At 39.8% G+C, this 121,896-nt stretch overlaps 1 protein-coding gene and 1 pseudogene across 1 annotated transcript; one reads left to right on the plus strand and one right to left on the minus strand.

Moving 5' to 3' along the window:
- Window positions 1-40,353: 40,353 nt before the first annotated feature.
- On the minus strand, window positions 40,354-121,310 carry nxph1 (neurexophilin 1). Its single transcript, XM_006803372.2, has 3 exons — window positions 121,234-121,310; window positions 119,901-120,377; window positions 40,354-42,345 (listed from the first exon to the last, which is right to left on the minus strand). Exons 2-3 carry the CDS (start codon window positions 119,952-119,954, stop codon window positions 41,590-41,592), a joined length of 810 nt encoding a protein of 269 aa, XP_006803435.1. The 5' UTR covers window positions 119,955-120,377; window positions 121,234-121,310; the 3' UTR covers window positions 40,354-41,589.
- LOC148096850 (uncharacterized) lies at window positions 67,817-69,006 on the plus strand (annotated as a pseudogene).
- Window positions 121,311-121,896: the final 586 nt, after the last annotated feature.

Here is a 121,896-nt window from a genome sequence, read left to right on the forward strand (position 1 = left end):
CACAGGAGATGATCAGGGGATGTAGGAAGCAGCTGACTGAAATGAACATAATGGCTCACACAAGGCAGGACCAGAAGGTGGCGAGGCAGACTTTTGGTGGTGGCTGGATGGTTTCAGCTGATCCTCCAGCTCATGGAACAGGAAGCTGGACAACCTCGTCTGAGCCTCCAGCTGGCACAGGAGGCTGCATGCTGGAACATGAAGTTCCTGGCTGGCCTTTTCAAATACTCCAGCTGGCTCAGAGGAATGTTGGGCGGGCTCGGCTGAGCCTCCAGCTGGCGTTCGATTTTATTTATACAGCGACAAATCACAACAACAGTCACCTCAAGGTGCTTTATATTGTGAGGTAGACCCTACAATAATAGGAGAAATTGGTTGACAGAAGGACAACCATGGAGATTGACACACAGATGCAAATGAAGCCACAGAAATGAAATGCTAGGAGGACTAAAAAGCCAAGGTCATCAATAACTAAAGATTAAAGGCACAAATAAATAAACCATAGAAAATTCATATCAGAGGTGCGCGTGATAGTCAAAATTCATGAACACATGAAAATACAATTAACTATTTTAGAAGAATAATACATATTCTTTATAGATAGATCCATATTCTGTAATATGTCTATATTATTGCTAACGCACTTTCTGGATGGATGCAAACTGCATTTCGTTGCCTTGTACTTGTGACATGTGCAAAGACAATAAAGTTGAATTCTACTCTACTCTATTCTCAAAACCAAAAGAACCATAAATCTACAAAAAAGTAAAGTCTGGGTAAACAACCTAGGGAACCTGATGCAAACTAGTCCTAATCCTGGTCAGAAGTTCTCATCCCCAACAAAACATGAGCCAAGCCCTTGAAGTCAAATGGCTTTCTGGAACTTCCTTGAGGGCAGTCGAAAGTCTGTTCCCACACCAAGTTTGTTTTTGGAACTGCCAAAAGTGTATCCCCCTTTAGCTCAAGGTTACACAGGTGCTGGATCAGGAGCAACCGTGGCTAACCAAGCCATTGAAAACATTTTTTTTTAGTGTGGTGGCTTCACTTTCTGCTAATGTCCTGCAGCAAGACCTTAGGTTGCCGTAACAATAAGTACAGGTTACTTTATGATCACAGTCTTCCCTGGGATGCAAGTGAAATCACTTTGGCTATGGAGGCCAAAGATCTAAGGCCATGCACTTCCACCAGACATCCGCAGTTCATCCCCACTAGCCAGCTGGGATTACCAGGTCTGTCCAACAGCTTTCCCTGCCATCTGATCAAACTTGCCACTAAGTGATTATTTGACAGATTTACTCACTTGAATGTCAAGTGTCTAGGTCTCAGATCAGATGACACAAAATCCAAATCAGTCATTGACCTTTGGTTTAAGGTGCACTGTACTTAAGTTTGCTCATAAGTTGTTACCTTTTTTTTTTATTTGTTTTTTTTATGGCCAGAGCATGCCTAGCAAAGAAGTCAAATAACAAAAAAATCACTCTGGTTTAGAGGCTGGTTATTCCTCTCAGTCACTCTTCACCAACTATCTCCATCACTGCTGCCAAAACCTCTTCTTTGAAAGGTAATCTAAGGAACTTGGAAAGAAAAGCGTTTGGACTTCTTTAAGTTGCTTGAAGACGTTTCACCTCTCATCCGAGAAGCTTCTTCAGTCCCTATGGAAGTATCCCCCCAAAGAAGGGTCCTTGTGAAACCTTGCCCCACTCTATCATGTGATTTCCTGAGGTCAGATGGCCCAGGCTATGAGTGGTCGTTAAGGTGTCTGGGAAAGGATCTCAAAACTGGATTATAGATGGCAGACAGCTGGTGTCGTAAGCCACTGCCTCCGTTAATAGGGTGGGTCTAGGTTTCACAAGGAGCTCACCCGAAATCCCTGCTGATTGTGTCCCACAACCGTTTTCACACCTTGGCTCATGTGATTAGGTAGAGGATCATCAGGGGGTCCTTTTGTCCCTCTTTGGGGGGATACTCCCACTGGGTTTAGATCTGGGACTCTCCACCATTTTCTTCTTCTTCTTCTTCAATTTTATTTATATAGCGCCAAATCACAACAACACAACATTTGACCCTAGAACTGAAGAAGCTTCTCAGATGAGAGGTGAAACGTCTTCAAGTAACTTAAAGAAGTCCAGACGCTTTTCTTTGCAAGCTCCTTAGACTACGATGACCTGGATGACTGAGAACCTTCACAGACACTTTGAAAGATAACAGAAGCAGTGTTGACCAGTCACCATGGCACTACTACACAAGGTAGTAGTATTATAGCATACTAGCATATAGTTTCTAGTTGTACGTCCTCATTGTCACAGGAATTGTGGGGTGTGGTATTATAGCCTATGCCCTATATTATTCACTAGTAATTATGTAAGATTATCACATAATTACGAGATCTCAGGCCATCATAACAGATCTCAGGTCATGTTATATGTGACACAGTGCTCTCAGTTTTTTATTTTTTGCCTTTTCTTCTGTCAGTTTAATTACTTCAAACTCCAAATCAATATGGAAAGGCTGAATTCTTGGATTTTGGGGGACAGTATGAACTTCATACGACCCCAGAACTGCACTTTATAGTACCAGAGTACCAGAAACTATCATTCCACCTTTGTGTTGTTGCAAGCAGAGGAGCGAGCAAAGGCAAATTTGTGTTTTATCTGTTTGGGGGCACACCTACCTGCCTTCCAGGTGGTACCTCAGATACTTATTAAACCCGATTCTTTGATCCTCATGATAGAACAGAGAAAACTGACTCAGAGTGGTCAAAACATTTATATATTTATTCAATCATCTTCCGGAAGAGAGAGAGCCCTGCACAGCCCAAAGCCAGTTGCAGAATCTCTAACGTTAGAAGCTCAAGTTGTGTCTCATATGGTGTTATTTTGGTACTTCACATGTCACACAAAGTTCCTCTTTTCTGTCTGGCTTCCTGTATTTATTAATATGCTTGTATAGCTCTACACTAACTTCCTGTTTTTCAGTCTGGCTGAGCACTTAGTTTGTGAGTCGAAAGTGGCCTTGCTTTACAAACCTTCATTATTAAAGCACATAAAACAATATAATCAGCAAATAAGCATTAAGAATATATGTTCTCCCCCTTTTCGTCTTTTTTTAAAAGACAACATAAATCCTAATTTATCCCATTCAGTTTTACTTTCATGTGACAATAATAGCTAAAATATAACAAACATCTAGCTCTTAGACAGCACCTCACGTTTGCGACGGGCTGTGAACTGTCCTCCCTTAAGTATTACCCCCTTTAATGGGTAGCGCATACCCGGCCTGAACACTGTGTTTGGGCAATTTACATAACATAGAAATCCTGCAACTATTCCTAAAGTCCCTCTCATTACTCTTCATTACTTTTATGCTCACATTTAACCTGTGTCTAACGAGCTTTTAATCTCCTAAACAACACATTTGCTGGAACTGTGGTTCTCTGTGCTCTGTGCTTCTTTTTGGGGCCCCCTCCTTCTGTGATTGGTTCCCTTTGGTCTCGCGCTTCCTTCATTCTCGCCAACCCTAGCGGTCGCTGTTGTCCTGAAATCTCCTGTAAAAAATAAACAAAACACCTTTCCCTGCTACGCCTCCATAAGCTATTATGTTCATCAATTGTTCTCTTAATTCTTCAAACTTGGTTCAACCTATCATGTTCGGGACTCTCTAATCAAAAGGATTAGCCTAGTTATATGTATAAGCGCGTTGGCATTTATCCATAGGCACTCAAGGTCATCCCTACAATATATCAGTTCAGTCAGTCACGCTGAACGACATTTTTGACCTTCACTTGACCGAGTGACAACTCCTATGAGCACAATTGCAATGTGTGTATATAAAAAATCATTTATACATATATAATCTTCAGTGTTATTCATTTGGGTAAGCGACACTTTTGACACTCTTTTAAGAAGCTCTCTTCTTCTCTTATCTGATCATGAACATCCTGTACAAAAACTGTTGCTCTGCAAGTGCAAAGTTTCCAAGCAAACTGTGTCTTAACTTCCTGTTATTTGTCTCTGCAAGCATTTTTTTTCACATTGACCCTTTACTACACTCTGTCACCTTTCATAATAGATCATCTCTTCATGTAAGAAAATCATTATAAAAGATCAAAGAGAAAACAAACATTTTCAATCAATTGCGTTTAAGCATAAAAGCAATTACTTATCAGTAAGTTTTATCATAGCTAACCTATCAAACACCCAGAAAGTCATAAAATGATCATAAAGCCCCTTATTTCAACTTAAACCCAAAATCCCCCCTTCTTGACACACTTTATGTGTCAAATAAGCTAAAGACCAGCTACTGAAACTGAAAATACTTCACCACCTCTTATAAAATTAAAAGAAAAAGGTTAGTCCTATTATTATTAAAACCTTCAGCGATTCCCCTCTCTAGTACACTTCCTCCGAACCTCCAAACCTTTGTTCAGGAATAAAATCAGTTTAATCATCATGTTAAATCTTTTAAACTCCTGGCTCCACTCAGAGCTGCCTAGAAACAACACCTGTGTGTTAACATTAACTTCATTTTTAAAACTCAATTTTCCCACTTGTAACGCAATCTGTGTTATAACAAAACTTAAGATAAAACAGTTATCAATCATGTTCTTCATACACAATTTCCATATTTTGATTTTATTTTGCTCCTCTTAATGTAATGGTACATTTTCATTTTACTTTATCAAACTTACCCAAAATATATATATATGCCAGTACCAGCTCTTTTAATAATTTACTGTCTTAACCCTTTAAGACCTGCCATAGAACCAAGTCCGCCAGAGCTTATATTATATTTTTACATGTTGTGGAGCCATTTTTGGGAGCATTTCAAGTTGCTATACATCAATACAACCATTAAAGCCCAGATTTTAATAATATGTCTGCATTAAGTGCATAGTAATTACATAAATTGCAAAAAAGTGCAATAAACTACAAAAAAATTGAAAATCGTTTTTGTTTTTTAACATATATTTCTAGTTAGAGAAATTTAAGAGGCTTATCCCTCAAAACTGTAAATACAAAAAAGTTGCACAAAATAGTTTCCCACCACAGGAAATTTATTTTGAGTGTCTTCATAGTTTTATTTTTGAAATACACCAATTTTTATACACTGCAGGAAAAACAAAAATAAATATTATAATGCAAATTTGCAAAAAAGCAGCATATGCATCAAAATAAACTATTTCCAGCAGTGCAATATGAGTCCTAAGCATCCCAGAAACGACACAGAAAGTCATAAAGTCGAACATAACTTTTAAAAACACCAGTATAGGCTCATGAGGCCCTGATGGTAAAAAACTACATTTCCGCAAAATGACGTCACTTCCGGTTTTGGGCAGGTCATGGCGGACATGCGATAGTTCGTGCTGATGGACGTAGGAAGTGTTATGAACAACTGATCGGATCGGCAAAGCTTGTTTCTGGAATATTATGTTTTTGTTGCTGCAAGTGCTTTTTATGCAGTTTTTGCAAAGCTATATGTGGAAGGAAACTGTGACCGAGGACAAGCTGATGGCATAAGATGTAAGTACAACTCCTCCGGTTTCATATGCAAAAAAAATTATTGCGCTAGCTCACGTGGTTGCAGAGCTACCGGGATTTAAAAATAGTTACGCAAAATGGAGCGTGCCCGCTCTGACCGGTTTTAAAGGGTTATAGGAAAAAAAACCCTTGGTCTTTTGGACAAGTGTTTCTTATTCTATAACTGCATTTTTATATGAAAAGCCTAGCAATCCCCTATGTGACTCATAAACATTACTTTGGCTGTAATTATTTCCTCTATAAAATTTGATTGACTTCTACAGTGGCCTGCTTCTGTTAATAGTAACATGAGTAACGTCTAACATTTTCTCCCCCTTTAGCATTTGGTATTTTCCCCACTATATAATGTAATACTATAATCTACACCCAGTCAATAAAACAGAATTTTCTCAAAGCAAACATCAGCAACCCAAAATTAGCATCCCCAGAATTAAGTCTTCCGCTCCTCCTGCTCATGGCAAAAGCAAAAGCAAAACAAAGCAAAGCAAAGCATCCCCTTTCTCTTGCCAGCATGGTGAATTGTTTGTCAGCATTGATTCATCCTGACCTTGGTCCAGTCTTTGTCTCAGTGTCAAGTCAGTCACACCTTTAGTCCACGTCGTCAGTCCATCACAGTTCAGTCACACATTCACACCAGGTATTGCTGATAGTGGAGACTCCGGCGCAAATAATCAGATTCTCCACCCTCAGCAACATGAGCTCATTCATTTGTTTTATTTTTTAGAAAAAAGTTCTTTATAATCTTTAACTGGACTGACTCGCTGCAATCCTTTTAAACAGGAACTCAAACGCTCATCAGTTTCCACAGGTCGGCTTTTCCTCAGCCCATTATAATCTGGAAAAGCTCACCTTAAATTTGTTCTCCCGAAAATCTTTACAGCGCTGTTAATTCAATCTTGCAGGCCTGCTTAGAACAAAAATGTCCATGTTTAATAAAACTCCCTCTATTAAAATAAGAAAACAACCCAACCCTAACTGTTAGAATCAACCCACCGCTAAAACAACAACCCCAAAAAATCTTGATCACAGAAAAGTTTTGCCTCCGGTTCTTCAGCGTCTTGACAGTCTGAGGTCAACTGACAAAATTTCACCTGCTAAATACACAGAAAATCTTAAAGTTAAAAGCCACACAGTTTTGCACACCATTGATATTCTCATTAAGCCCTTTCTAAAGACGTTATAACTATCTATCATCACTAAATTCTAAATTTCTTTTCCAAATCTGCACTACTGCACTTAGTCACAGACCTGACCACTTTATTTAATTATCCCGTATATTACCAGCTTTCTTCTCACAGTCACAGTGTCTCTTTCAGTGCAAGCTTCACTCATACAGTCAGACAGGAAACTTAAGTTCTTCTTTTTCTTTTCCTGTCCCCAGTCATTCAACTAATTTGCATACTGAGTCATATCTTAAGAAGTTGCCATGACAAGAGAAATGTATATTTAAACATTACCACATTATTGAATTATTTTTATTTTCTTTCTAGAGTAATCACTTGTTTTGATCAATCTGTACAGGAGCACTTCTAATTCACTATTTTGTTGTTGTTATTGTCATGGAACTTCCCTGAGTTATTCCTCAACTTCAGGGTTTAAGTGTGTTAAATCTAGCATTTATGTCATGTATTCACATTCATAAATGTAAGCATGTCTTCATTGCATGTATGTTATGTGTTCATATTAATATTGAGTGTAAGCTTCATTGCATATGTATTTTTATATTCAGGTTTAATTCCTGCATCTTTGCACTGAGCTGTGGATTCAAACTGTCTCACTTCAGATTCTCTCCAAAAATAATTTCACATGTAACAGTTTGTATATGTGTCTTTTCTATTCATTCACGTACTTGTTTGTTTATTTATTTATTTATATTCTGAACATTTCTAAACCTCCATGAGTTCAGTCTCAGTATTCAATCCACTTTTCCCATATGCTTTCACTGTATCACGTCTAGGTTCACCTCTCACTACTGATCCTCGTCCCTGTTCTCACAGTTTCCTGTGTGGCCTCGCAGATCAACACAGGCACAAATCCGCTGTTTCTTCTCTCCATTGCTTCTCTCTTGATCTTTTCAGTCTTTTATTTTGAGGTTTACTCCCAGCATGGCAAATATGAAACTCAGTGTCCAGTGCTTTCACATCATCATCTCACTGTTCAATGTCCCAGCTTGTAGTTCAGAGTGCATGTTCCATCAAGTGTTTTCTTACATGCTGCTGCTGGAGTCTTCAGTGTTATAGTTCAGTTGCCTGCTGTTAACTCTTCAAGTACACGGTGTTCTGTCTGTCTTCTGTCTTCATCAGGAGACTGACTGTTCTTTAAGCTTCTTCTCAGGGTAAGGCCAGAATGAGAGGTGGAGCTGTCAAATTTTAAGCCAAAGCCTGGCCTATTTTCATCCCAATTCTGTTAATCTAACAGTTTGCCGCTGTACTCATGTTTTCAGGTTGAGAAGCGTCCACCTGTATTGACACACTAAAACATTTATTTGATATAATTTTCATTACTTTTTCTTAAGACATTCATTCGCTTCCTCTACCTAGATTTTAACAGGTCTCTCTCTCTCTGGATGCACACTCCACACACCAGCCAGTTTCCTTTTATGGGCATGCAAACATGTTCACTTCCTGCCAGACACACACACACACAACCACACACACTCATATTTTGATCTGTTTCTACAGCCTAATCAAACTCTTATTTTGTATTTACAGTCTATAAACCCTCTGTAACTCTGCTAAATGTTGATATAAAACGAATGCTCTCAGTACACGCACACACACACACTAAGCTCTTTGCATTTGCAAGCATTCACATCAAAATCTTCAGCGTGGTTAGCAGAGCTCTTTCAGACCTGAGAACAGGTTTTTTTCTTCCCACACACATCACCATTCTTTAGCTCAGCTTTGTAGCCTCATTCACACAATACTCTCATCAGCTCTCAGAACAATGTGCACCTTTAATCATTCATCCAAATAATAATTTTACACTTCATTTATTTCTGGATTATGATTTATGTTCTGCTTATTTAGTGATACTCTTTTGTTTATTGTTATTATTGCAGCTTTAGTTCAGTGTCAGGTCTGTCTCTCTCTGTCTAGTCCGTGTCTTAGTAAAGTGTGTTTCCTGTTTTACTTTGAAGGTTCATGTTCATGTGTGATGTCAGTGTGTTCAGTTTTACTTCTCCCCTGTCTCGTTTGCCCTAATCCCTCCCAGCTGTGTCTCCCTCCTGTTTTCCATTCCCTGATTACTCCCCTGTGTATTTTAGCCCTGTGTTTACCTTTGCTCAGTGTCGCGTCGTACCATCAGATTTTGCCTGTGTGTTCTAGTTTGTGTTTTTTCCCCCGGTTTGATTTCTGTTTTCTGCAGTCAGTGTTCAGTTCATGTTTTGTTTATCGGCAGCAATAAAGCTAAGGTTTACAGTTGCAATTTGGTCTCCGCGAGTCCTCACCTCCGCCTACCCGCACACAGAGCCCTGACAGAACGACGCGACCAGTAATGGATCCAGTGGACTCACGTTTTGCCTCAGAGGAGGAGTATCTCGCGCAGCTGACAGATTATTGCCGGCGCATCACTTCAAGAGGCAACTGGAGGTAGTGTTTTTTGATAACTATTTGTCGTCCACTACCTCCACTGTTGTTTCCAACCTCTGACTATACTTGCATCACCATTTTGCAGTTCTTGAACAGTGTCATTGTACTCTTGTACTGTACAAATTGGAGCATGGTGTTCAAAATTTTCTCACTCACTTCTGGTTATAAGACAGTAACGGCAGAAATAGTGAGGGGTACTAAAATTTTCTGTGAATCCACCAACATTATGTCACCCCAAATTGTCACCAGCAATACAAAAGACAGTTGCCTTAGCAATGTTTCCATGAACATTCAGTCCATTTCTCTCCAGTTCTCTAAGATCTGCTATCAATTTAGAAAAAAACTTTCTCATGGCCAAAATGTATGAAATCAGCTTCTCGGCGCAAAAGCTGCAAGTTGTCAACAGTGGGTCGATGAAAAGCATCAAATTTTGCTAAAGTGAAGCAGACACCAAGCATTTTGTGTTTTTTCTTTGCCGATCCATGGGGATCAACCACCTCGAAAGCATCTTGATACAGTATCACTTTTAAAGTGAGACCTGCCTCGGAATAAAAAGATTGGATTTAAATACAGATCTATCACACGCATCATTTAAAATATGAGGTGCACTTTCATTCCTTGATGTAGAACCCTGTTCCAGCATGCCAGCATCTTTTAGCAGAGCTTTCAATGTATGTTTTATGGGTAAATATTGAGCATATTGCTCCTTTCTGTTTTCGTCAAACTCCCCCCCCCCAAAAAAAATGGGCTGTGGATATACATAAGGAAAATTCTCCTCAAAATACTGTTTTCTTTTGTACTCTGTGGAAAGAGCTGAGCTGCAGCATGCATGGATATCTATCTCATCTTGGGTCTTCAACACATCTTTAATTTCTGTCTCAGTTCGGCTTTTGTTTGTAACAATGTTTTAAGTTGATTCTGTGTGTACTGTAGGCACATTCCATTAAGACTATTCATTTCTTCTATGATCAGCTGTATTAAAGGAATAAGGTGTTTTGCCTGCAATTTCATGTAAAACATGCACAGATTCCTCATGTACAAACTTTTCATTTGTGCAATGTCTAGTACATCCTCCTCAGGGACATCATCCTGTGACCCTTCGTCTGACTGGCTTTCAGCAACAGGGACTGAACCTCACTAGGAACTGAAGGAAGACAGTATGAACCAGAGACATGGACAGCTGTAGAGTGTTTGTGCTTTCTAGATAAGTGGGCTGTGAAAGACGACACCACCAAAAAATGGGCAACGCACTTCCTTTCTTCTGGAAATGTGAGATTTTAGATGACAGAATAGGTCTTTCAGATCAATCAACTGTTTCTGACAATGAGCTTGTTCACATATAAAGCGTGCTTGCAAAGTCGGACACTGTGACACAGCAGATGACCGCTGATGATGGCGGTACAAATGACATTTAAAAGCATTATAACTTCTGAACTGAAACTTGCAACCTTCTATACAACACACAAACTGATAATGTGGCTTATTTTTATGAAGTGCTTGATGCTGAACATACCCTTTTCTCATCAAAGCAATCTTTTGACATCCTTAAATGCAGCACAATACTCACCTTTACAGCTTACTGAATAAACTCGAAAACTCACGCCACTAATCTGCAGAGAAAGAAAATAATCTTTGAATCATGAAACCTGCCAAAATCCAAATACATGTATGCAGTGTCTGTTTATATATTGTCAAATAATTCACCTCAGCTGCTTTAGCCTACTTCCTCTCCACAAAATAAAATACTTGGCTTATCCTTTACATGTCCATTACATTTTACAGGGCAAAGCTAGCGCAGTGGGCTACTTCTATTTCCTATTTCCCTCACTTAATCACGCAGTACATCTTGGCGCACACGAGCTCTCTACAGGAGTGCAGGTGTGTTGCTAGAGTGGAACAGTTCTTATGTTCCATACTTAAAATCACATTAAGACAAATGCATCAGTGGCAGCTGGTCATCGCGGCCGCCTAACGGTGCGTTCACACCGAACGCGACAGACGCGATCAAAAGGCGGCAGACGCCCCTAGCTGGTCGCTTGCACATTCGCACCTCGCGTTGGTCATACTTCAAAATATACAATTTTCACGCGCGTGAAGCGGAAATGTGGGAGGAAGTAGTGCCAGACGGTATGTTTGCAAGATGGCAGATGTCGAGCTAGCGTTTGTAGAGAAAGTCTCCCTTCTCTATTTACTGTGGAGAGCAGAGCAGCGGCGTAAAGGACGTCCTTGCCATACCTGGGTCCAACAGGTCCTCCAGAAGCGTGAGCAGTTTGGTGAGTTTCACCACTTGCTCCAGGAGCTGCGTCTGGATGATGGCCGCGTTCAGCGGTACCACTGCCTTTCCTTCGCCCAGTTTGAGGAGCTGCTGTCCTGCGTCGGTCCAAGCATTGCCCGCCTAGATCCCAACTACAGGCGCTCAATCCCACCTGCAGAGCACCTGTACGTCTGCCTGCGGTTAGTAAAAGTGTTTAATACGGTAATCCTTTATTGATAATATATGCTAAACTATCCGTTTATACACTGATAACATGGATGTGGTATGCTGTCAGTGAATGCCGTTGGTGTTTACTGATAGCAAACTGTGGTATGGAGACAACTGTTTATAATATTTCTAGTGATACTCGAAAGGTCTCATCAAGTCCTGATTTAATTCGATTTATGCTGTTATCAGTGTTTGTAATGATAGCGTGGCTGTGGTGTCATATCAATGTATGCTCTCAGTGTTTGCTGATATCAAACTGTGGTATGAGGACCACTGTTTGTAATCTTTGTAGTGATACTCAGAAAGTCTATCTTATAAAGTCCTTATTTTGTTTTATTTAGACCTGGTTTAATTCTGGCGGTTGCAAGGCCTGGGTCGTGTATCACCCAACTGCTCCTCCAGAGAGGCTGTCCTGGTGAGGGAGAAGTTCATGGCCCACTTCTCGGCGGAGGTAGCAGTGTCTTGGCAAACAAAAGAATAGCCTATTTGAAGTCCCAGTGACTTCCCCACAACGGCTCTTTTAAGAGCCACCCACAAACCTCTAAAGAACGTTCCTGCCTTTTTAAAATTTTCTTAATAAATGGAGCTCTTAAATAATTGGTCTTCACTATGTTCCTATATAGTGGGATATTTTTTCAATAGTATAATATGAAATAAATTCTACATGTGTCAAGTTGTGTGCCAATATTTGCTGTGTAGCAGAACTGAGACAGGGAGAGACAGGAATAAAAAGGACCCAGCTTTGGCTGGACCTGCCCCTTTGAACTAGGTCAAAGCATCATGTCACCAGGCTCCTGATTGGTTGTCGCGGCGCAAGTTGAAGTTGGAGTTCAGATTTTTCCAACTCGAGTGGTAGACGCAATACGTGCGAATGCACAAAATGCACCACACAAACTGCTGCACGTATTTTTATTTGCGCTTCAAACGCGTCAGTCACGTTTTCGCCATGCAAATCTGCTTCTGAATTTTCGCGGGACCCCCAGTCGCGCGTCATCGCGCTCCTCCATTGACTTTACATATAAACCTGACGCTCTCTATCGCGTTCAGTGTGTACGCACCGTAACGGGTATTAGCAGTGTAGAAACTATCCGCGTAGCAACTGCTGTGTTTACACGGTGACAGAAAGCTGGCAGCTAACAAATTAGCGAACAACAACAATGCTAGCCAGCAAGCTAGCTGTATATTAACTGCACCTTATACTGACAGACAACGTGCTTTGCCTTCATAGCTAGGGATTCCATGCCTTACCATCTCAGTAAACTCCGAGCCATAGTGGTCAAGCAATACCAAGTTAATTCTACTAAGCTGAGTTTGACACACTTGCCTTGCAGCACTGCGTGGATGATCTTTCATCAACCTCTCTCTTCCACCGCACTTTCCACAGCCATACCCGCAACCTAGTGGTTGTTAGTTAAAATTCATTGGCCGATGTCATGTGTCAGTGTCATGTCGTTATGTGTCCCAACATCCAATGGCATGTCACGTTGTTTTCATGACCGCGCCCTCACCCCAGGTGCGGAGAGTTTTAGCCAAATGTCTCCTGATAAAACTAGGCCTATTTCTGTTCAGGAATGCTGTGAATACTTTGAGATTTATATTTATTGCAGTTACTACAGCTACATTTATTATTTTTTTAATATATAATTAGCACAGTGTGGCCTTCCAATGCTTTATATGTTTTTTTAGTTTTTATTCCTATTAATTATATTTTCACTCTTTACTTCTGGATTATTGAAACAGACCTAGATGACATAACTGTCTAAGGAGCTTGGAAAGAAAAGGGTCTGGACTTCTTTAAGTTGCTTGAAGACGTTTCACCTCTCATCCAAGAAGCTTCTTCAGTTCTAGGGTCAAATGGTAGAGAGTCCCAGACTTCAGACAGAACTGAAGAAGCTTCTCGGATGAGAGGTGAAACGTCTTCAAGCAACTTAAAGAAGTCCAGACGCTCCTTAGACTACGATGACCTGGATGACTGAGAATCTTCATAGACATAGATGACATAACATTTTCAGCAAAATTATAATTCAAATACTCCCTTGATTATTAATTGTTCTAATTAATTTGAGATCATTTTATATATTCTTTCATAGTATTAAATTTGTATTTAACAGTTCAATCTCTCAGATAACACGAATATTTGTGAAATTATGATAAATTTTTTTTATTCACAGTGATTTTATGTTATTTTACATTTGACATGTAAAATCACAGTCTATTTATGTAAATTTAATGATATTCTAAAAAAGCAGGAAAAAACTGTAAAATACACAGTAAAATACTCTTATATTACATTTTTTTACAGTGTGCCTCAGTCCTCAGGGACTCCAGGACTATGTCCACTGACAAGGTGGAGATGGGTAACCAACCAGACATAGAAGTGGTGGAAAAGCAGAGTAAGATGGTTGTGTGATAGATGTAGAGCAGCGGTCCCCAACTCCCGGGCCACGGACTGGTACCGGTCTGTGAGTCGTTTGGTACTGGGCCGTGAGAGTTGAGGCTCGAGTGTGAAATTTAAGGTTTTCAGGGTTTTTATCGTTAACTCGGTTTTCCTGGGTCTTTTCCCGTGTTGTATTAAAATATTTACATGTTACCATAGCAACCGGAGAGCATTAATACTCTCAGTGTTGTTGCCACATTTCAGGAGGTAATAAAGTTAAAATGGTAGACCAAGACAAAAACTGTGGTATTTTGAAAATATAATAATAAATGCAAATTCACTGTGTAATTACTTATTTTGTTGTATTTATCCACGACACTTTAAAGGCTGGTCCGTGAAAATATTGTCTGACATTAAACCGGTACGTGGCACAAAAAAAGGTGGGGACCGCTGATGTAGAGTGACAAGGAACATCAGTAAGAAGGAAAGCAAGGAGTTCAACAAATACCAAGGGCTGAGAGAGAAGCTCAGGAAGACCCTGTGGTAATCAGAGTACTCAGGGCAGTGACCCCCAAACTGGGTGAGTGGCTTCATAAGATCCCAGGAACAACATCCGAGATCTCTGTCCAGAAGAGCGCAGTCCTAGGAACAGCAAAGATACTGCAAAATGACTGCCAGCGGTGTAAGTGGTGATTTTTAAATATATATATATATATATATATATATATATATATCCACAAATTGTTCTGTAGAATTTTTTTTAAAAATACCTTGTTCTAATAGAATTCCTAGAGCTTCTCATTTTGATGAAATGGAGATTTTATGGAAATGGAAATTTCATACTGCTATCACCTCATTTCTGCTTCTAAATAAACTCTTCCTCAATTACATGTTCTGTTCCTGTTGTTGATTATACAGCATGGCGAACCTTGAAAAAGCATTATGCATGAGACCTGAAGTCTCTATCCTGAGGAAGGGTTCTGGTCCTTCCCTATTAATACAGAAAAGTGACAATCATTCATATTTTACAATTAAATAATTATAGCATTTGATTTAATTAGGAACTACTACAAAGTGGTTTGATTAAAAAAAGTTAAAAAAAAAATGCATATAGGATTTATTCAGAATAATCAAAAACAATCTTTTCAAATGGAAAAAATCAATACTGACTGATATTTGCATTTATAGGGTGTACTCAACACCTGCCTCAAATAAGCCACCTACTCACTGTTCTGCCTTTGTTTTCATTTGCGTATGATGGGAAAATTAGTTCTTGTCCATCAAATCAAACGCCGCTGTCACAACCAATGAAGGAGCCCATTTGTTTCTAGACATTTCCACCCTGTGCACTCATACTAATACCAGAATAGTGGGCAAGATAGCCCAAAAAGTCAATAAAGGTTGGACACAGTTCAGTTTCATCCTCAGTTCTCCTTTTAGGCAGAAAAGCATGCTGGGAGAAAAAGCCTATTGAGCTGAGACCTCTAAAGCTTTTGTGTCTAATATCAACTCTCTGTCTGTGTTGTTCCCCAGTTTAGTTATTTACTGTTTTATTTTGGTACTTTTTTCCCATGTGTTTAGATTTACTATCCCTAGTTCGTTCCCGCGATTAGTTCTTGCTGTTCCATATCACCGTCTCTTTTTAGGTGTCTAAGGAATTCTTGGAGCAGCTCATGTCTGGGGGTATCTTCTTGGTGCATTTGCAGATGTGTTTCATCCTTGACTGTGGCTCTCACACTCATTAATCTTCTCCCTCCCTCTTTCCATTGCTCATAAGGCTCCAAGATACTGTAATTCAGTTATAAATGAAATGTATTTAAATGTTATTTATAATTTTATTTTATTATACATTTTTAGCTCCACCCCTTCAGTCCAGTCCCCCCTACACTCTCTTTGCAACAATTCATCTACACTTATACAGTCTGACTAACATCTAAGTATCTTCCCTAAATCAGTGAGTCAGTATCTCACTCACTTCTGACTTACAGCTTGATATGTTAATATATTTGATTTACTATGAAAGTCTCATTTTAATTTGTTTTTGAGTTTGTTTGTTTTTGTTTTTTGTCTTTTGTTTGTTCAGTTTTTTCACTTTTTCACTTAAACGTGTGTGGTTTAAATGTCAGAAATAAATATTTAATTGTTGAATATATTATTATTATTATTATTATCATTATATGTCTTTTTTAAATAGTATTTTAAATCATAGTCTAATGAAAGATTTAAAGACCAGGACAGAAAGCCCGGGGATCGAACCGGCAACCTTCCGGTTACAGATGCGTTTCCCAACCTCCTGCGCCACGGTTGTATAGCACAGTGAAAACCAGCGGTACACCACAGTGCTTCACAGTAATACAATAATTTATAGAAAGGAAACATTAACAGGGAATAAATACACCAACAGGTGGAGAGTACTAATTAGCTGCAGCACAGTGAAAATATGTAAAAGAAAATACAAACACAACTCGACTAGGAGATTATTCAACAATAAAATAGAATAAAATGATTAAAACTACATAAAAGAACATTTGCAGGATACAGACACTAACTAGGGAAGGTTAGATTGAATAAATGGGTTTTCAACCGTGATTTAAAAGATTGAACTGATTCAGACGCACAGATGCATGTGGTTGTTGATGCCAAACAGGCTTGTCTCTGTATTTCAGAAACTGCTGATCTACTGGTATTTTCCCACACATCCACCTCTCACGAACAACCAACACTGTAACCCATATGCTCCTTGAAGCTTATGGGTTACAGCAGCAGAAGGCCATGCCAGGGGGTCACTCCTTTCAGCTAAGAATGTGAGATTGAGGCTAGATTTCTCACAAATTCATCAAAATTGGACGATACAAGATTGGATTGCTGTAACCCAACAATTTCCACAGTCATAGATCTGAGTTCAGTAGAACACATTGTGGATGTGGTGGAAGGCAAGATTAGATAAGCAGCTGATAAACCTGCAGCTATTGTGTGATATTATAATGCCAATGTGGACCAAAGTCTCTGAGGAAGGTTTCCAGCACTTTGTTGAATCTATAAAAACAAGAATTAATTTAATTCTGAAGATGAAAAGTGCTCCGTATGATTTCGTTATTATTGTTTTAACACATTAATTAATTAATGATGACATGAACCTGAAAAAAAAAAAGTGGCTAGGATAGAAAAATGGAGAAAGGTCCAGGTCATTAACATAGATCTTTTCATTTTAAAACTGTTCCAGACGGCAGTGTTGAACTAAAGTTGTTTGTAAGCACTGCAAAGAGTTTTCTTGTCTATTTCAAGTCTGAAGTTTCACTTAAATACATCACACACAATTGCTGCCCAAAGTGGCAGGAGCCTTCAGCAGACTACGCTGCATGCAGCATGTGGGAGAAGTTGTCATGATCTGCAGTGGCAGGTTGCGTGCAGTGAATGAGCTTGGACCCAAAAGCAGACAATAAGATGTGGAACTGCAATTAACAAAAGGTAAGCCTTTATTGCGGCGGATACACAAACGTAAACCAAATGAGGGAAACGACTAGAGGAGAGACTAACATAACATCTGAACCAGGAAAACCTAAAATACACAAAACTTAGAAATACTTGAAGAGACAGAGGACTTAAATAAACCTCGCCTGGTTTCAATCATGTCTCCTCGGCCGTTCCCAGTTTATTCAACTAAGATCATTCCGCTCTCGTCTATTCCCCGTCACCTCTGGTGTACCCCAAGGCTCCGTTTTAGGCCCTCTTCTCTTTATAATATACATCCTCCCTCTAGGTACCATCTTCCGCAAATTTGATCTTCAGTTTCACTGTTTTGCTGATGACACCCAGTTATATCTCTCTTGCAAACCTGATTCCTCCCTCCCACCTTCTTCCCTTACAGAATGTCTATCCGAGTTAAAATCCTGGTTTACCTCTAATTTTCTAAAGCTCAATGAGGATAAAACTGAGATCCTCCTTATTGGCACCAAATCCAACCTTTTGAAGGCAAACCATTTCTCACTCACCATCGATAACTCCACAGTTTTCCCTTCTCCTCAGGTTAAGAGCCTTGGTGTCATCCTAGACAGTTCACTTTCCTATAAATCTCATATCAATAATCTCACCCGTTCTGCCTACTTCCATCTACGTAACATTAACAGATTGCTTCCTTCTCTTTCCACCCAGTCTACGTCCATTCTTGTCCATAGTCTTGTTACCTCCCGTATTCCATCCATCCATCCATCTTCATCCGCTTTATCCGGGGCCGGGTCGCGGGGGCAGCAGCCTAAGCTCCTAACCTCCCGTATTGACTACTGCAATTCTCTTCTGCATGGTCTCCCCCATAAATCCCTCCATAAGCTTCAACTGGTTCAGAACTCTGCTGCTCGCATTATCACCAGAACCCCCTCCTACCAGCACATCACACCTGTTCTTCAGGAACTTCACTGGCTCCCTGTGAAATTCCGGATAATATTCAAACTTCTTCTGCTCACCTTCAAGGCCATTCATAACCTCGCTCCTCCTTACCTTTCTGACCTGTTAACCACCACCTGTTCTGCCCGTTCACTTCGTTCTACTTCTTCTATCCAGCTTGCTGTACCTTCCTTCCGCCTCACCACCATGGGAAGCAGAGCTTTCAGCTGCTCTGCTCGCAGGCTGTGGAGCTCTCTGCCCCCAGAAATAAGAAACACTGGTTCTCTCCCACAGTTTAAATCCCAACTCAAAACTCTTCTGTTCAAATCTGCATATTCACTGTGAATCCACTGTTTGTTAATTTTATCTTGTGCTTTTATTTTATTGTTCTTATTCTGCCATTGTTTTACTAAGTGTTTTATCCTATTGTAAAGTGTCCTTGGGTGACTTGAAAGGCGCTCATAAATAAAATTTATTATTATTATTATTATTATTATTATTAAATACACAGAAGGCTAACGAGGGAAGTGGAAACACACAGGGAACGCAGCTGACACAAATGAACAAGACGCCACCGGGGAAGCAAAACTAGATACACCGAACAAGAAACACGAGACTGTCACAATGAAACGGGAAACACTGAGACATAGACTAATGAATGGCATAACTTGACACAGGAGCTGAGTGGACATGAGAAAGAACACATAAAGCACAACACAATAATGACACCATTTGGAAGACACGGCACTCAGGAGAACATGACACATAGGGAGGGAAACATGGGAATAGTAGAGAGAAACAAGACAAAAGGACTCACATAAACACAGACACACACAGAAAGACACAGGACAAAGACACAAATATCACAACACAAACACAAAATACTGGGTCAAAATGACACAGAACCATGACAGAAGCTTAGAAAAACAATAGCAAGACAGTTTAACAGGCATCATAGCAAAATGGATGGTTACAAACTGCAAGCCACTTAGATGTCAAAGATGTCGGTCTGAGGAATGTTTTTAGGATTGCAAAACATTACAGCATATATGAGCCTCCCTCAAGGCACACTATCACAAGAAGAATCTTGTGAAAAAGAGCACTAGAAAAAGTGACTGTGTGACACTTTTCCCCTGCGCTGGGAAAACCTGGCAAAGGCCCTGGTCCACAAGATCTTCAACTTAAACGTCTGGCAGAGCTTCAACAGCCTTCCGAGGGAGACTCGGGATACTGAATCTGAATGGACCATGTTCAGCACCTCCATTGCCGTTGCTGCACTGAGCTGTGGCCACAAGGTGGTTGGTGCCTGTCGTGGTGATAACCCCCGAGCCAAATGGTGGACACCAAGGTGAAGGGAGCCAACAGGCTGTAGAAGGACTGCTATCAGGCTTGGTTAGCCTGTGGGTCTTTGGAGGCAGCAAATAGGTATTGACAGGCCAAGCGGAATGCAGCTCAAGCAGGAGAGGAAGCAAAAACTTTCAGACTGCCTCAAACACATTCTGGCAAACCGTCAGGTGACTCAGGAGGGGAAAGCAGTGCTCTTCCTGCACTGTGTATATTGAACATTGTCGGGCTGAGGAAGGAATACTTCGAGGACCTCCTTAATCCCACTGGCTTATCTTCTGTGGAGGAAGCAGAGTCTGGGGATGAGGGGGACAACTCATCTATCTCTGGGGATGAGGTCACCGAGGTAGTTAAACAACTCCTTGGAAGGGCCCTGGGATGGATGAGGTTTTCCCTGACTTCTTGAAGGCTCTGGATGTTGTAGTGCTGTCTTCAATTCAATTCAATTCAATTTATAACAGTCGCAACAAGGCACCTTATATTGTAACGTAGACCCTACAATAATACAGGTGTGTCTTGGTTGACATGTTGCATCGAGATCAGGGGTGGTACCTCTGGATTGGCAGATGGGGGTGGTGGTTCCCATCTTTAAGAAGGGGCACAGGAGGGATCACACTCCTCAGCCTGCCAGGGTGCTGGAAAGGAGAATCTGTCCATTAGTCGAACCTCCGATACAGGAGGAACAATGCGGTTTTTGCCCTGGTTGTGGAACACTTGACCAGCTTTTTACCCTCTTGAGGATACTTCAGAGTGTATGGGAGTTTGCCCATCCAGTCTACATGTGTTTTGTAGACTTGGAGAAGGCACTGGACCTTGTCCTTCAGCGTGTCCTGTGGGAAGTGTTTTGCGAGTATGGGGTGTCTGGCGCATTGCTAGGCCATTCAAACCATATACAATGGTTGCAGGAGCTTGGTCTGCATAGCTGGCAATAAGTTGGACTCGTTTCCATTGGGTGATGGACTCAGCTAGGGCTGCCCATTGTCACCGATTCTGTTCATAATTCTGTTCATAAGGTTTTTGCTTGAGTGGCCTCAGAATCTCATCTCTACTTTTCGCAGATGATGTGGTTCTGTTGGCTTCATCGGGTGATGGCGTCCAGCTCACACTGGAACAGTTCGTGGCGTAGTGTGAAGCAGTGGGAATGAGAATCAGTACCTTCAAATGTGAGGCCATGGTCCTCAACCGGAAAAAGGTGAAGTGCACCCTCCAGGTCAGGGATGAGTTCCTGCCCCAAGTGCAGGAGTTTAAATATCTCAGGGTCTAGTTCATGAGGGATGTGAGAAGGGAATGCGAGATCAATAAGCTGCAGTGATGTGGACGCTCTCTTGAAGAGAGAACTGAGTGTAAAAGCGAAGTTCTCTATTTACTTTACGTACCTACCCTCACCCTACGGTCACAAGCTGTGGGTAGTAACTGAAAGAACGAGATTGCGGATACAAGCTGCAGAAATTAGCTTCCTCCGAAGGGTGGCTGGACTCTCCCTTAGAGATAGGGTAATCGTAAATGGTAAAATGGCCTGCATTTGTATAGCACTTTATTTAGTCCCTAAGGACCCCAAAGCGCTTTACACTACATTCAGTCATTCACCCATTCACACACACATTCACAAGGATTCACATTCCAAAGATATTTGGCAGCAGTTAATTGTGGAATTTCCTGTGGAACTCCACAATTAACCATTGTGTGAGAAGAGGACTCCCCATTTGCATGAACAAATTAGGGTATATTACATAAAAATTATTGTAACCACTGCACTGGAGTACCTTTAATATCTATGGCATGCTCTAATATTTAAAATAAAATAATAGAGTCTGCAGTATTGGACTCTGCACTGAGGTGTAGCAGAGAGATGAGTCCACTATCAGAGGCCATAAGATGATTATTTTTAACCTTCAGTAACCTTCATTTAGTTTTCAGAACCAGGAGATCTGAAAACTAAATGAAGGTTAAACTAAACCGTTAAATTAATCAATTAACGGTTTCACAACTACTCTTTCAAGAATTTTTCAGGTAAATGGAAGGTTGGCAATCAGCCTATAATTAGTTAAGACAGCTGGGTCTAGTGAGGTTTAAGTAATTAATTACTGCCAGCTTAAAGGCTTGTGGTATGTTGCCCAGTAATAAAGATCGATTCATCATATTTAAAGACTGAAGGATTAGTTAATGGTAACTGTCATTAACTGTCAGTAACTGTTATTAACTGGGTGACTAGTCTCTGATCTCATAAGCAAAAAGAAGATTTCTTCCTTCTCTTTTTAGCCTTCAGGACTCCATTAAGATTAGCAAAGATCTCTCATTATATTATTAAAATGTATTATTTATATACACACAGAGAAATCAAAGTGAACACATATGAAATAAGTTATAAGAAATTTTAAAATACATTTATTGAAGAAATGTAACTGAGTTAGATAAAGACAGACATGTAGAAATACTGATCTGATCTGTGGGCTTATGAATGCTGAAGAACAGATCACAGTGCCAGTCATCAAAAACCTCACCTTCAGACCTAAATGCTGTGTGAGAGTGCACTCTAACATGCAGTCAGAATACATGTAATTGCTAATCTATAATCTTTTTAATACACTTTCGCCTTTTCCCAATTGATCCTTTTCCAACCGGAACAGCAGCACCAGAGGCTACATTAATCCTGTTATTGAAAGACTGGAGTGTGGCTCTAGAAATCCAAATAGCTCTTTTACCCTTGTCACCTCACTCCCCACCCATCTGCTCCCTTGCAATTGTCTGTAATTGATATCTCCATCAATGAACCAAAAGGAACATAAAACAAGCCTTTTTTTTTTTTTTTTTAGCTGCAATAGGAATTTCCTTCCTACTAAGTCTGCCACAATGTATAATAGCATAAATTGTAATTGCCACTTACACTGTATGTATGTATGTATATATATATGTGTGTATATATATATATATATATATATATATATATATATATATATATATATATATATATATATATATACACACATTTATTTTTACTTTTAAGTTATTACAATCAGAACGGTGTAAATGTATGTATGTATATGTATATATATATATATATATATATATATATATATATATATTTATATGTATGTGTATGTGTATGTGTGTATATACATATATATATATATATATATATATATATACACATACATATATATACAGGGGTGCACATAGGAGGTCCGCAGGTGCGCGTGCACTGTCAAAGTAAAAGGCGCGCACCAGATAAGAGGTTGCAACGCGCGTTTGCGTACATGAGTTTAAGTTGTACCCAAATGCGTACATAACCACGTACATAAGTGGTTGCAGGAGGTGAGCTGGCATTTGTTTGAAGCCCGCTCAACTCCTGCAACCACTTTTCCGAGAATACGCGCTTCTTTTGCGGTTCGGACTCCTGACATTTCTTTGGAGGTGGAGGAACACCAAAGAAACTGCTTAAAGGAGCTTCTTTGACATCTTTAAGAGTTCTAAACAAATGTCTGTCCTCCTCCAGAAAATCTTATGTACGCAAACGTGTGTTGCAACTTCTTATCTGGTGCGCGTCTTTTATTTTGACAGCGCATGCGCACCTGCGGACCACTTATGTGCACCCCTGTATAGACTAGTCTGGAGGAGCAATATATAACACTGGAATGTGGAATGATATGTTTAGAGGCAGCAGCCAACCAAGATGTGTGAACACCTGAGTCCAGCCAGCGAGAACCACCAAAGCACCTACACTGAGATGTTCCGAGAGAGGTGCAGTCCAAGATGCAATCTGACACATAAACATAGACAAACAGGCACACAAAGAAACAAACATGCATTCCCAACCTCATTTATTTGCACATATGCAAATACTCAGCACTCGTCCAACATGGAGACACACAAAAATGAATACATTACACACACTCACACTCCCCAAACATACTCTATACTCCCAGGTCCAGGTACCATCACCCCCAGACCCAGAAGATGTTGCCCTTTGACCTGGGGTGGAGACAAGCAGACTGCCCGCGGTCCTACAGCATCAAGGAAGCCTAACATCCCAGACCCTCCTACTGCCCCCCCCGCCCCAGATGGCGAACAGAGAATGGGGGTGTGAAGACCCCATCCCTCACTCTGCCCACTCATATGTGCTGTTCTAAATTGCATTTAAAACATGCGAGGGTCATGGTACCAACGACCCTCTTCTAGATAGCAGCTGGTGTCAGCACGGCCCCTCCCAAGAACTCAAGGCCCTGCATGTGTAGGGGTGTGATGGAGCGTGAGGAGGGAGGCAATTGGGGATGGGGAGGAAAGGATTGGGGGAGGCAAAGTTCACCTGCTACATTGTATATTTGCCCTAGTATTTGTTCTCGTCTCACAAAATTACAGGAAACTTAAATTTCTGCACAATATATTGTGACAAATAGATTTCAGTCTAGAAAATCTATTTGTCTATTTAAGATTTATCTTAAGATTTTGTTTTCTCGTGAATAAAATAAAATTTACTATTGATCCAGTTATCAGAAACAATACACTTTTAGCTTGAGTTTATGGAAACCTCTGACATTAAATGATATTTAGAAATAAGGTTGAAGCTGAGAAGAGTTTTTTCAGTCTTTCTTACTCTTCACTTGATTGAGTATCTGCTTGAGTGGATGTCTAGTGTCTAATCAGAGAGATGAACACCCACTTGCCCTTACTTTAGTTGGCTCATCAGAGACCTCATCAGGCATTCCAGAAGTTCCAGAATTCTGTGCATAATGGACAACTTGACGGGGAAAAATTTACTCATACTGAGGAGAAGACATGTGCAGAATATAAAGCAGTAGATGTGACATTTTCTGACATAAGAAAATTATATTTATGCCAGATTTATCATATAAAAGCAACTACTGATATTAAACAGTTTTTAAAAAATGAGTGTCCACTGTTGTATATTTAGTGTTAGCCCTATATTTGCAGTGTGTTAAAGAGTGTGAAAATGCTATCTTCTAGTGAAATAGAATTAATTTACAGCCACTGTACTAAAGTATAACCTAATTTAGCAAAGGTTCTGTTGATGTTTAAAATTTATATATGTTTATTTTTTAAATGCTTTATTTTGTTGTTGTTGTTGTTGTTTAACCTTTTAAAACCGGTCAGAGCGGGCACGCTCTGTTTTGCGTAACTATTTTTAAATCCCGGTAGCTCTGCAACCACGTGAGCTTGCGCAATAATTTTTTTTGCATATGAAACCGGAGGAGTTGTACTTACATCTTATACCATCAGCTTGTCACAGTTTCCTTCCACATATAGTTTTGCAAAAACTGCATAAAAGCACTTGCAGGAACAAAAACATAATATTCCAGAAACACGCTTTGCCGATCCGATCAGCTGTTCATAACACTTCCTAGTCCATTAGCACGAACTATCGCATGTCCGCCATGACCTGCCCGAAACCGGAAGTGGCGTCATTTTCGCGGAAATGTAGTTTTTTACCATCAAGGCCTCATGAGCTTATACTGGTGTTTTTAAAAGTTGTCGTTTCTGGGATGCTTAGGACTCATATTGCACTGCTGGAAATAGTTTATTTTGATGCATATGCTGCTTTTTTGCAAATTTGCATTATAATATTTATTTTCGTTTTTCCTGCAGTATATAAAAATTGGTGTATTTCAAAAATAAACCTATGAAGACATCCATCCATCCATCCATCTTCATCCGCTTTATCCGGGGCCGGGTCGCGGGGGCAGCAGCCTAAGCAAAGAGGCCCAGACCTCCCTCTCCCCAGCCACCTCATCCAGCTCATCCGGGGGAACACCAAGGCGTTCCCAGGCCAGCCGAGAGATATAATCTCTCCAGCGTGTCCTGGGTCTGCCCCGGGGCCTCCTCCCGGTGGGACATGCCTGGAACACCTCACCCAGGAGGCGCCCAGGGGGCATCCTTACCAGATGCCCAAACCACCTCAACTGGCTCCTTTCGATGTGGAGCAGCAGCGGCTCTACTCTGAGCCCCTCCCGGATGGCCGAACTTCTCACCCTATCTCTAAGGGAGATGCCAGCCACCCTTCGGAGGAAGCTCATTTCCGCCGCTTGTATCCGCGATCTCGTCCTTTCGGTCACTACCCACAGCTCGTGGCCATAGGTGAGGGTAGGGACGTAGATCGACCGGTAAATTGAGAGCTTCGCTTTTACACTCAGCTCCCTCTTCACCACGACGGACCGGTGCAGCGTCTGCATTACTGCAGCTGCAGCCCCAATCCGTCTGTCGATCTCCGGCTCCCTTCTCCCATCACTCGCGAACAAGACCCCGAGATACTTGAACTCCTCCACTTGGGGCAGGACCTCATCCCCGACCCGGAGTGGGCACTCCACCCTTTTCCGGCTGAGAACCATGGCCTCAGATTTGGAGGTGCTGATCCTCATTCCCGCTGCGTCACACTCGGCTGCGAACCGCTCCAGTGCGAGCTGGAGGCCCTCACCCGATGAAGCCAACAGAACCACATCATCCGCAAAGATCAGAGATGAGATCCTGAGGCCACCAAAGCGAAAGCCCTCCGCCACTTGGCTGCGCCTAGAAATCCTGTCCATAAAAATTATGAACAGAACCGGTGACAAAGGGCAGCCCTGGCGGAGCCCATCACCCACCGGGAACGAGTCCGACTTATTGCCGGCAATGCGAACCAAGCTCTTGCAACGGTTGTATAGGGATCGAATGGCCCGTAGCAATGGGCCAGACACCCCATACTCCCGCAACACCTCCCACAGGACACCCCGAGGGACACGGTCGAATGCCTTCTCCAAGTCCACAAAACACATGTAGACTGGTTGGGCAAACTCCCATGCACCCTCAAGTATCCTCGAGAGGATGAAGAGCTGGTCCAGTGTTCCGCGACCAGGACGAAAACCGCATTGTTCCTCCTGCATCAGAGGTTCAACTAACGGACGAACTCTCCTTTCCAGCACCCTGGCATAGACTTTCCCGGGGAGGCTGAGGAGTGTGATCCCCCTGTAGTTGGAACACACCCTCCGGTCCCCCTTCTTAAAGATGGGGACCACCACCCCGGTCTGCCAATCCACGGGTACTGCCCCTAAACTCCACGCAACATTGCAGAGGCGTGTCAGCCAGGACAGCCCTACAACGTCCAGAGCCTTCAGGAACTCGGGGCGGACCTCATCAACACCAGGGGCTCTGCCACCAAGGAGTTGTTTAACTGCCTCAGTGACCTCGCCCCCAGAAATTGGCGGGTCATTCCCCTCATCCCCAGACTCTGCTTCCTCCTTGGAAGACGCGTCAGTGGGATTAAGGAGGTCCTCGAAGTATTCCTTCCACCGCCTGACAATTTTCTCAGTCGACGTCAGCAGCGCTCCGCCAGCACTATACACAGTGCAGGTAGAGCACCGCTTTCCCCTCCTGAGACGCCTGACGGTTTGCCAGAACCTCTTCGAGGCAGTCCGAAAGTCTTTTTCCATGGCCTCTCCGAACTCCTCCCACACCCGAGTTTTTGCTTCAGCCACTGCCCGAGCCGCATTCCGCTTGGCCTGTCGATACCTGTCGGCTGCCTCCGGAGTCCCACAGGCTAACCAAGCCCGATAGGACTCCTTCTTCAGCCTGGTGGCTCCCTTCACCTCTGGTGTCCACCATTTGGTTCGGGGATTACCACCACGGCAGGCACCAACCACCTTGCGGCCGCAGCTCAATGCAGCAGCTTCGGCAATGGAGGCGCTGAACATGGTCCATTCGGACTCGATGTCCCCCGCCTCCCTCGGAATGCTGTTGAAGCTCTGCCGGAGGTGTGCGTTGAAGATCTCGCGGACTGGGGCCTCTGCTAGTCGTTCCCAGCACACCCTCACTACACGTTTAGGTGCACCAGGTCTGTCCAGCGTCCTCCCCCGCCACCTGATCCAACTCACCACCAGGTGGTGATCAGTTGACAGCTCAGCCCCTCTCTTTACCCGAGTGTCCAGAACATATGGTCGCAGGTCTGGTGATACGATTACAAAATCGATCATCGACCTACGGCCTAGAGCGTCCTGGTGCCACGTGCACTTATGGACACTCTTATGTTCGAACAAGGTGTTCGTTATGGCCAAACTGTGATTAGCACAGAAGTCCAATAACAAAGCACCGCTCGGGTTCAGATCAGGGAGGCCGTTCCTCCCAATCACGCCCCTCCAGGTCTCGCTGTCGTTACCCACGTGAGCATTGAAGTCTCCCAGCAGGACAACAGAGTCTCCAGGTGGAGCACCTTCCAGCACCCCCCCCAGGGACTCTAAGAAGGCTGGGTACTCCGAACTGCCACTCGGCGCATAAGCGCAGATGACAGTCAGGACCCGTTCCCCGACCCTAAGGCGCAGGGAACAAACCCTCTCGTCCACCGGGAAAAACCCCAACGTACCGGCGGCAAGCCGAGGGGATATTAAAATACCCACCCCAGCCCGCCGCCTCTCACCAGGGGCAACTCCAGACTGAGACAGAGTCCAGCCCCTCTCCAGGAGACTGGTTCCAGAGCCCAAGCCGTGCGTAGAGGTGAGCCCGACTATATCTAGCCGGTACCTCTCAACCTCACGCACTAACTCAGACTCCTTCCCCACCAGAGAGGTGACATTCCATGTCCCTATTGCCAGTCTTGGCAGCCGGGGGTCAGTCCGCCAGGGCCTCCGCTCCTGGCCGCCACCCGGCACACAATGCACCCGACCCCTATGGCGCCTCCTGCGGGTGGTGGGCCTGCGGGAGGATGGGCCCATGTCTCCTCTTCGGGCTGTGCCCGGCCGGGCCCCATGGACTAAGGCCCGGCCACCAGACGCTCGCCCTCGGGCACCCTCCCCGGGCCTGGCTCCAGGGCGGGTCCCCGGTAACCCTATCCCGGGCAGGGTAAACTGTTCCCTCTGTGTTTTTTTCATAGGGGTCTTCTGAATCGCTCTTTGTCTGGTCCCTCACCCAGGACCAATTTGCCATGGGAGACCCTACCAGGGGGCAAAAGCCCCCAGACAACATAGCTAGCCTGGGATCCCTGGGACACACAAACCCCTCCACCACGATAAGGTTGCGATTCACGGAGGAGCTATGAAGACACTCAAAATAAATTTCCTGTGGTGGGAAACTATTTTGTGCAACTTTTTTGTATTTACATTTTTGAGGGATAAGCCTCTTAAATTTCTCTAACTAGAAATATATGTTAAAAAACAAAAATGATTTTACATTTTTTTGTAGTTTATTGCACTTTTTTGCAATTTATGTAATTACTATGCACTTAATACATGCATATTATTAAAATTTAGGCTGTAATGGTTGTATTGATGCATAGCAACTTGAAATGCTCCCAAAAATGGCTCTACAACATGTAAAAATATAATATAAGCTCTGGCGGACTTGGTTCTATGGTAGGTCTTAAAGGGTTAAATTTGACTTAAGCTGCAGGTATGTCTAAAGGCAAATATTTTATAGAGAGTGAAGGAAGGCTGTGACATCATTTATCTTTTTATGGCTGTATCAGATCATGAACTTAGTTTTAACTCATAGTAAAAAAGATTTGCTATGCAAGTAAAAAAAATGAAATGTTACTTGTTATTGCCTGAAATGTATTTACCACTGTAGGACATTACCATACACTTTAGCTTGACCCCAGAGGTGGAGAAAGTGACCTGCATTTGACCCATTCAGTAGTCTTATACCTCCCTTATTGTCACCTGCTTTAAACTTCTCTTTAAAAAACTTTCTATTTAATAAACTTAAATCAAAATATGCACTTAAATATAAGAAGAGGTGTTGGAGGTTACAAAGACAAGGCCTGGAAGGGATATGGAAAGAGGGGTGTGTACTTTAGCAGGTAATTAATTCTCATAAATTAAAGCGCTTTGTTTTATCAGACATTTTCCAGTGCCCTGGGGCAGTGCTCGTTTACACATTCAGTATTAATTAAATTGTTTTCCGTTGTGTTCTTGAACTTTTTTACAAGGATAACAAACATCCTTTGAGAGGCCCTTATAGCTGTCTCGGTCCCTTGGGAAATGCGTGAAATTAAATATGAGAGTAAACCTTTATCCCTGGTTCAGTCCATATTCACTGATATGGGTCTAATGGAGTCTGAGCATGAGAGGAGTAAGTGTTAAAATTTTGATAAAGTTAGTAAAATGACATTAATTCTGGTGATTCATACCTTTGTGTCTCTGTTATAGATTATAGATAGATTATATGAATCACAATTTTTTTTTAACTTATCCCAATTCCCAGAACTTATATCTACATTAACCAGCATCAAATGCTGAGTATTAGAGAAATTTGTATTTAATCTTAGACAATGGTAGAAATAACACCCAAAAAATCTCGAGTAGAATTAAATCCCACACATTCAAAATTCAGGTGAAGAAAGAAGGTAAGGAAACTGAGGCGACATTTCACGATTCACCAAAAATGGACAATGGAAGAAAAAGACTGTACTCCATTAGCCTCCACAGTAAGCAGATCTCAGTCCAATAAAACATCAACGGGATGTACTTGAATGGGGAATTTGGATGAGCAGCTGAGAAATCTGCAGCAAAATCTGTGGAATATTTCCACTGCCTTCTTGTGGCTCTCACATACACACACACGGGCGCTCTTTATTCTTCCTTCCTTGAACTTCCTTGTCTTGATGTCTCTTTGACTACACTTCTCCAATATGAATGACATTCCAATGTCCTTGCTGTATATCCTGGTGGTGTAGGTCAGTGAATCAATGTCTCATTCACTCTTGGCATACAGCTTGATGTCATCCATGTGGCCACCCAAAACTGAAAAATAATGTACATTTTTAAAAAAAAAAACTGACAGGAAAAGGTCTGGCAGACCCAAAGCCACAACTGAATCAGTGGACAGCTTGGAGGACAACAGCTCAAAGGACAACAGCTTCAAGCACAGCAAGACAAAGACCCAAAGGTCCAAGCTCTGCCAGAACTACCTCAGGAAAAAAGAACAAGACGGTAAACATGAAAATATGAGCGGCCAGCACAGTCTCCAGACTAAACCATCGAGCTGATTTGGGATGAACTGGAAAGTGGAACAGGCAAAGCAACCTACAAGCGCCACATTTATGGGAACTTCTGCAAGAGATATGGGAAGAACTTTCTGAAGACTTTTTGATTTCTATTGTAGAAATAATGCCACGGGTGTGTTCAGTTGTTATATCTGCCAAAGGTTGGCTCCTTTGATGAGTCAAAAGTTTAGAATACATTTTGGTCTATAAACTGATTCCATGGTTTCTTTTTTAAATTTCAATTACTCATTTCTACTATGCTTTCATTTCAGAGTGCAATGAAACATTAAACTTAAAATTTTGAATAAAAAACTGGAAAAACTGGGGTGTTCTAAAACGTTTCACCAGTAGTGTATATGAACCATTTAAGGTGCATGCTCAGTGAGAATAGCCCCCCCAAGGCTTGAGATGGAGAAATACTGGATCCAGTAATCAGTACAGTTGCAGACATCCAAAAAAAGAGTTGTAAGCATGAAGACTTGGATAGTGCCAAGCCCTGACATTATTCACACCTATGGGCTAAAGAAACTAACTACACTTCATAAGCATCTGGCAGCACAAATTAGCTTCTACTAAGCTACTAATGGATGAGACACAACCAGCATGGCTTGCCGAATACCGGACAATCCTGATCTCCAAGGCTCTTCAGAAGAGATTTGTTCAACTACTGGACAAAACGTCTGCCTCAGAACAACATAGAAACTCCTGTCAAGCAGCAAAGGAGGAAATAGAAGCTAAGATCCTGTGGGACTTCCAGATACAGATGGACAAACTGGTGATGGGTAACCAACTGGACATAGTAGAGATGGGCAAGCAGAGGGAAATGGTTGTAGTGATAGATGTCTTTGTTTTTGTTTTTTTGCAATTTTTGCACACTGCATTTTATGTAGTCCTGAATTGACTGTCTGTTATATGTCACATGCAGCACCATGGTCTTGGAGCAACAACGTTGCTCCAAGACCATGTTGGCACATGGTTGGAATGACAGTCAAGCCACTTGACTTGACTTGTATTCTGAATACTTTGGATTTTTTAATATATTGTCGTGCTTTTTACAACTACATAAATGTACTATTGCTGTGTGATTTATCATTGACTGCTTTCAGAACTACACATGATTATTTGCAGCAAGCAGATTGCTAATGCTATCCATCAAGTCTAACAGCCTGCATGCAGCCTATGAACTAACCTCAGCTAATGCCAGCTAACAATGTTAGCTCAGTGGTGAGTAATAGCAGTACACAACAATAGAACATCGAAGATACTGAAGTGACATATAACCAGTGTTGAGAAGGTTACTTTTAAAATGTATTCCATTACAGATTACATGCCCCAAAATGTATTCTGTAACGTATTCCGTTACGTTACTCAATGAGAGTAACGTATTCTGAATACTTTGGATTACTTAAAATATTATCATGCTGTTTACAACTACATGAATGTACTATTGCTGTGATTTATTACTGTTACTGAAGGTCCGCGGCTCCGAACCGTAGTAAAGGGACCTCTGGCTAATACGTCGGGTTCTGTGTCGGGCTCATAGCCGAAAACTAGCTTTACTTTGTTGTCTGGGTCAAGTTTGCTAGCGAGAGACAGAGAGAGGCGTTGAAAGGCTGCTCCAACAGAACTTATTGTTTTCGGAGGAAAACACGAACACGGTGTACAGTCGAGTCTTAATAGCTTACTTACAACTGGGCTCGTCAGGCACTCTTCTTGGCTGCAGTGGTTATTATTATATTTACATGCTTCCAGCTCCCGTTTCTGCTCGATGACAGCTCGTACTTTTCCTTTTTCTCCCTCCCTCGCTCACAGACACATAACGGATATGGCAGTCCATTCTCCCTGCAGCACGGACTACACTGCCCATGATGCTACATTCTTTAGAGCCTGTAGCATTCTGCCTATTAGCTTAGCACAACAACAACAAAAAGGCCTCTCTCACCCAGGAAACACGCAGAGAGAGAGCGTCACCCTGTAACCATGGCAACCGTAACGCTGCTGCCTGGAACAACAGAACGTAGCTGTCAAACAAAACCCAAACAGTCCTGACCCGCCACAATATGAAACAGGGAAGTACCGCTGTGTAATCCATTTATTTCAACAAAGTAACTGTATTCTAAATACCACCTTTTTAAACGGCAACTGTAACGGAATACAGTTACTCATATTTTGTATTTTAAATACGTAACGGCGGTACATGTATTCCGTTACTCCCCAACACTGAATATAACCCTGGTAGTTACCACAACTAAAACAAGGTAGTTGCAGTAGGCTAACGTTAGTTTTTTTAAAAAAAGAAATTACTTCCAGATATTTCTTTAGGGTTGGAATCTTTTGACACTGAGAGCAGCTTGGTTGCTGGCAAAGAGAGTTTGCATTGAACAGTTAGATTTCGCCCATCCCTTTAAATACGAAGTGGTGTTGGAATTTTCAAGTAATTTCCCGTTTGGCTACAGCAGGCAATGAGGTGTGTTCAGGGGGCCTCTGTTAATTTGAGTTTCAATGAAAGTGCCATAAGTAGGCATATACCTTTGTTTGTTTGGGTTCACTGTGATAAGAGTGTTATTGTAAACATGTTGCTGATTGTAATTGTTTTGTTTGGGTAGTTCTCACGACGATGATGATGACAACGCTGAGTGATCTTGTCGCTGAATGTTGAATAAATCATCTGTAAACAAGAACTTGTCCACGTGGGGGTTGACGGGAGCTACCTGAGGTATGAGGTGAGCGTCAAACTGTGACACATCAGTTAGTTTTCCATAGTCCACACAGAACCATACTGACCCATCTTTGTTTACCACAAGAACTACGAGGCTACACCAAACACTGTGTGATTCATCTATTACTACCATCTCTAGCATATCAGCCAATTCCTTCCTTGCCTGTGTTCAGGCAATATTTTGGGCTGTGACCTCACCGTCACCCCAGAGCGGATCTCAAAATGGTGCTCTACAAGAGTGGCGCTATCGGGCAGGGGAGAGAACCCATCTGCAAAGCGCAGGATGGAGAGGTACAAGGACAACATTAGCAGCCATTGGATTCAGACCAAGAATCTTTTTGCTGTGACGATTCACCACTACATCCCTTCTGCAGAGATTCTCAACTGAAATTATTTTTTTGATAAAATGTATCTTTCTAACAATTTACAAAATGCCTAAAAGTAGTGATAAAAATACACTTTCAGTTTACTGTTGCCCTTTAAAAATGTCATGCAATACTTGTGTCATCTGATGTACTGATGTACAGTTTGTGTCTCTATCATGAAGGCTGAAAGCTGCAAGAATTTTAATGATATGATCTATTTATTTGTGTATTTATGTATGAATGTGTGTATTTATTTATTTACTTATTTGTGGCGTACATAATTTCAGGGACATGTATCAAACAGGTTCCAGAAACCTTTTCATTTCGCAATCCAGCAAGGCCAGCAAGGAATGAAAAACAGAAATTGGAAATACGAGCTATTATTTTTTCTAAAATGCATGTAATTATATTGGTTATTTCAGGTTCATTTTTACATTGTAGAATTTTAATTGATTCTCAGAAGAAGAGTTTATAAATCAATCTTACATTTAGGGTATCCCTGTTACAGAATTTCTCTGAAAAAAACAAAACAGACACAGTGAAAACAAATATTTCATCACAGTAATCACTGTTTCTGGCTTAAGATAAAGGTTTTCTTGTCATGTAGAATTCCATTACTGTCTTCTTAACCAAAACCTTACGGGAAGCAACAATCAACAGTTTGGAGAGGAATTATCATGGCTGTTGTTAAAGAATGGAGATTCAAAGTGATTAATGAAAAGTAATATTTTATGGCAATTAAAATGATTAAAGCTGGAGGGTTTTTCGCTGTTAGTCTGAATTGCACCAGGAATGAGGTGGCAAAGAAGATGAGAAGCAAACTGCATTAGTAAGTTGAGGAGAACTGTATTAAAATGCAAATGTACATCTGTTAATAGTTCTTCAAAAACCAATAATCCCCTACAGTCAGTCATGTGTCAAAATGGTTAATGGAAAAATATCCCAGAGGCACGCAAGGTCCTTTTCCATTCCGCTTTTGATTAAAGCAGAAATTCTCTTCAGGGAAAAGCACAGTTTAGGTCAGGATGGGATTGGCAAAGATGGCTTAATGTGGGCAGGAACCCAAATTCATTGTTCTGAAGCCCCTATTTCACAGAAACGTGTTTCTTCTCAAGGGAAGGACTCTTGTCATGAACATGACACAATACCAGGATTTATATCAGATCTGCAGTTATTACCAGCATTTTTCATACAGCTGAAAAGGATCCAACCTGTTCTAAAAAAACACTGACATGAAATAACGTTATGTATTGATAAATTGAGAGGGAGGGGGTAAGGATTTTTTCGTGCAAAGACCAGTATTTTTTTTTTTTTTTGTAATTGTGATTATAAAGCCAGAAAAGTGAAAGTTGTTGGTTTTAAAGATTAGGCAAATAAATAGGCATATTACATAACTAAGTGATATTATATAGTAGCTGTGGAAAATATATTCTGTAGAAGTATATTAGCAAATGTCATATTAATCCAGCAGCTAATAAAATGTGCACAATCATAGGTTATTATTATAAGTGATCTGCTTGTAACAGCATACGTGCCTGCACAGAACAGGATGTACTCAGGATGTGCTCTATACATCATGGGCCCCATAGTGAGAACAGCAGGAAACAGCTGGGCTGAGAGACAGTTGAGATAGCTTTAAGTGTTATAGAAGATTACCAAAAAAGGAATTATACCTAACTGTCACTAAGTGTAACTGATGCATGTTATGTTATCTGCCTACTCATGAAGGGGCGTGAACCCTGACATATAAAACTGTTTATCTAAGTGCTTACTCTTTGAGATAGACACGGAAGGTGGTATTGTGCACATCTCCACATGCATGTGCTTAATTAATGATTGTTGATTGACTGGACCTGCTCTAAGTATTGGTTGTTTGTTCTCAGCCCAACATCAAAGAATTCGGGACATAGCATAGTCAACCTACCTGCATAGTTAAAAAACAATGCATTTTAGCATTCATATTATTATAATACATCAATCATATACGTTTTTTTTACTTTGTCTGGATTATAATCACAAAGCCTTAACACAATCAGAACTGCAACTGAACTCAATTTATTGTGTTTGATGGACCGCAATTGTATAAAATAGCTTCTGTCAAATGTGTTGTATTTTGCAATAAATGATGATATTTTCTTTTTGCCTTGTGGGGTACAGTGAGTAAATGTTATTAATTGGTACACTACTATCTCAAAAAAGATTGGCACCTTATCTTGTATTTAGAAAAAAAGGTCCCCAGAGAATGCAAATGTGCGAGTGTCACTGTGAAGCCTCAAGTCTGGAATTTCAAATGTTACCATTTTTTTTCCTTTCTTTCTTTTTTTTCATTAGATATGGACACAATGGCAGAGCTGAGGAGTTGGTAACTAAGGCTGCAGCTCAATACCTTGGATAGCGGAGTATATCCAAGCTTGTGATCAACCAGAGTCCTAGAAAGAGTTATAATCACTCTTAGACTATCACAACTGTTTTTATTGTCTCGGAGCAACTGTAAAGACATAATTTCCTTGGGGATTGATAAAGTATTTTGATTCTGATTCTAACAAGGAGAAGTTTTCTTTAGAAGCATTGTTTGAATTTATTCCTGAATTGACTAGAACAAAATGATACTAACTGAACATTCTATCTTGTGAGGCAAGTAAAAAAGTAATTTTAAAAAAATTGAATACACTGTTAAGTAGACTGACAATGGTGACCTCTTACTACAGAGTCCATTTCTTATCTTAAACTATCTGATCAAAAGTGAAGTGGTTGGTTTTCTAGTTTAAAATGCTGACACTGGAGAGAAGTGAAGGCTCTGACAATCCAGACAAATAAAACCAACCAAGACAAATAAATGTAACCAATAGACAGAATTTAGATGTTGACAAAATAAAGAGCAAAACAAGCATGACAATACTGTTCTGTATGTTGCATGGCTGCCTTTTCTTGTCATCATGAAACTGCAGTTACCAAATGTCAGTGTAATAAAAAAGATCAGACATACAAATTTGCTTTCTTTTGTTGCAATAACATATTTCTCATTTTAAAATAAAGCATCTGATAAGATCAACAATGTATGTGTAAACAGTGCCAACAACACCATCTACAGTCCTATTCTTTGCCATAAGAGTGTGGTGAGTTCTTGGCTATGAAACTGTAAGAGGGTAACGATTATACTGTTTTCAACAATACAAATCCAGAGATTTATTAGCTCTGAGAATTTTCTTCTTGTAATTCAGGTATACTAATGCTCTGTGTACATAGACTGTGATTCCTGCTTCGCAGTTGGTATGACATGTGCTTATGTGCTTTATTAATAGTCAGAATTAATGAAAATAAAATCAGGAAATGTAACTAATCCCCACGGGGAAAATGCCTTTTTACCATGGGTCAAAATAAATTATATATAACCTAAAATGTAATAAAAGAATTTAAAACAACTAACAAATATTTTATGGCAAATAATGTATCAAATGCAAAGAAAAACTGAGTAGAAAATGGCTCTCAAAGGAAAGCTGGGGCTCAGGGATTAGCATGAATTGTGTGTTTATGGAAAGGTCAAATGTCAGTGAGCGAGATAGTGTCCTAAATTGCTCCAGGGTAGAGTTACAGAGTGCTTAACGGACATAGAATAAATGGATATGTGAATGTGTGGGTGAATAAGGATTATGATAGAAAGAGCTTTGAATCTGTATATAAGTACCTGTACATTTACAATAAAGTAACAGTAGCATAGTACCACAGAACTTTTAAATAAATAATTTAAAAGAAAAACAAGGTGTTGCATGACACAACTGAAGTAGTGGCAAACTTGTGAGATATAAGAGTGACTTATGACGATCACTTTAAGTGCATTTGTATGTAAGAGATCAGGCCATTAGGTGGGTTTTTATTTTTATTTTTTTAAAGCCTCCATATCATTATAATGCCTGTTAATTCTGAGAACAATTATAACAATTGTATTAAACAGCTTATACTGTTTTTTTCTTAATTTTCCTTAAGCAATTGTGCTTCATTAAAAAAATGATTAGTGTCAGCTGGAATTAAGAAGTTCTGCTTTTTATATATTTGCTTCTACACTGATGGTATTTCATATATACTCTCCCTTGCTTGTTAAAACTGAGGATTGAGGGTAAAGTTTTGGGAGGCAGCTTCTTAATGAGGACAGCTATAAAAGTACCCCACAGACCTCCAATGAAAACACAAACCTGGCATCCACTTTAATTACTGATAAATTGTGAGCCAGCAAAAGGCAATGGATTTCCCTTCCCTAGAGGCTCTAATCTGTTTAAAGCTGAGTACTGATCCTAACTGCCGAGTTGGAGGATTTGATAGCAGGTGCCACTGTGAAGTCCCACAACAGACGCTATCAGTCTTGCATCCCAATCTCCCCATCTCCCGGGGACTGAATTACAAGCTTGCCTCTGTGTGTCCAAATTTCTGCCATGTCTGATCATTCAAATCTGCTTGATCACACATGGCACTAGATTAATTATAGTCAGGCACGCTGCTTATGTGTTCTTATGTTGTCCCTGTTAGTGTGAAGGAAATGTCGAGACAGACTGTTTACACATGCACTGTTTGTACACTGCACAAATGTGAAAATCCAAAGCTGTTTAATTTAGCACAGTGCACACTAAGTGCTTAATCAGTCATTTCTTTAGCCTCAGGAAAAACACAATTTTGTATACTGCTCAAAAAAATATTAGTAAACCGATAAAGATAATTAATTGCTACTAAAGATTATTACCATTAACTACTTTATTGCATTATAATACATAAAAACTGTCTTATTGCAGAGTGTCATGCTAAAGTGTAATAAGAATCTCTGCAGTTTCTCATTACATTTTAATCTCTGTAGTTTCCATTTTAATGTCAAATTCATAACAAATTATCTGCATTCACTGATTGTGACACATTTGTCACACATTCTAGAAAACTGTCAGTGTAACCTGTTATTCAGTATAATCTAGTTTCTGTTTTCAGATCTATATCCACCAACTAACTCTATTATAACAGATATGTATCATATGTATGTCGAATGTGATTCTTCATTTTTATATTAACATTTTGTAGGTTTCCTTTAAATTATATTATATTCGTTGTCAATTTATTATCAACTTAATCAAGGTTTTGGAATATTTAGTTGTCATTTGTGCCCTGTCTCTGTGGCTGTCCCCTTGGATACAGCAGCTGTCCCAGCTACGCAGCCCAGATAAGCACAGGTTCTCTCCATCACTCTACACCAACCAAGCAAAATCCAATGCTGAGTGAGAAGGACTTGTTGCCTCCTGCTCTCTTCAAGTCTGGGGAAAAAAAAGACTAAGCTGTGCCACAAAATCTGTAGAGACTAAGAATGATAATTTTATTCTTGAGATGGCTGATTATAACACATTCTCTTCTGTCTCCATGCCAGACTTTGTTTTCGGTTTCTGAACTACTTGTTTAATTTCCAAGCCTGATAATAAGCCCTTTTCTGGGAGGCAGTGGGGGGGTAGAGCGTACAACCCGATCCAGCGCTGAGGTGTGGGAAGCCAGATCGGGCGCCCCCCTTCCAGCTCTCCTCTCTCCTATCTTGTCCCTTTTGTCTTACTCCTCTCTATCATAAGAGAGAAGGCTCCAGGCATCATAAGGCTACATAAATGTTAAAGATGTAAGTATTATTTCTCAGTTGCAGTGAATAGATAGAAGAAAATAAACTATAGAAACTAAACAGAAGAAAGAGAAATAATAACTTAACATAAACCAGTGACACACTCCGGGGCCTGATCAACCCTGGCAGGGCCTCCTTGGATGAGGGTGTCTAGGGATAATGGCCAAAACACCCAATGAATCCAAGGTCCACTACTGGCGTTTAACCGGAGCTTGAGCCTGTGGGTCCCACATCTGATCTGAACCAGCACCTGAGCATCCAGTGACAGTGGGTCCTGCTCCACTTGAGCCAGAGGAAAAACTGGAATTGCCATCAAGATCAGCCATCAGCCATGCTACCAGAGGTATTCCATCACTTCCATCGACGTTCCTTCGTCAACGGCCTCTGACAAAGAGTTGCTGTTGCCATCACTGGCCACCTACCAAGTGATCACAAACCTGTGAACCTGCTCCCTCACCTTCACAGGCTTCCTTGAGATTTGCACCAATGGACTCCCGGTCGGCCTTCAGAGTTGCACCATCTGTGCCGCTGATCTTCAGAGTTCTGCGTTTGGGACCCACGCAGCAGCCATGACATAGTCCTATTAGTTATTCTAGAGGTGTTTAATATATGTGTGACCAAACCTCAATAAGCACACACATATGTATTTATGAGATACCACCAATTTATTTAAAATTACTCACTGTTGCTCATGTTTTAGGCAACAAATCTTGTGTTAGATGGGGTAGGACTCATCACACAGATATCCAAGATAATGGAGAAACATGTAACATCTCCTTAATGTTGTAAAAGCTTGAATTTTGAGTGAAACCTGAGTCTTTTCCTGTACTTTGTTGCAGTTCAGTTTATTATAATAAATTTTCCTTTGCCATTGTAGCCCATTGTCCTACAAAGATGGGTATGATGGTTTGCCGCAAACCTTCAACAAATCATTACTGATTTAATTAACTCACACATACCAGAATTCAATTGATAAAATTTCTGATTTCTTTAATCCATCTCCATCCCCAAACCTTCCCCCAACCCAGTAAAGAAAATTTAAGTCAATACTTTTATTATATTTAGTCAGTTCTAAATCGTCTGTACATGATTTCTGTTTTCATGAAATTCACACCTAGGGCTGCAACATCATTTTCTGTGTTAGAGGAACCAAGAACAAGCATAAATGGACTTTCAAGAGGACTTAGCAGAGGTGGTCAAAAACACAGCTCATGGGGCATATACAGAAGCAGTATAATTTGGATAAACTATGTACAATACAAACCATTCATACAAATTAAGCTCTAATATATAGAATTCAATACATTACATTTGCTATATTAATTGACAATGAACAAGTCTTATCCCCAAGAACCCACTGATCAGTCAGTTAATCCGAAATTTTGTCAGTTCAAAATATAGGCCAGTCATCGAACTGACTCAGTAGCTGGTTAAGTTCGTTATCGCAAAAAGCTCTCTGATGATGACCGAGGACTGATCATCTTACACTATCTGAAAGTCTGTCGTTAACAGGTTTTCTCAACTGGCTGTAGAAGAAGCCAGCCTGGTAACCTCACTTATTAAACTACCTCACATTTCTAACAGCATCACACTCACATTCAAATCTTTGTTGTCATCCTCAGCCTCTTTTTCTAATAACATTTGAAGGATAGTTTTCATTCTTTTTAAACAAGGAGCTAACTTTTTTCCATTATTCAGAATAAAACGCAGAGTGAAACTGGTACAGCAGGGGCAAACAGTCCATATACTATCAAGAGTTAATACACTGTATATTGAAATATGCTAAAAGAAAACAAGGTTATTAACATTCAGTTGGACTACAAGTGTGATGTAAAAATAACAACAAGAAAGAGCAGAGTTCAATAATGAACAATTCGTACTAGTACTAACCCAAGATGACCCGAAGGCCATTGCTTTCGACAAAATTCAGCTGGGATAAATCATAATTAAGGGATAAAATTCTAACTGGTAATCCAAGGTTACTTTTAAGCAGTTTACAATTAGCACATTTTGTAAGAATTGAAAGTTGCTCTTTGCTCTTTCAGAAGATTGAACAGGGGAATCATTTGGGCATAGCTGACACTCTGATATGGACATGTTAAGGGACAGAAGGGCTAACATACAAATGTCTCTGGCCTGGATAGAAGTCCTAGTCTGTTCTCCACTCGACCACTATGTAGTTTGTGAGTGTATGGAAATGTCAGCCAGAGGGAAAGTAGGGAGTGTCACTGTGGTAGTTGTAGTCTGGACACACTTTCTGCACCAGTTTGTAGTCGGTGCTGTAGAAGGAAATGAAGATGCAGATGACTTTGAATGGTTTGGAGCAAAGCCAGGAGACATGGCTCTGAGTTTGCTCTTGGTAGCATGTCTTGGATGGGTCAAAGTTGCAGAGTGTGTTCTTGGCGCCCTTCTCAACCTTCTCATATTCTATGCGACAGTTGAAGGACTTTGAGTCCTTGGCATCAATGACGGACTGCTGTGCTGCCACATCAAACTCAACTATCTTTGTTGGAGGGACCAAGCTAACAGACACATTGCCCTGCCCTGTGGAGTTGTGGCGAAAGTAGACACTGAAGGTGCCGTTTCCATGATCTACAATCTTACCAGTGATTAGCAGGTTAAGTTTAACTGTCTTAATGTTTGAATGGAAGTCCCCCCAGCCAAACATCTTCTTAAACTTTCCTGTCTTGACCATAGGCCGCCGCTTAGCCCGTGGTCGTGAGTCCTGCAGGTCCGTGGAATTTCTCAGCCAATCCCAAAGATCCTGCTCCAAATAGGGCTCTGGAGTGTCATAGTGAAGATCCAAAGCTGTGCTGTTCTCCTTGCCTTGTAGAGTCTGTGATAGCAGCCTACTGATGGACATTTCCTTATTACTTTGTGTCCATATATGCTTAAGCGTGGATTTCAGATTTCCTGATTTGACAATGTCTGACTTTGAAGGATGAGCACTTGCAACCTGGGGAAGAGAGTAAAAACATCTATTAGCTGAGAGTTTACATCAATATGAGGATGCTACGTTAGGATCTAGATATCTATGAAATGAGCAAATTGCAAATGAGAAAACATTCCTTTCACCAGGTGCATATCTACACCAGTTAGTCACAACGTTAAAAGTTTGAAAATTGAAAACGTGAAGAAAATATTCAAATTTAATGTTTTGTATTAAAACCTTGGACCCTGGTATTATAGTGGATGTTACTTTGACACATACCATCCAGAGAGTCCATACGCATCATAACACAACACCCAGAGGATCTTCTACCACACAACACCCTGTCCCTGCACCTTGGTCCTGGCTTGTAATGCCTCAACGAGCTGTTCTGGCAGTACTCAGGGGATATACAAAATATTTGTCAGGATGTTTTAATTTTATGGCTGATTGATCTTCATGGTACTGTATGGAATGACATGCAGTGTTTACATGGAAGGTTTTGATGCATGCTCAATCATGTGGGTAAGGAAATCCCCAAAAAGTTGATTCTGTTCCCCTGGATAAACTGTACATTTGCCTAATGACTGAAAATGGCACCACTGATTAACAGTGGACTGTGGGGTCAGTTTCATGATCATATGCAAATTGTCATGGCCATTGATCAATGACCAAGAATACCATTCACATAGAGTTGGCGAATGGCTGCAGTCACAGCATTGTAAGATCCTTACAGACCAGGGACGCAGAAGAACATCATATGAAAAAGGCTATGAGTAAATGTGGTTATCCCAGCTGGACATTTGTCAAAACTGGTAAGACACCTAAGGGTGCGCCAAGCGATCCAGGAGAGAAGGTCAACGGCTGCCCAGCCAAAACCCTTTATTGATTACTTATGTGTCTGGAGTAACAGAACAGCTGAGATGCAGTTTCTCTAAACACAGCGTCTCTACAGATTTGAAACCCCCCAAAAACCCAGTGGAAAGTTCACCACAAGGATTGTGTCCCACTGGCAAATACTTTCTATGCCTCCTGTTTTTTAAAATGTGCAAAATGATGTTTCTTGAGGCAACTTTTTACAACTTGGCACGGTTAAAAAACAAATAAACAAACAAAAAAATCCTAAATTGTCAAACCTAAAAGTAGGCTACACATTTCATTTTCTACACCCGTGACACAACCGCCTATAGATAAAGCGTGGATGCTACATGCATATGTATTCTCATCATCACACAAAACCATCTAGAAGGTTTTACACATACTGTTAAAATAAGAATGCATCTGCACCGTAAAGATGTCCTAGACTGCCAGAAGGATGGAGATTTAAATCTGTATTATATATTAATTTTAAAGTAAACATCTAGCAATCCTTTTTTATATGATTTATCTTTTGTTTTTGACAAATGTGAGTAATTTTTCTTCTCTTTCAAGCCTTTCCATGACTAACATGTACTACAGGGAGTGCAGAATTATTAGGCAAATGAGTATTTTGTCCACATCATCCTCTCCATGCATACAAGGTGTGCAATACTCAGAGACATGGCCAAGGTAAGAAAGGCTGAAAGACGACCACCACTGAACAAGACACACAAGCTGAAACGTCAAGACTGGGCCAAGAAATATCTCAAGACTGATTTTTCTAAGGTTTTATGGACTGATGAAATGAGACTGAGTCTTGATGGGCCAGATGGATGGGCCCGTGGCTGGATTGGTAAAGGGCAGAGAGCTCCAGTCCTACTCAGACGCCAGCAAGGTGGAGGTGGAGTACTGGTTTGGGCTGGTATCATCAAAGATGAGCTTGTGGGGCCTTTTCGGGTTGAGGATGGAGTCAAGCTCAACTCCCAGTCCTACTGCCAGTTTCTGGAAGACACCTTCTTCAAGCAGTGGTACAGGAAGAAGTCTGCATCCTTCAAGAAAAACATGATTTTCATGCAGGACAATGCTCCATCACACGCGTCCAAGTACTCCACAGCGTGGCTGGCAAGAAAGGGTATAAAAGAAGAAAAACTAATGACATGGCCTCCTTGTTCACCTGATCTGAACCCCATTGAGAACCTGTGGTCCATCATCAAATGTGAGATTTACAAGGAGGGAAAACAGTACACCTCTCTGAACAGTGTCTGGGAGGCTGTGGTTGCTGCTGCACGCATTGTTGATGGTGAACAGATCACAACACTGACAGAATCCATGGATTGCAGGCTTTTGAGGGTCCTTACAAAGAAAGGTAGCTATATTGGTCGCTGATTTGTTTTTGTTTTGTTTTTGAATGTCAGAAATGTATATTTGTGAATGTGGAGATGTTATATTGGTTTCACTGGTAAAAATAAATAATTGAAATGGGTATATATTTGTTTTTTGTTAAGTTGCCTAATATTTATGCACAGTAATAGTCACCTGCACACACAGATATCCCCCTAAAATAGCTAAAACTAAAAACAAACTAAAAACTACTTCCAAAAACATTCAGCTTTGATATTAATGAGTTTTTTGGGTTCATTGAGAACATGGTTGTTGTTCAATAATAAAATTATTCCTCAAAAATACAACTTGCCTAATAATTCTGCACTCCCTGTATATACTGAGATCACATCTAACATAGTACTAAATAAATTACATTGAGAAATTGAGGTACAAAGTCTGTCTTTAATCAGCCAAGTCACTCCAGGTAAATAATGTGGTGATCCTCTCTCTTCTCTAATGACTTGAGGTTGACATTTGTATATTTTATTAAAACTGTTTTGTAGATTGTGGTACTGTTGTTACATTTGCCAAATTCTAACACCAAATTCATTAAAAGCTGACAATGAAAACACTGTTCAACCCTTCTGCTTTAAAATGAGCTGCCATACTAAAACCCACTTGTGTATGTCAGTGTGCTTATGATTAAAGTGACACTTTTTTTCAAAAGAAACTTTTATTCCATCCATCCATTTTCTTGACCACATATCCAATTAAGGCCACAGGAAGACTGGACAGGGTGACAGCTAGGGCTGGGTATCGTCACTGATTCCTATAACTGATTCGATTCCGATTCACAAGATCCCGATTTGATTGGATTCGATTTTGCATTAGAACCCTGCAGTAGATCAAAAACTGAAGAAAGGTTTTATTAGAGACAAAAGTTTAAATTACACTGCACACAACGGTAGACTGGTGCGTAATAAGCAAGCGAATAATGCAGAAAACAGATTTTATTTATGCTTGTTCAGTGAATTTTGGTCAGAGGGTGATGAAACCTGCAGCTTCAGAATCTGTGAGATGTTGGCTTTTGCAAACATGCTGTCGGCGAACAGGGAGATCTGAAAATTTAGATTCATCCAGCTACCCTAACATAAATGTGAACCATGGCGAATGCTAGAGTACCCAAAGTGAACCTATGGGGACAGAAATAATATGCAAGTTGCACACAGGAAGTCTGTGTTTATTTATTTATTTAAACTTATATTCTTTGTTGAAAATCAAACATTTTAAAATGTAGAACACATTTCACAAGTTGATATAGTATTCATTAAATTCAACTCTCTTTAACGCAATAACAATTTAATTGAATTTTATTTAATTAATGCCAAATCAAAGCAACAGTCCCTTCATGGTGCTTTATGCTGTAAGGTAAAGACCCCACAAAATAAGTAGTAAGTAATTAATAAATAATAGGACCTTGCTATTGAAGAAAAGTTATGGTTATGCCAATAATGTTTGTTTAAAATCCTACAATGTGGCTGAATTAAAGCAATTCTGCAACGAATGGGCCAAAATTCCTCCACAGCAATGCAAAAGATTCATTATCGACGATCACAATCACAATCATCTTCTTCATCAAGCAGTTGATTGTAGTTTTTGCTGCAAAGTGTTGGATAACCAATGGTTAAGTTTAGGGAACAGTTACTTTTGACATAGGGCCAGGTAGGTTTGGAAGTTTTTTTCCACTCAATAAGTGAAATCATGTTTAAAAACCAGAGGTTTGTATTTACTTGTCTTTGTCTAATTTCAGATTTGTTTGATGATCTGAAACATGTAAGTTTGACAAATATACAAACATTAAAAATAAATAAGTGCCCAGAAAATATCCTGAAGAAATTAGATACTTTTACAGAAAGGTATCTTAGTGTAAATGTGCATGTTGTTTAACTGTATGGAAATTACATTTTTATTGGACAGAGTTGTAATTTAACCGTAATGTTACCTTTAATTAACGGCAGTAGCAATTATTGCAAAATTGTTAGAATCAGCCAGTCATGTGTTCCTCTAAATACTTTTTTCAGCTTCTAAAGGTTCTAAAACTGTAATAGTATGAATATTATTTTAAATAGAGTTACACGAAACGCTGAACTGTATATGCACTTCTTGAGTCCTTTGAGTCTTTTGACCTCTTTTATTCAGACATGCGAGCAATGATCATCATTAAATTCTTATAAGATACAAAAATAATAGTCGTTAATTAATTTTTACCCACAAAAAATGAATAGTTAATGCAAACTTAAAAACATGAAGAGATCGTCCTCCTCTGTTTCTTTGTTTTTTCTGCCTGCTTACAAGATGAAAATTGTTGCATATCATACCAAATTGAAAATAATCAAGATAAAAGCAAAGCTTGGAATAAAAAGAGACCCGAAAAGTCCTAGCTTTGAAAAGACATTCATTGTTTCCAGATCTAACTTAGTAAATCCTGCTCTTGCTCTTGACGAAGGCGGTTGCACTTTTCTCCTCCTCCTCCTCTCCCTTAGCTTCCCTGCTTAGCCTCTTATGTCCTTGTCTAGTCTCGTGTTTTTTTGTATTTTCCCTGGAACACTCTCTCACAGTCTGTTCTCTAAAACCTAAAAGAGGAATTATGGATTGGATCAACTGGTCCCTAAATGCAATTGACACCCCTTTCTCAACGAGAAGTTTGGGCTTAGGTGAGCCTGAGTGCTGAAGATATCTACCTATTCGGAACCATGGTAACAGGGTTCTTGCTGATCGGAGCTGGCTTGGCCCTGACTTATCAAAGAATTAAGAAAGTGGAACCGGCTGTTCAAACCCCCACAAGGCTGCCCGCTGGGATTAAAACGATAGGAAGAGGCGTGAGTTTCTCAAAATGGGCTCATTGAGTCAGCACGGATAAGATCTTGGAGAGGCTACGGCTGCTGTGAATACTCAGAATAAGATCTCTGACTGCAGACTGGATACATCTTGAAGGGCTCGCTCAGAATAACATGTCTGGGCGCAAATTGGATGACATCTCGGGGAGGCACACTGTCGTGAGTTCTCAGAATCGGCTCCTTGAGCACAAGAAATGACAACATCACAGAACGCAAGTATGGCGAAGCTCGCGGCTCTCCAACGGGAGATTGAGAGACCAGTGTTGGACTGTAGAACTGCTTTGAAATTCATATGAGCTGTTCGCACTAAAGTAAAAACCACCATCACTTATGCAGATACCCCTTTGGCGCCAGCTGCGGTCTCAAGGCTGGAGCTGAACAAAACACCCTGATAACGACTGTGTTTAGACTGTTCCTTCCCATTCCATGCAAGGCCACCTGGGTTGGCTGGAAGACTGTTTACTTAGCCTGGCAGGGCGAAGGACTGTCTCAGCTGAACTCTGGACACGCACACACATACATATACACTGATATGCACACACTCATCCCCCCTCCCTTTCCAAACGCCTTCGACGCTTATTCCCTTCCGATGCTGACGGTGGATCAAGGAGACCAGCGCACGCAGGCCCGGATGTACTGACTAAATCGGCTGTCTCTCACCCTTTACCCACCCCTGTTGCTTGTCATGTGTTTCTTTGGTGTATTAAGAGTTTTTTCATGTGCAGAGGTGTTTTTTTCTGTTCTCAAACTGATCTCCCTGTTGGAGCTCAGTCTGGGGGGAGTTATTTTTTTCACCTTATCTTTCCTCATGTGGTGCATTTTCCATTGTTATACCTCTCTGACCTGTCTTCCCCAAGTGATTTAAACTAGACATAAGAGCGACAGGACTTAGTGCTGCTGAACTGAAGAAGCTCGTCGCTGCCTATATCGTCGAGAACATGTTGCCTATTTCCACTGTAGACTCTGAATCATTCCGACACATTGTAGAAAAAATACCAACTAAAAGTGGTGTCAAGCTGCCCCAGAGAAAGTCATTTGTAGGATACCCTGAGAGAGAATATGACAAAATGAACTCTAACTTGAAGGCTACACTCGAAGAGGCAGAGTTTGTTTCCACTACTGCCGACATCTGGACGGTAAATAAAAAACGTTTTATGGGTTTAACTCACTGGATTAATTCCACATTACAACGCAACAAGGCCGCCCTAGCATGTAAGAGAATTAAAGGCAGCCATACCTATGATGTAATCGGAGCAGAGATTGAAGAAATCCATTCATCATATGGACTACAAGACAAAGTTATTGCCACTGTAATGGATAATGCATCCAATTTTCCTAAAGCATTCAGAGTATGTCAGCCCTGTCATTTGGAGTCTGAATCTGAAAATGAAGAAGGTGATGACGAGGAACCGACCTTTACTGATGTCATAGAAGCTCTTTCAACCGCATCTGGTGATGCACAGTTCAGCCTCCCTCAACACTACAGATGTGCATCGCACATAATTAACTTGATTTCAACAAGCGATGTTGACAAACATCTAAATTCCTGTGCAGACACCACGGCTGCATATAGGAGTAGCATTGCAAAATGTTCTGCTCTTTGGACTGAAGCAAGTCGATCAACATCAGCCTCTGAACAGGTGGAGGAAGTCAGCCGGAGGAAACCTAATGGTACTGACATCCACAAGGTGGAATTCCCTGTATGAGGCCATTTCTAGAATCATCACACTTCCCTTGAATGAACCTAATCCCCTCTGTGTAAAACTGGGAATCAACTGCCTTAATGAAAGGGAGTTCTTGAAAGAGTACTGTACTGTGATGAAGCCCCTGACAGTGGCTCTGGACATCTTACAAGGGGATGAGTGCACCTGTGGGGCTTTACTACCAACACTCACAAGCCTGATGTCAAAGACGCTTGCCCTGAAAGATGACCTCTCTAGAATGACAGCTGTCATTGTAAAGGTAAGATTATTATTGGATAATTGCTTTGGGTGGATTTGTTAAATTTATTATACGATTCACAGTGGGTGGATGTTATACTTAGTTTTAAGCAGCGTGTGCAATTATTAAAATGATAGAATAAAAGACCAAGTATTCACCCCTTGTTAAATATCAGGGATATTGATCATCATTAATCATGAATATTAATCCTAATATCAACAAAAGCCTCAACCAAAATTAAATCTCATACAGTATTGATAATAGAAAATATAGATGGTTTAGGGCAGTAAAGCCCACAAAATCATGACAATAGGTAATTATATAGTAAAATAATTTTATTCTTAGATGCATCATGTTGTATGTTACAGGCCATCAAGACTCGTTTTGATGCTGTTCTGGACAGCCAAGAAGGACTTCTCGCAGCGGCCACTTGTCCCAAGTTTAAACATTTAAACAAGTTTAAAGGAGAGAGTATGTGAAGGAGCTCCTGATAACAGAGTGTCATAAAGCTGCTCCTGCAACTGACAACACTAATGTGTCCCAAATGCCAGCCAGCCCAGGCAAAATGGACTTTTTTGAATTTCAGAACCAGCCCACAGAAAGCTTCTCAGCATTAAAATAAGTAACCGACTATTTAAGGTCAGGCTATGAGCTTGAGATTCTGAATCAGTTTCCAAATCCTTAAAAAGATGTACATGAAATACAACAGTCCAACTCCATCCAGTGCAGCAGTGGAACGACTGTTCAGTTTAGGTGGATTGGTGCTTTCCCCAAAAGGAACAGAATGTCTGATAGAAGGTTTGAGAAGCTTCTGCTGATGTGATATAACCACAGTTTCAGTCCAAAAGAAAACAATAAAACGGGTCTTTTTCAGGGTTGTCACAAAATAAGACTGGATTAACAGCCTAAATGTAGCATGCAATAGCATTTTCTGATTTGGTAATCTCAATATTACTCCTCTCTGCACTTTACCAACTGTTAAAAGATGTTATTGTTAATTTTATTTCTTTATTTTTTTTGTTGTATTTATGTGAAAGGATGTGTTTGTGTATACACAAAAAATAATTTTATGTTATATACAGGAATATGCAGAAATACAGTTTAAGCCTTTATTTTCTTAAAATAGGGTGTAATGTGCAGAAATTTATTAAAAGACTGTTGAATTAAATTTTTTTTTTGATGCAATGTTTATAAAGTTAAGATTAAAAGTAATAAACCAATTTTTAAAAAGACACTTTTCAATTTGATTCACTTTTATATGTTGGATTATGCAAAAAAATAGAATTGGGCCAAAAGGTCTATTGGTTTGTCACGCATTCAGGTTGTGTATCATGTTTTTGAAAAGTAACTAAGTACCTAAGTAACTAATTACTTTTGAAAATAAGTTGCTCGAGTTAATGTGAATTTCCCCATAATTTCCTTTTTGACAAAGAATATAGTTAGGGTTGGATCAGGTGCCACTGAATTCCCCCTTAGTTACACTGTAATAGGTCAAGGTTGCTGGGGGCTTCCCATGATGAGGATTTATTCTTCATTCACCTTTTTTTCACACACTGTTTATACACCACTCTGCATTTAATCACTAGTTATTATTAATCTCTAGTTCTCTTCCACTCTTCCTTTGTTTGTCATATCTTCCTCCCCTTTACTCCACCCCTCCCTGAGTCTAGCTCTTTTTGTTAAAAGGGATTTTTTTCTTTCCCAAGTTTGCTAAAGCATTTTCTCATAGGAGAAATGTATTGATTTAACTTACAATCTAAAGCACCTTTGTCATGTGGAGTCTACAGTTTTCATGATTTTCTCCACAAGTCACCACTTCCTCCCTGGTAAAAAACCAACTCTGTCTCTGCTACTTCACAGAGTACTTGTGAGCATTCTGCGTGAGCCACTTGGCTCCACCTCCCCAAACACTCCGTCTTTATTCATTCGCCTGCTTCCTGGGTCTGTATTAGACAGCATTATAACAGCCTTGAGGCAACAGTTGTATTGATTTAGTGCTATACTGCAGGAAAAATAGGTATTGAACACATCACTAAAAGAACATGTCACCAATTTTCTAAGTAAATATATTTCTAAAGGTGCTATAAAATTCTCACTAGATGTAACAACCCATCCAATCCACACATGCCAAGAAGTCAAACCACTGATGGTAAATGGCCTGCATTTGTATAGCACTTTACTCAGTCCCTAAGGACCCCAAAGCGCTTTACACTACATTCAGTCATTCACCCATTCACACACTGGCAATGGCAAACTACATTGTAGCCACAGCTGCCCTGGGGCGCACTGACAGAGGCGAGGTTGCCGGACACTGGCGCCACCGGGCAAACATGGGGTTAGTATCTTGCCCAAGGATATTTGGCATGCAGCCAGGAGGCAGCCTGGGATCAAACCACCGACCTTCTGATTAGTGGCTGACCTGCTCTGCCACCTGAGCTACAGCCACAAGCCACTGATGTCCATAAATTATAAGTAATAATAAGGCGTGACCAAGGAGAAAAAATATTGAACACATGAAGTGAAAAGGGGGTGCATTTAAAGTTGGCTGATCAACATTTAGACAAGCTTGTGAAATACTGGGACAATATAGTCTGGTCAGATGAGGCCAGAATTGAACTGTTTTGATGCCTTAATACAAACTGTGTTTGGATTTTAAAAGTCACTGCATATCGACCCAAAAACACCATACCAACTGCGAAGTTTGGAGGTGGAAACATCATGGTATTAGGTGATTTTTCTGCAAATGGCACACTTCACATAAGGAAGAATGTATGGAAAAATGTATCGAGACATTCCTGTCTCAAAACCTGCCACCATCTAACAGGATGATGAAGATGAAATTAGGATGGATGTTTCAGCAAGACTGTCACATGCCATGATACGCAGCACTTTGTTTTTCTGTTGCTCTTGTCTTTCAGGTGTCAAGCCTCTTTCTATTGGCCAATTCAAAGATAATTGGCATGTGCCTATTGGCTAATCTGGACACAGTAGCCCAGCGGTCCCCAACCTTTTTTTGCCACGGACCGGTTTATGTCGGACAATATTTTCACGACCGGCCTTTAAGTTGTCGCCGAAAAATACAACAAATAAAACCTGTAAAGGTACCAAAAAAAGTAAGATTTATTCATAACACACAGGAAAAGACCCAGAGAAACTGAGTTAACAATAAAAACTATTAAAAATAATGATAAAAATCAATAAAACCCCTGAAAACTACACATTTCACACCCGAACCTCAACTCTTGTTGGTACCAAACGACCGGTACCGGTCCGTGGCCCAGGGGTTGGGGACGGCTGTAGACCAATCACTTGCCAGGGATCATTATAAAAGAGCAGCTTCCTGGCCAGCTTCTGATGTTCTCTAAACTTTTGTTTGTAGGCTTATGTGTATGTGAACAGAGTGTTTTGGTGGGAGGCTGGACAGGTAAGATTGGGGTACCCCATACACTTGCAACTGGGCATTTATTGTTAAAAACACTAGGTTATACGCTTGATGCCACTTTTGTATGTTTTGTCTGGCAGACCTTTTGTTTTGTGTATTGTTTTATTTAGACCTTAGGAAAGAAGTCAGCCTCTTTTTGTTTTCTTAATTTAATTTCTTAATTTTGATATGGTTCAACCGCCTAGTCCTCCTCCACCACCCTTTTCTTTTGTTGAGTTTATGATTGTCAAGGCACAGTAAACCATCAATAAAAACTGCCTGACTGTAACCTAGCCGTTGTCCCTCTCCTTCATTAATTGTGGTTGTCTTGTGTTGCCGTCTCCTCCTTGCCTTAGCCCCCACCGTGGTGGTGGTGGAAGAATGAGCCAAAGTCATGCTTGAGCAATGCATATGACTATTTTCTCCATACAGCAAGAGTCTTGAAGCTGTCATCACCAACAAAGGCTTTTGTACAAAGTATTAAATAATTTTGTGTAAGCGTGTTCAATACTTTTTTCTCTGTGTCAATTCTCATTATATTGTAGGGTCTTTATGTTACAATATAAAGTGCATTCAGGAAACTATTGCTGTGATTTGGTGCTATAACAATTACATTTAATTGAATTAAAATTTAGATTACACATAACTTAATTTATGGACATCTATGATTTAATTTCTTTGCATGTGTGGATTGGATGGGTTGCTACAGACATCTGCTGAGAATTTCATGTCACTAGCACTTTTAGAAATATATTTACTTAGAAAACTGGTCACGTGTTCAATACTTATTTTACCCACTGTATAAAAAAACATTGAATTGAATTAAAAATTAAATGATGCTCAGGTAGTAGCAGGGGCTCATGGTGTGTAAAGATAAGATGCACACAACATTACATCACTAGCAGCCCAAGGTCTAATGTACTAATCAGAAGGTTGGTGGTTCAAGACCTGTTTGCACCAGTATCTTGGCCAGGAATATTTTGCAAGTATTCTTGGGCAAGATATTGAACCCCAAGTTGTTTTCCAATATTTTCATCAGAGTTTGAACACTAATTAGAAAACATGTAGAAAAAAGAAAAAATATAGAAAAAGTGCTTGTATGAATCTGTTGTACTGGTTAATGAGACATGTTGTATAATGCGCTTTGAGTCCCCCATTAGACTATGCCTAGAACATCAATGGGCTTACTGAGTGTATCACTGACTACATAACTTTCTGCACCAACCCCATTGTTCCAGCTCAGACTGTCCAATCGTTTCCCAAATACCAAGCTGTGGGTGACTAAGGACATCAAAGCCCTCTTCAGTGACAAGAAGAGGGCTTTCAGAGGCTACGTCCACACTAGCCCAAATAAATTTGAAAACAGCGTTTTCGTCTCAAAATGCTCCGCGTCCACACAATCATTTTCAGTCTTTTTCACAGAGTTGTGCGTCCACATTGAAATGGCTGAAAACGCTTACTTTCCAGTACTGTGCATGCGTGAAATACAAGACGATTCAACCTGCCTCATTTCTGTCTGCCGTTTATTTACTTTCCGGCTCTTTGAAATGTCGTGGCAAAATGTCAAGGAAAAGTTTTTTAAATGGACTAACAATGAGGTGGAGTTGTTGCTGCGAGTAACACAAAAGTACAAAGTTGCAAAAGCGAGTGAGAATTAAAGAGTTTGAAGAAAAGTTATCTAAAGCATGTACAAACTGATATTAATCTTTAACCCTTTGTGGTCCACACCAAGAAAAAAAAACATGGAAAGATTTTTTGTTTGCATTTCTTATTGATTTGGGTGAGTAATAACCACAATCAATAATTTTTTTCAATAGACCCTGTAGTTTTAAAAATATTGATCTCTACCAAATGGTTGAGATGTCACTTAATGGTAAAAGTATGAAATGTCATGCAAATACAAGTACATTATATAATACAGTTGAAATTGTATTTATAATTATAATTTAATTAATAACAAAAACTATCCAGAGCATTGGATACAGTTTATTTCTAGTAGTATGCCAGTGAACATTGCTGTTTTCATTCCATCAAAGGACAGTATTATATCAAACTACAAAATACATAGTTTTTTTTAATCTGCAAATGTGAAAAATGTGCTACAGCACAAAATACTCACATTCAGGCCACTTCTGATTGAATGCTACTGTGCAAAATCATTTTTGTTTTTAAAAAATAAATAAATAAAAACAGTGCAAATCAAGCACATCTGCATGTGGTTTTGGTCGTTGGGGTCTTACGGTTTAGCATTGATTCTGTGGTCTTAGAGAGCTGAATCATGGTTGTCCAACTCTAGATGCTGGCTTGTTAACTTTTTGAGAGCCATCGGTTTCTGGTCCAGTAGGGCACAGTCCCTCTTGTAGACCAGGTATTAAAGTCAAGGTTGTAGCCGAGCAGCAGAATATGCCATCTCCTTAACTTGTAACTTATAACTTATCTTATACAGGTACTACGTACGACTCTGGATACTGTAGCTCCAGTGAAAACTAAGGTCTCTAATCAGAAGTACCTGACCCCGTGGTATAATTCTCAAACACGTACCCTAAAGCAGATGACTCGTAATCTGGAGAGGAAATGGCGTGTCACAAACTTAGAGGATCATCATTTAGCCTGGAGAAATAGTTTGTTGCTTTATAAGAAAGCCCTCCGCAAAGCCAGAACAGCTTACTACTCATCACTAATTGAAGAAAATAAGAACAACCCCAGGTTTCTCTTCAGCACTTTAGCCAGGCTGACAAAAAGTCAGAGCTCTTTTGAGCCAACCATCCCTTTAACGTTAACTAGTGATGACTTCATGAACTTCTTCACAAATAAAATTTTTATCATTAGAGAAAAAATTAACAATAATCATCCCACAGATGTAATATTATCAACAGCTACTCTTAGTACCATTGATGTTAAGTTAGACTCTTTTTCTCCAATCGATCTTTCTGAGTTAACTTCAGTAATTACTTCCTCCAAACCATCAACGTGTCTTTTAGACCCCATTCCTACAAAACTGCTCAAAGAAGTCCTGCCATTGATTAATTCTTCGATCTTATATATGATCAACCTATCTCTAATAATCGGCTATGTACCACAGGCCTTCAAGGTGGCTGCAGTTAAACCTTTACTCAAAAAGCCATCCCTAGACCCAGCAGTCTTAGCTAATTATAGGCCAATCTCCAACCTTCCTTTTATATCAAAAATCCTTGAAAGAGTAGTTGTCAAACAGCTAACAGATCATCTGCAGAGGAATGGTTTATTTGAAGAGTTTCAGTCAGGTTTCAGAGTTCATCACAGCACAGAAACAGCTTTAGTGAAGGTTACAAATGATCTTCTTATGGCCTCTGACAGTGGACTCATCTCTGTGCTTGTCCTTCTTGACCTTAGTGCAGCATTCGATACTGTTGACCATAATATCCTATTAGAGCGATTAGAACATGCTGTAGGTATTACAGGTATTGCACTGCAGTGGTTTGTATCATATCTATCTAATAGACTCCAATTTGTGCATGTAAATGGAGAGTCCTCTTCACGCACTGAGGTTAATTATGGAGTTCCACAGGGTTCAGTGCTAGGACCAATTCTGTTTACATTATACATGCTTCCCCTAGGCAGCATCATTAGAAGACATAGCATACATTTTCACTGCTATGCAGATGACACCCAGCTCTATCTGTCCATGAAGCCAGATAACACACACCAATTAGTTAAACTGCAGGAATGTCTTAAAGACATAAAGACTTGGATGGCCACTAACTTTCTGCTTCTTAACTCAGATAAAACTGAGGTCATTGTACTCGGCGCTGAAAAGCTTAGAAATATGGTATCTAACCAGATTCTTACTCTGGATGGCATTACCTTGGCCTCCAGTAACACTGTGAGGAACCTTGGAGTCATTTTTGACCAGGATATGTCCTTCAACGCACATATTAAACAAATATGTAAGACTGCGTTCTTCCATTTGTGCAACATCTCTAAAATTAGAAATATCCTGTCTCAGAGTGACGCTGAAAAACTAGTTCATGCATTTATTACTTCCAGGCTGGACTACTGCAATTCATTATTATCAGGATGTCCAAAAAACTCACTGAAAAGCCTTCAGTTAATCCAAAATGCTGCAGCAAGAGTACTGACAGGGACTAGAAAGAGAGAGCATATTTCTCCTGTTTAGGCTTCCCTTCATTGGCTTCCTGTTAAATCCAGAATTGAATTCAAAATCCTGCTCCTCACATACAAGGTCTTAAATAATCAGGCCCCATCTTATCTTAATGACCTTGTAGTACCATATCACCCTATTAGAGCACTTCGCTCCCGCTCTGCAGGCCTACTTGTTGTTCCTAGAGTATTTAAAAGTAGAATGGGAGGCAGAGCCTTCAGTTTTCAGGCCCCTCTTCTGTGGAACCAGCTTCCAGTTTGGATTCGGGAGACAGACACTATCTCTACTTTTAAGATTAGGCTTAAAACTTTCCTTTTTGCTAAAGCATATAGTTAGGGCTGGACCAGGTGACCCTGAATCCTCCCTTAGTTATGTGATAGATGTAGGCTGCCGGGGGATTCCCATGATGCATTGAGTTTTTCCTTTCCAGTCACCTTTCTCACTCACTATGTGTTAACAGACCTCTCTGTATTGAATCATATCTGTTATTAACCTCTGTCTCTCTTCCACAGCATGTCTTTTATCCTGTCTTCCTTCTCTCACCTCAACCGGTCGCAGCAGATGGCCGCCCCTCCCTGAGCCTGGTTCTGCAGGAGGTTTCTTCCTGTTAAAAGGGAGTTTTTCCTTCCCACTGTCGCCAAAGTGCTTGCTCATAGGGGGTCATATGATTGTTGGGTTTTTCTCTGTATCTATGAAGCGCCTTGAGGCGACTTTTGTTGTGATTTGGCGCTATATAAATAAAATTGAATTGAATTGAATTGAATTACAGGTGTAATATCACATCAGAAAGCTTCACTAATGAAGAAACATCAGTGGCTGTCCTAGCTTCATTCAGCAAGAACCCACAGCGTAGCGCTCGCCGCATGTCACTGGAGAGTGGCATTAGTCGAACATCCCTTCGGCGGATATTAGCTACTCACAAATGGCACCCTTACAAACTCCAGCTACTGCAGCATCTCAACGAGGATGACCCAGATCGGCGCACAGAATTTGCAGAATGGGCAAAACAAAAATTGGAACAGGACCCTCAGTTCACGCAGAAGATTTTGTTCAGTGATGAAGCAAACTTTTATGTGCATGGTGAAGTTAACAAACAAAACCACCGCTATTGGTCTGACACTAATCCACACTGGATGGATCCCTCCAAGACTGTTGGAACAACAAAAGTGATGGTTTGGTGTGGTATATGGGGTACAACGATAGTGGGTCCATTCTTCATCAATGGAAACCTCAAGGCCACTGGATATTTGAAATTGCTACATGATAATGTGTTTCCCTCTTTATGCACTGAAGCTGGCACGTTCCCTGAGTTTTTCTAGCAAGATGGTGCACCACCACATTATGGGTGCCAGGTCTGAGCATTCCTAGATGAACAGTTTCCTGGAAAGTGGATTGGTCGTCGTGGGCCAGTTGAATGGCCCCCAAGGTCTCCCGATCTGACCCCCTTAGACTTTTATCTTTGGGGTCATCTGAAGGCAATTGTCTATGGTGTGAAGATACGAGATGTGCAGCACCTGAAACTACAGATACTGGATGCCTGTGCTGGCATTTCTCCTGTGGTGTTGCTATCAGTGTGTGAAGAGTGGGAGAAGAGGGTTGCATTGACAATCCAACACAATGGGCAGCACATTGAACACATTTTATAAGTGGTCAGAAACTTGTAAATAACTCATGAAAGAATAAAGTTACGTTGAAACCAAGCACACCATTGTTTTTCTTGTGACATTATCAATAAGTTTGATGTGTCACATGGCCCTCTTCCTATTGAAAAAACAAAAGTTGTATCCAAGATGGCCGACTTCTAAATGGTCACCACCCATCTTGAGGAGTTTGCCCCCTCACATATACTAATGTGCCACAAACAGGACTTTAATATCACCAACCATTCCCATGTTATTACGGTGTATCCATATAAATGGCCCACCCTGTAGATCCCCCTTGATACAACAGCAAGTCGTGGATGATGCCAGATTAACTTGTTTGGCAGAACAATTTAAAGCCCCACTCATCTGGTTTGTTAGCAATATACTGGTGGAGAGTGCCAGGCCTTGTGGCTTCATATGAAACCATGACCTCAAACACACTGTGGTTGAAGATGGATGGTATCATGAGTATCATGCCACAGGACCATGTGATTTTTAGCCATATACTTGTTTAGCGTCCATATAGTACTTGTTAAACATGAAATTATAATTTTGAGTTAGTAATATTAATTTACCAGCTACTGTAATTTGGTTAAAAGGTGATCAGTTGTGATATTTGTGATTTCCACGTTATTTTTTATTATTACAATATTTACTAATATTAACTCAGAAAGTTACAAAAATGACTTACTGAGGAAATTATTTCAGCATATTCTTGCTGTGCTAACACTTAATGTGATTTATCAATAGCAATGGATAAACAAAATGGGTCTAGTGGTCTGATTTTATGGCAAATAATCAATTTTAATAACATTTAGGTTATGTTAGCATTAGCACCATAAGGGGACAAATCAACCGTTTGGTTGACCACTTTTTAAAAAAAATTATTAAACATTTAATTTCACTTTTTTAATGCTGTCAAGTAGGGCTGGGTATCGTCACTGATTTCTAGAATTGATTCTATTCCGATTCACAAGGTCCCGAATCGATTCAATCCACGATTCGATTCGTTCGGAAATTTTGCCTCAGACAGTCAGTAATATTATAATTCTGATCACTTATCAGTACATATCTATATTTTTATATCTATAAAAAGAAAGCTGACACTTGTGAGACTTTATCAAAGGTGTAAGCATCACAGCAGATTCCTTTGTGTCAAAGTAACTGAGGATAAAACACAAAAAAACACGAAGGCGGTTTTCCTGGTCTGGGTTTTTATAGCAGATGACCTTAAAGATATTGTGCAGTCAAAAACAAAGTGAAGCAGAGCAAAGTTACAGAGGTTTGATTAGAGACACAGCTAAGCATTTTGCAATTTTGCATAATTTAAAAAGTTTAAATTTGTTCAGTATTGAACAGCAGAAATTAGTCTTTCTTGTCGGAAGTAAAAAAAAAAAACAACAACAAAAAAACAAACAGCGGCCAACACCGTAGACTGGTGGGTAATAAGTAGGGGTGGGTATTGATTATCGATTTAGAGAGAAAGAGAGAGAGAGCTCTACATGAAGTGGGATTTTATCTTGGTGGAAGCAAAACAGCAAAAGTAAGAGGAAATTTGTGACGATGTTTATGTGAAGCGAAATGTGAAGCATAGTTTGGATCGTCTTTGGCTGCTGGTTCAGTCAATATTGTTTGGAGAGAGATAAAACCTGCAGCTTCAGAATCTAGTGCAAAAAGGACGTAAACACAAAGCGCCCGCCGACACTTCAAAATCAGTGAGCTGTCGGCTTTCAGACGGCGTGTCCGTGTATGTGCCGTCGGGTGAGAAAGGCGACATCTCACTGATTCGGACACACATTTTGTGTTTACGTCTTTGTGCAGAATCCATGTACCTGCTCTCATTTACTGTTTTAGCTGTTTGGTGGTTGTAGAAATTTTGTGAGGTTTAACCTGAGATTCTGGCGTTTCAGGCAAAACTCCAGAATCTCAAAATAAATGTATTTTTAAATGAATTTTAATGAATTGATATCACGTTATCCAAGCCAGAATCGATTTTAATTGATAAGTTGATAATCAAAACCCACCCCTACTGTCAAGTGACATACATCTGTTTAGTAAGTCCTCTAACACTATCATATATCAAAAAATTATATCTTCCTATCTTAGTTTAATCAAAAACACTCAAAATATGTTGGATGGTTTTTTGTTGCAGAGTTCCTGGTTGGGAGAAGGATAAGAAGAGCCAACAGTTTCCACTCACAGTGCCTTCTGGTGGATTTATTTGGCATTACAGATGTAAACCAATTGGTAGAAAAGACTCAACAAGGTAGGTCAATTGCAGTGAAAGGCTCAGTTAGATATAGGGCCTGAAAATGTGCTCTACCAATTGGTCGACCAAACCAAAGGTTTTTAATAGGGCTGTCAAAAAATTGAGCGCAAACAAAACAATTGCTGTGTAATGCCCTCCACTATCTTAGTTTAATTGGTCACATGACTGCATCACATGACTAAAATTTGTCATCATTTTCGAAAAGGCTCCGGGTTCACTGTCCACACTGCGATGCGAAAATGATGTTTTCAAATGATTCCGCTTTGGAGAGCATTTTCAAAACGCTGCGTTTTCCTTGAAGGAAAATGCCATCTCAGCGTGGACGGAAGGCCAAAACGGAGAGAAAAAGATGCGTTTTCAAACGAAAATGTATTAGTGTGCACATGGCCAGAGGGGGCAATAAAGAGGAGGTGAGAAGGGTTCAGATATTACTGAAGGACAAGATCAGAGAGGCTAAGGACAATTACAGGATGAAGCTGGAGTGGAAACTCCAACTGAACAGCATGAGAGAGGTATGGACTGGCATGAAGACCATCACTGCATTCAGGCCAACCAACAGTAGGAGAGCTGGGAGCAGTGAGGATAGAGCTAACGAGTTGAATTTGTTTTTCAACAGATTCGACACTACAGTGAATGCTCACATCCCTACAACCTCACCTGTAGTCAGCCTGAAATCCAGAGCCACGCCACTGTGTCTCCCTCTCTCTACATAGCACTGTTGCTTCTTATGAAAGTCCTGACACCCCTCCCCCAGCCATCACTTTTACTCAAGACCAGGTTCAGATGCAAATGAGGAGGCTCCATTCAGGCAAGTCTGCTGGACCAGACGGAGTGAGTCCTCGCGTCCTGAAGGCCTGTGCCCCCCAGCTTTGTGGAGTCTTTCATAAACTGTTTACGTTGAGTCTGAGTCTGCAGAGCGTCCCAGTGCTGTGAAAGACATCATGCCTTGTTCCTGTACCAGACACCACATCCCAGTTGCCCCCAGGATTACAGGCCTGTGGCACATCATGATGACCCTGGACCCTGAAGACCCTCATTCTGGACCAGCTGCGACCTATAGTCAGACCATATCAGGATTCCCTTCAGTTTGCTTACCAGCCCTGCCTTGGAGCTGAGGACGCCATCATCTACCTGCTCAATCATGTCTACTCCCATATGGACCAGCCGGCGAGCACTGTGAGGGTCATGTTTTTCAACTTTTCCACTGTATTCAACACCATCAGGCCAATCCTCCTGGGTGATAAGCTAACAGCAATGCAGGTGGATGCTTCACTGGTGTCCCGGATTGTTGATTACCTGACAGGAAGACCACAATATGTGCGTCTTCCATATTGTGTGTCTGACAAGGTGATCAGCAACACAGGGGCACCACAAGGGACCGTCCTCACCCGCCTTCCTCTTCACCCTCTACACCACAGACTTCAGCCACCGCACAGAGACCTGCCATCTTCAGAAGTTTTCTGATGACTCTGCGGTGGTTGGACGCATCAGCAGGGGTGATGAGTCAGTGTACTCGGCTATGGTTGACTCCTTTGTCACGCGGTGCGAGCAGAATCATCTGCAGCTCAATGTGGCAAAGACCAAGGAGTTGATTGTGGACTTTAGGAAGACCAGGAAACCCTTGACCCCTGTTTCAATCCAGGAGGTCAATGTGGACATTGTGGAGGACTATAAATATCTTGGAGTATACATAGACAACTGGACTGGGTTAAACACACCACTGCACTTTTCAGGAAAGGCCAGAGTTGTCTCTATTTTCTGAGGTGGCTGAGGTCCTTCAACATTTGTCAGACAATGCTCAGGATTTTCTATGAGTCTGTTGTGGCCAGTGCTATCCTCTATGCTGTTGCATGCTGGGGGAGCAGGTTGAGGGTCAACAGTCTAAATAAACTGATCCGCAAGACCAGTAATGTTGTGGGGATGGAGCTGGAGTCCCTCAGGATGGTGTCGGAGAGAGGGATGTTGTCCAAGATAAAGATAATGTTGGATAACACCTCCCACCCACTCCATGACATGCTGGCTAGCCACAGGAGCACTTTCAGTTAGAGACTGAGATTACCAAAAAGCACCACTGAATGACACAGGAAACATTCCTGCCTGTGGCCATTTCCCTGTACAACTCCTTCATCTAATGCACTGTAAACACTGCAATTCGGTCTTTAAGCCTGACGTTATTAGCCATGCCTGGGCCCAAACTACGCTGCAGGTCTCTAAGTCACACAATCACTGCGGCAACACTGAGAGCTAAAAACTGTCTCAATCCTTTCATCTGTAATAAAATTATCAGCGTTGCTGTTCTACCAGGTGTAACAATTAAGTTTAACATCCAAGCATCCATGAAAATGAATTTATGAACTTTAATGGAGTTAGAAGTTAGCAGCGAGATAGCTCACTAGTTTCCCTTTAAATATAATACACCATGTTCTGACTGAGGGATTTCCAAGACAAATCTAGACGTACAGCTCTGTTATCACTTCCAACATAAATGAAGACAGGAAACTAAACAGCAGTGGCGTTTGTAGGGTTACTGAAGTTTGGCTAGCTGGTATATAATGATGTGCTACACAGCTATGTTAGCATAATATACAAGCTGGAGGATGAACGCTAACTTTTTTCCACTTCGTAAAAGTTAACGTGAGGGTTCCCGAAGGTTAGGGACAAACGCAATTGCATGGCAGGATGCTGTAAACAGACCAAACTTCAGTCGGGAGAACAACTGAGATAATCCATCCACAATATGGATTTATATCATTGTTTGTTTGTTTATTTATATAGCACTTTAAAAACACACCTGGTAGACCAAAGTGCTGAACAAAACATAAATAATAATAATATAAGAACTGAACAAAACAATAAAATTAATAAAAATTAATAAAAATGTCAGTCACCCACAGAGTAAAAAGCCAGAGAATAAAAATAGGTTTTTAATCTGGACTGAAAACTGGTACTGATGTAGCTTGTCTAATATGAAGAGGAAGATTGTTCCAAAGCAACGGGGCCATAGGGTAGAACGCCCGGTCTCCCCTGAGTTTCAGCCATGACTTAGGGACTGAAAGCAGCAGTTGCTCAGCTGACCAGAGGGAACGAGTGAGAACATAAGGCTTCAACAAATCGGACAAATAAATGGGTGCCAAACCATTTAAAGATTTAAAAAACAATAAAAGAACTTTAACAACGGATCCTAATTCGATTGGAAGCCAATGTAGAGAGGCCAAAACCGGAGTGATGTGGTCGAATTTCCTTCTACCAGTTAAAAATTGAGCCGCAGCATTTTGCACTAATTGTAAGCGTGACAAAGTGCCCAGCCCACCCCCTATTAAAGAGGAATTATAATAATCCAGGCATGATGTAATAAAAGCATGAATTACAGTTTCTAAGTTACGTTTGGAGAGAAGTCATTAACATACTGGGTATGGGCTGGGCTATAGTTACATTGTAACTGAGCTTTAAAATGATTAGCAGTAATAAAAACCGAGAGAGGCCAACAGTGATCACTGACTGTTTTTAGGGGCTTGAAAAGATTAAATAGAACAAGATACAAAGCATTAAGACATGTTAAATACACAACAGCCTTATTAAATGCAGAGTAGTTTGGGCCCAGAACCAGGATTCATCACGTCATCACTTAAAGACCGGATAGTTACACCCTATTTGCACACGCTCTTTTCTACTCTGTAACATTTGTAAATCTGTAACATATTGTATTGTTAAATAGTTTAGTCTTTTTCTGTTATTATTACTGTATTGGAGCAACTGTAACCCACATAATTTCCTTAAGGATTAATAAAGTATGCTGATTCTGATTGATTTTGATTTAAAGTCTCACTTCTACCGCAACCACACTGGTACCACAACTGTTTCTCACGATACTGCACAGTGGTTTTGAATTGCACCGTCCTCCTTTTGTGAACGCCAGTGGGAGGGAACTAAAGTTTTGATTGCTCACTTACAGGAACACGTTGAAGAGGAACGGCATGTGACTTGTGAGAGGATGCCAAAGTGTGTTCTTTGTAAAATCTACATTTGCCTCCTATATGTCTAGAAAACACAAACATTTAGAAAATGTGATTTGTGGTTCAAACAAAAATATTCCATCAGAGAGTCCAACTACAAGTGCCACCAAACAGCAAGTTGCCACTGTCTCAGATATAGAAGACCCTGGTATAGATGGGTCTAATTTCAGTGACCTGTATCTCAGAAATGTATGTATGTTTTACATCAAGCTACACTGACAGCATCTCCTGCCAGCATCTACCATTCAAACCATTGTTGAAGAAATGCAAAATATACATGAATTGGGACAGATGTATACAATGAATGGACTAAGCTCACTTCTAAAATATATGTTAGTTTCAGATGGAGACACTAAATATCTGTGGCACAGTAAAACAATCTGACTTGCTCTCAGCTTGTCACACAGGGCCCATGAGAAGCCCATGAAGAGTTCATCACTTTAAAGATGTGTTCAAGTATGTTGAACCCAAAGTGTTTGTGGATAGAGATGAGAACAGTGCTAAATACATTGAAGAGTCTGCTGGATTCAAGTTTTTGGCAAGGTTTCTCATATCAGTAGATTCTAATCATGTTTCAAGACCAGATGTTCTCAGTGACTGTTGTGATGGTAACGTGTTTGTGTCAAACACATTTTTTCAGGAAAATCTTCATTGTCTCAAGCTGGTTCTATACCAGGATGCATCTGAAGTAGGGAACCTACCGGTTCTGCAAAAAAGTAACACAAGGTTTTGGTGGTATACTTCTCTCTACTCAACATTCCCCCATGCCCGGTCAAATGCTGATCATATGCAGCTAGTCTTACTGTGTAGAGAGACTGATTTTGGGTAACTTGGCCATGAAAAGGTTTTTTTTTCAGAACACCTGAATGATTTGAAGGTACTAGAGGAGAATGGGATAACAATGGCAGACAAAACTGTTATGGTAAATGGTAAATGGCCTGTATTTATATAGCGCTTTACTAGTCCTTAAGGACCCCAAAGCGCTCTACATATCCAGTCATCCACCCATTCACGCACACATTCACACACTGGTGATGGCAGCTACATTGTAGCCACAGCCACCCTGGGGCGCACTGACAGAGGCGAGGCTGCCGGACACTGGCGCCACCGGGTCCTCTGACCACCACCAGTAGGCAACGGGTGAAGTGTCTTGCCCAAGGACACAACGGCCGAGACTGTCCAAGCCGGGGCTCGAACCGGCAACCTTCCGATTACAAGGCGAACTCCCAACTCTTGAGCCACGATCGCTGTTGTGAAAGGACCGCTCTACTGCATTGCTGGAGACAACCTGGGCTCTCATTGTATTGGGTTTTCTACAAAACATTTCAGTTCATCTGTGTACTTATGCAGCTATTGTCTGTTAACTTGAACTGAATTTCAGGGTGCTGATCCAGCAGTCTGTGGACCTCAATAGACCCCAGAAACGTATAGATCTGCCACTGAACAACTGGAAAGAGAAGACCTGTCAGAAGTACAGGGGATAAAATTTAGGTTTGCATTTAATTCTTTATAAAGCTTTGATGTTTGCACACCTGGCATGCCCCCATGTCTCGGTCATGTCATCTTAAGGGTATCTGCTCATACAATCTTGCTCTTTACCTCAAGTGCTTCAACAACACAGTTTCGGAAAGAGTACATCAAGTGTACTTAAATGCAAAAAAAACAGATGCTTCATCCAAACCTTGTGAGGTCAGTCCAAAAACATTGAAACTTGGTGGACAAGCTGTTCAAAATTGCAACTTCACGAGACCTTTACCTCTCATAATTGGAGACAGAATGCAGAAACCTTAAGATAATGTGTGGAAGTTAACTTGGCAGCTCAAGGAGATCGTTGACCTAACTTGTGCTCAGGTTACTTATCTGGATGCTATATTGTATTTGGAAACCAGAGAGGAGCTGTTACTTAATATCAACTTAAGACCTATACACCAGCGGTCCCCAACCTTTTTTGCACCATGGACCGGTTTATGCCCGACAATATTTTCATGGACCGGCCTTTAAGGTGTCGCGGATAAATACAACAAAATAAAACTAGTACCGGTACCGAAAAAAAGAAGATTTATTCATAACACACGTGAAAAGACCCAGGAAAACCGAGTTAACGATAAAAACGATAACAAAATAACGCTGAAAACTGATAAAAAAAAACCCTGAAAACTATACATTTCACACCTGAGCCTCTACTCTCATGGCCCGGTACCAAACGACTCATGGACCGGTCCGAGGCCCGGGGGTTGGGGGCCACTGCTATACACCATTACGTACGACATCATCCAGGACTGATCCTAAAATGTGGCCCTCTCATCAGGCTGTGGACAATGTGCTTTGAGAGCAAACATAGTTACTTCAAAAAATTTACAAGGCATTTGAAAAATTTCAAAAATCTGTGCTTGACTCTTTCAGAGAGACATCAGATGTTTCAGGCCTTTCTTTCTGCTGGGTCAGCAATTCCCCCAACATTGCAAATACAGGATGGCTCAATGTTTAATGCTTTCATACCTCCTTTTTTGTACTTTTACAGTCTCAAGCGCTTCGACACCAAACTCTGTGCATTCCTCTCCTGTGGATGTCCTTCCCTCTCCACCCTCAATTTCTTCTTCACCAGCATCATCCACGACTTTTTCATCACCTTCAGGAATCTGTACACCATTAATGCTAAACTGGATAGAGAGATTTGAGATACCAAGGCTCCCCAAGGAGTTGGTACAGAACTTGGAAAGACAGAAAAGACCAAGTGCAAGACAAAGACGAGAAAAGGTAAGGATTGTGGTCTCTGAAATGATGAAGATTTGTCAGAATTCAACCAAACGCAACACTACAGAGATAGCAAAAAGGATGGTGGCCAAGTATCCCAAGTCTCCTCAAGACGTGATTGATGGTGATGTTATTGGACCTGGATATCATTCCCTGGTAAAGCAGCTTCAGGCAGGAGTTGAAAACATCAAGCGACCTGACACACCAAAGGTAAGAAAATGCAAAGCAGCATCAGTTGATGGCAATGACACAGACGAAATGCCTTCTGAAGAAAAAGCAAGTGTTCAAGATACATATGACTGTATTAGCTGGTAGCCATGCATTTGCCACTCTCTGAGACCGTGGAGAGTCCGCTTGAAAAAAAGAAGAAATGAAGAAGCTGTTTAAAAAGAAGAAGTACAGATATTCTGGAAGAACTAGTCAAGTGCACCTATTACACGCAGCGTAAAGATATCAACAAAAGGGCAAGCATCCAGAAACTATGCCAGGAATGGCTCTTTCTCTTCAATGAAACCGGTATCACAGCAAATTTTCTAGAAACAGACTGGTGTGAATGTGATGGAGAACTTCCTCACCATTGTAGACAAAATGGGGGCAGGTCTGTTAAAGTTCCTCAAATATGTTGATGCACAAAAGCGCAAATAACTCCTGAATTCTCTTCTCAAGCTTCAGACTGAAAGAGTTCAGTCCAGTGGTTGCTCGAAAGAAGTCATTGAGATGATGCTCAATGACTTTTGAGATGATGGTTCTTACTGGCTCGTTTTGATGAGAAGGAAGAGCTTCTGTTCCACTGGTTTGAGATGACAAGCCTTGCAGAAGATGTTCAGATGGAGAAAGTGCCACCAACACCCTGCGTCATTGTTTGTGGTAAGTAGATATAGCAAAATTCAACAGTTTTTTTCTGCACTAACTGCCTTGTTCTTGTATTTTTGGCTTGTTTAGTTTCATGTTCTGTTGCTTTCACACTGAGGAGTGGCTAAGACAAACATAGAAGTTCAGCCAGCAAGTGATCCAATGATATATGTAAAAAGTATCTCTGTATTATTGTTATTAAAATTTTTAATTTTTAAATTCTCAGGTTCCTCCTGCTTCGCTGCTGAGACATTCATGTTGAGCATCGACATGAAGATTGTCAACGACCACATCACAACCTTCTAACTGAACTAAAATCAACACTGTAGTTCCTTGAATGGTAAAATTTGTTTTATTATGGATTTATTTTTGTGTTTATCAAACTTAGCCATTTAATATCCTACCTCAGGTTGCTAATTTCCTCAATCTCTCTCTCGCCGTTTTTTTTTTATAAAGGTGTTTGTTTTCCATAAATCCTGAGAACGCACAAAGGTTGAGTCCAAGAAGAAAACGTGTTCTCGGTCAATCCCAGTCTTCATTCTCATCTCAGGCATTGCTGACCATGAGTGGATCTAGTTCTGCCCTTCTTGTTTGAGACAAAGTGATAAAGGTATACTCTGTTACATACTCAACAGATGTTCTGTTGATGAAACAATTGTTACATTTCTGATTTTGAGTGGGAAGTTTTTAACAATGTCAAGTTTTACTAGGCACAGTTTGTAAAAGTACTTGTTCTACTTTTGTGTCACTGTTTTATATCTGGAAAATGTGGTAAACCTGCTTGTTCCAGGAGTGTCTTGGATTTGAATTTTGCTACAGTTTTAAAAATATTTGTATTCCAATGGTATAAAAAAGGTATGGTGCATGTACATTGCTAACATTTTGTGGTTAACCAAAAATTGCAGATGAAGTTCTCAAAACAAGTGTGAAGTTTTTTTGTTTTATTACCTGGTGCAGTTTGAAGATGAACATTTTCAGCGTTATCGCTGAGTTCTGTGTGTAAAATATGTTGATGTAAACTTGTTCCTGGAATTTCTTAAATTCAGATTTTCTTTCAATTATAGAAACAAATGTTTCATTCTCTATGTCTGCATTTGGATAGCTTGAAAAGACAACATTCTACGTGTACTGACATTTATGTAGTGAGAACAGCACGAATAACACTTAAATTTATGGTAAAGGTGTCTGATTTGTCTGCTCCAGGTAATGTAAAATATAATGTATGCTGAACTTACAACATTGGTTTTACACAGTTTGAACAGAACTTGTAAAAATTCAGTGATTCTTTACTCTTGATGTCATCAATGTAACTATTTGATTTATTGAGTAAAAAAGTAAACATTTGATGTTTACAACATCAAATATGAGAAATAAAATACTGTCTTGGAAATTTAAGGTGGACATTTTTGTGTTACATTCAGGAATTTGAATAAATTCATAGTTTGTGTATTAAGCTGCAGAGTGGAACGATTAAAAGCACTCTAGTCTAAAAAAGGTTCTCATCCAATAACAGCTGGCTAAATATTTTACTTACTTACACAATATTTGTATGCATGAAATGAAGTAGTTGATAATTCATACTATGAATATTTCATGAGGTAAACCCTTTCATAAAGCTCATGAGAGTTTGTCATGTCATGTTAATTTATAAAGTAAAATTGGTGTTTGTAAATAGCAAATTAATTTATTCAATTATTTCACTATAATATTTACAGGGAAGCTTTCTATTCTTTTTTAACCATTAAAAAAGGAAATTGCAATACATTTTTAAACACAAGTAAATTATGGTAATTTTTACATAATAAAATTGAATTTTATTATTTTGACAGTTAATTTTACAGGGAAAAATGTTTTTTGTGGCACAAACTTTATTTTATAGGTTATTTTCATGTTCATGTAAGGGAAAACATTTTTTTTCTTTAAGTTCAAACATTTTTGTTTACAGTAAAACATTGACCCTAGCACTATTTTTAACCATAACATCAACAATAACCATACGTTCTTACTGTAAAAGAAGAAAATGTTCTACCTTTTAATTTTTTTGGTTAGTTTTTTTTAACAGTGTGTGTCGTCTGCGCTTTCAGCTTTATTGCTCAACACAAATGATCTGGGAATACCGGGAACTCTAAATTAACTACGCAGAGTGGAAACACGACAAAGGCACAAAATATATAGAAACCAGGGGAAGGAGGACACAACATTAACACAAAGCAAACCAGGAATCTCATATTGAAATAACTCAAGTCCAAAAACTAATGAAGCTACGAAAAACAGTGACACATGTGCAACATGAAGGTATTTAACAAATGGGAAATATCATGTCCAAATGTTACTTGCTAACCTTCTATTTTTCTTGATTTATGTTAAGCCTTTCCCTTCATTCACTTGTCTTACAAATTATAACATGAGCATCGATTGATGAAGTTCAGCAATAACAATGCTACTCTTCCTTACTGAAAGTTTGCAGGCAGAGATGGGATTCTGCCTAGAGAAATGCAGACGCTAATATGTCCTGAGGTACCATAAATCAAAGCCAGCTTTATTTTGTCAGCACACAGATGGCTCAAATACACAGCTCACCTCAATTAAGACTTGAGAATGGAAGCTGAAAGGGAAAAGTGTTTGGAGAGGAAAAGGGGCACCTGTTCGCCTGTCATATCTGGAGCTCTTCTGATCAGTGGCTCTGAGCTTCCCCCAGAGCTGTTTCAATGCTGAATTAATGATGGCAAACAAAGCCAAAGCCTCCTCACAGCCCCTGTGTGAGTTCATTCTCTTTCCACTTTGGTCCCTCTCAACTAATCTTCAGTGTCACACTTAATGAGATTTTCAGTTTGTAAAGTAAGTGGAGCAATAACTCCCCCAGCCCAGACTGGCATCACCATTCCCACCATCTCCTTGAATGCTTTTAAGCAACTACTTCTGCATTTTCTCTCTATTCCTCCTCTTACTAAAGGATGCATTATGAAAGATTATTATTTATAAAAAAATTACATTGAATTATTCATTGTCCAAATACTTGGCTGAAAGTACAGATTGCGTGGATAGCCTTTTTTTTTACTTCATTTTTCATAATGAGTAGTTTCTTCAGCTTCTCTTTGTGCTGGAGAATACAGTGAAAATTAGATTAATATACATATAAACATGAGCAGAATATAATAAAAATGCAGTTAAAGTTGTTTCCATTAACAAAGCGTGTTTTATTTCATGTAATTACTGTTTTGTTTAGTCTGATGTGAATAATTGTAAGGAAATTTTCAAAAGACCAGGTTAAAAAAAAAAGGAGGCTATGGCTGATGGGTGTTCTTGGTTTCCAAACAGAAATGTTTCCAGTTTAATTATGACTCGAAGATTGTTTTATTTTTACAAACTAAAAACATAACAACGAAATTCTTACAAAATAAGCATGAACATTCAAAAAAAAGAACAACCTATGCAGAAAACCATGAGACTTCCTCGCCAGTGCTCGTCCTCTTCCTAAACCACACAGGTTTTTATGCTGCCATCGCACTTACATGCTTAAAGTGGTAGGCAGCTCTTTCAGATTCTATCATTACCTTATGTAAACATAACTTAATGTTCAAATTTATTTATCCTGAAAAGATCAGTTATGTAGCTCATCTGTGAATTATAAACCAAACATAAACTCAATCGTCAATCTGGCACCTATAATAATAATACATATAATAAATTTATTTTTCTGTTATTGTTAACTTTAGGCACTTCACCACAGAACGTTAGTACTTGTATACGGTCCCAAACAAATGTATATTTTTTCCTTGTCAATGTTCCTTGTCAATGTCAACAACAGTTAACTTGCAAAACAGCTCATGGAGAGGCCATTATGGGACAATGTTACAAGTGAACAGTGTTGAATTTTCAGTCTTTTGGAAGCAAAGGTTAAGACTTTTTCTGTTGTTGTAAATAATCAGCAACAAGTCTCCAAAAGTTGATTCTGTTCATCTGGATGTAGCGTTTTGTGGGAGAAACGTTTCGTCACTCAAAATCAGCAACAAGGGAAAATTCCAGGGAGGCAAATGTACCATTTATAGTTTGGACCAGAGATAAGATGGTAAATGGACCGTACAAGTTAACGTCTGGATAAGCGACACCCTGGACACAGGAAGTTGTTGTTGCAAAAACAATGCTAATTTTGTTGAAGGAAAAAGGACCTTTCACAATCAGAAGGGGAAGAATGGAAAACACTGTATCTCCAAGGCAAGTATACTCAACTCAAGTTCAGTAGCATTAGCATCCTAATATACGACACTGCCTTTGCTCCAGCTTAGCACCAAATCTCTATGAATAGTTATAAAGTTAACAGAGGTGTCAGCTAACTATTATTAAACTATAATGGTGGTTGATCAAGTCTTGTTTCTGTTCTCCCAAATGACTTGACAAAATCCACGTAGGCTTACCAGAAAGAAACCAAAGAAACACAGTATCCTGCATGCCCGGAAAATAATCAGGGACTGTGCAAACTTTCTTTTTCAGATTATTGTATGAATGTGTATATAAATACAAGGACATCTTCTTGACTGTGTTTGTAGTTTGAGACATGTGCACCTCAATATGTGGTTTTATACTGATGAAGTATAAAACTTTTTGTTTCTCATTACTAATATATATTATAATTCAATTAAGCCGTGTACCTACTGATTGATATTAATATTAACATGAGAAAACACTAGGTTTGTACAGTAAAGCTACAATACTGCTTTATACCTTACCATATATTACCACATCACATCACTACATTTCTTTTTCTATATTTGTTCTTAAAATCATCTTAAAATTAAAAAAATATATCTCCTGCTGCTGCAAGCCCAATTCCTTACTTTGTATATTTTCCAGTTACTTAAAACTACATTGTGGTTTTCATCAGAGAATGCTGGGATTTGATTTTACTTTCGCAACTGTAAAACAATTAGGACACACTCACTTCCTGTGCCTCAACATGTAATTATATTAACAAATATACTACAACAGAACATTCCTAATAATCAGTAATGAAAAAAGTAAAAACAATTTGATGGTTTTTAATGAGCCATAAAAACAAAACAAAATTAAAATAACAAACATCTTCCGATTAAACCAAGTGTACTCTGAATTTGGAATCACACTGAACATGTTGAGTTTACCTGGTAGACTTTTGGTTTGTCGTGAAACACAATGAAATAATTGCCCACCCACCAGTAAATGTAAAAAAAGAGTCAAGTGTTTCCTTCTACTGATAAGATGATCCAAAGAGTCCATACAGGTTGCACAGGTTGTATGTCCGCAATTGCAAGGAGTATGATAGAGATACCAGGAGATACCTCCTGCAGGACCGGACAGGGCCGTAGAAAAGCATCAACTGAGCCTCAGGACCAATATTTCTTTGGACAAGCAGTAACATAACAAACACCACCTCAGTGGGATTTGCGCTCACAGCCCAGCACCATGCAAATCAACTGGCTGGTCTGCCACTGGCATCCTCTTCTCTTCACAGATGAGAGCAGGTTTGCATAATTTTTCAGAGAAGATCGCCAGCAGCCAAATGCTCAAAGTATTCTTCTTCTCTTTATCATCTTTTGCTAGGATTTATCTTGAAGAGGAATCTGTTAAATCAAATACAAAAATCCTCAAAACAAAACAGTTAGTAATCAGTGACTGATCCTAGTCTTTACAGTAATGTACAGATTTTTAATGTATCACCAATAAAAACAGCAAAATAGTGGGAGTTTACAAAGAGCATGTTTGTGGTGAGTGCATGTTATCCCTGCACCAGAGTAGTGTGTGGCACCAAAGAGGTTAGGTTAAGCTTCTTGCATTTAGAAATGCATTTATGATCTGTCATGAGGTGTGGAATGAGAGAAATGAAAATGCAGTATTTAGAACCAAGCAGGTTAAGCTGAAAACTAACCTTTAATTAGTATGTATGCAATTCACAGGGAGGGGGGGGGATAAACAGCACAATCTAGAGTTTTTTGGAGAACAGCAAGCACAAGTTAAAGATTGACCTGAAAAAGAACAAAGGAAAAGCTATGAAAACATACAAGGGAGTTAGGGGAAATGCATATATTATATATAACAAGTCAGAGCAAAACTCAATGCAACACACAAGAGACAGATGACTATATGGAGAACAGAAAATGAATCACCATGAGAAGAACTTTGTTAGTCTATTATCAGGAGTACATTACCTACAATATCTACAGTACTTTTCATATGTATCTATTAGGGGTGCAACGATACAACAAAATTCACGGTTCGGTTCGGTTCGACACTTTGGTGTCACGGTTCGATATTTTTTCGATACAAAAAAAATGTTCATGCCTTTTTAGTAATTTGTCATTTATTAAATTTTCACGGCACATTCTGCACCACATCTCTGTGCGTTCATCATTTGTTTGAAGCCAGCTCACCTCCTGCAACCACTTTTCCGAGAATACGTGCTTCTTTTGTGGTTCGGACTCCTTCTGACATTTCTTTGGAGGTGGAGGAACATCACAGTAATTGCTTAAAGGAGCTTCTTCGACATCTTTAAGAGTTCTAAACAAATGTCTGTCCTCTTCCTTAAAATCTTATGTACGCAAACACGCGTTGCAACTTCTTATCTTGTGCGGGTTTTTATTTTGACAGCGAATGCGCACCTGCGGACCACTTATGTGCAGCCCTGGTTATTTAGCTCGTCATATTGCAGCCACAGAAATTCTTTTGTCCATGAAACCATAAAGCTGCACTTTCTTTTTGCCTTATAGTCTGATTTGTCATAACTTTTCCGTTTTGTCACTTCTTCACCCTGACCTGTCTTATTTGGCTCAGCAGAACTAAAATATATATCCTGCTGCTTTTACACACGCACTAACATAACGCTCAGCGATTCTCTGCGCGATCAACCTCTCACATGTTTAAGCTGCAGGAGATTTCACTTGTCATGTTTGCATAGTAAGCTAACGATTGATAAGACGATGTCAGAGGAATTGGTGCGCAAATTATCATCACTCACCAATCAGTACTGTCGCTTTCTATACACAGTTCACGCGATTGCAAAGTGAAAGCAAAAAACAAGCGCAAATTCAAACGCGATTTCAGTATGTCAAATATTGACAGTGGCCGATGCCAATGACATAATTACCCAGCTACATTTCCGAAAGAATGCAAAAGCATTGACATATATTTTTCCTTCCTACGATAGGCCGACGGGCAGGGCAGAGATAGATTTTGGTAGCCCGACTGGAAAAAAGCCCCAGGACGTCGGGCTAGCGATTTTGCGAGCCCTGTATCTGATTGAGGAATCACTCATCTTTGGAAAAGAGAGTTTATTATGGAGAAATGTCTCTTTCCAAAATAAAAGCTATACTATACGCTTCTTCTGGGCTATATTCTCAGCAGCATATTAAACATATCAGGTCCCCATAAGGAGAATCATGTGCTAACGGCTGTCTAAATGACTCGGGTAAAGTTTGTAGCATGCGTGCTTGTTTTTGTCTGCTTCCACTTGTCTTTGCACTAGGATGATGTCGGAGTAAATGTGCAGTCATATTGGTTGTGTTCCCACTAGTGCTGTCAGCGTTAATCTGAAATGACGTTAAGGTCACAACACGGCAAATCTCCGTTAACGAGCTACCGCGGATCGCCTCATGAGTGGGGCTGGAAGACGTCAACACATTAACGAGCTAACTGCGCTAACACACTAGTTCCCACCAATTGAGCATTGCTGGCACATCCAACATACTGTTTTACTTTTGTCCATGACACGCTTACCTTCAGGGTCATACGTCACATGAAAACCAAAATAGTTCCAAACGCCAGATCTGAATGAGGGTGGGGGAGGTTCAATTTGCCATGTTGCAACAAGCTTAACTTCTGTCTAGCTAGCTTGCCCTGCGCTCAGTGAATCTGCGTTCGACTACTCCGCCTAGGCTGCACTGTCGAGCGCAGATCCACTGAGCGCTCAACACAGACAGCATCGTCAGAAGGAAAGTTGATAAAATAAATTAAAAATGTTGCATCGTTCGATACATATGCGTACCGAACCGAAAGCACTGTATCGAACGGTTCGATATCGATACGAGTATCGTTGCACCCCTAGTATCTATAAAGTGCCCATGAAAAGTCTCACATTGTGACACAGAAGATGAAAGCAAGACATTTGAAAGCATTGTTCTTTTGAAGTTAATTCAATTCAATTAAATTTTATTTATATAGCGCCAAATCACAACAAAAGTCACCTCAAGGCGCTTCATAGATACAGATAACTGCTATACAACACACATACTTTATGATGCATAGATAACCTGTTAGGGTTTTCACAGAAAAACCACATTTATGACAAGTGTAATTTCTGAACATCTTTAAAATGCTTATGCTGCAAACCCAGCTTTTTACAACGCCCCTCTACACCAACAAGTCATATAACGAATCCCCCGAAAGAAAGAAAAGCAAACCTTTGGGAATGCAGTGGACACTTGAATAGATAAATCAGACTAAATCCAAAAAAGTACTGAATGCTAACAATTGTGGAAAAGCTAAAAATGCTAGCATAACCTTAGTAATTAGCTTTGCTAGCAATCCCATTTTCTTCTCAAAATCACTAGCACTAAGAGCTGGTTTATAGTTTAATAATAGTTAGCTGACACCTCTGTTAACTTTATAACTATTCATAGAGATTTGGTGCTAAGCTGGAGCAAAGGCAGGGTCATATATTAGGATGCTAATGCTACTGAACTTGAGTTTAGTATACTTGCCTTGGAGATACAGTGTTTTCCATTCTTCCCCTTCTGATTGTGAAAGGTCCTTTTTCCTTCAACAAAATTAGCATTGTTTTTGCAACAACAACTTCCTGTGTCCAGGGTGTCGCTTATCCAGACGTTAACTTGTACGGTCCATTTACCATCTTATCTCTGGTCCAAACTATAAATGGTACATTTGCTTCCCTGGAATTTTCCCTTGTTGCTGATTTTGAGTGACGAAACGTTTCTCCCACAAAACGCTACGTCCAGATGAACAGAATCAACTTTTGGAGACTTGTTGCTGATTATTTACAATAACAAAAAAAAGTCTTAACCTTTGCTTCCAATAGACTGAAAATTCCACACTGTTCACTTGTAACATTGTCCCATAATGGCCTCTCCATGAGCTGTTTTGCAAGTTAATTGTTGTTGACATTGCACATCAGTGTGCCCACTCTGTAACCCTTAGACTAAATTTATTACAAGAACTAAGTAATCACAAAAGTTTTTAGTGTAACAACCCAGACAATACCCTTTGTCGTTGTGCATCAGCATTACAGAGGAACCTAGTCTACTGCTTTGCCTGCATTACACAGGTCTCTACATGACCCAGAGGTGGATTCAGTAGTGTTTATGTGGTTTCCTCATTGGTGAGACATCAGATCATTTACCTCACCATCTCATTGAATGCTTTTAAGAGATACAGTGTTTTCCATTCTTCCCCTTCTGATTGTGAAAGGTCCTTTTTCCTTCAACAAAATTAGCATTGTTTTTGCAACAACAACTTCCTGTGTCCAGGGTGTCGCTTATCCAGACGTTAACTTGTACGGTCCATTTACCATCTTATCTCTGGTCCAAACTATAAATGGTACATTTGCTTCCCTGGAATTTTCCCTTGTTGCTGATTTTGAGTGACGAAACGTTTCTCCCACAAAACGCTACGTCCAGATGAACAGAATCAACTTTTGGAGACTTGTTGCTGATTATTTACAATAACAAAAAAAAGTCTTAACCTTTGCTTCCAATAGACTGAAAATTCCACACTGTTCACTTGTAACATTGTCCCATAATGGCCTCTCCATGAGCTGTTTTGCAAGTTAATTGTTGTTGACATTGCACATCAGTGTGCCCACTCTGTAACCCTTAGACTAAATTTATTACAAGAACTAAGTAATCACAAAAGTTTTTAGTGTAACAACCCAGACAATACCCTTTGTCGTTGTGCATCAGCATTACAGAGGAACCTAGTCTACTGCTTTGCCTGCATTACACAGGTCTCTACATGACCCAGAGGTGGATTCAGTAGTGTTTATGTGGTTTCCTCATTGGTGAGACATCAGATCATTTACCTCACCATCTCATTGAATGCTTTTAAGAAACATCACAGATGCTTTTTCTCTCTGTTTGCAACCCCATCCTGGAGGCACCAATAAGGTAGCTTGGAGATTATTTGAGGTGCGTTAGTTTTCAGTTCGTTTGGGGCTGCAGCTGCAGTAATGCAGACGCTGCACTGGTCCGTCGTGGTGAAGAGGGAGCTGAGTGTAAAAGCGAAGCTCTCAATTTACCGGTCGATCTACATCCCTACCCTCACCTATGGCCACGAGCTGTGGGTAGTGACCGAAAGAACGAGATCGCGGATACAAGCGGCAGAAATGAGCTTCCTCCGAAGGGTGGCTGGCCTCTCCCTTAGAGATAGGGTGAGAAGTTCGGCCATCCGGGAGGGGCTCAGAGTAGAGCCGCTGCTGCTCCACATCGACAGGAGCCAGCTGAGGTGGTTCGGGCATCTGACAAGGATGCCTCCTGGATGCCTCCTGGGTGAGGTGTTCCAGGCATGTCCCACCGGGAGGAGGCCCCGCGGCAGACCCAGGACACGCTGGAGAGATTATATCTCTCGGCTGGCCTGGGAACGCCTTGGTGTTCCCCCGGATAAGCTGGAGGAGGTGGCTGGGGAGAGGGAGGTCTGGGCCTCTTTGCTTAGGCTGCTGCCCCCGCGACCCGGCCTCGGATAAAGCGGAGGAAGATGGATGGATGGTTTTCAGTTGTTAATTGTCTCTTGACCACAGAGCATGAACTTTGCCTGAAGCCAGTAATTTGAGAATACAAGATACAGAAGATGGAAAGTTAGCTACATAAGCTAACGTGGTAACACCTTGATGTCCTGACGGCACCCTGTTAGCAAGCTTCCCTCAGCTGTTATATGAATTTTCCATGCCAGCATTCCTCAACCATAAATGACAACTTATGATCAAAAATATAGTTTTCCAGTCCTTCATCTGTGGAATTTCACCTTCTCTTCCTCTCAGGTAATTACAGTAACATATCCACTTAGGAGGTCATCAGTGCCTCATTGGTAAGAGCATGAAACTAAAGTGTAATAATGTTTGGACTTTAGATGGGACGTGGCCTAGTGGTTGTCTGCTGACTGGTCCATTCTGTAAATACCACATTTGCAGAGAGGTTATAAGAGTATTGGTGTGTTTTTCTGTCTTTTTGGTGCTCTTTAGGTCTGTCATCGCAGGCATAGCCCAGACAAACCGGAGGCTTCATGTTGCTTAAAGGTGAGTGTGGCAGGTAACCGGCTTCCATGTGGCAGAATGGTTACCTGTACAGGTGTAGACCTCAAAACAGTTCAAACTGGGAGAAAAAGGTATAAAAAAATTAAAGGTACTAATTTGTAACTGCCTCCAGAAAATTAATTTCTGATATCGATATCAACAGAAATTAAATTTATGCATGTCTAAAGTTATTTTATGCAGTTTTTTCTTAGATTGCTTTGAATCTGTTCCTTTGTATGGAATAAACATGGTAATTGGCAATTTGGAAGCTATTATCACATCTCCTAGTCAGGTATGATACAGGTATCATGTATGTTTCTGTCACTCTGTACTTTTTGTTCTAAGTTTTGTGAAAAGTTATATTCAAAGTTACTTAACATCATGGCTAGGGATAGGAATTGATAATAAATTGTAATAGTGATTTCAATTTCATTCTCAATATCACTTATTGATTTGTTTCCTTGTCGATTCTCTTATCGACTCTCATTTGGTTCCACCATTGCTAAGCAGCATATCAAAGACATCAGATCCATGCAGATTAAGTTCATGCAGTGGGTCAAATTTCTGTGCATGTTGGAGGTATTTTCCGGATGCACACTCCTTAACAAGGAGTTTGTGGATCCCGAAGAGGCTCTGCGGAACAAGGTGGTGGGGATCTACTTCTCCGTGGGATGTTGCCCGCCGTGTCGGGACTTTACCCCAATCCTGTGTGACTTCTACATGGAGCTGGTGGAGGAGAGGGATCCTCCGGCTCAGTTTGAAATAGTTTTCGTGTCTTCTGACAAGTCAACCGATGACATGGTTGAATATTACCACTAATAATTAGTTTGTACTCAAACAAACTAATTATTACACACATTACACAGAAAACCTTTCTTAAAAGTAATACATTACTTAATTGCTCCAATGAGGAAGTAATTCATTATACTACCTTCATGTTTCAATAGCTGAAAAACACTGTCTCATAATTACATTTCAAAAATTAAATTTTATTTATTCTAATTTTTCATGTTAGTGAATTAAATCTCTGCTAAACATGGGATATTTGATCAAGTGACTTGCACAACATACCATGAAACTGCACTGAGGACAGAACTGAAGTGAAATAAAGAAGGCAGGAGATCAAAAACACTGCACTGCTAAAACCTCACCTTGCTCTTTCTCTCGCTTATCTGACAGCAGTGGTTTTCAGTCTAGGGCTGGGCCCCGTTGTGTGCTGCAAAGGTACTGGTGGGCCGCAGTACTAACAGAAATTCAATTTGAAAAAGTGTGTACAGTTACGTCTTTGTAAAGTGAAGATTTAAGATTAGGTTGGCCCCATTGGATCTTATGCGTTTTAAGTGGGTTCAGCAATTTTGATTTTGTGAATGGCTGCATTGCAGTGTAATAGAGTATTGTTAGTAGGATTTGGTGCTACATACATAATAATTAAAAGGTAACTGTTTTTACATAGGGGTAAATAATCCTAAAACAATCAGACAACACATTATGACTAAGCACCTGCTGACAGTGGGAAGGAAAAACTCCCTTTTAACAGGGAGAAACCTCTAGCAGAACCAGGCTCAGGGAGGGGCGGGGCCATTTGCAGAAATCAATAATAACTAATGATTAAATGCAGAGTGATATATAAATACAGTGCATCTGCATTAGTTTGATGTGCGACTGAAGGACATACCCTCATTAAAAGTAATTCCAAGATTCCTCACAGTGTTACTGGAATTTTTAGGGTTGAGTACAATAACCACATTTTTATCTAGATTTAAAAGCAGGAAAAAAGAGGTTAGGGTTAAGGGTAGATAGATAGATAGATAGATAGATAGATAGATAGATATGATTCAAACTACTGCAGTGCACTACCTTTAAACCTATGCCATGCTTTAATCTCTGTAATAAAATATTATGGTCAATTGTATCAAAGGTGCAGTGAGGTCTAAAGATGGGACTACTATCACAGGCCACAACAAGATCATTTGTAACACTGAATAACACTGTTTCTATATTGTGATGAGTTCTGAAACGTAACTGAAAATAAACCATTCCTTTGCATAGGAACGGTGAGATACTTATGAATGGTTACGTTCATTTTAGTTGTGAAGACATTCATGAAGTCATTTCTAGTTAAGGTTAACAGAAACCTTGGTTCAACAGAGTTCTGACACTTTTTGTCCTTCTGGCTAAAGGGCTGAAGAAAACTTGGGGTTGTTCTTATATTGGTTTTTTTTCAGTCAGTGAAGAAATTGTGAAATGAGCTTTACACGAGGTGCTTTTTTATAGAGCAACAAACTCTTCCAGAGTAAATGAACATCTTTTAATAGCAAGATGCCATTTCCTCTCCAACTTATGGGTCATGTGCTTTTTAGGTACATGTTTGGGAGTTATAATCAAATACTTCTGATTTGAGTTTGTTCTACAAAGAAGCCACAGTATCTGCACTGTAGTACACAGTGAGGATGCTGTTTAGAGGTGCAACGCTATCATGAAAGATAATCTACCTCTGTGGGAGTAGAGCTTGAGGTAGTTGTTCTGTATTTAAGTAGTAGTGTTGAAAAGTACTCCAGTAAAGTTGAAGTACTGATTCAACTTTTTAACTCAAGTAAAAGTGAAAAAGTACAGACTCTGACACGTACTCAAAGTAAGAAAGCTCTTTGGTGGACGTTTCTACCAGCTATTTTTATGCAAACCTAACTGAACCTTGCTGTATTAATGTAATAATAATTAGTACTAGTAGATGAGAAAACAAACTTTATTTTGGTCTAAATTATAATTCTAATAAAAATTGTTATCTATTGTTATCAGATAAGCAGAACATGAGCAGAGAAAAAGGAGGGAAATATAGCTCTGTTTTCTGTTGCTTACATCGTAGAGGGTGACTTTGACTCTAACCACAAAATGAGAAGAGAAGAGGTTAACGTGGGATTCAACACGTGGGGGATGCCCAAAATCGACTGAAATGGCTCCGCGTGGGGAAAGTAATCATAATGCACAATAATTTCCTGTACCGCAACCACAACTTATGGACATCTTTAGTCTATCCGGTGTTGTACCAAAAAACAGAAGAGAAATAAAATGGTAGGATTTCATTTCATGTGTTTCTGTTTATTCTCAAATCGGTTTGATGTTTGATGGCCCGCAGTGACATGAAATAATAACGCCAATCAAATGTGTCAAAACAAAAGTAACGAGCCTGTTTTGAAAAGCTAAGGATTAGAAAGTAGAGATTTGTTTATATAGTGATTAAAAGCAAAATGTTGTCAGAAAAAAACGACCTGAAAATTCTACTTAAGTACAGTAATAACATATTTGTACTTCATTAACTGGAATGGATTTGATTATTAAAGTTGATTAATAAACCATGGCCTGTGTTTCAAGGATTCTGAGATTTAATATGACTTGAAGGTGTTAATTAATTTAAACTAATTGTTGATCAATTACTAAATCATTTACCTAAGGATGAGATGTATTTTTTAAGGAAAGAAAGCAACTGGCCTTCTTTAGTCTACGTAAGTCAAATGTTTTTGAAGACATTTCTTTTCTTAGATGAAATGTCAAACATCTTCAAAAAAAAAAAACCTTACAGAGGTCCAGTTGCTTAAGCTCCTTAGACTACCAAGATGTGGATGACTGAGGACCTAGACACAGTTAAATGTGAATTATTAAAGAATAGGTTATATAAAATAGTTAAATGAGGGGAAAGAAAGAAAAAACCTACAGAGTACAATATCATTTTGGCAAAGTTACACAAAAAATCAGTATTAATTTTAGTGACCTCATGCTCTGGCCTCTGGAAGACAATTACGTATAGTCGTTGTTGTCTCGGCAGGTTATGTTAATGAGTGGGGAAAAACTTTGAAGTGTGAATTGGGTAGTGTACTGGGGGGCTTCTGTTTATGACTATGCTTCTTCCTCACTATCAACCAGCCAACCTGGTTTCTCGATTTCTGGGGACAATCTAAATCTTAATCTCAAATCTCATTTTTGTGGTAATTTCACAAATTTAAAGAGTGTCAACCAAAAATCCAGAAAAAAACACATTACATAAAAGTTATACATTGATTTGCATGTCACTGAGTGAAATACTTTAAGTATTTAATCCCTCATAACCCATCCAGAATACTAGCTTCCAAACATTGGCTGATTGGGAGATCACGGTCGCCCCCCTGAGCCACGGGGGAATGTGAGAGTGAATGAACAATGGCATTGTAAAGCGCTTTGGGTGCCTTGAAAAGTGCTATATAAATCCAATCCATTATTATCATTATTATTATTACAGTCAATCAATCAGCCAATTACAGATACTTCTGATTTAAATTGATCATATCTATAAACCTGCCATGGAATCAGTTTCTTCCATTCCAACTTCTCTACCACCATAGGCAAGAACAAGGACCTCATAAAAGGACATCAGGGATGAGATTACAGAAGCATGCTGAGAAGGGCCTTGGGTTGACTGTTATTGTGATTTGGCGCCATATAAATAAGATTAAATTGAATTGAAGGTGACAGCTGTTGATGTGATTTGGAAGTGGAAGAAATATGAAATGACCATTGGCCACCCTTGGTCTGGAGCTCAATGCTGGATCTTGCCTCATGAAAAACGTAACGCATCAGCCCTTAACAGGAGGAGCTCGTTAATAATCTGAAGACAGGTGGGTCCACAGCCACCAAGAACACCACTGGTAACACACTATGCTGTAATAGACTGAAATCTTGCAGTGCCTATAAAGTTCCTCTGTTCATGAAGGCGCATGCACAGGCTCATTTTACCAGTGAACATTGAAATTATTCAGAGAAAGCTTGGGAGAAAATCCTGGGGTCAGATGAAACCAAAATTGAGCTCTTTGCAACAGGGTGACTGAGTATGCTAAGGGTACAGGACAGTGAGGGGCCAATACAGGCCACATACTGTAAAATGCTGACCAAGAATCTCCTTCCCTCACTCTGAACTAGGGATGGGTATCGTTTAGGTTTTATCCGATACCGGTGCCAAACCGGTACTTTTGAAACGGTGCCGGTGCTTAAACGGTGCTCAAACCAGTGCTTAAAGAATGGAGAACACACACTTTGTCCAAAAACCTCTCATGTTCAGCTGTTTTTTTGTAAAAAGATAACAATGTTAGCCTTTTCTGCAGCTATGGGGCATATATGGCATCATTCTTGGCTGGAAGCAGTGCTTAAACAATGGAAAAAACACAAAGTTTGTCCAAAAACCTCTCATGTTTAACTGTTTCCCACTTTTTCTTTGGTCATTTTAGCCTTTTTGTCCAGGGTGAAGGGAGTATCTGCCATCAAACAAGAAGACAGCCGCATGTAGCTATGATGGTGTTTGCTAGTTCACCTTACATGCATTAATGTAATAACGTGGTTAGCCTACTCAACGTAAATTACACACGAACAACATTAAGCTACTCACGCAGAGAAGAATGGCTGCTGCTGCATCATCATCCTCATCATTTCTGCTACACTGGCAGGGCTAGGGGCCAGGACTCTCCTCTTCGGTTTTTTGGGAGATGTTGCTAACTCCGGGTCCGATAACAGGCACCACACCCGCAGTAGATGTGCTCGGTGTGAGGTCTCGCAGCAAGCTATCAAATACGGTGCATTTCTCGGCTTTTAAAAAAACCCGCTATGCGTCGCGGGTGTTTCATCAGATTTGAGGTGTTACCTCCTTTGACAGTATCACAGTATCAGCTTAAAGCACTTGTTGCAGCTGCTGAGTTTGCATCTTTTGCTGTGAAGTACAGCCAGACTTTTGACCGCTTCGCCTTGGGCATTTTTAATCTGTAGCTCTGCTCTAAAAGAACGTACATACCTGGGCCCGCCTACTACGCTCGCAAAGGTAAAATGATTGGTTGGAATCTAAAGTGTATCACAGCTCAGGGAAAAATAAAGCACCGAAATGTGCGCTGCTTTTCGGTCTGGTTACTACCGTTTATGTCAGAACCGGTGCCATGATGGCACCGGATACCGGTCCCTACTCATCTCATGGATACCCATCCCTACTCTGAACTGAAGTTGGGTTGTAGATGGGTCTTATAGCATGGCAGTTACTACTAAGCAACAACCACAACATCCTCTTTAGCCACATAAAGCCACATAAGCAATGAATAAAGAAGTAGCAAATTAAGGTCATGGAGTGTTCTTGTCAGCCTCCAGACCACAAGCATATAGAAATCTGTGGATGGAGCTGAAGCTTTGAGTTGTCAAATTGCAGCCAAGAAAGGATTTAAAGAATTTCTGAGTAGAGGAGTGGGCCAAAATCCACTCCTGAGATATGTGCAAACCCAGTGACCAATTGCAATAAACTTCTTATCACCACAAACAAGGGTTTCACCACCAAATACAATGTCAGGTTTTGCTTAGTGATTAAATACTTATTTCATTCAGTGACATGCAAATATATTTATAACTTTTATATGATGTTTCTTTCTGGATTTATTTTAGACATATTCAGTCTCTCTCCATTGAAATTAAACTACCAGAAAAATTAGACTGCTCTTTTCTTTCACAGCAAACCTATAAATTAAAGCTTACAATATTTTTGAGAAAAGAGTAAGAATATTATCAAGATACTTATCCATCCCTTTGTGACCTCTACACCAAGCTTTCTGTCATGTTCGGGTCAAATCTGACCGTTTTACAAATGAAAAAAACTCATAAATATTGTGTTTTACATGCGATTGCCTCGAGGCCTTATGACATCCTCCACACTGTGCACTTGAACATATAAAAGTGATGAGCACCTCTTTAGTAGCATTTTGAGTGTTTTAATCAACTTTGTTACATCTGTGGCATACCTGGTCAAAAGTCACCAGCATAGAAAATGAATGGGAACCAACTGAATGGCCCGCCAAATGAAATGAAGACCCACTTTACGACCTACTAAACCATCCACCGAACTGAATTTGGTGGTGAAAAATGTTTCTTACGTTACTTTATGAGGTGTTAAAACAGACCAGTCAATTGTGACTGGAACACTAAAGGAAGGGGGGGTGGGGGTGCACACAGCAGGAGGGCTAGACTAATGTAATTCCCTTTACTTTGGTCTCCACTCTGCCCTTCTTCATAGATTACAGCTTGTCTAGAATGATGCGGCGAATGCTGCCTTTTGACTGGAACCAGAAGGTTTGCCTCCATCAACCCAGTCCTTGCTGACCTGCACTGGCTCCCTATCAAATACTGCACTGAATTTAAAATTTTGTTGCTTACCTTTAAAATCATAATAATACTGCGCCTTGCTATCTCATTGAACTCCTTAGTCCATATATCCCCAGGAGAGCCCTAAGATCATCAGGACAATTACTCTTAGTGCAGCCTAGATCTCAGCTAAAGACCAGAGGTGATCGTGCTTTTGTCCTGGGAGCCCCTAACCTCTGGAACAATCTTCCTGCTGCTATTCGCGCCTCTGATTCCATTCATTCATTTAAATCACGATTAAAAACTTACCTATTTAACCGAGCATTTTCAGTTAGTTAGTGCATATTTCCTACATTTTATCTCTATGTTATTTACCTTCTATTGATGTAACACTGTATAAATCCCACCCACCTTATACGTATGAATACTCAGTGATTTTATCTTCTAATTACGCTCAGATGTTTTATTTCGTATTTTACCTCTATTGTTTGCCTTAATGGTGTTTCTTAATGTTAGTTTATTTGTACTCTGTTATGGTCTTATATCTGTTATATTTTAACCTGTTGTCTTGATATAAAGCACTTTGGTGTACTTTTGGTTTTAAATGTGCTATATAAATAAAGCTGTAGTTCTGCATCACCCACAGCATAACTGAACTGCAAATTTAAAATGTTTTTTATTCATCAAAAGAAAAATCAAGTAGATTCCATCAGCACTACAGCACTGAAAAAATGCCCTGGTATATTGTCCATGTCAAACCTCAAACTTCTGTTCATACTTCCTGCTTTCACACTCTGCAAATGAGACCTTCACCAACAGGATCCAGTCTAATGTTTTATTTGACCCTTTCTTATGAACATCAATTTGTTTGTTTTTCTTTCAAGAGTTTTAGAGAGCTGGATTGGGTGGATGCAGCGGTCAGGCAAAGAAAAGCCACACAAACACAGCCATATCTTATTACTATGCAGAGTTGTATCCTTCAGTGAAATTAATCCCATAATCCAATAAACCACCATTTATACTTCCATGACCCCAGAGGACCCCTTCTCAAACCTATGACTGGGTGTAATCAATATGATATAGGAGCTGAAGGCATGAATAACTTAGCTGAGTCCAACACACACTGTAAGAGAGTCAGTCTGATGTTTTCACTTATTTGAAAATGCTTTTCAGTTTGTTACTATCCATATGTACCTATGCAGATATACATATGCATAACCAATTAAGATACTTTCATTAAATCAGGAGTTCCTAATTAACATCTATTAATGAATGTTAATAGTCAGTGAAGATACAGGGTGGATATACTCAGAGAATAAAACAGGGATCTTGAGTGACAGTCACACCAGTGTATTACCTTAATAGCCATTACAAAAACCAAAGAAACAAATATAAAGAAACAAGCATAATATTGCACTACAACAGTTACTCATACTCTTGTCATTAAGTGTTACCACTCACAGGTACCAGCATTTCTGTATTGTTGAAAATTAAATTGAACCACCAGTTGTACCAAAGACAGCTACAGCCTCGGAGCTCAATGACTAGCACCCAGTACTACTTACTCCAATCATCATGAAGTGCTTTGAGTGGCTAGTCCTGAGTTACATAAAGAACAAGAACACCTCCACCTGGAAATGTATCCTGGACTTCCTCACTGAAAGACCTGAAAGACCCCAGACCAACGACTGCACCTCCAGCTCCAACACAAACCACATTATCAAGTTTGCAGATAACACCACAATGGTGGGACTCATCATAACCCTCTCCTCTCACTTCCAATACTAGCACTATTCCGTATTACAGTGTTCCACTCTGTGTACTGTTGTATTTATTCTGTGTACTATTGTATCTATGTATTCTTTTCTATTTCTTATTGTATTTTTATTCAAATACAATACTATTGCACTTGTTCATAGTTTATTTTATTTCAGTATATATGTATATCAGTGATTCTTGAGATAAGGGACAAAACATGTGCGCCAGATAAAACCCAATTTGGGGGTTAAAAATATGCATACAAGTACTAACCCGACTGACTAAAAGACAAACCAAGGCAATGTTTATACAACAAAAGTATGATTTTGCATTTTTTATAGATATATATTTATTTTAAATGGTACAATACATTACCAGTACCTTAAAAGTCCATTGTCCAGAAGTAGGTGTGATAATGTTAAAATAGAGAAAAATATATTATATGATATACCAAAATATGCAATTGAAAATTTATTTGTACATATTTTTTAAGTGATTAAAATTGTGTCCAGAGTTTTTGTCAACACCATCAGATTTTTTAAAAAGTACAAAAAATTCAGGAATTATTGTGGGTAGCTTACACTCTGAGGACTCCTTTACAACTTCCTGTTGCTTAGTCCTCTGCATTTGACCCATTCACTCAGTGATGCAGTGGGCAGCACCTGGGAGGTATAGAGACATTACCTTGCTCAAGGGTACATCAGGATAGCTGCTGTTCGGTGGATTTGAACCCCCAACCTTCTGATCATGGGGTGAACACTCTATCTACTGAGCTATCTCTGCCCTGAGAGCTGGTCTTTTAAGTGATGACGTTCGGGCCCAAACTACTCTGTGTTTATTAAAGCTGTTGTGTTTTTAACATGTTTTAATGCTTTGTATCTTGCTCTATTTAATCTTAACAAGCCCCTAAAAACAGTCAGTGATCACTGTCAGCCTAACAATCAGAAACCCTCGTGTTAACTTTTATCAAGTAGAAAAAAGTTAGCGTTCATCCTCCAGCTTCACTGTGTTTATGCTATGCTAACATAGATGTGTCGCTAGCGGTCACGTAACACATCATTATATACCAGCTAGTCCAACTTCAGTAACCCTACAAACGTCACTGCTGTTTAGTTTTCTGTCTTCATTTATGTTGGAAGTGATAGCAGAGCTGTACGTTTGAATTTTTTCAGACATCTCTCAGTCAGAACATGCTATATTATGATTGGGTGGAAACTAGCGAGCTAACTTCTAATTCCATTGAAAATGTTCTTTTTTCGTGGATGCCTGGATGTTACACCTGGTAAAGCAGTCACACTGATCATTTTATTAAAGATGAAAGAACTTAGATGGTTTGTAACTCTCAGTGATGCCACAGAGTTCCTTTGACTTTAGGATGTGCAGCGGAGTTTGGACCTGGAAACAGCTAATGACGTCAGACTCAAAGATGGGAAAGCATCTCTATTGCTTAATATATAATTGTGTTGTGAATATTCATCCTTAAGCTGTATAAATCCATATGCTTCAGAAAAATTATAGTAATTACAAAATGGTACATTTCAGGCTAGAATGGCAAAGGGGAAGCTGTCAGTAAAGGAATGAAAGAGAAGGAACAGGGATGATCAAAAAAGGAGAGAAAAAATTAACAGCCATCCTAAGCTGAAGAAAGAGTTTCTCATAAAGGAAAGGGAAAGATCGAGAAATAGAGTGAAAGGGGGGAAAATAAAAAACATCAGTGATTTGAAAGGAAGGGAAAAAAGGCAGAAGAGAAGGTTTTGGAAACAAGCACAGAGAGACTCGAGAGAACGAAGGAAAAAAGGAGAGAAAGTGCAGCAGGGTTTAAACACACAACCACAGAGTACTTTAAACATTACCTTTGAGGAATCAAGGAGTAGTAGGCAGCACAACTTGTACAACTTGTGCAAATATAGAATTGTTATGAAGTCTTGCGATATTACACAAGTTGTTAAAGTTTAATGGTAATTTTGAAAGAAATAATATCTTGTTTTCTACTAGTTTGTCACCACTGTCAACACCTTGTCAACTCCATAATATGGATTTTTTGTTTATTTTTCTCTTTTGAAGAACCATATATTTTGCTCCCTCATGATCGTCCAATAAAAATACTTAACTTTCTGAATAAATGTGTCATTTGCACGCTGTTAAATATGACTGTTTTTTAAGGAGATTAAATACAAGCTTCTGAAAATATGTATGACTGTAACAATTAGTTTGAAAACATATGTGCATAAACAGTAGAACAGACAAGCTGCTAATAGTCAAAATAGCTGAAACAACTACATTTAAAATATATTTTTTTATATTTCTTTGTGTCTGATGGTGTTGACAAAAACCTTGCACTTCTCCAGCAAAAACTTAAATTATTAAAAAATGATACACCTGAGAGATTGTGCCAAAATATGGTGAGACAGCCAAAACTTTGTGTAACAATTATATGTAAATATGTTTTTGAAAAATCACAAAATATTTTTTTGAAAAATTAAAACCTGTTTTGTCCCTAATCTCACGAATTGCTCATATATATATATATATATATATATATATATATATATATATATACATATATGAGCAACAAACACCCAGCTCGCCCCCGCGGGCGGTTTATCCTTCAAGCTCGGGTCCTCTACCAGAGGCCTGGGAGCTTGAGGGTCCTGCGCAGTATCTTAGCTGTTCCCAGGACTGCGCTCTTCTGGACAGAGATCTCCGATGTTGTTCCTGGGATCTGCTGGAGCCACTCGCCTAGCTTGGGAGTCACCGCACCTAGTGCTCCGATTACCACCGTTACCTTCACCCTCTACATCCTCTCGAGCTCTTCTCTGAGCCCTTGGTATTTCTCCAGCTTCTCGTGTTCCTTCTTTCTGATGTTGCTGTTATTCGGAACCGCTACATCGATCACTACAGCTGTCTTCTTCTGTTTGTCTACCACCACTATGTCCAGTTGGTTAGCCACCACCATTTGTATCTGGAAGTCCCACAGGATCTTAGCTCGGTCATTCTCCACCACCCTTGGGAGCGTCTCCCATTTTGACCTCGGAACTTCCAGGCCATACTCGGCACAGATGTTCCTGTACACTATGCCGGCCACTTGGTTATGGCGTTCCATGTATGCCTTGCCTGCTAGCATCTTGCACCCTGCTGTTATGTGCTGGATTGTCTCTGGGGCATCTTTACACAGCCTGCACCTGGGGTCTTGCCTGGTGTGATAGACCCCAGCCTCAATGTTCTTGTGCTGCCATGATTAGTGCCTCTGTGCTGTCTTTCAGTCCAGCTTTGTCCAGCCACTGGTAGGATTTCTGGATATCAGCCACCTCCTCTATCTGCCGGTGGTACATACCGTGCAGGGGCCTGTCCTTCCATGATGGTTCCTCGTCTTCCTCCTCTTTCTTGGGTTTCTGCTGCCTGAGGTATTCACTGAGCACGCTGTCAGTTGGGGCCATCTTCGTGATGTATTCGTGGATGTTCGTTGTCTCATCCTGGACTGTGGTGCTGACACTCACCAGTCCCCGGCCCCCTTCCTTCCGCTTAGCGTACAGCCTCAGGGTGCTGGACTTGGGGTGAAACCCTCCATGCATGGTAAGGAGCTTTCTTGTCTTGATGTCAGTGGCTTCTATCTCCTCCTTTGGCCAACTTATTATACCAGCAGGGTACCTGATCACGGGCAGGGCGTAGGTGTTGATAGCCCGGATCTTGTTCTTACCATTCAGCTGACTCCTCAGGACTTGCCTGACCCTCTGCAGGTACTTGGTGGTTGCAGCTCTCCTAGCGGCCTCTTCATGGTTCCCATTCGCCTGCGGGATCCCCAGGTACTTGTAACTGTCCTCTATGTCTGCAATGTTGCCTTCTGGTAGTTCAGTCCCCTCAGTTCTGACTACCTTCCCTCTCTTTGTTACCATCCGACTACACTTCTCCAGTCTGAATGACATCCCGATGTCATTGCTGTATATCCTGGTGGTGTGGATCAGTGAATTGATGTCTTGTTCACTCTTGGCATACAGCTTGATGTCATCCATGTACAGGAGGTGGCTGACAACTGCTCCGTTCCGTAGTCGGTATCCGTAGCCAGTCTTGTTAATGATCTCAATGAGGGGGTTCAGGCCTATGCAGAACAGCAGTGGGGACAGAGCATCTCCTTGGTAGATCCCGCACTTGATGATGACTTGTGCTATGGGCTTGAAGTTGGCCTCTAGTGTTGTCCGCCACATCCCCATTGAGTTCCTGATGAAGGCTCTTAGGGTCCTGTTGATCTTGTACAATTCTAGGCATTCCAGTATCCAGCTGTGGGGCATTGAGTCATAGGCCTCCTTGTAATCAATCCAGGCAGAGCACAGGTTGGTCAGCCTGGTCTTGCAGTCTCGGCTGACTGTTCTGTCTACCAGTAGCTGGTATTTTGTGCCTCAGATCCGCTAGCCACTGAGCATTGCAGTTATGGGTTGCGTCCTTCTCCCATATGCTCTTCCAGTATTGCTCCGTCTCCAGCCTTGGTGGTGCCGTTCTTGTATTGTTCCCTTGCCACTGAGAGTACACCTTGGCTGGTTCTGTGGAGAACAGCTGGTTTATTCTTCTGTCTTCTATTTCTCCTCAAGCGGTTGGCCAAGGCTGTGAGTCTTTGCTTGGCAGTTTCCACGGCCTCACGTATGGACAGCTTGCTGTATTTGTTATGCACCTTCTTTGTCGCACCTTTCTGCAACTCCGATAGTTGGATAACCTCCCTCCGTGCTACTTTGATCTTGCCCTCTAGCCTTCTTCATGGAGGTTCAAATTATAGCCAAGCATCTCACTGAGTAGTAGTATAGATTGTTAGTTTCGGTAATGGTGGCGGTAGGTATCGTAGTGCTGCATTCACATGCCGTGATTATATCTTTCAGTTCAGTTCCTCACGCACTCAATGATCCTTCTTCAATCGCACTTGGAGCTTGGTACCCAATCTCGGGTGGCTGACCTGGCGTCCTGGTTCCCCCTTGCCGTAGCATTTATGTTGTACCTCACCAATCTCTAGCTGTGAGAGCAGTGCCTTCTTCAAAAATGGCCCACTTTAAACCCTGACTATAGCATATGGTTTTGCCTCTTTCATCTCTTTTTATGCAACATCCCCTGGTAATTAACAAATAGGATTGCCTGTCATGTTTTACTGTTTAGGCTCAAATCAGTCTGATGTTTGAAGGCCCGTAGTGACGAATAATAATACTGCTCAAATCCATTAAACCAAAAGTGACAAGGGCATTTTGAAAATATAAGAACTAGAAAGTACATATATTTGTTTAAACGCATAGGAAGAAAAAGGAAAAAGTTGTCAGAAAAATGGCTATTTAAGTAAAGTACAGATAACTGAAAATTCGACTTAAGTACAGTAACAAACTATTTGTAGTTCGTTACTTCCTACCTCTGCTTAAAACACACTATTGTGCTGTAAGTTCATTTTCAACTAAGTGTATCCAAATAAGTGCTAGTCTTCTTCTCAGAGCTGCAGCATCAAATGAGTGACGAAGACACTGCCATGCAACATTTATGTGAATTCTTGTGGACTTTTGCTGTAAATAAACAACAGCTAGCTACGATTAGCTCTTATCACCCTAACTGAAGCCCCTGTGTGAGCGGCAAGGAGGAAGGGAGGCAGGGTTATGTCAATGCTGTTTCCACTGCTCATTTTTTTCAACAGCATAAGCCAGGTTGGTTTAGGTGATGGCTCCTCTTTTCTGGCTGCTAATGGGAAAATCAAAGGCGAGTGTTGCATTTGAACCCAGAGGGTGGAGGCTGTTAAGTGAGGGATGCTTCCACATCTGCTTTTCTCTCTCCACCTCATCAAAGCCAAGCAGCAGAGAAAACTGAACTGTTATCCATTACCTGACAGCTAATTGGTTCTATAATTCCATGTCATTTTAGAGCACTTCAGTGGCTTTAAAATGGCACAATGGTCACAGAATGTCATTGTATCAAAGCACTCTATTGAGGTAAGGCATGTACCATACCTGAGAAAAGTCACCCATCCATTTCAGATTGGTAGATGTGTCCGGAAGAATGTAATAGTTGCAACAGCATAAACAGGCTAACCCTGTGACAGGATGTCTCACAGAAAGTGAAACAAAATAGCACAACAATGAGACAAATGCAGTGGTTTAACAGAAGTCTTTTAAAATAAATGATGTGTTAAATACCCATATTAGTCAACAAAAACAATAAAAGGGCTTCCGATATTTCCTTTATTTGTAATACAACCTTTCAAACAAGTAACTGATGCTTTTGGATGCCCATGTAAAATCTTTGGTTCGCTCCTGTTTTTATCACTTGAGAAACATTGCTAAGCTGAGTCCCATTGTATCGCGCTCCGAATTAGAAATTGTCATTCATGCATTTGTTTCATCTCGTCTGGACTATTGTAATTCTTTGTTTACTTGTTTATGTAAAGCCTCTTTGGAGCGTCTGCAAGTTGTTCAGAACGCTGCTGCAAAGCTTCTGACCAAGTCCTCCCATGTCACACCCCTGCTGATCCAGCTGCACTGGCTCCCCGTTAAATTCAGAATCCAGTTTAAGGTTTTGACCTTAACTTTCAGGGCTCTGCATGGACAAGCACCAACATATATAAGTGAACTTTTACATCCATACATTCCCCGCAGGTCCCTGAGGTCATGTGACCAGGGCTTGCTTGCTGTCCAACACACGAGGCTGAAAACAAAAGGCGACAAAGCTTTTGTAACTGTGGCCCCCAGATTGTGGAAATATCTCCCTTTGAGCCTGAGATCTGTGGACTCAGTGGTCGCTTTTAAAAAAACAGCTAAAAACTCATCTTTTTAAACTTGCTTTTGGTTGATTTTTATTTTTAGGTTTTAGCTTCTGTGAAGCACTTTGTGATTTTTATCTTGAAAGGTGCTATATAAATAAAGTTTTACTTACTTTTACTTACTTTTTACAAGATATGCATATGACATATACATATTACATATACCTGCACAAAAATTTTAAAAGTAAATATTCAATTCAGTTTTATTTACATAGCGCCAAATCACAAGAACATTTGCCTCAAGTCACCTTATATTGTAAGGTAAAAACCCTACAATAATGCACGGAAAACAAAGAAAATCCCAACAATTATATGGCGACAGTGGAAAGGAAAAAAATCCCTTTTAAGAGAAAGAAACCTCCAGCAGAACCAGGATCAGGGAGGGGCAGCCATCTGTCGCGAATGGTTGGGGGTGAGTGGTTGAAGACAGAACAGAGGATTTAGAGATGAAAACTGCAAGCTGAAGAAGAGGGGCCTAAAATCTGAAGGTTCTGCCCCCAATTCTACTTTTAAAAACTCTAGGAACAAAAACTAAGCCCACAGTCTGAGAGCAAAGAGCTCTAATGGGGTAATATGGTACTATAAGGTCATTACGATAAGATGGGGCCTGGATTTGAAGCAGGATTTTAATTGTGACTCTGAACTCTAGATTTAAAAGTCAGCCAATGAATATAGGCAATATGATATAGGAGAAATATGCTCCAGCATTGTGGATCAACTGAAGACTTTTGATGGAGTTTTTAGGACATCCTGACAATAGCGAAAGTACATCTAGTCCAGCCTAGAAGTAATAAATGCACGAACTGAACTAGCCTTTTAATGTTGCTCTGAGACAGGATGTTTTTAATTGTTTTGGAGATATTGTACAGATGGAAGATGGAAGCAGTCCTACATATGTGCATTAATATGTGCACTGAAGGACATGTCCTGGTCAAAAAAGGTTCCTCCAAGGTTCCTCACTGTGTTACTGGAGGGCAAGGTAATGCCATCCAGAGTAAGAATCTGGTTAGATAACATATTTCTAAGATTTTCAGGGCCGAGTACAATAACCTCAGTTTGATCTGAATTAAGAAGCAGAAAGTTAGCGGCCATCCAGGTCTTTATGTCTTTAAGACATTCCTGCAGTTTAACTCACTGGTGTGTGTTATCTGGCTTCATGGACAGATAGAGCTGGGTGTCATCTGCATAGCAGTGTAAATGTATGCTGTATAATGTAAATGTATAATGATGCTGCCTAAGGGAAGCATGTATAATGTAAACAGAACTGGTCCTAGCACTGAACCCTGTGGAACTCCATAATTAACCTCAGTGTGTGAAGAGGACTCTCCATTTACATTAATGAATTGGAGTCTGATATATATAAATTTAACGACTGCAGCATAGTACCTTTAATACTTACCTGCTCAGATTTTGAACTGTAAATTTCCAGATTATTTTATTTATATAATGTATATAATTTACTCACTTACTGCACACAATGTCCTCTTTGTCCTTTTGGACAGTCGGGGAGTGTATCAGGACACATTTCACTGTGTGTTGTACTCGTATAACTATGCACGTGACCAATAAAGAATCTTGAATTACAGCATGTTCTGATTGCTGTAATAAAATTTTATTGTCAACAGTATCGAATGCTGCACTGAGGTCTATCAGAACAAGCACAGAGATGAGTCCACTGTCAGAGGCCATAAGAAGATCATTTGTAACCTTCACTAAAGCTGTTTCTGTGCTGTGATGAGCTCTGAAACCTGACTGAAACTCTTCAAATAAACCAGTTCTGTGGAAATGCAGAAATGAAGAAAGTAGTTACTGAAGTTAACCCAGAAAGACCAATTGGAGAAAAAGACTCTAAATGAATGTCAATGGTACTGAAAGTAGCTGTAGATAATGTTACATGTGTGAGTTGGTTACGAGTAATTTTTTTCTGGTTAAAATGTTATTTGTGAAGAAGTTCCCGAAGTCATTAGTAGTTAACTTTAAAGGAATGCTTGACTCAACAGAGCTCTGACTGTTTGTCAGCCTGGCTACAGAGCTGAAGAGAAACCTGGGGTTGTTCTTGTTACCTTCAATAGTAAGATGTTCTAGCTCAGACCTTCCCAAAGTGTGGGGCCCGCCCCCTAGGGGGGGCGCAGAGCCATTGCAGGGGGGGCGCGGCATGAAAAGGGAAAAAAAAAAAAAACGCTTGGACACTGCTAGCATGGGGCGCCTAGACAAACGCAAAGCAGGAGATGAAGCATCGCTGAATATGTTTCCAAACCAACTTCATTCTAAGCCAAAGACTAGAAAATATGGTGAAGCATATCTTCCCTTTGGCTTCACCTGCACAAGTGCCGAGGTAGGTTTCCCCTGCAGAATTGGTTTTCCCTGCGTCGGGAGCAGCGCTGGGCTGTTTAAATCACGGACAAACAGTATCCCACATTCTTGATTTTTAGTTCACAAACACTTGTTGTAATGACTAACTACTCCTGACATTTTAGAGATGTTAGCTCTTTATACAGTAAAGTTACAGTGGGATACAAATAATAACAGGCTGATCCTGCCACGATTTGTTCCCCGGTTCAAATCACGGACAAACAGTATCCTACAGCTGTTTATGTTTTTAAACTCATTTTGTACAGAGAGGCATTTTTTTTGACAAATATATTGATAGCAATGTTGAATATTATTACACAGGAAAAAAAACAACTACATGTAAAATGATCACACCGTGACGCCTCTGCCTTTCTAAATAGTGGGACAGTAACTGCGTGTTTATATGTAAGTGTGTAAAACCTGAAGATCGAGACAAAATACTGTTAATCTGACTATCTGCCATTCTGCAATTCATCTCATGTAAACAATAACGTGCGCACAGCATGACTTGAAAAAAGGCACATACCTTTGACATTGCCTGACGAACTCTGTATTCCTCGTCCACACGTAAACGCAAAAAATTTGTTTTAAAAAATCTCCGTTTTCGGTGATTCGAAATGCCGTTTACGTGTGGACGAAACAGCCGTGTTTTCAAAAATACCCCTGTAGATGCGGACGTAGCGTAAAAGAGTTAGTAGTTTATTTCCTTACTACCTGTAATTTATCGCAGATTACTTGTATTTGCTTAACTGTTTACTAAATGTGAGGTGTGAAATAAACCGCAATTGAGCAAAATATGGGTGTGTGTGGTTGGAGGATGTGTTTGTGCGTGCGTGTGCGTGCGTGCGTGTGTGCGCGCACGCGAGGGGGTGGGGTGGGGGGGCGCAAACGTTTTTCTGTAAAACAAAGGGGGGCCCAGCGAAAAAAGTTTGGGAACCACTGTTCTAGCTTTACATTGGGCTTTTTTTTATAGAGCAGGAAAAGGCTTTTCAGGCTAAATATTGATCTTTTAAATTGATCTTTTCAATCTGCCTTAGGGTGTGGGTTTGAGAGTTAGGAATTATGTTCTTAGGAGAACTTGTTCTTTTCATTCTACTGACTTTTCAGGACTTGCCTGACCCTCTGCAGGTATTCTGACTACCTTCCCTCTCTTATATACCATCCGACTACACTTCTCCAGTCCGTATGACATTCCGATGTGCTACTGGTGAAGAGGTGGGCCACAATCGCTCTATTTGTCCGTGGCATCTCTTGTCAATGATCTCAATGAGGGGTTTCAGGCCATAGCAGTGGGGACAGGACATCTCCTTGGTAAATCTCACACTTGATGATGATTTGTGCTATTGGCCTCTAGTCTTGTTTAACACCTTTCACTGGGGTTACTTGCGTATTAGCTTTCCCACAGTGCCCTTTTCTCATTCCTTGCCCACTTTTGCCTTCTTGTTCCATCGGTGTGTCCCGGTTCCTCAACACCTGATGCGGACCTTGTTAATCCTGGCGACGTCCAAGCTAACCAAGCCTACCTCGGAGATAAGCGAGAGAAGGATAACTGAAACCATAACGGATATATATCAGCCAAGAACAGAAATTCTCCTTCAGGGTTTAGAATTTTTTAAATTTCTGCTCATGTCTTAATAATGATAGAACATGATTCATTATTGGACATTGTTGGACTGTAAAGAAATCGGTCTCCTCTCATGAGTACAGAAGCATCAAAATATTATTTCCAATCCTATCCTCTCCTTTTGCTCTACTGCCACCTAAACCTAAAAGAAAAGATGAGGAAGAAAAAAGACACTGGACTCAACCTATAAAACCAGCGAGAGCACCTAAAAGAAGTCTGCTAACTCAAACACATTCAGATAATGTCACAACCCTTTTTTCTGTAGTGGGGGAAGGTTACAACTTTATTGCGTGCGCCAATAACTTAAAACTTTAAGCCAGATAGTTTTTTGTTGTTGTTGTTTTTTAAATTTTAGCTGGGTTAAGGTTAATAAATTAGGTTTTACTGGGTAATGTGAAACTGCAGGAAACACTCAGTAGAGCCCAGCTTTATTTAGTGTTTGGGTCATCAATTTTACTACAGTTTACTGTCCAGGAGAACTCCTTCACTGCATTCCATTACTCTGTTGCTCTGGATTGCTTTTTTTCCATAATAAATGAAATCATAATTTAACAATGACACTAGAATCAGGATGATAAATATTTCTTCACAGCATTGTAGGTATAGAGGGACATTCTAACATATGCAGTGTCTTCTACATGGTGGTGGCCAGTGCTTTATTTTTTACAGCAATCTGCTGTGGAGAAGATGTCCCAGCAGCATACTGGGATAAAACACTTTAAGAAAGCCAGCTCTGTGGTCAGGTCTGAACTTGAGACAGCCCAGCAGGCTGCAGAGAAAAGAATGCTCTCAAAGCTGAAGGTTATCAACTGCACCACCTTCAGTTAAAGACTGGCTGCGCCTAAGTCCAAGTCTGAGCACCTCAGGAGGTCCTTTATACCAGCTGCTAAAAGACTGTGTAAAACATAATAAAGATATGATTTCACTCCCTTTTGTGCTGATTTTTACGTTAGTTATTGGTTGTATTATTTATTAAAAATACTTTTTCATGCTTTGACATTGTGTTACACAGCTATTTTCTGTACACAACAAACAAAACAAGAAAATAAAGGCTTTGGAGTGGTTTGTAAATCTATTAAAAATGTACTTCATTGATCTATCTATCTATCTATTAGGGGTGGAGCTGAACCCAAATACGGTATTCAGATAGGCACAAATATTGTGTTTTTACGAATACCTATTTCGAACAAATACTTTAAAAAATATTTGTATTCGGGAACAAGAAAAACTTTATATCAAAAAGCTGAGTTAGAATTAGACCGCAGTGCATGCCCGGATGAGTGAGTAAATGGTAAATGGTGTGGTTCTTATATAGCGCTTTTCTACTTTGTCCGAGCACTCAAAGTGCTTTATACAGCTAATTCCTTCACCCAATCACACTCATTCACACAAGCACTTCTAAGCTTTAGTGCTTAGTATCTAACATTCATACTCCGATGGATGCATCGGAGAGCAACATTGGGTTAGTATCTTGCCCAAGGATATTTGGCATGCAGACTGGAGCAGCCTGGGATCGAACCACCGACCTTCCGGTTGGTGGCTGATCCGCTCTGCCACCCTAGCTACAGCCACCCCTGAGTGAGTGACGTGTAAAAGGTGAATGTGCTCCACACAGCAACAGAGAAGACTCGGTTGAGCGGTAAAAGACTGAACTGCATCACTATTTTTGTTAAATAGATTTTTTTTGTACCTTAACTGGGTTCCAGAGGCAGTTTATAACTTTAGCGAGGATCAGGAGATTAATCAATTACGCTACATTAATGACGTCTGCAGTCGGGTGCTCTCATGTTTGCTCTGTTTACGTAGCTCTGTTAGCTTGGTAATTGGACAATAGGCTGTTGACAGAGTAACGCTAAAGTTCGGTTTAAAAGGATAAAACAATGCTTCTGTAGTTGTGTCGAATTGTATGCACTTGTGGGAGTTATATGGTACATTTAAGTTACTCTGTCTTTTGCAGACAACAAGATGTAGGCTACAGGCTAGTTAACCTTAGCATAGCTTCCCGTCACTCATTAACTTAGCTGAAACTTCCCACATGGATTTGGTCAAACAGAAAAGAGTGTTGCTGCTGCTGAGTAGGGGTGGGTTTTTATAATCGATTTATCGATTAAAATCGATTCTGGCTTGGATAACGTGAAATCGATTCATTAAAATCCTGAATCAATTTTTAAATATTGCCCGAAATGCCAGAATCTCAGGTGAAACCTCACAACATTTCAACAACCACCAAACAGCTAAGACAGTAAATGAGAGCAGGTACACGGATACTGCACAAAGACGTAAACACACAGCGCGGATCAGAATGAGTGAGATGTCGCCTTTCTCACCTGACGGCACGGACACAGTCGGGGCTGAAAGCCGACAGCTCGCTGATTCTGATGTTTCGGCGGGTCCGCTCTTTGTGTTTACGCCCTTTTTGCGCTGATTCTGAAGCTGTTAGTTTTATCTCTCTCCACACAATATTGACTGAATCAGCAGCAAAAGAAGATCCAAACTACGCTTCACATAAACATCGTCATGAATTCACTCTGACTTTTACTGTTTTGCTTTCACCACGATAAAATCACACTTCATGCACAGCTCTCTCTCTCTCTCTCTCTCTGTACTGTTTTTTGCATTATTTGCTTGCCTGTTAGGCACAAGTCTACCGTTGTTTACAGCGCTGGCATCTGCTGTGATGCTCACACCTTTGATAAAGTCTTGCGTGTGTCAGCTTCCTTTTTATAGATACAAAAATATGTAAATGTACTGATCTGAATTATAATATTTCTGACTGTCAAAACTTCCCAGATTCAAATCGAATTGAATCGAATTGAATTTAATCGAATTTAATCGAATCAGAATCAAATAGATTCTAGAAATCAGTGACGATACCCAGCCCTACTGCTGAGCCACCTCTTGGTCCTCACCAGCCAAAACAACTTGATCAAGTTCTGTGTGGAAGCATTTTACACTCTGCAGATGAAACCAAACTGATATGTAATGTGTGCAAAAGTCAGATCAGCAGAGGCAGTTATATCAAACATCTGTCAAATTCTGTTATGCATAATCACATGCACTTAAAGCATCGTAATCCTGGTACCCACCAGCACCACTACTAAAGAATACTTACACTATAATGTTAATTAGAAGTGTAACGCAAAAAAATGGATTTTTACGCCTATTTTGAATTTTACTCAAATACAAATACTTTCCCCCTCAACAAATACAAATACCGGCTGCTTTGCACATCTATCTATCTATCTGTGTTTGTATGTCCAGGATATCTATCTGATATTGGTCCAATACTGACCCTGTCAGCTCCACACCTGCATGTGTAACAAGAGAAGCTACTGTGACTTCATTTATTTTTTCATTATGTATCACAGGACTCTTTTTATTTGTTAATTCTTTAGAAAATATTAAAAAGTATAAGGAAAGCTGTTTAAGTCAAGTTCAAGGTTTCTTTACACATAAACACTTCCCCACAGTGAGGAAACCGATAACTCATTAATTATTATTAACACTGATATTAGATCTATACTTGGTATTGGAAGATACTCATAGCCAAAGGTTTAGGTCAGAATCCCAAAAAGTAGGATCGGACTATCCCTAATAGTATTTTGTTAATATGTACCAATGTTTCTAGAACACCTTATATAAGGATTAAATTAACAGACTTGCAACACTGATGCACAGACAGAGGAACTCAAAGAGAAAAATGATCAGTTTAAGAGCAAATACTGAATCAGGTCAAAATGTTTGGTTTTAAACTAATGTTTAAGCACAATTATACGGCTTACTTTCCTGCTTTCCTTGGCTCATAAGCGTGGCTGTTCTAACAGCTGTGACATTCTAATTTAATGCAGCTTCAACAAAGGTTTCTCACTACCACTGGGAAAACTGAATGTATTCCTAAGGGTCCAACCCAAATCTCCTGCTTCATACATATTCCCAACGCATCACAACTACTGCACCAGTCTGCTTTCTGTCCACTCTCACAGACAAGAACATACATGTCTTTAGCAGATCATCACGGTGGGGCTGCTCTCTGCGTCCTGAGCTGTTCATGTTTTAAGTAATGACTTGTGAAGCCTGACAGATCGGCCGTGCTCTCTCGGCGCTTCGGACACACCGCTTAGAGAGGTGAGCAAATCCATCAAAGCGACAGGATGAATTAGTGCAGAGACACCTCACTACCTGTTCAGAGGAACTCCCATCAGCAGTAATTGATTTTATAAATGCTGTAGCATACACAGAATGAGAGATAAAGGTAGCGGCACAATGCTGTGTGCCAGAAACTGCCCTTTTTTGCTCTGTGACGTTTCCCAAACCTTACAGAGAAACATTACGATACAAGGAACATGTGCTAAAGAGGACTTGATTATCTTTAGTTCAACACTTTAAGACATTTTTTTCTACTTTGTATTATGTTTGTTGCTATTGGTAACTGAAATATTTTGATTATGGATTTCGAAAATGCAAATGAATATTCTCAAGTTGCTGCTAAAGCAACGAAGTAACCCTGGAAAAAAGTAGCTCTCCATGTAAAAATATGATAATGGATATTTGTATCGAATGGTGTTGGAAGGCCCCTTTTTTGATGGAAATGAAAATTATTAAGCTGCAAAGGGCTGAATTCAAAGACACCCCAAAAATCAAAGTGAAAAACTGTCATGGCAGGCAAATCCATTAGGCTGAAATTTTATAGCAGAAATTTAAAATGGCACTCAGTATTTTGTATGCCCCCCATGCGCTTGTTTGCATACCCAACAACCTCAGGGCATGCTCCAAATGAGACGATGAATAGTGCCCCTCCTTCCAGAGCTGGATCATCATATCACCTATGACCAGTCTGATGTCCAACCTTCCTTTAATTCATTATATTTTTATTTTATTGTGAGCAGTGTGGTTTGAAAGAGCTATTTTTTAGCTTTACAATAGAGTAACATATAAAACATACGACAACAGTAGCTGGTATCTCACAACAAAACACAATCAGGCAAAATGCCAATGTCCGTCTCGGCCACTGTGTTCAATGTGGTGGGGTAACATGGCAGCTTCCACAAACCACCGATTCCTACATATTTTTAATGGATGAATTCTAAGAGAATTGAAAAGAGAATTAAAGTGCCTGCAGTGAAGACAAAGAGACATAGATTGTCTTTTGTACCTACTGCTATTATCATAGTTAATAACACTAAACCATAAGTGTTGTTGCCATTGCACATTGCACTTTTTTGATGAAAAATCTAGGTTGTTTTCTCAGGCTTATATTATATTATTTTGGTGAGTGTATGTGATGTGTTGGTTGTCTGTTTGTTTGTACGGACATACTGCAAATCAATTTCCCGTTAGGGACAATAAAGTTACAATTGACCATTGATTGACCAAGGAAATGAAATGAAAATTTATAAGAATGAACTAATTTGTTGGAAGATGTAATTGCAGTGTAATCAGACTATTTTGCTTTTTTTTGCTTTTGAATCTCCTTTAAGCACAAAATACACAAATTACACATATACTCATGCTAACAGACTTGCTAACACAGCAGCCGTGACTTTTCCAGGAACCATGCCCATGTAGCCCCTCTGTGGCCAGCACAGGCACGTGACACAGCATGTGATTAGGTCCAGCACACAAGCCGACTTTGAAGAAACTCAATAAAAGCCGACGAGGAAGCCGTCTTGAATAGTGACCAAGATGGACATCAACATTTCATCCTGCATTCTGCATTTCATGTCTCTCTCTTCCACCATCCCACGTCGTCCTTATCTTCCTCACCGTGGCCTTCTCATGTCTGGGCAGCTGACAGCATGTCCGAGTCCAGCAATGTTCGATCCACTTCCTTGAAAGTTTCTAGTTTCTAGTTACATTCTAGTCATCTCGATGTAACGTTTTCAGTGAGCGAAACATTTTGTGCTATATGGCAAACAATGAGGGGAAATACATCCGATTGAAGGAAAGGAATATTTGAAGTCAGGGGTCACCTTGATAAGAAGTTATTCATGTGGCTCTGAGAGTGTGGAGAATGGAAAGTCAGAAGAGGAGATAACAAGACAAGGAGTCTGAGAGTCGATAAATAAGGAATAGAGATAAGCAAGGAACAGAAGGTCCCCTGCTCTACTTCCTTTAAAGGATGAATATCATTGTGCTGACTGACAGCTGTCAGCCACAGAAAAACACTCCTCATACCTGTTTTTTCTCCACTCTGCTGTGACTGGAAGCCATTCAGAGGCAATCAAATCTAAAAATCAATATGGCCACAATCTTCAGGGCTGCAGTAAGTAATGAAGCACTGTCATTTGCTGCAATGGGGCCCTGATAAGGACAATCATTGGCCTATTCCATCACAACAGCCCTTTGCCCCACATAGCAAAAGGGACACAAATGTCTTTGCCTGTAATGTATTGATTAATGAAGCAGTATAAACAACTTTTAAGTGCGCAGTGACATTAATTTTATCATTCAATTTTTTATACTGCGCAACAGTGCCACCCTGGGGTGTGTGTGGTGTGTGTGTGTATAGTTTCATATTAATGGAGAGAGACAGGATATCCACCACTTGCACAGATCTCAGGAGGGGATTTCGGTGCACTCCTCATTACAGAAATTCCATAAAGGGATTAGGATTTTGGGCTGCCACTTGGCAACTCAAAGCTTTGGCTCCCTCCACAGATTTCCCATAGTATTTTGCACACTAGCTAGGCAACTCCATGACCTTGACATGCATCTTTTTTGTCACTCCTTTGTTACCTTAGTATGTTTTGAGTCATCGTTGTACTTGAAAACCCATTTTCGGTGTTCTGGTTGACGGATTCTTATCCAAGTTTTTATAGTACACAGCCTGGTTCATTGGCCCTTCGATGTGATTAAGTTGTCATGTACCCTCAGCAGACAAACAAACCCAAAGCATAATGTTTCCTCCTCTGTGCTTAATGTGGGGGAGGTGTTCTTTGGGTTATATTCAGCATTCTTCCTCCAAACCAGGCGGCTCAAGCTGATACAATAAAGTTTGATTTTGGTTTCATCTGACCACAGCGCTTTCTCCCTTCCTTCTCTGAATCATTTCAACATTCACTGGCAAAATGAGCCTGCACATATGCCTTTTTGAACACAGGACACTTGTAGGCACCGCAAGATTTCAATCCATTTTGGTGTTGTGTGTTACAAATTGTATTCTTGGTGACGGTGGACATCTTGCATCTTGAGATCCTGCATGGATGATAGATAGATGAGATGGTACACACACACACATATATAATATATATATATATAAATATATATATATATATCTTTTATGGCACAAACATGCAATTGCAACCCCAGATGCGTAGTACACTCATAAAGAACTGCAGCACATGAAGAAATGTAAATGTTTTAAAACTCAATCTTGGACGAACAGGAGAGAGCTTTTCTCTGGATACAGAAGCAGATAAATGATTATCGACACATTTACATTTGTTTTGAAATTCACAAGTAGCATCATGTTTTAAAACTAGCTGCACAAGCTGGTGAACGACCTCTTTTTAGTTTCAAAGACACATTGAGGGCTATTTCCCAAAGTCTGACTTGCATACGCTCATCTGTTCAGTGTACTCGTCACTCGTGCTGGTTACCAGAAACACTAAATTACAGTTAAATGATGATTAAACTGAGTTTGCTCTGCAAAAACTTGTCAATGATATGGGTGTTTAAATTCTTCATTACCAAACTGTATGAACTAATGTAACTTATAGGTGAAATAGTGTATCAATAGAATTCAGCCCAGAGGGCACAGTGATTTCACCCAGACGCACATCCTGGAATCCATGATGTCAGTAAAAGCACCGTTAAAAATGTCAAGTTTGAGAGCATGATTAACATAATTACATTACCTCATGGGCCGTAAACATTACCTTCAGATGGCCCCTCCCAGCTACAATCGTGTAGAGAGACAGCTATGTTGATATTTATTTATTGCTTCCCTTGAAGCCGGCCACAGTTGAATTGATCTGTCAGTTTTGTTTTTCTTCTCCTTTGTTTCCATTTAAAAGTTTCTTGAATTTTTTTTGAATACAGATTGTTTATTTGTGTGGTTGTTACACAATGATTTAATGTAGTTCAACCTATACAGAAGAAATGATATAGTGTATGTTCGGCATTTTGTTTAAGACTTAGAGAGAATTTGTTTTTAATTTACTAAATTTTAAATGTAAATTATTTATTTGGAACTGACCAGATGAGTTTAGTTTTTCATTTTCTGTGTGCTCTTCTATAACACTTCTGTTTATGTTAAAAATAAAGATTTACATTTATCATACATACCTATGAAATGTAAACTATAGATCAAAGATAACATAGAATATAGCATTGATAATTTGACAGCACGTTTTCTATGGTTAACTTTTGACAGAAAATAATAAATCTAATTTAAATCAAAATTAAACTTTCTCAGGTTTTCTCAGGAATAAAAAGAAGCCTTTAAGCATCATAGTAATCAGATTTATATTGTTAAATATATTGTTACAAAACAAACAAAATAAACCAATAAATAAAACATTTTCTCTTGTGCCTTACACAAAGACTGACAATTTATTGTTCCATCTAAAGAAATAAATAAATCATCTGTTGACAATTGTGTAGTGTGCTTTTCCTCAGATGCATTATAGTCCAACGTGTTTGCTGAGAGTGACAGTGACAGCACAAACAGTCCATTCTGATAGACGCGTGGTATTGAGGACAAATTGGAATAACGTACTCATGAAGCAGCCTCTTCCCTTCATCCTCTTCTTCTCCATAACTCACATTTCTCTTGTTTCACTACAGAAACTGAACCAAGGGTTTCAAAAGCAGTTCTGTTGTGATTGGAGATTAAATGCCAGGGTTTTGCTTTGATTCAATATAAATACTGGAGAAGAATAACAGATATAGATATAATATCACATGAAAAGCAGTCTCGTTTAGAATCATTAACTAAACCTCGATGGGGCAGGGATAGCTCAGTAGGTAGAGTGGTGGCCCCATGATCGGAAGGTTGGGGGTTCGACTCCACTGAACGGTTACCCTGAGGTACCCCTGAGCAAGGTACCGTCCCTACACACTGCTCCCCGGACGCTGCGTTGATGGCTGCCCACTGCTTCACTGGGTAAATGGGTTAAATGCAGAGGAGCAATTTCCCTACGGGGACTAACACACACACCTTAAGAGCTTTAGATTTTTCTCCTCTTAATAATTGTGATGATTAGGACATGAAACACTACACATATAAAGGTTAATTTACACCATTTACACGACAGCTCTCAGAAACTGACACAGATGTAACATCTGTGAAGCTACATTTGAGTGCTTCAAGTTTAAAAACATGTTTAGTGCCATCTTCTGTCAGAACATTACAACACCTCGTTGGTTGGTTGGTTGGTTGGTTGGTTGCGGTCAATAGGCATATATTAATTTATGTTAGCTAACTAATAACAGAACCAATAATCAACGATATGCTGTCCACTTTCACTCTGTCGCTTTAGCAGTAAGTGGTTTGCGAACCACCAGTGGAAGGCTGGCTCCAAAGTTGTAAAGTTTCCAAAGTTTACAGATGATTCGGTTCATGAATTCACAATTGCAGTAGACATGCTCGGGAGTGAGCAGCCAGCTGCTGATAACCACACTAAAGATGCTCTCTGTCATGACTTCAGCCATTTGAGAGGTGCATGGGCCTCTTTGCAGGACAAACTCAGGAAGCGGAGATAAGAGTTACTGAAATAATCATCTAATCAAAACAAGAAATTGGCAGATTAGTCAGCTACCAAAATGATCTTTGGTTGCAGCCCTACTATTTTGTATAGATAAAAGTATTCTTAAGGACAGTGATAGTTGTTGCTAATTAATTTATAATTCTTGGAAAGGTTCTTATCCACACCAGCAAATTCTCACTCCAAAATACTAAATTTAACACCTCCTAAATGGTAAAAGGCCTGTATTTGTATAGCACTACTTAGTCCCTATGGACCCCAAAGCGCTTTACACAACCAGTCATCCACACATTCACACACTGGTGATGGCAGCTACATTGTAGCCACAGCTGCCCTGTGTGCAGCCTTAATGGCAAAGTTCAGAAAAGAGTATCTAAGCTTAAGAAATTAAATATGTTGTAATTAAAACCCTTGAGTATTATATCATGTTTTACATATTGTGTATTATATGTTCAATTTTTTTCTCTTCTTCTCTTTTTTCTTGCTTGCTGACTGTTCATTAATCTGTCTGTGCTATGTGACTCCCACTACATTTCCCTTTCTACCCACCAGGTAGCACACCATTATGTATAAACTAGCTCAACTTCAATAACCCTAAAAAGAAACCTGCTGTTGTTTCTGTCATTATTTACATCCAAAGTGATTTCAGAGAGCTATATGCTTTATTTGCTGTGTTTATTTATCCTTCAGTCAGAGCATGGTATATCATCTTTTGACGGAAACTGGCTAGCTTACTTCAGGCTCATTGGGTGTCAATGGGTCATTAATTTATATGATGCTCACACATTCACATTATATCACATTATATCTGTCTGCATCTATTTCTATGTCTCTTTGTTGCTGGCAGAATTGGAATGGTTAAAGGACTTACCTGTAAATATAAACAATTAGCACACCATGGTGTTTTGATTTCCATAACTGATTACCGATGATATCAAAGTTAAGTACGAGTTGTCATTATGAGACCAGTTAAACGATAGTTAAGTGGATGAGTACTCTGTGGCCAGTGGAGCTGTGTACTGGACAAATGGGAGACTTAAAAATGGGAAAACAATTTTTTTAATTTGAAGACTTCCATTTGATTGGACTATTTTGTGAAGAAGAGTGAGTTGGGATTATTAAGGGTTAATTGATTCAAATGGTTTACTCACATTGTGGTTGTGTCAAAGGTTGCTTAACACATTTGTTTATTTGTTTGTTTTTCTAATAAGTTTAGGAGTGTCTTGGAGGTTTAATGAGTTGTAATATAGAAAACAGCTTAAAATGAAAATCTCTGCTGACTTTGAGATGAACACAATTCTTTTCCAGCTCCTTGGATTTTACACTGTTAAGTAAAATCCTCCCAGATTTCACTGTAATGATTTCACACAAATAGCGCAATAATGTCAAACAATATATGGGGATAATCCCAAGTTTTGAGAGCACACATAGGTATTCATCACTCACTTTTTTCATAAATCATCTATACATGTGTCTGCAGTGAAGTGACAGCACCCACATACCCGAGCACTGTATCCCAACAGGATGGAAAGATCTAAAGTAGGAGATAACGGACATGGCTCGTAATTCCCATCAGTGGATGCTGTGACTGCTGGACTGTGCAGCAGACAAGAGCTCCGATGGCAGATCCATCACTGCCGAGGCAGTGGAGGGAAGCATCCCCCCCCCAGCACAAACACACACACACGCAGCCATTTTAACTATTTCCACCACTTCTCCTCTTCCTTCTGCTTTTATCCTTTTATTTTCTAAAATGTTTGATAATGCTGTGACATTTCCTTAATATATATATATATATATATATATATATATATATATATATATATATATATATATATATATATATATATATTAGGGGAGCAACGATACACAAAATTCACGGTTCGATATTTTTTCGATACAAAAAAATGTTCATGCCTTTTTAATTTGTCATTTATTAGAATTATAAATATATATTTTAACTCAAAAGTACAGTTTTTAAATTTAATGTTGCTGAAACAACAAAATAATAAAAAAATAATCTATCTTATTGAGAAATCACTCATCTTTGGAAAAGAGAGTTTATTACAGAGAAATGTCTCTTTCCAAAATAAAAGCTATACTATACGCTTCTTCTGGGCTATATTCTCAGCAGCATATTAAACATATCAGGTCCCCATAAGGAGAATCATGTGCTAACGGCTAAATGACTCGGGTAAAGTTTGTAGCATGCGTGCTTGTTGTTTTTGTCTGCTTCCACTGGTCTTTGCACTAGGATGATGTCGGAGTAAATGTGCAGTCATATTCGTTGTGTTCCCACTAGTGCTGTCAGCATTAATCTCGTTGAAATGACGTTAACGCCACAACACGGCAAATCTCCGTTAACGAGCTACCGCGGATCGCCCCGTGCTTGGGGCTGGACAGCCGACACGTTAACAAGCTAACTGCGCTAACACACTAGTTCCCACCAATGTAATTGAGCATTGCTGGCACATCCAACATACTGTTTTACTTTTGTCCATGACGCGCTTACCTTCAGGGTCATACGTCACATGAAAACCAAAATAGTTCCAAACGCCAGATCTGAATGAGGGTGGGGGAGGTTCAATTTGCCATGTTGCAACGAGCTTAGCTTCTGTCTCGCTAGCTTGCCCTGCGCTCAGTGAATCTGCGTTCGACTACTCCGCCTAGGCTGCTCTGTCGAGCGCAGATCCACTGAGCGCATCGTCGGTTCAATATCGATACGAGTATCGTTGCATCCCTTATATATATATATCTATATATATATATATATATATATCTTTAGTAAAGTATATATGGACAACATTGTGGTGTGTGTGTGTGTGTGTGTGTGTGTGTGCCATATCCACCTGTGTTCAGGTCACATGTTGTGATCATGATGTCTCTTAATACATTTTAAACTTGGAATACTTTGAAATGTGTTTATAATAATAAAATGAATCATTATAAATTATTTGTATAAATAATGTTAATCTATTATAATAATACAATAAATAATAATAATAGTAAAAATGACACACCAAATTGCTTATTCTCCTGCTTTCATCCGAGATCTCTGTCTAGAAAAACACTGTCCTTGAAACAGCAAGGACCCTCAAGCTGCCAGGCCTCTGGTAGAAGACATGTGCTCAAGGATATGTATATATATATTAGGGGTGGGGGGGGAAATCGATACTGTGTAGTATGGTGATATTTTGTTTGCTAATAATGTATCGATACAGGGACATCAGAAATCGATATTTTGTTACAAAAAAAGTTGTTTTTTTTCTGAGCAAGAATCCTGACATTCCTTCACTGTCCAAATGTGTTTAACTTTTTTTTGGCAGCAATAAACATGACAGTTTACTTATTTTCATTTAAGACATGTTTTATTTTAATTATGTTTAAAACTTTTTTATTTAATGTAAAATTATATTTTGTTTAATTTACTTTCAAATTCTTCAGTTGCTGAAGGGGCTGCATAGTTTTCATAAACTGCATAGTTCAGAATAGCTATAATTGTACCAGATGGTTGATTCAGTTAAGTTGGACTAGACTGTAATACAAACCGTTCAGTTTGTCAACAATAAAACTGAAATGAGAGAAAGACTGAGTGTGAGACTTTGATATTAGAGAAAATGAATATTGATAAAGTTTACCTTTATGTACAGAATCTGAATATCGCAAAATATTTTTAAAAATTGCAATAATATCGTATCGTGCGTTAAGTATTGTGATAATATCGTATCGTGGGATGTATGGTGATTCCCACCTCTAATATATATATATATATATATATATATATATATATATATATATATATAACACATGTAACAAATAATGTTGACTTCACTTTGCTACTGAAATTGAAACTGAAACATTTCTTTTAAATAATTGATAGTTCTGTACATGCAGATATTTCACTGGTCATCATGGCTGCTGTTTGTTTTCGCAGTGATTTTATTAAAACATTAACAGTTTGTTTTGTTGTTTTTCTGGCAGCAGGATGCGTCTAACAAACAGGTATGATGCTGTATCCACCATTTATAGCTCTGTAACACGAGCTCCTGGATGCTGGGTCCAAAAAAACCATCAAAAAATCTGAATCAACCCAAGTGAAACAGTTTTCAGTTTGAGTGCTGTAGGTTTGTGCTATCTCTTTAGCTGCAATGAACCAAACACATGGCAGACTCCAGAGTTACACGAATACCTGGAGATGTAAAGCAGGTGGAATGAGGTTATCTAGTCCCTTCCTTCCTTTAGAAACACTTTGCTTCATGGGCTGCTTCAAAGTGCTGCTATCAAGGTGTCACACACTTCGCCATAAAAGGATTGCTCTATGTGGAGAGGGGAGCAAGTGCTGGGTGGGGGGTGGGTTGAGGCTTCCCTCAGGATCAAACCCAGGTCGTAAGCAGGGCTGGATTTTTCAGAACAACACCCTTCAACGATCAGCTCCAGCTTTAACCTTTGAACTGCGAACACGATTGAAAATCTGGAGCAATGCAAGGAGCAGAGAATAGAGGCTGTAGTCATTAATCACACACTCTTACCATTTCAAACATAATGCACTAGCATCACACACACACACAATAACAATACTACCATTTTCTATGGCTGCAAAGTCTGCGGGGCTGTTGTGGGAATATTTAAGGTTGATTCCTCTCTCCTTTAACATCAACAGAGATGCAAATTTAAGCTACATATCGCTCATTTGCCCTCATCTGGATGTGAATAATCATCCCTGGATGGTGCATGCAGAGAAAAGAAATAAGCGACGGACTTAAGTGCCGATTCCACGCACCACAGTAGGTGCGATTACCACTGACTTTATGGTAAAACACCAAGGTCAAGTGCTGTTTTGACTGTTTGTGGGAGAAAACTGTCTGAGCTCAGACAATCCGGAACTCACAGGCAGGATCACAGAGGTTACAGTTCATGCAGTGTGAAGACTGAGTCTCCTTGATGCATCAATTTAAAGTTCTACACAATCAGTCTGCCTGCCCAGACGCACAGCAGTGTCCTGATTGAAGGTCAAAGGTGAACTCCACACATGAGGTTCCAAGATTAATTTCTAGTTGTTTTAGCATGGGCCTTACATTTATAGATATATATATATTTATATATATATATATATATATATATATATATATATAAAAATATATATATATATATATATAAATATATATGGGCCTTACATATATAAATATGTAAGGCCCATATATATATATATGAAGACATTTTAAATAAAGTTAATTTAAATAAATATTGTGAAACATACATATATATATGAGAGTATAAAAGTGAAAGCAAAACAACTGCCCCATAATTTCAAGTTCTTTATTATTTTTCTTACATAACCACTAAGAGAAAGAAAGAATTTTTAGATTAAAGTGGTAAGATTAAAGAATTCTATGCAGATAATAACCTTTAACATAACTTGCCTATCATTTGTTGTAAACAAAGAACTATTTATATTCATAATAAACAAACAACAATGATTTATCACAAAATCTTATGATTCGTATGATATTCATTTAAAGATGTAAAACTGGCTCCAATATATAAAATAGACTAAATTCTCCAATAACAATTTCATTACCACTGCTGAATGTCATTTTAATGGTTGATAGACATAAAAATGAAAATACTGTCCAATACAGATGTTTGACTAATAAACTGATGCAGCCTAATATCTCAAATGTAGAATAAAATAAACTTGTAAGGCAAAAGTATTAGATTGGTCATTCATAAATTTCATGAAGTAATTCATAAAGAATTTGATATATTTAGTAGAGGTGGGAATCACCATACATCCCACGATACGATATTATTGCAATTTTTAAAAATATTTTGCGATATTCAGATTCTGTATATAAAGGTAAACTTTATCAATATTCATTTTCTCTAATATCAAAGTCTCACACTCAGTCTTTCTCTCATTTCAGTTTGATTGTTGACAAACTGAACGGTTTGTATTACAGTCTAGTCCAACTTAACTGAATCAACCATCTGGTACAATTATAGCTATTCTGAACTATGCAGTTTATGAAAACTATGCAGCCCCTTCAGCAACTGAAGAATTTGAAAGTAAATTAAAACAAAATATAATTTTACATTAAATAAAAAAGTTTTAAACTTGATTAAAATAAAACATGTCTTAAATTAAAATAAGTAAACTGTCATGTTTATTGCTGCCAAAAAACAAGTTAAACACATTTGGACAGTGAAGGAATGTCAGGATTCTTGCTCAGAAAAAGGATCAACATGCTCTGAAGTCAGAGCACAAAAAGCTTTTTGTAACAAAGTATCGATTTCTGCTGTCCCTGTATCCATACATTATTAGCAAACAAAATATCACCATGCTACACAGTATCCATTTTTTCCCCCACCCCTAATATTTAGGCTTGAAAATAATTATTAAAAAGTTTCTTTATGTATTATTTGTTTCTATTTTCATTTTCAAACGATAGAGAAAAAGTTTATATCCTTCAATTATGTTTTTTCCAGAAGAATATTTTTATTGTTTGCTTTTCTCATAGATTCCTTTGAAATTTTAATGGGTAGATATATCTAGTTTTACTAAATCTTTTAAACCTTCTCTAATGAATACAGTTTTACCATAATAATTATCTTTCTTGATGCCAATTGAAATTCTAAATAACAACGTGGGGAGTGGGGAAAAGGTTTTAAAATTCCTCAAATCAGTTATTTATTAATCTACCTTGCAAAGCAAAAAGAAATAGTGCTGATTTTTATTTTAATCATCTCTGATTTGTGTTATTGTTGGAAGGACAGACACTATAAACAAGAGTGAAACCGACTGTGATAAACTGATCAAATTTTCCTGTCTGCTAAAGATCAAAATATCAAAGGGTTATCACAACTTGTGTGCTTTGAGACTGGTGCCATGAAAAACACGAGGTTTTATTTCTGTCATTTAAAATAAAAGGTTGGGGGCAGCATGGTGATAGGATGAATACTCACAGAAAGAACGTCCTGGGTTCAAATCCAGGCAGGGAACTCTTTTGTATGAAGCTTGCGTGCTCGCCCTGTGCTCGTGTGGGTTCTCTCCAATAAGACTTGCATGTTGGCTTGTTGAGGATTCTAAACTGACCATAGATGTATATTAATGCTACATGAATGTGGCTTGTACTGAAGCCCTTCAAGTGGTCAGTAAGAATACAAAAGGACTGTATAACGGACTAAATAATAAAGGTTTATATTCCCACAAAACCTACAGAAGCTCTTCAACCTCCCCGAAAACAAATGGAACGTTTTTCCGAACAATCCAAACCTCCTCGTGAATCTTCACATTGCAAACCGCTGATGTAGATAAAATAATTCACAGCAGCTGGTGACTAGTCACTAAAGACTCAGTGGAGTCACTAAATGAAAACCAGTGAGTGTAACAGAGCTGGGTAGCTGGGCTGAGCTGAGACCACTAAGGCAGCGGCAGGAACAGCAGCAGTGGGGGAATTGCATTGTTGTTATCTGAGACTGAACTCTGAGCCCTTTTGTACTTGGCTCTTTCCAGCAGCCAAGCTCTCATGGCTCTAAAGTGACGCCTCCATGCTGCTTTAAAAGCTAAGTAGCACAAAGGTTGAAGAAGGAACTGAGAGAAATGTTCACTTAGTCGACATCTGGACTGAAAAAGGAAAGCTTCACACGTTCAGCAGCTCTTACTTGATGACCACACAATGCACTTGTCCACTTGTGTGTGTGTGTGTATTTATCTTCAGTCGCACAGCATGTGGGCATTTACAAGAATCCATTTGCTATATAATTCAATTAATGCTGGCCCGCTCTTGATTTAAGCTTCAAACAGCTCAACGAAAGCATATTGGTTGTTTTATGTTGTTTCTTTTGGGGGGGGGAGGGGGGGGGATTATAGAGGAATGTGGAAGTGAAGGTTGTGCTGAGAAGGGGGTCAGGAGAACGGTGAACGAGTAGTGGAGGTAGTGATAATAGGCTGGTCACACTGTGTAAGGTGTGCTGTAGTCATCTTTCTTTCCTGCCTCCCATACAGACAGTTTGACATTGTAGGATTCAATGCACTGGTTTATAATAGCACTTTAATAGGACTACGACGACTGGTGCCAATGGGACCACTGCATCCTTTAGTCCCAAGGGTGAGAGGGAGGGGAGTGGGGGATTGGGAGAGGGACAGTGGGAGTTACAGACCCTTAAATACCAAACTGGCCTTGAGACAGTATCCTGTCTCAAGGCCAGTTTGGTATTTAAGCTGTTGTCAGTGACTCAAATCCTTAAATCTCTCATGTTGTCAGAATTTCTGTCTATTAACTATAAAAATAAGTACAAGACAAACTGATGAGATCATCCAACCACAAAAAAGAGTCACTACAGCATCAAATAATAATACAACATGAGCCAAAATTAAAATCAATAGAAGATAATAAGATCATTACCACAAGAGGAAAGGTTGTGTAATTAATAATATAATATAATATAATATAATATAATATAATATAATATAATATAATATAATATAATATAATAAATTGCATAAGTGGAAAATAAGGATGGGTGTGTAGACATATTTAAACAGTAATGAAGAAACTATGAGACTTTAATGAAATGAATGCACTGTAATTAAATATAGTTTTAGATTACCGTTTCATGAGGTGTCAAAGAAAGACAGGATGAAGCTTCAAAATATTATCCATAACAACTGTTTGAATAAATCAGTGTGAACACTACACTTACATAAATAATTGTAATAACAAGATGGAAATAAGACGCGTGAAAATTAAATAGTGGACATTTTAAGTAAAAGTCCTGCTGTGTCTTTTACATGTGCAGCGGTCTACCTAGACTGTGCTGTTATCAGGGTCAAGGCACAGCTCTCAGACAAGAGGCTTAAGCAGAGACAAGAGCCTTTAACACAAAATAAAACCATCAAAGTTCAGCTCTAATCCTCGCTGCGGTGGATAAGGCTGATAGTTAACGGGCTCTATTATAAGCTCTGCTTATCCTAGCCGAGTTGTCGGAGTGTGTGTGTGTGTGTGTGTGTGTGTGTGTGTGTGTGTGTGTGTGTGTGTGTGTTCATTCCATACTCAATTCAACATGCCAAACAGGATTTATTGTACTGTGAATTGACATTACCATTCCACAATATTAAAAATGGATATTGTGGAATGTGTGACAATTCTACAATAAATTCACAATCTGTTTTAATTACTGTAACTGATACCATGCCTCCAAATTTGAAACAGAATCAGGACAAGGAAATATTAAGAGGGGATTTCAGAGAGTACTCCCCAAAGATTGGAGTCCACTTGCAAATTAATGTCAAGAAGAGAATGGTGTCAAAAAGTGGTCACACAACACAGGCTTCTGAGTTTAGTTCACAGTGACCATTTCAATTTTAATTTTAAAATAATCTCGTGTTTAGGCCTGTTATATTTCCTGTGACGTCTCCGTGTTTCTGTGTATGCTTCAGAGTGTGCGCTCAATGATTTCAGCACCTTGGCCAGCTCCCCTCCGAACCATGTTTCCCCTTTATTTTATTTTATTTTCAATAAACGAGTCATGTACATTGGGGGTGGGGGGGGGGGGGGGGGGGTGGATACGACCCATAATACCGCCGCAAAACTGATACACAGATATTATCCGGGACAAAGAAAGGGAAAGTTACTTAAATACGGCTGTGTGTTTAGTTAGTTGGTCTTTGTTTATTTAAAACAAACAAACCAAAAATAATTATGATTTCTTAATGACTTCAGCTGTTTTCACAGAACCTGAAATTACCCCGTGAACGGTCTGCTTCAATGAAACGGAATGTTGTCTGCAATATATATATGTAACTCCACTGTTATGGCATTTGCTCAGCTAAATTAAAGACTTACAGAAGACGAAGAAAAAAATGAAATAGAATCAAATTTATGTTTCCACTTTTTGTTTTCTCAAATTATACGAAATATCAGGCCCGAGAATGAAGCTTATATGTCGCTCTTTTCCAAGTAGACGATCATCAACAGTTTGTTAAATCACGTTTGTGCGGCCAGATGAGCCTAAATCAGTATTGTTTTTGTTTGTTTGTTTGTTTGTTTATTATTTATTATTTATTGTTTGTTGTTTTGTTTTGTTTTCTTGCTCTCTCAAAATAAAACCCCCACTTATGACTAGACTTGTATTATATTAACCCGAAGCTGAATTGCGTCTTTTCAAGCAAACACGTTGTTAGTTTTTTGCGAAATATGTTTCAGTTGTTTAATCTGCTCAAAGGATTTATTTATTTATTTATTTATTAGCTACAGAAATCATTCTAAAGTATGCAGAAAAGCTCATTTGTCACATTTCTCTAAACCGATCCCAAACTCCAACTTCCGTCTCTCGTTGCTTTCCAGCCTAAGAGGCTCCACAGTTTGCGTAAGACGACCCGACTGACCGGGAGTTTTGGTTTGTTAGGGCGCCCTCGTGAGACATTTCTACTGCTGTGTCTGTCTGCGATCGAACATGTAGGTGTTACAATTTGTACCTGTTCAACGTGAAAAGTATAATTTTAAAACATACCGTGTAATATGTTTGAGGAAATTTCCTTCGCGCATATTACGCACAGCGAATTTGAGCGTAAGGCACACCTGTCACAAGTCCTACTGCTCCATAGTTATAATAAAGTGTGTATCTAAACTTTGAATTCCACTTCTGTACTTTACGCAGTGCAATATAAGGTGGAATCCCCCGAACAGTCGCCAGTCTTACTGCCAATGTAAATGCATTTGGAGTACGCACGCTTGAAAGGGTAACGGACCTCACACGGTGTGGAAACAACAACAAACACGGCTTTTCTTCTTCCTGACAGAATAAAACCGAAGTGCAGAAAAGTTGAACTGGAAGAAAAATCTAACTCACCAGGTAAAGCGCAGGCGTCAGAAGGAACACGGCGCACCAACACGTCACCTGCATCCTCCCGGAGCTCAAACTTCCACTAATTTCCCTCGGATGGTAGTTTCGGCTTTGACGACCATAAATCCACCTTGTATCCACTTCACAGCACAATCAAGCCCATCAGCTGCCCAGGCAACAAGGAAACAACGAACCCCATGGCAAGAGAACAAAGCAGAGAGTTGCAGATTGGGAACAGGATCGATCGGCCGGTGAGGCTGCTGCCGCGGCTTGACGTTAGAGGGACCAGGTAGCGACAACCAGCGCTTACTTAAGAGTTAATCCAGGTGGAGGGAGCAGGAGGGTCATAGTTGTGAGCACGTTCAGGTCTTGACTGTCTAATGGCCAGCACGCTCAGCGGTTGGAGCGTTACGATCTGAAAGGAATGGCGAGGCTTTCTGCTTTATAACGCGCTGCTACAACACAACCAGGGAGACTCTCGCTCTAGGGGGGAGGGACGAGATGAGGGGGAGAAAAAAGGCAGGGGAAAAAATAACGGGAGTAAATTCCAAGATGTAGTGAGGAAACATTAAGTTTCCCTCTCTCGTGTTTTGTAACAGAGGCTTGTGGAGAAAATGCGGGTTACCTTGGTTGTGGTTTGTGATACAGATGAATGAGCTGACACTCTGAACTATGATGCCAATAACTTTAGGCAGCCCCCCTCTCAACAAGGGAGCCTCAAACCTAAACAAACAGGAGCTGTTGTTTATAATTTCCCCTTTTCCTGTATATTTGCTGTTAACAGTCTTCTTTAAAAAGATTTTCAACCACTGTTCAACACCCATCCTGTTTATTTAAATGCAATTTCAATTCAAGCAACAACACAAAAATCAACATGAAAAAGACACCAAAACTAGTTTGACTGAACAAATTCAAAGTTAAAAAGCTTCAGATTTTCACTGTATAACATCTAGTTTAACACATTTTATAGCTAAAGTTTACATTTACATTACAGCTTCTTCTGTAATATTACTAATACAAATGAATACACTTGTATTTTTTGAATAATCTGCTATTTTTATTATTATTATTCCTTAGGGATGCATCAGTTTATTAGTATTCTTAACATTACTATCAAAGTCTTCCAAATAAATCACAATTAAAACTGTACAATTTTTTAAATCTGTTTGAGCACATCGTGGGTAAAAGATTCAATGAAAATAAACTTTTGCAGAAAACCAAAGCAAAATGAAACTCTAATAAAGACGCTATCCCAGCGCCACTCACCCAAAGCACAGTTCCTCCTAAACATGGCTGTGTGTTTACGTGTTTCTGTATGTCACTCTGTGTATCTGCTCACCATGCTAGCAGAAGTGAGTCAAGGTGACTGAAGCCTGCTTAGATGCTGAGCATGTGTTTCTGGTTTGTGGGCAGACAGATAGGATCCTTTCTGGCGGTGAACAGACGGGGCAGGGAGGTGAGCAGAAAAGAAAAAGGCGGGTGGGGGCGGGGGGTTGCGCTTTAATAAATCCCCAGCAGGCTCATTGCTACAACATTGCAGTGGTCTGGAAGTGTCACCATAACTCAGACAGTGGGGCTGATGGGATCCTGCTCTGAATGGTCCAGATAGCCTTCACAGGACCAGCATGGCATCCAGTGGTAGTGAAGGTGAAGATAAATCACGAGGGCCATCTGACTTCCATTGTGTCTGGAATGAAATGCATTCTGGTCTACAGTCAGGCAAAGGGCTCACATTTCAAGGTAAAATCCACATTCCCCCCCCCCTTCAAATCAAATGTTTCATAGAAAAAAAGACTTTTTTTCAGTAGGACAAATTAGCTGAAGTTGAACCGGGACCTTTGCTGTAGATTGGGTTTCACTGCCATTTGAGGCCAAAGTAAAGATGTTATATTTGAAGTTCTATACATCAGGATTTTCCATTAAAAATTATTGTTTAATTTGTTTAAAATATCCATATATTATTGGATATGCAGTAAATAAAAAAAATGTCTCTGCTGGTATT

Source organism: Neolamprologus brichardi, chromosome 22 (assembly GCF_056152115.1).
Source record: "Neolamprologus brichardi isolate AB-2024 chromosome 22, ASM5615211v1, whole genome shotgun sequence".
NCBI lineage: Eukaryota > Metazoa > Chordata > Actinopteri > Cichliformes > Cichlidae > Neolamprologus > Neolamprologus brichardi.

Excerpts from the sequence above, each read along its gene's own strand:
- nxph1 (XM_006803372.2), bottom strand. The coding sequence starts at position 119,954 with ATGCAGGTGACGTGTTGGTGCGCCGTGTTCCTTCTGACGCCTGCGCTT. Across the intron at positions 42,346-119,900 it reads TGACGCCTGCGCTTTACCTG|GTTGCAAGTGCTCATCCTTC; the intron begins GTGAGTTAGATT and ends TCTCTTCCCCAG.